Below are 121,632 nucleotides of genomic sequence, written 5' to 3'. Positions count from 1 at the left end.
TTACTTTTTTCTTCAGCAAGACTCTGAGGGAAGCAGACATCACCATTGTTTTCCTTCCACTGCCTATCATCTACTTTTTCTCACCAAAACTTTCTACCCTGCTTCAAACAAGCACATGGAGCCAGCTGAGTCCAGTCTGAGTGATTTCTAAGGAGGGGGACAGGTAACACCCAAACCAGCACACCTGTGTTGTAGTTAGGTTAGTACAGTCAGCCTTTTGACTTAACATCAGGCAGCTGAGCAGCATTGTAACCTGCCAATTCAATGAGCTCCAAAGAGAGAAACTCCCTTTTTTTTTCTTACCTAACTGCTCCTTTCCCAAAGGAGGATACTTACCTGAAGTGCTGGTTTGAAGCTTTGGTAAGAAGGACCAGATGACAGGCTCTGAAAGGATAACAATGGTGATGTTTATTTCCCTCATGTGGTTGCTGAGATCTGTAAGAACAGAAACATTGATAACTCACCACTCTTGCTGGGGAGCTTCAAGCTGCATCTCTCTCTCCAGCCTCACCCTCTGTTTCTCTGACTAATCCAATTTGCATCCTAACCCCCTGGCTGAACCTCCATGCTTCCTTGGGACTAGGGTAAGGTTGAGAGGGGTAGGGGGAAGGTAAAGGGGCAGTTGGGAGCCCCTGCTGGGGACTCAGGTTTCTGGGAGGGCTGCTGTGTTTCTGCATTATCTTTCCCCTTGTCTATTTCTGCCTAGAACTGCACATACTGTCAATCTCTGCTTGTACACTGAGCTAAGCTGTAAATAGAAGCTTCATTCAATTTCCAGAGTGTGATGGTTCGGGTGTTACCCGGCACCCCGCACTCACACACACTTTAGAAGTACCCAATTAGTCTCAGCCAGTTCTGGGAATATAAATGAAGCTATTTATTTACAGCTAGCACAATATACAAGCAGGTATTTACAGTTGTGGCCGTTTGAGCTGATCCTCTAGCTCAGACATAGGGGAAAGATGAACATTCCAGGGAGAGGCCACATAATGGCAACAATAGATAAATTAATATAACTTCATTGGAGCATCAAGAGCTCAATGTGTAGAAGCACAGCTTGTTCTCCCCCTTTTCTCCTGCTGGCTTCTGCTGCTGCAGCTTCACCTGTCGTCCCAGCTGCTGTTTTGGCTACTGCTGCTTTGCTGCCGCTTGACCCCTCCCCCATCTCCCTTAAGGTTATTGTATTGGGTTTTTTTTTTTCTTCCTTCCTTCTCTAGTTATTATCTCTCTTTACATTGTTATAATTATACTGTAAGAAATACAATTTCATCTTTCCCTGACTTTCAAAAAAGGGGGTGTGCTAGTGAGAAGCAAGCTAGAATGTTTTGGTAAAAGAACTTGATAACAGGCAATGGAATGAAAAACATGGTGTCTCCTTCTCTCACAGTCACACTGAGAACTCTGGGAAGAAGAAGTAAACTTTCTCCATTTTGTCTTTTTCTTCTGCCTTTGCCTTCAGACCTGGTCACATCTCATTAACCCTGCTCCTACTAACCTTGCTCCCTAACCGCTTGGCTGCACATCTTTTCTTCCTTGAGACCTGGGGTAAGGTTGAGAGGGCAAGGGGAGGTGTTGGGGTGGTTTGAGAGCCCCTCCTGGGGACTCAGGTTTCTGGGAGGGGAGTTGTGCTTTTGTATTGTTTATCCTTTGTATATCTCTGTATATAATTGTATATAACTGTATATATTGTAAATAGCTGCTTGTAAATTCTGCTAGCTGTAAATAAATTGCTTCATCTATATTCCTAGGGTCCATCTGAGTTAGCTGGGGCAAATACAAAGTGTGGGGGGGTGGGTAAGAGCCCAAACCATCACATTTTTAATTGGCTTTCCCAACGTGGGGCTAGTTATTTGAGTGACTGGTAATTAGCTCTGGGAATTAAGATGAAGCTAATCAAGCAGCTATTGTATTTGGTTGGGGCATTGCTCTGGTCTGGTTTTGTTTTCTTGGCATTTAGTTGGATAAAAGCTCAAATTGTTGCTTATTTTATTGATCTGGCTTATAATGAGGCTAAAGCTAAGGTTTCAGATATGTTCTGGAGCTGGGGTGATTTTATTCTTGGTTATGCTGGTTTTAATATCTCTGAGAATATTACCAAGGATATTACAGGAGCTCTGGTCAATAATGTGACAATCAATGGAAATTCTGCTTTAAATACGGCTCTAATGAGAGTTATTCAGCCTAAGACAGGAATTCCAACTGTTTGCATAGGCACATGCTCGTGTAAAACTGTTTTGCTACTCACAGTTTTTAATATTTGCCTCATGATTTTAATATTCATATTAATTTTGACATTATTGGTGAAAAATTCAAAACCAGCTTCTGTAAGAGCTAGGAAAAATTCTGTCTCAAAACCAAATTCGGTAACAGTTTCTCAGCAATCTGCTTCCCCCTTGCCAGCCTCTGCCCCTCCTTCTCCAAGTGCTGGGAACACAGCCAATGTTCCTGCCAATAACATAAACAATGATAAGGATAACAAAACCAACGGGCAGAGTTTGGCAGGCGTCTCAGGAGTACTGGCAGGTACCCAAGGTCAGAGTGTTTCTAATAACAACAACAATCCACAGAATGTTCCTAGTAACAATCATAACAGGTCAGGGTTGGCAGGCATCCCAGGAGGACAGGCAAACAATCCCACTAATGCTGGTAACGCTAGCCCAGTCAGTCCAAATGGTACACAACCATAGACATTGCTAATGCTTTCTTCTCTATTCCCATAGTAAAGGAGTGCAGGCCTCAGTTTGCATTCACCTGGAGAGGAATCCAGTACCAGTTCAACTGTTTGCCTCAGGGGTGGAAACACAGCTCAACCATCTGTCACTCAGTCATCCACAATGCACTGGAGAAAGGCAAAGCTCCAGAGCACATCCAGTACATCGACGACATCATTGTGTGGGGCCAGACTGCTGAGGAAGTCTTTGAGAAAGGTAACAAAATCATTGACATTCTGTTGCAAGCAGGTTTTGCCATTAAGAGAGACAAGGTCAAAGGACCTGCCAGAGAAATTCAGTTTCTGGGAGTGCAGTGGCAGGATGGTCGCCGTTACATCCCTCAGGATGTGATCAACAAAGTCTCTACCATGGCAGTTTCCACCAGTAAGAAGGACACACTTTCTTTTCTTGGTGTGGTGGGATTTTGGAGACTACACATTCCTGGTTTCAGTCAGATTGTCAAACCTCTGCATGATGTGACTCGTAAGAGAAACAATTTCGAGTGGGGACCTGAACAGCAAGCAGCCTTTGATCAGATCAAGCGAGAAGTAGTCCATGCAGTGGGCTTGGGACCTGTGAGATCTGGTCCGGACATTAAGAACATTCTGTACACGGCTGCCAGTGACAATGGTCCAACTTGGAGTCTTTGGCAGAGAGCTCCAAATGAGACACGTGGTCGTCCACTTGGTTTCTGGGGACGTTGTTACAGAGGTTCAGAGACAAATTACACTGCAACTGAGAAAGAGATACTAGCAGCCTATGAGGGAGTGAAAGCAGCTTCTGAAGTGATTGGAACTGAGTCACAATTGCTTTAGCTCCTAGACTGCCAGTTCTTAACTGGATGTTCAAGGGCAAAGGTTCATCACCACATCATGCCACAGATTCAACCTGGTCTAAATGGATGGCTTTGATAACCCAACGAGCATGAATGGGTAATCTTGACCGACCTGGTCTGGTGGAGGTGGTCACTAACTGGCCAGAAGGCACAGACTGTACCAAACCTCCAGAGGAGAAAATAACTCGTGCTGAGGAAGCTCCTCCCTATGGTGATCTCTCTGATCAGGAGAAGAACTATGCTTTGTTCACAGATGGTTCCTGTCGTCTTGTTGGGAACAAGTGAATATGGAAGTCAGCAGTTTGGAGTCCAACCAGGAGAGTTACTGAAGCGAGAGATGGAGAAGGAGAATCCAGTCAGTTCGCTGAGGTAAAAGCTGTTCAACTTGCTCTTGATGTAGCTGAACATGAAAATTGGCCTATCCTTTACCTCTACACTGACTCATGGATGGTAGCCAATGCTCTATGGGGTTGGCTAAAGGACTGGAAGAAGCATGGTTGGCAGAGGAAAGGAAAGCCTATTTGGTGTGCTGATCTATGGCAGGACATTGATACACGACTGGAGAAAATTCCAGTGAAGGTGCAGCACGTAGACGCACACATGCCTAAGAGCAGAGCTACTGAGGAACATCAACACAATCAGAAGGCAGACCAAGCTGCTAAGGTTGCTCAAGCTGATACCAACTCTGAACTTGATATCGACCTTGATTGGAAACACCAAGGTGAGCTGTTCTTAAGTCGGTGGGCCCATGACTCGTCTGGACATCAAGGCAGAGATGGAACATACCGATGGGCTCGTGATAGGTCAATTGACTTGTCCATGGATGCTATCACCCAAGTCATCTATGACTGTGACATTTGTGCTGCTATTAAGCAGGCTAAGCGAATCAAGCCCTTATGGTATGGTGATAGATGGTCAAAGTACAAGTATGGTGAAGCCTGGCAGATTGACTACATCACTTTACCTCGATCTCGTTCTGGCAAGCAGTATGTGCTAACGATGGTAGAAGCCAGCACTGGATGGTTGGAAACCTATCCAGTTCCACATGCTACTGCACATAACACCATTGTTGGTTTGGAGAGACAAATCGTGTGGAGACATGGAACTCCAGAGAGAATTGAGTCAGACAATGGCACTCATTTCAAGAACAATCTTGTAAAAAATTGGGCCAAAGAGTATGGTATTGAATGGATCTATCACATACCCTACTATGCACCAGCTTCAGGGAAGATTGAACGCTACAATGGTTTGCTGAAAACCACCCTAAAAGCCATGGGGGGTGGAACTCTGAAAAACTGGGACAAACATTTAGCACAAGCTACCTGGTTGGTAAATAGTAGAGGTTCAGTAAACAGAGCAGGACCTGCACAATCAGATTTGGTCCAAACAGTAGACGGTGATAAAGTTCCTGTTGTACGTGAGAAGAATCTGTTAGGGAAAACTGTTTGGGTATTTTCTCCTTTGGGTGAAGGGAAACCTGTCTGAGGGGTGGTTTCTGCTGAAGGTCCTGGTCATACATACTGGGTAATGCAGGAGAATGGTGAAATCCAGTGTATTCCACAGAGAAATCTAACCTTAGCTGAGAGAGTTTAAATTCAGAGTGTATAATATAAGTTGTTAGGAGTTTTCTGTTCTAGGAAACATTGGCACCCAACACTGAGAGAAATCTACAGTACGTGAGCACGAACCCAACATCACCTGGGAGTCCCTGTTCTGAGCTTTTGAATCACCTACATCTGATTGAAGTGTGAACTGAACTTGTATATATTGTTTTAGTGTAAATATTGGTTTAGATTAGATTGGATAATTCTCAGCGATACTCTGAGTGAAGTAGACAAGGGGTGGATTGTGGTAGTTTGAAGCAAGCTAGAATGTTTTGGTAAAAGAACTTGATAACAGGCAATGGAATGAAAAACATGGTGTCTCCTCTCACAGTCATGCTGAGAACTCTGGGAAGAAGTAAACTTTCTCCATTTTGTCTTTTTCTTCTGCCTTTGCCTTCAGACCTGGTCACATCTCATTAACCCTGCTCCCACTAACCTTGCTCCCTAACCGCTTGGCTGCACCTCTTTTCTTCCTTGAGACCTGGGGTAAGGTTGAGAAGGCAAGGGGAGGTGTTGGGGTGGTTTGAGAGCCCATCCTGGGAACTCAGGTTTCTGGGAGGGGAGTTGTGCTTTTGTATTGTTTATCCTTTGTATATTTCTGTATATAATTGTATATAACTGTATATATTGTAAATAGCTGCTTGTAAATTCTGCTAGCTGTAAATAAATTGCTTCATCTATATTCCCAGGGGCAAATGCAAAGTGTGGGGGGGCAGGTAAGAGCCCAAAGCATCACAGGGGCAGTCTGTGTTGTGAATTTCTTCCCGGGGGAGGGATCAGCCTAAACCCGGGACAATATACACAGTTATATACAGAAATACACACATTAAAAGCAACACAGAAACACAGCAGCCCTCCCAGAAACCTGAGACCCCAGGAGGGGCTCACAACCACCCCTGCACCTTCCCCCTGCCCCTCTCAACCTTACCCCAGTCCTAAGGAAAATGGAGGTTCAGATAAGAGGTTAAGAAGCAAAGGTGAGTGGCAGGTGAGGATAGAGAGATGCAGCTCAGCCAGAGCCCAGCCCGAGAGTGAAGACAAAATGGTGAGAGTGTTCTCTAAGGTTTACTTTTGTCTTCAGCAAGACTCTGAGGGAAGCAGACATCACCATTGTTTTCCTTCCACAGCCTATCATCTACTTTTTCTCACCAAAACTTCCTACCCTGCTTCAAACAAGCACACGGAGCCAGCTGAGTCTAGTCTGAGTGATTTCTAAGGAGGGGGGCAGGTAACACCCAAACTGTCACACCTCTGTTTTAGGTCAGTACAGTCAGCCTTTTGACTTAAGATCAGGCAGCTGAGCAGCATTGTAACCTGCCAATTCAATGAGCTCCCAAGAGAGAAACTCCCTTTTATTTTCTTACCTTACTGTTCATTTCCCAAAGGAAGACACTTACCTGAAGTGCTGGTTTGAAGCTTTGGTGAGAAGGACCAGATGACAGGCTCTGAAAGGATAACAACAGTGATGTTTATTTCCCTCATGTGGTTGCTGAGATCTGTAAGAACAGGAACCAAAACACAGATAACTCACCTCTCCTGCTGGGGAGCTCTGAGCTGCATCTCTCTCTCCAACCTCACCCTCTGTTTCTCTGACTAATCCAATTTGCATCCTAACCCCCAGGCTGAACCTCCATGCTTCCTTGGGACTAGGGTAAGGTTGAGAGGGGTAGGGGGGAAGGTAAAGGGGCGACTGGGAGCCCCTGCTGGGGACTCAGGTTTCTGGGAGGGCTGCTGTGTTTCTGTATTACCTTTTCCCTTGTCTATTTCTGCCTAGAACTGCACATACTGTCAATATCTGCTTGTACACTGAGCTAAGCTGTAAATAGAAGCTTCATTCAATTTCCAGAACCAGCTGAGTCTAGTCTGGGGGATTTCTAACGTGGGGGGGGTGGGGGTGGGGTGTGTGGAAACACAGGCGAACCTCACACCTCTCTTTTAGTTAGGTCAGTACTGTCAGCCTTTTCTGTTCTTAACATCAGGCAGCTGAGCAGCATTGTAACCTGCCAATTCAATGAGCTCCCAGGAAAGAAACTCCCTTTTATTTTCTTACCTTACTCTTGCTGTCCCAAAGGAAGACACTTACCTGAAGTGCTAGTTTGAAGCTTTGGTGAGAAGGACCAGATGACAGGCTCTGAAAGGATAACAACAGTGATGTTTATGTATCTCAGAGTCTTGCTGAGATCTGTAAGAACAAGAACCAAAACACAGATAACTCACCTCTCCTGCTGGGGAGCTCTGAGCTGCATCTCTCTCTCCAACCTCAGCCTCTGCTTCTCTGACTAATCCAATTTGCATCCTAACCCCCTGGCCAAACTGCCATTCTTCCTTGGGACTGGGGTAAGGTTGAGAGGGGTAGGGGGAAGGTGCAGGGGCAGTTGGGAGCCCCTCCTGGGGACTCAGGTTTCTGGGAGGGCTGTTGTGTTTCTGTATTACCTTTTCCCCTGTCTATTTCTGTCTATAAATGTCTACACTGTCAATATCTGCTTGTACACTGAGCTAAGCTGTAAATAGAAGCTTCATTCAATTTCCAGAGTGTGATGGTTCGGGTGTTACCCCGCACCCATCCACACACACACACTTTAGAAGTACCCAATTAGTCTCAGCCAGCTCTGGGAACAAAAATGAAGCTATTTATTTACAGCTAGCACAATATACAAGCAGGTATTTACAGTTGTGGCTGTTTGAGCTGATCCTCTAGCTCAGACATAGGGGAAAGATGAACATTCCAGGGGGAGGCCACATAATGGCAACAATAGATAAATTAATATAACTTCATTGGAGCATCAAGAGCTCAATGTCTAGAAGCACAGCTTGTTCTCCCCCTTTTCTCCTGCTGGCTTCTGCATCTTCGCTTATGATCCCGGCTGCTGTTTTAGCTACTGCTGCTTTGCTGCTGCTTGACCCCTCCCCCATCTCCCTTAAGGTTATTGTATTGGGTTTTTTTTCTTCCTTCCTTCTCTAGTTATTATCTCTCTTTACATTGTTATAATTATACTGTAAGAAAATACAATTTCATCTTTCCCTGACTTTCAAAAAAGGGGGGGTCTGTGTTGTGAATTTCTTCCCGGGGGAGGGATCAGCCTAAACCCGGGACAATATACACAGTTATATACAGAAATACACACATTAAAAGCAACACAGAAACACAGCAGCCCTCCCGGAAACCTGAGACCCCAGGAGGGGCTCACAACCACCTCTGCACCTTCCCCCTGCCCCTCTCAACCTTACCCCAGTCCTAAGGAAGAATGGAGGTTCAGACAAGAGGTTAAGAAGCAAAGGTGAGTGGCAGGTGAGGTTAGAGAGATGCAGCTCAGCCAGAGCCCAGCCCGAGAGTGAAGACAAAATGGTGAGAGTGTGCTCTAAGGTTTACTTTTTTCTTCAGCAAGACTCTGAGGGAAGCAGACATCACCATTGTTTTCCTTCCACAGCCTATCATCTACTTTTTCTCACCAAAACTTTCTACCCTGCTTCAAACAAGCACATGGAGCCAGCTGAGTCTAGTCTGAGTGATTTCTAAGGAGGGGGGCAGGTAACACCCAAACCAGCACACCTGTGTTGTAGTTAGGTCAGTACAGTCAGCCTTTTTACTTAACATCAGGCATCTGAGCAGCATTGTAACCTGCCAATTCAATGAGCTCCCAAGAAAGAAACTCCCTTTTTTTTTCTTACCTTACTGCTCCTTTCCCAAAGGAAGACACTTACCTGAAGTGCTAGTTTGAAGCTTTGGTGAGAAGGACCAGATGACAGGCTGTGAAAGGATAACAATGGTGATGTTTATTTCCCCCATGTTGTTGCTGAAATCTTTAAGAACAGGAACCAAAACATAGATAACTCACCTCTCCTGCTGGGGAGCTCTGAGCTGCATCTCTCTCTCCAACCTCACCCTCTGTTTCTCTGACTAATCCAATTTGCATCCTAACCCCCTGGCCAAACTGCCATTCTTCCTTAGGACTGGGGTAATTTTGAGAGGGGTAGGGGGAAGGGGAAGGGGCAGTTGGGAGCCCCTGCTGGGGACTCAGGTTTCTAGGAGGGCTGTTGTATTACCTTTTCCCTTGTCTATTTCTGCCTATAACTGCACATACTGTCAATATCTGCTGGTATATTGAGCTAAGCTGTAAGTAGAAGCCTCATTCAATTTCCAGAGCCAGCTGAGTCTAGTCTGAGTGATTTCTAACATGGGAGGGGGGCAGGTAACACCCAAACTGTCACACTTCTGCTTTAGTTACGTCAGTACTGTCAACCTTTTCACTTCTTAACATCAGGCAGCTGAGCAGCATTGTAACCTGCCAATTCAGTGAGCTCCCAAGAAAGAAACTCCCTTTTATTTTCTTACCTTACTGCTCCTTTTCCAAAGGAAGACACTTACCTGAAGTGCTGGTTTGAAGCTTTGGTGAGAAGGACCAGATGACAGGCTGTGAAAGGAAAACAATGGTGATGTTTATTTCTCTCAGAGGCTTGATGAGATGCATAAGATCAAGAATCAAAACATAACTCACTCCAAGCTGCATTTCTTTCTCCCTCCAACCACACCCTCAATTTCTTTGACTAATCCACTTGACTTCCTAACCCCCAGGCTGAACTTCCATTCTTCCTTGGGACTGAGGTAAGGTTGAGAGGGGTAGGGGGAAGGTGAAGGGGCAGTTGGGAGCCCCTCCTGGGGATTCAGGTTTCTGGGAGGGCTGTTGTATTACCTTTTCCCCTGTCTATTTCTGTCTATAACTGCACATCCTGTCAATCTCTGCTTGTACACTGAGCTAAGCTGTAAATGGAAGCTTCATGCAATTTCCAGAGCTGACTGAGTCTAGTCTGGGGGATTGCTGAAGTGGGAGGGGGGTGAGAAACACCCAAACCAGCACACCTGTGTTGTAGTAAGGTCAGCACAGTCAGCCTTTTTACTTAACATCAGGCAGCTGAGCAGCATTGTAACCTGCCAATTCAACGAGCTCCCAAGAAAGTAACTCCCTTTTATTTTCTTACCTTACTGTTCCTTTTCCAAAGGAAGACACTTACCTCAAGTGCTAGTTTGAAGCTTTGGTGAGAAGGACCAGATGACAGGCTGTGAAAGGATAACAACAGTGATGTTTATTTCTCTCAGAGGGTTGCTGAGATGCCTAAGATCAAGAATCAAAACACAGATAACTCACCTCTCCTGCTGGAGAGCTCTGAGCTGCATCTCTCTCTCCAACCTCACCCTCTGTTTCTCTGACTAATCCACTTGGCTTCCTAACCTCCTGGCCAAACTGCCATTCTTCCTTGGGACTGGAGTAAGGTTGAAAGGGCTGGGGGAAGGTGAAGGGGAGGCTGGGAGCCCCTGCTGGGGACTCAGGTTTCTGGGAGGGCTGCTGTGTTTCTGTATTACCTTTTCCCTTGTCTATTTCTGTCTATAACTGCACATCCTGTCAATCTCTGCTTGTACACTGAGCTAAGCTGTAAATGGAAGCTTCATTCAATTTCCAGAGCTGACTGACAGCTGAGCAGCATTGTAACCTGCCAATTCAATGAGCTCCCAGGAAAGAAACTCCCTTTTATTTTCTTACCTTACTATTCCTTTTCCAAACGAAGACACTTACCTGAAGTGCTGGTTTGAAGCTTTGGTGAGAAGGACCAGATGACAGGCTCTGAAAGGAAAACATGGTGATGTTTATTTCTCTCAGAGGCTTGCTGAGATCTGTAAGAACAGGAACCAAAACAGATAACTCACCTCTCCTGCTGGGGAGCTCTGAGCTGCATCTCCCTCTCCAACCTCACCCTCTGTTTCTCTGACTAATCCACTTGGCTTCTTAACCCCCTGGGGGAAGGTGAAGGGGCCGTTGGGAGCCCCTGCTGGGGACTCAGGTTTCTGGGAGGGCTGTTGGGTTTTTGTATTCCCTTTTCACTTGCTAATATCATGCAGCTGAGCAGCATTGTAACCTGCCAATTCAGTCAGCTGCCAGGAAAGGAATGCCCTTCTATTTGCTTACCTTATTGTTTCTTTTTCAAATGAAGACACCTACCTGAATGGAGTTTGTTCCTTCAGCTTGCTGTATTTCTGTGCTTGCTGGCCCACAGAGAGCAATGATGTGACTGCTGTCCCTTCCTTGCTCTCAGAAATTGCTGTATACACCTGTATAGAGGCAGTCATCAGCAATTCTGCATCAAATGTGGCCCCAAGGAAACTTCCCACCTACTGTGCCAATAAGCCTCCTGAAGGGAAGACTGCTTGGAAATGCAACCTACTCGAGGTGGGTGTGCAGTGGGGTTCTGTGGGCTTGTTCTGCCATGTCTTTTACTGTGTTGGCAGCTCATAACCTCAGTTTCTAAGGCTGATGTTCTCAGGCTCAGCCTGTAGAGTGCCAGCCACCTTTTAGCTTTCAACTGCAGGCAAGATGAACCTGCAAAACCAGAGATAAATGGATTCCAGGACCTTTTGGCTTGTAATTTCCCATGCTGCTGTAGCATTTATTTGATGAGACTTGAGGGTAGCTGTTGCTTAGCAACTTGAAGCTAAACAGGTCCAACCTAGATGAAGTATGTAAATGGCTTGCTCTGTGCTATCAAAGCTTTTTGACATCCTGACTTCCTCATAGAGGAGAGTTGGAGGTTGGAATTGTGTCCTAGTGTGGTGATATTTCCCTTGGGGAGAAAGAAGGAGCTACTAAGAGCTGTGTCCAGCACAATCTGTAGGAAAATGGAGAAACTGGAGCTCCTGTAGGAATTTCCAGTAGGCTATTTGTGCTCCAAAACTCTCCTGCTTGGCAATGGCTGAGCTGTCCACATTTTAACAAGTCAAGTTAATATTTTTGGTCAGCCACTGGTTCTTTTTTTGCTCCTTAATTACACTGGAAGAATAGAGAAGAGCTGAGGGAAAGGAAGGTTTGAGGGAAATTAGAGAAATACAAATTCTCAGCTGTCACAGGGAGCTAATAGCATGGCCAGGGTGACTGATGACAGCTTTTGAGCTGCTAATGGCCGTGTCCTGCAGCCTTGCAGTCTGAAGAAGCCTCTCCCACGGAGATGACTTGGATACGTGGGTGATGAGGCACTTAGGGCAAAACCTAACAACCTAACAGCGGCTAAGCGGAGCAGCATCGTGCTTGGGGCAACACAGATGACTTAGGTGAAGCTTTAATCCTAAACATTCAAAATGCTGTGTGGAGAAGCAGGGACACGATGTTGATTCATGGATGGAGCTGTTGCAAAGTTTAGCCCCCTGGCTGGTATTGTTGCCAGAGTTCAGCCTGTGGCTAGTAATTAAAATCCCAGAGACTTTCTTTCACTCTCACTGACTGCCTCCTCTTCTTCTGCTTCTTCTCTTGGCTCTTCAGAACTGTGCCTTAGATTGTTCTGTGTAACTTGTTCCTTTCAAAGTCCTCACTGTCTCATTAGTCATTATTTGGCCAAGGGAAAAAAGACATATTCAGCAGCTCAAATTATTCCTTAGGATGAATCAATGCTCAAGCCCCCACCTTATTTTTCCCCATCCTTTCCAATTCATTGATGATCCTTCCTGAGATCAAAACCCTCGTGTTTATTGTGCACCCAGTGACATTAAGAAGTGACAGAAGGGTGGCATGCAGTGGGGCCCTACAGGATTGTGGCTTTCTGGCTGAACCCAAAACAAGTCACATGTTGCACCTCTGAACTGTTGACCCCTTCCCAGATACTATTACAGGCTACCTTTGAAAGATCCCTCTCTAGGAATTACTGACATCCTTGCAAATGACTTAAGGAGCTGAGCTGCTGCAGATGGGTCTGGTTTCAGTTATGCCCATGTACTCTTGGTAGAAGCCATGTCCATCTGGACTTTGATAAGGCTGGGAGGACTGAGATGAGGTCAGGTTGCTCACTGTAGTGCAGGAAGGCTGTTTGTGATCATAGAATCAACCAGAGACCTCCAAGATCATCCAGTCCAATCTAGCACCCAGCCCTAGCCAATCAATCAGACCATGGCACTAAGTGCCTCAGCCAGGCTCTGCTTCAACACCTTCTGGCACGGTGACTCCACCACCTCCCTGGGCAGCCCATTCCAATGCCAATCACTCTCTCTGCCAACAATTTATTCCTGACATCCAGCCTATACTTCCCCTGGAACAACTTGAGGCTGTCCCCCTTTGTTCTGTTGCTGCTTGCCTGGCAGAAGAGACCAACCCCACCTGGCTACAGCCTCCCTTCAGGGAGTTGCAGACAGCAATGAGGTCTGCCCTGAGCCTCCTCTTCTGCAGGCTGCACACCCCCAGCTCCCTCAGCCTCTCCTCACAGGGCTGTGCTCCAGCTCCCTCACCAGCTTCGTTGACTTTCTCTGGACACCTTCCAGCACCTCAACATCTCTCTTGAATTGAGGAGCCCAAAACTGGACACAGCACTCAAGGTGTGGCCTGATCAGTGCTAAGTACAAGGGAAGAATAACCTCCCTTGTCCTGCTGGCCACACTGCTCCTGATCCAGGCCAGGATGCCATTGGCATTCTTGGCCAACTGGGCTCACTGCCCCTGTGAAGCTGGATATCAGACTGTGGGACGTGCTGGCTGCATGGAATCCTCTGTGATCCCAAAAATTGCCTCCAGCCTGGTCTCTTCATCTTTGCTGTCATTCTCCAGCACCTTTGCTTTTTCTCCTTTGTGGGCAATTCAGCATGTCCTCAGTCCTAGGGTGGCAGGTGGAGCTTGTCTGCACATCACAGTCTAGAGAAAACACCTTCCAAACACTGCAAAAATGCCATTTACAGTTGTTTCTTTTTCCTTTTAGTTCCCAGAGACAGTTTGTGATAGGAAAGTGGAGTGACAGGCACAAATTAGGACACAAGAAGTTCCACCTAAACACAGGGAGAAACTTCATGGCTTTGAGAGTGCTGTGGAGTCTCTCGTGGAGAATTCCAAAGCTCACCCGGATGCAAGGCTGTGCAACTTGATCTAGGAGAATCTGCTTTAGCAGGGGGGGCTGGACTACATCTCCAGAGGTCCTTTCCAACCTCTACCACGTTATGATTCGGTTTGGATGTTCTTTGAATGGAAAAACACAGTAAAAAGTGGCCTAACCTTTTCTACCTGTTAAAAGTTTCTTTATTGAGGGAGAATTTAAGGCTGTGTCACACTACAGACTTGGAAACTCAATATAGTAACTAAACCTTAAGATACTTACAAACGATTATGGCCCAGATATTTGGTTGGATGTGGACTCTGTGTCCAATTTCAAAGTGCCTAAATACCTTCATAAAAGTCCAGCTCTACCTGTTTAATGGCTGCTTCTCCTGGCTTTCACTGACGTTTGGGACTTGATTTGGCTTGAAGTCCTCGGGGCTCTCGTGCCGGTATCATCCAAATGGCTCCTGGTCCTGGCTGTCAGAGCTTGACTGCCAATTTTTCAGAGTGTTGGCCTGATTTTTTTGGGGGAAGTGCCAAGGATCTGCCTCGAAGGACCTGGGGGTCTGTGATCCGTTTCCCCTGTCAGGCGTCTGCCAACTGAAGCGCTCGGAGTCCCTTTGTCAGAACGTGCCAGCCCTGGAGGACTTCTTTTGACTGTTTTGGCACTACTGTTCTGTGAGACAGGGAGAAGAGATGAAATGAGTCTCAAAATAGGACTGTCAAGTTCTTTTCTGGTAAAGCTTGCATTAATTTTTAATACTCCATCTGTGATCAGAAGACAAGAAAGACCTTTAGTTCTCAGCACAGATCTTTTCTGAGCGCACTTCTTTTCCCTCCTAGCCATTATGTATTCAGTTCTATGATTCATCCACTTATTTGTATGATTTTTCTTGCTTTCTGGGAGTCAGGCAGAGTCACCTTTGGGCTTCATCTTGAACTCAAACCACAAAATGCATTACCGCTAACCCCGCAGCAGTCTTCCCGCTCTGCCTCTTTACATGTGGGAGTGATAAGGGGCAGCCTTTGAGAAGATAATAAGGTCCTCATGTCAGTTCTGTCTTTTTAATGATTAAGTTTAAATAATGCTATGTGCTAGTAATAGGGTTTGGTGACCTGTGCATGTTATTTAGGATGTGTTCTTCTGGATACAGAACCTTATTTATGACTGTGGTTCCTTTACAGTCTCCTCCCAACATCTGGTGCCAGCGTCCCTTCCACTTCCCCCTTTTTAATCACTCGTGCCTTTGATCGTGGCTGAATTTTAACTAGACATTGCTTTCTCCTCCTATCATCAAAAGAAACTTTGAGTGGCTTCATTTCTTACTGCTGAGTCCAAGCAAGCACAGAGATGGCACGAGAGCAGGCTGAAAGAAGGGTGTGCGTTGAGTCCCTGAGATGCTGAGACCTCCTTCTCCTGCTTTGTGTTCCTCTGCATCTTGATAGGATCGATTCCGTGGATCACCTGCAAGTGGTGTAAGTAACTAATTTTGCAGGTCATCGACTTGGTTAATCTGTGACAAGTCAGAAGAGGAAAGAGGAATTAAATTATCACTTTGTGACACTTGTGGTGAAGGTAGATGGCTGGAATATTTTTCCAGAGCTGCAGTGTTTCCTTTTACATTCGTTGTATTTAACCAGGGAGGAAAGAGGGACCGGGGACTCTAATAGGAAGGGAAAAGCCTCAGCCACTCCTTGCTTGCTTTTGTTCCCAGTCTATGAGGAAAAGCTGGAGAAAAGAAGTTGGCAAAAGATGCCCTTCCCCAAACCATAGAATCAAGCAGGTTAGAAGAGACCTCCAAGATCAGCCACTCCAACCTAGCACCCAGCACTAGCCAGTTCAACTAGACCATGGCACTAAGTGCCTCAGCCAGGCTTTGCTTCAACACCCCCAGGAACAGTGACTCCACCACCTCCCTGGGCAGCCCATTCCAATGCCAATCATTCTCTCTGCCAACAACTTCCTCCTAACATCCAGCCTAAACCTCACCTGGCATAACATGAAACTGTGTCCTCTTGTTCTGTTGCTGATTGTCTGGGAGAGGAGACCAACCCCCACCTGCCTACAACCTCCCTTCAGGTAGTTGTAGACAGCAATGAGGTCTGCCCTGAGCCTCCTCTTCTCTAGGCTGCACAACTCCAGCTGCCTCAGCCTCTCCTCATAGTGTCTGTAAAAAGTAATTAAAGTCCCATTTTAGAGCAGGAAATTTAATCTTTGGAGTATGACTAGACTGGTTTGCTCTGGGGAGTTGTACCAGAACATTGCTTGTCCTGCTTTAGTGAGCTGACTGAAATAAAGATGGACTCATTCAATAGTGCTCAAAAATAACTGCTAGATGCTAGGGGGGATTTGTGAAGAGGGAGGGAGCTGGGATTGGTTAGCCTGGAGAAGAGGAGGCTCAGGGGTGACCTTATTGCTGTCTACAACTACCTGAGGGGTGGTTGTGGCCAGGAGGAGGTTGCTCTCTTCTCTCAGGTGGCCAGCACCAGAACAAGAGGACACAGCCTCAAGCTGTGCCAGGGGAGATTTAGGCTTGAGGTGAGGAGAAAGTTCTTCCCTGAGAGAGTCATTGGACACTGGAATGGGCTGCCCGGGGAGGTGGTGGAGTCGCCGTCCCTGGGGCTGTTCAAGGCAGGATTGGACGTGGCACTTGGTGCCATGGTCTGGCCTTGAGCTCTGTGATAAAGGGTTGGACTTGATGATCTGTGAGGTCTCTTCCAATCCTAATAATGCTGTGATACTGTGTGATACTTTGAGACACACAGAAAGTTGTAGCCCAAGGTTAAACCCTTGGGATATGATGTGGGTAAGCAGGGAAGACTTGATTGTGTGATCTTTCCCTCTTGTCTCTCCATCAATGTTCTGTGCTTGTGTGGTAGTTTCTAAAGCTGGTTTAATCATGGGGGTTATAAGGGAAACAAATCAAAAGTTGAGATTAAAAGCAGTGCAGACAATATTCTCCAGGAGGAAGTTAAAAGCTGCCAGAGGAGAATGTGGATGGTCCTAGAAGGCACAAATGTTCCAGAATACCTGATCCTCTTTGGTGCAGAGCTCAGGGCACTTGCTTGACAGTGACCCAGCCAATTCTTTTATCCACATTTCTGTTCAATGGACTTGGGAGCATTTGTGTAGAGGACAAATGTTTATGCTTTCTAACTTTGCACCTAGAAGCCCTCACAGAGCTTTCTCAGATGTCTGCTGTTGGATGAAGCGCAAGCAGGGCTCAGAGGGAGAAGGACTTGCCAAGGTGAGTAGAATAAGTTTGCTATTTTTAAATTAGAATTATTTAGGGTTTTATGTTTAAAGCTGCTGTTGCTTGCCAGGAAGTTGTTTGTTCTTTCCCTGCCCGTCCCTCACAGGATCCCAGGATGTTAGGGGTTGGAAGGGACCCAAGGAGATCATCGAGTCCAACCCCCCTGCCACAGCAGGACAATCCTATCTAACACAGATCACACAGGAACACATCCAGACAGGACTTGAAAGGTTCCAGAGAAGGAGACTCCACAGCCTCTCTGGGGAGCCTGTTCCAGGGCTCAGGACCCTTACAGTAAAGAAGTTCCCCCTTGCGTTGAGGCGAACCTCTTTTGTTGCAACTTACACCCATTGCTCCTTGTACTATCCCAGGCAGCAGTGAGCAGAGCCTGTCCTCTTGCTCCTGGCCAGCCCTCAGATATTTATAAACATTAATCAAATCCCTTCTAAGTCTTCTCTTCTCCAGACTACAAAGCCCCAGGTCCCTCAGCCTCTCCTCATAAGCCATGCCCTCCACTCCCTAAGCATCCTCGTAGTCCTCCACTGGACCCTCTCCAGCAGGTCCCTGTCCCTCTTCAACTGGGGAGCCCAAAACTGAACACAGTATTCAAGATGAGGTCTCACCAGGGCAGAGCAGAGAGGGAGGAGAACCTCCCTTGATCTGCTGGACACGCTCTTCCCAATACACCCCAGGATCCCATTTGCCATTCTTGGCCACAAGGGCACATTGCTGTGCCATGGGGAACTTGTTAGCCACCAGGACCTCCAGGTCCCTCTCCACAGGACTGCCCTCAAGCAGCTCCTCCCCTGTCCCATTCTGCAGAACCAAAAATAGGATGAAAGAGCAGGATGGGAAATTGGTTTCTGCTCTGCCAATGGAAATATGTCTCGGATTAACTTAAGCAACTGTAAAGTGCTGCCTGCTGACTTAATAGTGCAGCAGATGTGATGTGCTGCCATTCGCTGCTCTAACAGCTTCTGTAGCACTAGGGGGAGAGGGAATAACAAGCCATGAGGCAGTGTTTTGGTCTGCTCTCTGTCCTTCAGAAAATAGTCATCTAGACAACTCTTTTCAACTCACTGAGAGCAGGTGGGAGCTAGGTGGTGATCGGTCTTTTCTCCCAGCTGATAGGACAGGAGGAAACAGCCTCAAGTCGCAGCAGGGGAGGTTTAGATAGGCAAATTTCTACTCCAAATGGGTCCTCAAACCCTGGAATGGGCTGCCCAGGGCGGTGGTGGAGTCCCCATCCCTGGAGGGGTTTCAAAACCATGGAGATATGGTGGTGAGGGACATGGCTTAGTGGTGACCTGGTAGTGCTGGCTTAACAGTTGGATTCTGTGGTCTCTGAGGTTCTTTTCCAGCCAAAATGATTCTGTGGTTCTATGGCAGCACAGCTTCTGTTTCTTATTCAACCTGCTATATGTAGAATCAAAATAGCCAGGTACTGAAAACCAGTCTGGGTCTGAGGTCTCCCTCTGCTAAGTTTTATGACCATAGTGAGAACCATGAGGATGCAAGTTAAGTAGACTGCATTTCATCCTGCTTTGAGGACCTGTCAAAGACATAAATTGAGCTTGGTATTCGCTCCTGCCTGGGGATTTCTGGACAGCTGTTCTACTGTAGACTGGAGAATAGCAGAAAGGTCTGACCAGGGGAGAGATAGTCACCAATAAGACCTAATACAGCTATTAACTTTGGTGTGGTGATTCAAATGCAAATGATTAAATACTTCATTTGCTCATCAATCTGGGATTTGTTAGTTTCAAAGATTCTGTTAGAACTGGGACAAGTATATCATATTTAAGCCTAAGCCAGAACCTGATGTCAGCTCCCTGGAAAGCCTACAAGATCCAGTAAAGCCCAGAAATCAAAAAGGAAGAGGTGGGGAAATCCCTCTATTTTCCAGCCACCCCTTGCCTAGTTCCTTTTAATGCCTTGTAGATTTTGGCTGTGCATCTGTGCAATACCTGCTATCAGTCCTGCTTGGTGTAGGCACTATTAACACATCACCTGCTTATTCAATCCTGAGCATCTCTGGGCTTCAGTTGTCATTGTTCTTGTTGCTTGTTCTGTTCTCCTGAATAATCCTTACCCAGGTAACTCGCAGAACCTACTGCTCCTTCTTTGTGCTGTGCATTTTTGAGTCCACACAAGCTACTGAGTAATTAGGACAGGGGAAAAAAGGCAGCTTCATAATACTCTTGTCCTTAGAAGTTTGTTCTTTAAGCCCTGGTGAGCTTTGCTGCTCTTGATTCCTAGGGCAGACTCTGCAGTCTCCTTTGGAAGATTCTGGAGGCAAGAGGAGCCACCCTCCTTTGAAGTGCTTCATTGTTGAGCTTCCTAACCCATGTAGCAGTATAACCTCTTCCCAATACCAAATGCCTCCATTCTTTTTTGACGACTTTGCTGTCCTGTCAGCCTCTTTAGTGTGTTCTCTGGGGAGAGTTATTGGATTTCATTATTATAGAGCTTTGTAACTGCTCAGAGCCAGTGTGCTCTGCCTGAAAGGATTCCATGCTTTGGTCTAGGTTTTAGAAGAAAAAAAAACTTTTTTTTGTGATATGGGAAGTGTTTGTTTGGGGTTTTGGTGTTTCTTTGTACGTGGGAAATAAGGAGTTTGCATCCTAACAAAGGCAAGCACCACACATGCTCCACAGGGATAAAAACCTACTTAAAAGCGTATTGCTCTGACACCCTCTCCTGTCCCAAACCACCCCTATGACAACCACCCAAAAAAACCCCAACCCCCAAAAAACCCAACGAACAGGAAAAAAAAAAACCTCCAAAACACAAGAAACCAACCAAATAAAATCAACCCCACACAGAACAAACCCAAATTCTTCAATGAACAACAGACAACAAAGCCCGGACAAACCCAAACCGAAGCCAACGGAACAAAATGAATGCACAAGAATGGAACAAAGTGGCACCAAAAACACTAAAGGAAAGAAAATGACTGAGACTTCAAAATCCCTCAAAGGAAAATAAGTTGGATATAGATGTAGCATCCAGACTAAGCCTGTGCTACTGTTCTGGCATCTTATTTACATTTGCAAAGGTGTTGGTTTTTTTTTTGAAAGGACAGGCAGAAAAGGTTGCTGTCCCTGGAGGGTTGCTTCTAGGCGATGGATCTTAACCAAAATGCCTGGGAGGAGTGTGCAGAGACCTGGTGGCTATTTGTGGGTTCCCCTTCTCGCTGTGCTGGAGGGGATGCAGCTTGGAATCCCTTTGCTGTTGTGTTCTGCTCTAAGCTTGCAGCTGAGCGGGTTATGAAATACCCTTCTGAGGGAGGAATGTTGCTTTTCAGTGCCTGCTCTTCTCTAGCTCTTCCTCCATCTCTGCTCTCCCCAGGCTCTGGGCTTCAGGAAGACACTTAGAGAAGGTCCCGTGTCCTTTGGGAGAATCTCTGTGCGAAGACCCAAGGCTCGGGAGCGATGGCTGAGGAGCAGCAGGCTCGGCCCTGCGGGGACCTCTCTCTGCTCAAACTGTTTATGGAATCGTTAAAGCAAGCTGCGAGAGAGACACGGGCTGGAGGCAGAGGGGAGGGGGAGCTCCTTCCTCCTCCCTCTGTCTCCAAGCCTTTGGCTTTCCAAGCTCCAATGCTCGCTGAAATCTGACGCCTGGACTGCACACAGCGAGACGTGGGCATGCCCTTGCTGTGCACTGATTTCCTCTGCAGCTCCGAGAGCCAGAGCCGCACTGAAGCTCCGAGCGTGGAGCTGCTTCATCGGACCCAGAGTGCCACATCACTGCGCCGCTCTGCAAAGGGCTCCAGCATGGTCCTCAGGCTTCTGCTCCTCCTTGGCGGGCTGCTTAGGGCCACCGAGACAGCACCCCGCTGTGAAACCGGCCAGGAGACCCTCGGTAAGGCTAACCAACCCCGAAGTCTTCCTCCCTCTCCCCTGTCTTCTCCTGGACATGAGCAGTGTAAAGGGCTCCAGCTGGCACTCTGGGGCATGGTTACATGGCCATAGTGGTCTGAGGCTAGACTCTGTGATCTTAGTGGTCTTTCCAACAAAAATGATTCCTCGAGTTGAAGTGATGGAGGCAGGAGCCATCACTGTCTGCTACAGACAAGGGGATCTGCTCTGGAATTCTGCAGAGTGCCAGTGAGGAAGCTAGATTTGTGCTGGGGAAGTGTGGATGGGAAGGCAGGAGGTGATGTGGCTCTGAGACGGAAAAGAGGACTGTGATGTGCTGGAACATAGTGTCCCTGTCACTGTCTGTTAGGGACATGTGTAGAAGTGTCTTTCTGTCAGTTTGTGGAGTTCCCAGTCAGCAGGACCACCCTTGCTGGTGTGAGAGTTGGGGAGGATTTGCCCCATCTCTGGCCTTGCCTTCGAGGAATGTGGTGGTCAGATTGCAAGAGGATGAACTTCTGACCTCCTTGTGTGCTTTTCTGCTTAAGACAATAATCTTCTCCTTACATTTAGCTTTAGGTCACTTATTTCAACTCCAAAGTATGAGAAGATTTATTGGGATCTGGCAGCTGTAGGGTGTGTTTTAGCTTGCTATAAGCAATATGGAATTTGTGTGAGTTGATCAGCTGGAAAAGCAGATTTACCCACTGAAGGTTAGATGGGAACATGCTGCAAAACAAATTGAAAGCCTTTGGTTTGGTAACCCCTTGGCTGATACAAAATTTGAACTGCATCTCTTAAAAACAGCTGATTTTTTTTCCCCTTCCCTCCCTCTCATTATTATTACTTTAATGAAGTGCACTTGAATTTAATTTACACAGTGACAGCGGAGAGATGAACTCCAGTGGGGCGACAAAGTGTGCCCCGCTAAAACTGTTCTCAGAGGCTTCCAACTTAAAATGACTTAGAGAAAAATAGTTATTTCAAGGGAAGAGAGGAGGAGATAAGTTAGCCTGACACTGACCTGAGCGCTACCCAAGGAAATTCAGCTGTATTTCAGTGCTTAAATACAAGCTACAGACAGCCCCTGGCGTGGAACTGCTGCACCATACGGTCCGCGTGCTGTGCGCCGCCTATAATTTGAGTGTGCCGCTCCCACCGACATCAAAGTGAGGTCTACCACAGCCTAAAGGGCTTTTATTTTTGGACAAAGCTGCACAAAGAGACATCTTGTAGAGTATTTCCAGCCAATTCCAGCAAGAGGCTGGGTGATTTGCAGCGTGCCCTTTCTCTGCAAGGTATGGTTCTGCTCAAGTTTCCGGCTCATCGAAGTCTTGCCGTGGGATGCTAGGCCTAGCAACTGCAAATGAGTGGATCAGCAAGGGAGTTTGTGTGTGTTGGCAGCTGAGGTGTCTTTAGGGGAGGGCCTGAGGAAAGGCAGGTCATGAAAATACATCTTGGATGTGATGGGGCTGGGCGGCTAAATGTGACCTCAGTGGGGTGGCTTTGGGTAGGGAAAGTGAGCTCTGGGCGTCACTACATGGTATGCAGTGTGAGAGGGGCACGCTTAACGCTGGAGGGATGTTGGACCAGGGAATAAAGAGACCTGCCAGACTTCTCGAGGGTCTTCCTTTTCCAAAGGGGAGGTAAGGTCATGTCAGGCTACAAGGAAAGAAAAGGAATGTAGTGCCGCAAGTGTTGACGAAGAGACCTTGCAGAGCTCTCCTCTCAACAGCCAGAGCAGCAGGAGATGTCTTCAGCAGTAGCAGTGAGACAGTCTCTCCTGTTTAGGGATCCTTTTCTGCAGACCTGGGTGGATGTGGAGGGCCAGACCTGTGGGAAGAGACCGGCCTAGAGATGCCCCTACAGGAGAAATTGGCAGCAGGAAGCAGTGGCACTATCTAACTCTCTGCAAGGCTGGAGCTGGTTTGTGCAGGCTGCTTGGCCTTCTCAGCGATATTTGCTCTGCTCTGACTCATTTTGCCTTTTTTAATAAGAAACCCAAATGAGACATGGTCTGCAATACCCAGATCCTCACAGAATGCTTTGTGCTTTGCTGTCCAGAGATGATTACGTTCACCCAGCCCCACGATAAGGTATCGCCCTGCATGTGGGGAGCTTTTTGAGCAGCAGCTGGGAACCAACCTGTGCTGGGAGAGGGCAGATCTTTTCCCTCCAGCTGTGTCCTATAGCCCAGTGAGCCCCTAAGCCACCGTCTCCCCCAGTGATAAGATGCTACATTGCCCCATTGCAAGGCAACGCCTATGGACCCCGATGAGGGTTACAGGCCTCTCAGCTCCTAGTTTGGGTGAGGAAATCATAGCTTAGAATGTCTCCCTTGAAAGGTAGCCAGCCCTTGGTGGAGGGAGCTGATAGCACAGGTTCTCGTTTTATCTGAGCTGTGCATGTCTCTGCTGCTGGCTGATGCATTCCAGCAGTGATTAGTTGAATGCAGCATTTCTCCAGCACTAGCAACAAAAATAACCCTAAGCAGAAGCAGGCTGAAGTCACATGCCTTGAAATCCTAAAAGCAGATGACTTTCCTTGCAGCTGGGGCCAGCTCTACCTTAAGATGCTACAAAGGGGTCACGCTGCAGAATAACAGTGATAAAACCTCCTCCTGATCACTCATGGTCAAAGACTGCTCGGTTGGGTGCTTCTGGGGCTAATGCAGCCCACCCGCACACCCACCGTGTGCGAAGCCTCAGGGCGTACAGGGTGAGCGGAGAGCCTACGCCCCAGCGATGTCCCTGGCCGGGTACCGCTCTCAGGGGCAGCGGCCAGCGCGGCGCTGCCTCCGCCGCCGTCTGTGGTGCCACCGTGTGGGCTTCTCGGCTCGTACAGACGGCTGCTGGGCAAGCGCCAGAGCTGGGCTGCCTTTGGATGCCAGAGGAATGCCAGAGTCTTTAGCTATATCCCTGCTCCTTGTCCCGGCACGCGAAAGGTGTTTCGGGCTCCTGGCGTAGCCTGTCAGGTGTCTCTGCTGAGGTCTGGAGATGTTTGCTTTCAAGCTGTGGAGGTGCGGGAGAAGCCGGAGCACTTCTCCACGGGTAGCCCTGGCTGGCATGCTTGTCGCCTGCGAGTCTCCTGCTCTCCTAAGCACCTTGGTATTTCCCAGCGTCCTGGTTTACTCTGCTCCTGAGCCTGCCTGTGACCCATCCTGGGGGACTCGGAGTTTAACCACCGGTGATGGGAGATGAGGTGGTAAGCTGGGGAGGGACAACCTGCCGGGGTGCCGTGGGCAGGAACCATGTTTCTTTCTCGAGCCCAGAACAGATTTTGTGGCACCTGCTCCTCTCTAAGTGATGGCACTGAGCACAACTGGTAGTCTTCTGCAAAGTCAGGCTGACGCAGATATTGTACTGCTCTCCCTCCCTGCCACTCACATCTCCATAGCACCGTGGGTTTTGGTAAGTAAAAGGAGAAAAGCTGCTTGATTCCATGAGCTTAACAATGACCACAACTTCATGGCACCTGAGCATGAGTTCACCTGCTGTGGACGTTTCCAGTGCTTGTTTCTTGGTGAATCCTATGTCTGTGTGCACAGAGGCACAGCCCCTGACTCAGAATCACAGAAGGTTAGCGGTTGGAAGGGACTTTCAAAGGTTATTGAGTCCAACCCCCCTTGCCAGAGCAGGATCACCCAGGGCAGGTCCTACACCAACATGTCCAGGCAGGTTTTGAATGTCTCCAGAGGAGACTCTGCAGCCTCTCTGGGCAGCCTGTTCCAGGGCTCTGGAACCCTCAGAATGAAGAAGTTTTCCCTTGTGTTCCTCTGGAACCTCCTCTGCTTCAGCTTGCATCCATTGCTCTTTGTCCTGTCTTTGGGCATCGCTGAGCAGAGCCTGGCTCTGTCCTCCTGATGCTCACCTTTCACATCTTTATAAACGTGAATGAGGGCACCCCTCAGGCTCCTCTTCTCCAAGCTAAAGAGCCCCAGCTCCCTCAGCCTGTCCTCAGCAGGGAGCTGTTCCACCACCTTCAGCAGCTTTGTGGCTTTGCGCTGGCCCCTTTCAAACAGCTTCCTGAGGTCCTTCTTGAACTGAGGGCCCCAGAACTAGATGTAATATTTTGGTTGTGACCTCGCCTGGGTGGAGTAGAGGAGCAGAAGCAGCTCTCTTGACCATAGCCCCTCTAATCCCCTGCAGGATGCCGTTGGCCTCCTTGGCCACCAGGGCACATTGCTGTCTCATGGTCACTTCTCCAGCTACTGCTGCTCTTGTGTGTGTGACTTCACTGGGTGACCTGGCAGCGGGCTGGGTTCTGTTCCTCTGCCCCACGGACGTTGTTGCCAGCTGGGGCTCACCCTCACGTGGCTGGCACAGGCAGGCACACAGATTGTAGCCACCACATGTGGGAAAGCCCAAGCTGTAGGAATCTCCCCTGCTGTGCGTGTGATGATGTGTCCAAGCCTTGCCAAACCAGAAGAATGCCGAACCAGTGCCTGCATCATGCACGCTCACAGGATGAGAAATTCCAGCTCTCCTAAACCCTGTTGTCATCACCAAGTCATGTGAGCTGCTCTGGATTCCCACTGCTGACTCATTGTAGCAACGCTGATCTTCAGCTACGCTTGAAGTGGGAAACAGGACCTGAAACGGCCACTTAGGTGGGCACGCTAAGTTAGATATGAAAATGTAGTGCATCCTTTTGCTGCTGAAATTGTTTGAGTATGACTTCAATCTGAAGGCAATGCTTTCTTCAGAATACCTGCTTCAGGCTTTTTTTTTTTTTAAGTGTGGTTATGTCAATGCATAGAAGTTAAAATCTGAATGAAGCCCTCAGTGTCTTAAGGAACAGGTAAGAACTGAGCAAAGTTGTAACACTAACAGTTAATTTCCCCTTGATATTTTTAGGTGTTGCCTTTCCCTTCACACAGTGGTTGTTTAGGGGTGCTGGGGGGCTGACAGCTGCCACAGAATTGCAGAAGGAAACATAGAATGCCCTGGATTGGAAATGAACTCTAGAAGTCATCAAGTCTTACCTCTCTGAGTAAGCAGATCCCTTTCAGGTTGCCAAGCCCTGTGAGAGTCATCCCCTTCTCAACTGTGCCAAGTGTTGAATAAATGCCACAGGTACCATGGCTGGAGTGGGGACTGAGCATGCAGGTGCCATGCAGAAGCCACCTATCGCATTGTGAACGTGGTGTTTGAAGCTGGTGGCTCATGCCCTGGTCTCTTTGCTGGGCTTTTATGACTCAGGGCTTTTGTACTGAATCTTGTTTAGACAGAGTCACCCTCATGGTCCAACCTAGTTGCCACAGGTCCATGGAGTTTAAGGACAAGGTTGCTCTACCCATTGCAGAAGTAAACCTGGCATTTCAATCTCCTTGTTTATCCTCCTGTAACTCCTTAGCTGTTTTACAGAGTTGCTGTAGGACATCGTATCTAGGAGACGATGTGAGATCAAGGTGCAGATCTCAATCCAGGCTGTAGAATTAGCTGCCAAGTTAAAAAGGTAATATGGAAACACAGCAGCCCTCCCAGAAAACAGAGTCCCCAGGAGGGGCTCCTAAACACACTTCCATCTTCTCCCCACCCCTCTGCCTTACCCCAGACTTTGCCTTGTGCTCAAGGCAGATTGGAAGGGTCAGACAAGGGGGTTAGGAAGCAGATGGATTAGTCAGGCAGATTAGAGAGAGAAGTGCAGCCCACAGAGAGACTCTGTTATCTATATTTATGTTCTTGTTCTTACACATCTCAGCAAGCCTGTGAGACATCAGCATTGTTTCCTTTTCACAGCCTATCATCTAATACTTCTCACCAAAATATCCCAGCTAGGCTCAAACTAGAACATTTCTGTGATAGAAAAATACCACACTTGGTTAAAATCCAAGACAGGCAGTGGGGACAGATAGGCAGACAGAAATGGTCTTCATCATTTCTCTTAGGCTTCTACAACTGCAGCTGTGTTTGAACTGTGTCTGGACAATTACAGACAAGGGAGAAGTACTGGTTACTGCTGAGCTGTCTGGCAGGTCTTGGCATGGATCTGCACAGACTTTGACTTGAGGTCTGCCAGTTGCATGGACTCCTGTCACCCGTGGGAAAGCTGTAGCATCTCCTTGCAGGCCCCAGGTCAGTTCTGAGAGAGAAACAGTTGTGGAAGAGCTGACTGCAGTGCTGTTGCTGTGGGAACACCTTCAATAAAACCTTAATTCCGTGAAAACAGATGTTGAACCAAAAGCCAGGCAGCAGGTGGGTTAGGAAGAAGATGGGTTAAGAGGAAACAGTGGCTTTAGTCTTCCTGCTATGATCTTGCTCTGCAAAGTGAAGGCAGATTAGGCATTAATCTCTTTCAGGTGCTTTCCAGCTTTCTCACTTGAGGGATCAGAGCCAGAACTGGGCTCCTGTGCTCTGCTTCTGCCCCTTTGCAAACACATCTCTCCCCTAGGGCAGTTAGAGCAGCTGCTGGAGTGGAAGGTTGGTAACAGAAATTCAGTCCTCTACTCACAAAAGCTTTGGTGTATCCAGGAAAAACAGCTAACCGTGTAGGCTGATTTTTGCACTCACTCCTCTCTGAGAATTCCTTCTCTGTAACAGGAGATCTTCAATTCTGCCCCTGCATATATGCCCTAGGAGTGTAGATGCCCTCTCTTCTGGACTTTCTGCTTCTTCATTCCCCCTCCCCACCCACGCTCTGCCATGACTCCCTTCTACATTCCTCCTGCATCTTCTTTGTGGTGACTTTGATTTTTGTCCTCATGCTGTGGCCAGGAACTAGGATCAGAAGCAGGCTGTGTTTTGACATTTGCAGGTCCTATTGCAGACTGGTGCAGTGCAGCAGTTTGAGATTGCTTGGGTACCGAGTTTTGTCTCTCTAGGATTGCAAGGCAGACGATTGTTGCAAAGACTGACTTGAGCTGTATGCAACCACAAAGAGAGTCATGTTAATATGATCAGAATCTGAAATGCTCTGTTTGGAGAGGCAGGGGGTTTGACTGCTAGCAAACTAAAATGAAATACATATATTCTCCTGTTTAAGACAGTAATGTAAGAAACCCAGAAAGCTGGTAGGGGGTATGCTGGTTACACAAGATAAATGACTTAATCTTGTTCAATCTGTCAGCCGTGACAGTGTGATTGGATAAACTTCACAGAATGATTGAGACATTTTGAAATTAAGACAGACCCTTGGGCTAGTTTCCTCTTTTCAGGCACACAAGCTCCTGTTGGCTTCAGTTTGGAGAGGGCAAGTGGCCAAGCCGTGATGCTGAAAGTAGCTGCGTTGTCTGGGTTAGGGTTAATCGCAGTGGTTTGCTTCTTTCAGTGCTGAATCATCAAGGGGAAAAAATGTAAGCTTGGCAGTGAAATATGTATGTGCTGCATTGTAGATTTTCAAGCTCGGCTTTGCAAATTAAAACCAGAAATGTATGTTCTAGAGAGGGCTCAGGAAGCTTGAAATGGCTTTTCTCCTCTTCGGTAAGTCACTTTATCCATAATCTTAAATAGCAGCGGTGCTACTGAAAGGGCTTTTATAGGTCTGCTGGAATAGCTGAAGCGCAAAAATAAACATTAGAAAATGGAAAAGGCTGCTCTGGGATGAGAAGAAAAAGGTCCCTCTGTACCAAGCTGTCCACAGATAGGATTATGAGAGAAGGCAGCACTGTCATCATCTTAGCCCAGGGAAGCCTCTGCTCAAAAAATGGAAGCGGTTTGGGCTTTGTCAAGAACAGAAGTGGCAGCTACTGGAGCCTGTCATGTTGATCTGCAGACCTGAATGCCCCTGAGATGGCCAGAGCTTTGACAAAGGGAGCTGTACTGGGTGGGAACGGGGATTTCCTGGTCCTCTCTGTGTGCGGAGAGACCCAGATGCATTCATGCACTGCTCTAGGAGCAGATCACGCAGCTGTAGCTTGGGAGCTGACCTTGGAGAGGTTCCTGCTGCCTGCTCTCCAGGCTGGCAAACTCTGACCCAGCTACGTGCATCCACACTTACTTATTGAAGTACACATGCTGGAGAATTATCCTTGGCCCCTGCAGAGCTGCATCCTCCAAAACACATGCAAGCACTGGCATTGGGAGGTGCAGGAAGAGTCCAACCACCACATCAGCATTCATATGCATCTCAGACTTGCTATAAAGCAAAGTATTTATGAGACTTTTTTCCTCTCTTGCTCTGAAGTGTGTTAACCCTTACAACCTTCTACCTCAAGTTGATTCTCTATTGGGTGTTTGTAAGAGGGCTGTGGATGATGCATCGATCCTATGGCAGCTGGCATGGGGAAAAGTGAGCAGAGTTTGCCTTGGAGATGGCAGAAGAAGCTGCATAGATGTCTCTGGAAGAGGCAGAGAGAAGACACCACAGTATGCTGCAAAAAAATGTGAGGCTTAGGTCTAAGCCTAAACTTAGATCTAGGTTAACGACACAGGAGGAAGGAGTCAGTTTTGATGCTGCTCAGTGAGTGAGTCCTGGTAGCTCTGAGTTTGAGGTATCAAAAGTAGTGTTAATGCTTTATCCTGAGTTGAAGAATCACCACTGCCTATCACAGAGGTAATCAGCTTCAGTTGCCATGGGGAAGGTGTTTACAGACTTGGGTTGCTCACCCAAAGAAACCTGTCCTCTTCAATCAGCATCTTTGTCAGTAGCAGTGTTGCTTAGTAGATTGCCTCTACTTACTATACAATGTAGAAGCCAGACAGGTAGCTGAGAGTGCAAAACCAGAGCTGTCTTTACCTCTGCTGTGCTAGCACCTGCTCCTGCCCACAAAATGCTCCAGTCCTCTTGTGAACCCAGCTACGGCACACGGCTAAGGGAAATTCCACCTCTCTTCCAGAAGCTATCTGCTGCTTCCCAACACCTCTCCTGGCCAGCTGGGCAGAAAGAAACATCTGCTGAATGCAGTAAAACTGCTGCTGCTCCCAGAGTCAGAGCAGGGGGGAAGCAGCAGCACTGTGCCCAGACCTTGCCAGCTGCCTTTTCCCTTTGGTTTCCTCTGCCTGTTCCAGCATGTTGCTAGAATCCCTTTTTGCTCCAGCTGAGTAAGCAGAATAGGCAGACAGCAGAGGGAACAGGTCTGTGCCACGTAACGATCTGACTGATGGCTGTAGCACTCCTGCACAGTAACAGCAGCCTAGAAGAGGGTATGTGCCCCAGTTTGTTTTTTTGCTCAGTGCATGCCACGGAGACACAAGAAGATGTTGGTAGCTTGGTCACAAATGTCTCTTACCTCTGAGGAAACATGAGCAGTTGCAGCAAGACCACTTGGGCATCCCAGATGAAGCCACGATTAACTTTGGCCATCACACACAATCCTCTAGTCTAGCCACAGCACTGCCATCTCCTGCTCAGGAGAGAAGAAAAAGTGCTTTTAGATTGGAGGTTAGGAAATTTTTCTTTCCTGCAAAAGTGGTCAAACATTGGAACAGGCTGCCCAGGAAGGTAACGGAGTCACTGTCCCTGGACGTGTGGATGTGGCACTATGGGATGTAGTTTAGTGGCCTCTGTGGTGTTGGGTTGATGGTTGAACTTGATGATCTTAAGGGGCTTTTCTAACTGAGATGATTCTATGAGTCCATGAAATGCTTCTCAACCACCCATCAAGGCACTGGAGGGGATTCATTGCTAACAACCCTAGTGATAACCAGAGAAATTGTCACTCTGCTCACTGGGACATGGCTGAACCCAAGCTGGTCACATCCACGCCAGGTTTTCCCCTCTGCGTGAGATGTTTGGCAGGATCCAGACTTGTCCAAGGCCTCAGAAGTTGTAGGTGTGTGATGGCATTAGGACACAAGACTGTCCAGATTGAAGGGAGTGGTGACATGCAGTTATATCAGCACAAATAATTGCTGGAGCTCTTAACCAAGAGATGACTCCTTGCTCTCTCCCAGCTAACACGCTACAAAACGCTGCTCCCTGATTACCCCCAGATGTAAAACTCCAGGCTGTATCTGGATGAGATGAAGCTTTCTTGGAACTGCCCTGAACTTCTTAACTCACTGAGGGGATTGTGCCTACAGGAAAAGCTGCAATCCTTTAATGAAAGGCCCTGTTAATGAAGTAGGTATTGTTTAGTGCTGTTAGCATAAGGTACCGCTCCAGGAAAGAGGTTTGGATGAAGCTTTGCCAGCTTGCTTCCTACCAGAACATGCTGGTGCTGAAGATAGGCTGTTTCTGCTACTTCTGGCCCCTCATTTGTTTTATGAGGTCATGTGGAACAGTGACAAATTGTAATACAGAACCAGACTCATTTCCAATTCAAGGTCTCCCTCCAAGATAAAATTTTGTTCTCAGTCTAAGGATTTATTTTGGCTCCAGAGCGATCAGCTCATTAGTGGCATGCATAGAAGTGATCACATTTAAACAATAATGCCAGGAGTGGAAGTTTAAACTTTTCAGTTTTGGGAAAAAAAAAAAGAAAACATAATGGATTTTGTCTTGCAAGCACAACTGAGCAAGGAGCTCAGAAAATTGGCATTGTTTAGTCCAAAGAAGAAAAGGCTAGGGCAGACATTCTTGGTCTTTACAACTACTGGAAAGGAGCTTGGAGCCAGGTGGGATGTGATCTCTTCCTCCCTAGTATCAAGTTATAGAATGAGAGGAAATGGCCTCAAATTATGACAGGGGAGGTTTAGCCTGGATACTAGCAACAATTTCTGCACTGAAAGAGTGGTCAGGCACTGGAACAGGCTGCTTGGGGAGGCGGTGGAGTCACCATTCCTGGCTGTGTTCAACAAACCTGTGGCACACAGGGACATGGTTTAGTTGCCATAATGGTGTTTGGGTTGATGGTTGGACTTGGTCTTAGAGGTCCTTTCCAACTGAAATGATCCCATGGTTCTATGAAGTTAGATGCCTGTCTGCACAGTGATAGCTGGAATAAAAAGCAACATAGCCTGATTCCAATTACCTCACAAGAAAAACAGACCTCTTGGTGTTTAAAAACAGGGGCAGGGGTGGAAAAACCTCTGATTCCTCAGCAGCAATGTTTTGAAGAAGCATGATGCAGTATCATTGGCTGCTGGAAGAAAAAAGACCTCTCCTGGGTCATCAAATCATGCTCCTTCAAGAAAGCTTCATTTATTTGACCAAATCAAAAGCTAAGGGGATCTGACTGCTCTCTGCATCTACAAGATGGAATGTATCAGGGAATGCAGAGAGCTGCCTAAGCTAAAGGACAATGCTGGCACAGCTCCACCTGGATAGCAACTGGCCATGAATTCTTTTGGGCAGGAAATGAACAATTTCTAGCCATTGGAGGAGCAAGCTTTTGGATCAGCTTTCCCATGAGAGTAGTTGGGGAAGGAAATAATTACTTTCAAGTAGTTATTAAAAGGATAATAAAATTCAGTTGATGGAGTTAGGATGGGGAAGGAAGATCATAGATTCAGGGAATGGCTTGGGTTGGAAAGCACCTTAAAGACCATCTATTTCCAACCCCTGCCATGGGCTTGCACCTTCCACTAGACCAGGTTGCTCAAGGCTCTGGCTTTGAACCCTGCCAGCCAAACCAGCAATGGACAACACAAAAGATTAGGAAGCTGGGTGTTTGTGCTGCCATGATCCTGGGCTGGATATGGAAGAGACTGGAGGATCTCAAGAGCTGGCTACTGGAGGAACCAGGAGGTCCAAACAAGCTACTGGGAAGACCATGGTGTCTGGTGTTTGTCTTCCAGTGAAATCCTAGATGTGGGCCAGCTATCATATGTGTGTCAGCACGTGAGACAGTTGAGAGATCAGTGGATCCAGGGCCCAGCTACCAGGCAAACTGAGCATTCCAGCCTGTCTAAGATGAACTACTGGAGTAATCATAGAATCAGAGAATCAACCAGGTTGGAAAAGACCTCCAAGATCATCCAATCCAACTTTTCACTCAGCCCTATCCAAACAACTAGTCCATGGCACTAAGTGCCCCAGACAGGCTTTGCTTCAACACCTCCAGGGATGGTGACTCCACCACCTCCCTGGGCAGCCCATTCCAATGCCAATCACTCTCTCTGCCAACAACTTCCTCCTAATATCCATCCTAGACCTATCCCGACACAACTTGAGACTATGTCCCCTTGTTCTGTTGCTGCTTGCCTGACACAAGAGACCAACCCTCACCTGCCTACAGGTGGTCTACCTGTACTTCTTTTCAATCAATGCTTTTTCATCCTGATTATACAAAAATGGGAATGGGATAATGCTCTTGGTGCTGTGTTTGCCTGCAGTGTTTTCTGTCGGTGTATATACGTACTACATGCCTGTTGGGAGTATGTGTTCGTCTGTGGTCTGGCTGGACCTGAGAACACAGAGCTGCAGCAGCCTCCATAGGGCTACCAGACAGAGCAATTCCTAGCACGAGATGGCTACCATGGATACCTGCCCTTTAATTCATTTTATTTTCCTCTTTATTTGCAGGTCAGTGCCAAACAGTACAGAAAGGTAGGATGTGACTTTGCTTCTTGTCCTTGGAGAATCTCAAACCTTAAGTATTTCTTCTTTATTCCTTCTCCAGCAAATTCACACCTCCACAGGATTTTTTGTTTCTGCCTTATGGATTCTCTGGTGTTGAATAAGCTCAAACTGCATTTTCAATTTAAATGAGATAACATTTAATTGAGTAGCAGACAACCTTTCCTTTGGAAACTACACTCTATTAATACCAGTGGCTTCCAAGCTATTTGTTAAATGAACAATGTGGGCCAAGTAGCTTGCAGTGTCCTGGCCAGGGATTGGTCCTTCCCTTGCTGTTCAGGTTTTGAATTAACAAAAGAAATATCAGGAAGAGTTCTTATCAATCAGATAATCCCTGATGCCCCATCAAACTGTCAGAGACTCTCTGAATTCTGTTCAACATCTACTTGTGTCAAAGTGTTTGCTACCAATCTACAGCCTAAGCATGGTCTCTCCAAAAAATGGGTTTAGACATCAAAGTGACTTGAGAGTATTGCGAAGTGCCTCCAATCTTTTTGTGAACAACAACAACAAGCTCATTGAAGGTGCTATTTGTTGTGCTGATTTTGTCCCTCTGCTCTGGTGAGACTTCACCTGCAGTATGGTGTTCACCCATGGAGCCCTGAACACAAAAAGGATGTGGACCTGGTGGAGCAAGACCAGAGGAGGCCACAAAAAGGATCAGAGGGCTGGAGCACTTCTGCTGCAAGGACAGGCTGAGAGAGTTTGGGCTGTTCAGCCTAGAGAAGAGAAGACTCTGGGGAGACCTTAGCACAGCCCTCCAGTACCCACAGGAGAGCTGGGGAGAGACTTTTTACAAAGGCTTGGAGATACAGGACATAGGGCAATGGATTTAAACTGGAGCAAGATAGATTTAGATTGGACATATGGAAGAAGTTATTTGCTGTGAGGGTGGTAGAACACTGAAACAGATTGGCCGTGAGGTGCCAGAGGCCCCATCCCTGGAGGTGTTAGCAGTGAGGCTTCATGGGCCTCAGAGCAACCTGAACTGGTTGGAGATGTCCCTGCTTACTGCAGGGTGGTTGGATGAGATCATAGAATCAACCAGGTTGGAAGAGACCTCCATGATCAGCCAGTCCAACCTAGCACTCAGCCCTTGCCAGTCAACTAGACCATGGCACTAAGTGCATCAGACAGGCTTTGCTTCAACACCTCCAGGGATGGTGACTCCACCACCTCCCTGGGCAGCCCATTCCAATGCCAATCACTGTCTCTGACAACAACTTCCTCCTAACATCCAGCCTAGACCTCCCCTGGCACAACTTGAGACTGTGTCCCCTTGTTCTGTTGCTGTTTGCCTGGCAGAAGAGAACAACCCCACCTGGCTACAGCCTCCCTTCAGGCAGCTGCAGACAGCAATGAGGTCTGCCCTGAGCCTCCTCTTCTGCAGGCTGCACACCCCCAGCTCCCTCAGCCTCTCCTCACAGGGCTCTGCTCCAGGCCCCTCACCAGCTTTGTCACCCTTCTCTGGACACATTCCAGTACCTCAATATCTTTCCTGAACTGAGGGGCTCAGACCTGGACACAGCACTCAAGGTGTGGCCTGGCCAGTGCTGAGTACAGGGCAAGAATAACCTCACTTGTCCTGCGGGCCACACTGTTGCTGATGCAGGCCAGGATGCCATTGGCTCTCTTGGCCACCTGGGCACACTGCTGGCTCATCTTCAGCTACTATCTACCAGTACCCCCAGGTCCCTTTATTCCTGGCTGCTCACCAGCTACTCTGTCCCCAGCTTGTAGCACTGCTTGGGGTTGTTGTGGCCAAAGTGTAGAACCCTGCCCTTGGCCTGGTTAAGTTGATGACAAGGCCATCTTGCCTCTTGTTAAATGACCACCTTCCAGCCCAATGTGTTCTGTGAACTACTCACCCTGTCAGTGAAGCAGGCTATTTTTCATCTGTTCCTCTCCTTTTCATAGCCAAATGTGTGGCCATCGCCTTAAGTTCTTGCTCTGATGTTGCCTACACCCACACGATGTACCCTAACCTCCTGGATCAGAAGGCTCGGGAGGTGATCGAGTACAGCTCCGAGTACCTGCTCATCAGTGTGCTGCACAACCTGCTGCAAGGCGAATGCAACCCGGACCTGCGCCTGCTGGGCTGCTCGGTGCTGGCCCCGCGCTGCGACAAGGACAAGGTCATCAAGCCCTGCAGGCACGTCTGTGAGCACCTGAAAAGAAACTGCCTCCACGCCTTCGATGCCATAGACATGGCCTGGCCTTACTTCCTCGACTGCGACCGCTTCTTCGCCGGGGAGCAGGAGGGCTGCTTTGACCCGCTGGCAAAGCTGCGAGGTGAGGCAGGCAGGGAGGGAGCCCTGCTGGCGTTCCTGTCCGCGGGAAAGTTGGACCACACTTTGAGTACTGTGTCCAGTTCTGGGCCCCCCAGTTTAGGAGGGACATCGAAATGCTTGAGCGTGTCCAGAGAAGGGTGACAAGGCTGGGGAGAGGCCTTGAGCACAGCCCTACGAGGAGAGGCTGAGGGAGCTGGGATTGGTTAGCCTGGAGAAGAGGAGGCTCAGGGGAGACCTCATTGCTGTCTACAACTACCTGAGGGGTGGTTGTGGCCAGGAGGAGGTTGCTCTCTTCTCTCAGGTGGCCAGCACCAGAACAAGAGGACACAGCCTCAGGCTACACCAGGGGAAATTTAGGCTGGAGGTGAGGAGAAAGTTCTTCCCTGAGAGAGTCATTGGACACTGGAATGGGCTGCCCGGGGCGGTGGTGGAGTTGCCGTCCCTGGAGCTGTTCAAGGCAGGACTGGACGTGGCACTTGGTGCCATGGTCTGGCCTTGAGCTCTGTGGTAAAGGGTTGGACTTGATGATCTGTGAGGTCTCTTCCAACCCTGATAATACTGTGATGCTGTGTGATACTGTGATCTCTTCTGCCAGGCAAGCAGCAACAGAACAAGGGGACACAGTCTCAAGTTGTGCCGGAGGAGGTCTAGGCTGGATGTTAGGAGGAAGTTGTTGGCAGAGAGAGTGATTGGCATTGGAATGGGCTGCCCAGGGAGGTGGTGGAGTCACTGTGCCTGGAGGTGTTGAAGCAAAGCCTGGCTGAGGCACTTAGTGCCATGGTCTAGTTGATTGTCTAGGGCTGGGTGCTAGGTTGGACTGGATTAGCTTGAAGGTCTCTTCCAACTTGGTTGATGCTATGATCTCCCTCTGCTTGCTGCGGCGACGGCACAAAGCCTCTCGGCTCGTCGTGTCAGCCTGTCGTCGTTACAGACACCTCTAAGGTCTGATTCATTTTGTTCCCTCTATTTTTAACACTTAATTAAAAGTGTGCTTGGGAAGCAGCTGCTTCTCTGTCTCATAGACAGGCAGCTCGGAGCTGGGTGTTTGGACTGCCGACAAGCACGGAGATGAGCCCTGCCCTGCGTGGTAGCTGTCTGCATATTCGAGATGTTTGCTCGCCAAACCGCCGCTCCGCTGCCCTCATCAATCCGTGGCTACCTTAACAAGCTTAACGGCTCAGTAAAATAACCTTCTTCACCTTATAAAGGTCTCCCAGTACCTGAAGGGGCTTGCAGGAAGGCTGGAGAAGGACTTTCCATAGGAACTTGTGGTGACAGGAAGAGGGACAATAGTGTTACACTGGAGCAGGGTAGGTCAAGGTTGGACATTAGGAAGAAGTTCTTTGCTGTAAGGGTGGTGAGACCCCAGAAGAGGTTGCCCAGAGATGTTGTGGATGCCTCCTCCCTGGAAGACTTTAAGACTAGGCAGGATGAGGCTTTGAGTAATCTACTGTAGTGGAAGGTGTCCCTGCCCATGGCAGGGAGCTTGGCACTACACAAGCTTTAAGCTCTCTTCCAACTCAAGCCGTTCTATGATAACCTTTAATGATTGTCACAGGCTTTTGTTTCACAGAATCACAGAATTAACCAGGTTGGAAAAGACCTTCAAGATCATCAAGTCCAACCTATCATTCTTTATACCATATTATCACATTATGATGTGGTGTTAGGCCTAATCGGACAGACATGGGCTTATCCATGCCCTGGCTTGCCCAGACATGTTCTCCTGCTCCCCCTATTTCTGTGCTGGGGGAGGCAATGGTGGGAGGGGAGGGCACCTAATATGGTGAATCTTGGCAAAGTGCCATTCTGATTGGCTAATCTATGTCCAATGCCCTATTAGTCTCAGGCTGGATATTGATAAAAGGGATAAGCAGGCAGCATGGGGTGCTGCTGCTGCCTCATTTGCATCCTGAATTTACCTGGAGAGCTTACCAGGAACAGACTCTAAATGCCTGTACACGATTGGCCTGCATAGCCAGGGTGACATTGTGCTGAGGCTGCACATTGCAAGACATTCTGCCTGCACCTGAAAGTCCACTGGTAAGACTAGAAGTCCTGGATGAAGATGATCCAGGCAGCTGCAGACAATTGAGTTTCACACAAAATTAATTTGATCATCCAGCTTCAAAGGGAAAGTTATGTACATTTAGTAACTACCATGTGCAAAGCATGCCAAAGGAGGAATTATTACTGGATGTTGTATATAATGTATGCATAACACCTGTCAGTGCATAGGCACTAGAATGATTTGGGAAACAAAAAATGCCACAATAAACTGTAAGATCTACTGCACAGGTTTAAGCTTTGGATTGCTTCTCTGTCTTCTAGAATTCTGCTACTGACAGAAGTATTTTGCAGGAAAGTGCAGGCATCCACGGAATCATCCTAGCACTGTGCTATGATTTTTCTTTGCAGGAGAAGTGAATGCTGAGGAAGAATTGCCTTCAGACTTGCCAGCCACTTTTCTTCAGTTCAAGCACCATTCCTATTCCCAAATGGTGAGCACGTTGAAGAAGACTGCTTCTAAGTGCTCCCACATTGCAACAACGTACAGCATAGGTCGCAGTTTCGAAGGGAAGGATCTCTTCGTGATTGAGTTTTCGACCAAGCCTGGACACCATGAGCTGCGTGAGTTACATCAGTGGTCCTCGAAGTGAGTCTGGCAAGGGCCAGATTTTCCTATGCTCTCAGTTCTTCAAAACTCAGAGTGTTTTCTTCGGTGGTGTTTTAAGGGTGGTGTTTTTCAGTTACCGACTCCCAGCTCAAAAATAACCCCTGACTGCATCTGGTGGATGGACTGCTATGGCCATTGCTAGGTATCATGAGCAGGTTGCTTCTCACCAGACCAGCTCCATCATCAAAGTAGCCTCAGCAGTTCAGTAGAACTGAACTTCGTCTGACTTAATACTGTATTGAGATTATCATAGAATCAGCCAGGTTGGAAGAGACCTCCAAGCTCATCCAGTCCAACCTAGCACCCAGCCCTGTCCAGTCAACTAGACCATCACAGTATCACAGTATCATCAGGGTTGGAAGAGACCTCACAGATCATCTAGTCCAACCCTTTACCACAGAGCTCAAGGCCAGACCATGGCACCAAGTGCCACGTCCAATCCTGCCTTGAACAGCTCCAGGGACGGCAACTCCACCACCTCCCCGGGCAGCCCATTCCAGTGTCCAATGACTCTCTCAGTGAAGAACTTTCTCCTCACCTCCAGCCTAAATTTCGCCTGGTGCAGCCTGAGGCTGTGTCCTCTTGTTCTGGCGCTGGCCACCTGAGAGAAGAGAGCAACCTCCTCCTGGCCACAACCACCCTTCAGGTAGTTGTAGACAGCACTAAGTGCCTCATCCAGTCTTTTTTTTAACACCTCAGGCCAAGTTGTTATGTCTTTTGGGTATTGAGCTGCAGGACAGGCAGAGAGGACAGCAAAGGTCCTGCCTCTTGCACTCCAGGTCTGACCAGAGCACAGGCCACTCACACCTGACACACCCAGTTAGGCTGCTCATGGATGAGATGCATGGAGGTTTCCAACTGGTGAAAAACTGGTTGAGCACAAAGGGTGCTGGAGAATGGAGTTAGCTCCAGTTGGTGACTGGTAACCAGTGCTGTTCTGAGTCCAGTTCTCTTTAATATCTTTATCCATGATCTAGGCAAGGGGATTGAGGCAGCCTCAGTCACTTTTCAGATGACACCACATTGGGCAAGAGGAGTGTTGAGCTGCTGGAGGGTCAGGAAGACTTGCAGAGGAATCTGGCTGCTGCTCCATTTGCCAGGAGAACAAAAAATTGACTGAAACTTGTGATACGGCCTGATAGAGAATGGTGTTCTAACAATTTATCTAGCATTTCCTTCTAAATCTGTTGCTTCCTGCTGCTCAGGACAGCATAAAAAAAAGGGTGGAAATGGCTCTAGTGCTGGTGATTTAACCAGCTTGAGCAAGATAGCATAACAGCTCTGTGCCAGCCCTCTTCAAGTGTCTAATGCAGAAGGTTGGCCAGGATCAAAGACAAAGATGAAAGGCCAGACAGGAGAGGGTGTCTCCAAAGTGCATCTATTCTCCATTTTCCATTAGTCTCTAAGGAAGGATGGAAATTGAGAGAATAACTGCAGGGAACTATGAAGTTTTATGTTTCTAATAGCTCTCTTCCAAGGCTATTTAGCCTAAATGCCACTTTTTATGCACAACCTAATTTCTGCTCCAAGTAGAGGGGTGATGAAACAGATCGCTTCCAGGATCTGTAACAATGTAAGGCATTGAGGCTGCCCAGGCTAAATGACACTGCCAGGGGTGTGTTTTGTTCCTTCCCAGCCACGGCTTGACATTTTTGTTTGCAGCATTCTTTGCTCACAATTAATGATGAGCCCAGCAAAAGCTCAGGGCCACGATTGCCTCTTCTGGCTCAAGATCCTGAAAGTGCAGACTTGCTTTATTTCACACTGCTGAAACAGAAAGGCTGAAAGATTTGGGGCATTTTAGCCTAGAGAGGAGAAAACTAAAAGGGGATCTTCGCAATGCTTATCTTAAGGGTGGGTGTCAGGAGGATGGGGCCAGTGTGTTTTCCATAGAACAAGAGGTAGTGGGCACAAACTTGAACATAGGAAGTTCCCTATGAATGTAGAGTCATAGAATCAACCAGTTTGGAAGAGACCTCCAAGCTCAGCCAGTCCAACCTAGCACCCAGCCCTATCCAATCAACTAGACCATGGCACTAAGTGTCTCATCCAGGCTTTGCTTGAGCACCTCCAGGCAGGGCGACTCCACCACCTCCCTTGGCAGCCCATTCCAATGGCAAATCATTCTCTCTGTGAAGAACTTCCCCCTAACATGCAGCCTAGACCTCCCCTGGCACAACTTGAAAGTGTGTCCCCTTGTTCTGTTGCTGGTTGCATCAGGAAGAACTACTTTGCTTTGAGGGTGGTGAAGCACTAAAACAAGCTGCCCAAAACGATGGTAGAGTCTCCATCTCTGGAGTCATTCAAAACCCACCTGGATGCCACTCTGTGCAACCTGCTCTAAGTGAACCTGCTCTGAGAGTGACGTTGGATTAGATGATCTCCAGAGGTCCATCCAGTCTCTGTCATCCTGTGATTCTGTTGCTGATCTGACTTGCCAGGAAGGGAAATTCACCTGGAAGCAGTGTGCTATTTACAAGGACGTATGCATTAAATCAGTGTAAAGAATACTTTCTGACTCATCAGTAAGCTATCTGGGCTGTTCTACTTTGGAGACTTACCCAGGTATAATCAAATTAAAGCATCTCATTGCTTTGTATTCCACAGTCAAGCCAGAATTTAAATACATTGGCAATATGCATGGAAATGAAGTCGTGGGGAAAGAACTGCTGATATACCTCGCTCAGTACCTGTGCTCAGAGTATCTTCTTGGGAACCCTCGCATCCAGACCCTGATTAATAACACCAGAATTCATCTCCTGCCTTCCCTCAACCCTGATGGCTACGAATTGGCTGCAGAAGAGGTAATAGACTTTGTATAAGGAAATGTTCAGGGCTTCATCTTTCTAAAATCCCCCATGGGAAAGGACAAGCTGGGAGGGGGAGTGTTACCCGTGGGAGGCAGTGTTAATAATCAGCAGCCAGAATCCCAGGTTCATTTCCTGGCAGGTTGCTTTCCAAAGATGATATGAACCCAGATAAGAGGAAACTGGAGCCTTGTTTGTCATTTTTGCTGCCTGCCTGCAATGACGTGGCAGTGACTGTGTTACTTTTTCAGACACTTAGCACTTTCTGCTCTCAGTTCCAGAACAAAATGCCCACTGACTCACTCTGAACACTTTCAAGTTGCTTTACAAGGAAGTGTTGTTTAATATTACGGAGCAGATGTTCTGCTTTTAGAAGAGGAATAATACATGTGATAAAATATCAATATAAGGAATCAGAATGAAATGTGAAGTGGATTGCATAGAGAAGTTGGGGAAGCCTCATCCCTGGAAGTGTTTGTGACCAGGCTGAATGAGGCTGTGAGCAACCTGATCCAGTGCTAGGTGTCCCTGTCCGTGGCAAGCAACACTCATTAGAGTTCTTTCCAACTCAAGCCAGTCTATGTTTCTTTGCTGCCATGCTTTCATCATGGGTGGCAGAATTTGGAGATCAGACAATGTTCAAAGGAGACCTATGAAAGTGAAACTTCTGTTACATGTTACCTGATCATCTTCTTTCTGCCTCACTTTTATCCCTAGCAGCATTAACATGGAAGTAGGACCTTTCCTTTTCTGCAGTGCTCATCTGATGAGCTCTGTCTGTTGTGTGAGTCTGGGGTGATTGCACTTTGCCTGATCCAGTCCTGGAGCATCAGCTGTGTGTTCTTTTTTTTCCTCCTCTAACCCTCTCTGCATGCTGCTCGGTGCTGAGTAAGAAGCTGCTGTGTTCCTCTCATGAGTCACATCGCTGGTGAGTTAAATGCCTCCTGCACTCTAGTTAGTGCCTTAGTGTCCATGGGGATCAAACATGATTAATCAAGTGTGGTTTTTGAACAGGATAGGCATTTTCAGTTAACTTCATCTAAAACTTTCCTTTGACTAAAATGACATTTCAAACAATCTCTAGAAAGAGATATTTTGACTCAGGAGGTTGTTCTGAGCTTGGCATTTGTCTTACAAATTAGGGAGCTGGTTACAATGGATGGGTCATTGGACGGCAAACGGCTCAGAACTTGGACCTGAACAGAAACTTCCCTGATTTGACATCTGAGGCTTACAGAAGAGCCGAGATCCGTGGGGCCCGCCTCGACCACATCCCCATTCCACAATCCTACTGGTGGGGTAAGGTATGAATTACAGGTTTTATAAATCACATATGCTACAGAGCAACTTGGGAGTGAAGAAACTGAGATTGCTCGGCTTGAAGTCATTCTGTGGTAATCAGACTTTTCAAGCAGGACTAAACTGGCCAGGCTCAGAATTGGCAGGAAGAATTGTGGTGTAGGTCTGGCCAAAGAGGCAGGTGTCACCAATCGTTGGAAACTTTGTGGGTAATTTGGAATTTGCTACTTTAGATTGAGAATAATGACTGTTAGGAAGGGGGTCACAAGTGAGTAGTGGTTCATCATTCGTGATGTTAACTGTGGTAGCACATTAAAGACTTTATGGAATCGGAGTTTGCTGCACTAAGCTCTGCACGGGTTTCATGCAGTAGCAGTTTCTGACTGGGGAAACATATAAAGGCTTTGTATCATGTTGTGTGGCATCAGCTTTCACCAGAAAAAGGATGTTTATAAATGACTGTAACCAGATGGAGCAATGGAAACAGCCTGGAATGCCTAAAACGGTCATGGAAATGCCTTTGGTTTTCTGTGGAGCTGCTTTCATCTTTTCAGATGGGATGAAGAGGCCGTAGAAAAGACATCGAGGTGTGAAGGAAAGGATAGAGATTTTTCTCTGGCCATGTGCTTACTGTCTTACATGAGCAGGGCTGAAGGCCCAAGAACCACTGAGGAAGAACACACATGGTTTTAACACATCTACATGAGCTTGTCTCACATTGTGCCACCCAGCGTCTCCATGACTCTGAACTTTCCAGCTCTCCCTTCCCCACACTCTCCACTGAGATCTGCTTCTGCCCTGGTCCTTCTTGTTGTCTTTGGGATGGTCAGTGGTAAGCAAACGCTTGCAGGAGTCCATTTTTGACCATGCATTTAGTTTTCTCTGATGGTGTATAACATCATGCAGTTTGTAGACAGTTAGATGGTGACAACCTTACACGTCTCTCCTGTAGTTACCTGTGCTGCCACAGCTAGCTCTGCCCCAGCTGCAGGGTGCTGGTCACCCAGGGGTGTCTATCACCACAGGCAAGGGACCAGGAAGCCTTAGCACAGAACTAGCCTCTGTGTGAGCTCTGCCTGAGTGGGTGCAGACTGACTTACAAAGACATCCCTTCTCCTGCAAAACTTTCCTTGGCTTAAAAGAAGAAATTGAAATAAGGTTGTGGTCCAATGATTCCTTCCTCTGAGCACCAAACCTCAGCGAATGTCTAGATGCTCTCCTGACCTCAAGTGGGCCCTGGACTGCACACACTCAAAGCATCTCCAAATCCATATGCTTTGCAGAACAAATGGAGGCAGCAATTTGCCTATGACCCGAATGGCCTCACTAAATCTCCTTGCTGGCTGCAATTTGACAGGGCTGAGAACCTTGGCAGTGAGGAGGGTGGTAGCTTTGCACCCCTCTCCTCTGCTAGTGGCACTATAAACCCCCAAGTCAAGTTTCCCATGGCAGGTTCTGTTTTGTCAGGCTGATGAACCTTAGAGCAGTTGGCTTTGTGCACGTGAAAGCATTAGATCAGATGTTTCAACACCAGCCTCTCAGCTTTCAATTACTTAATAGTGTTTATTACCTGCCTTATTAAAGTCATTAGCTGAGTATTGCAGGGCATTGTACAAAGATCAGAAAATGGAAAGCCAGCTCCTGGCCAACCCCATAAGCTCAGGAGAGCTCCTACCCCCCCTTCCCCACCATAACCCTCCCTCTACAGCCTGCTTTGTTCCCCATCATTACAAATTATTGTAATAAGAGGTCTGAGGGCTCAGACTGAGAGACTTCACCTTCATCTGAAATGAAATTGACTTGATTCAAACAGAATTTTGGCAGTCTGTGCCAGGGGAGGCTGGCATAGTCTTTAGGAAAATGAGTTTGGTTGCTTCTAGAAGGGGAAAAAAAAAGAAACCTCTGAAAGGAGTCAGTGCCTAATTGCAGCCTAATTGGCAGAAATGGGCTGCAGGTTTGGAAAAGGCAGTGGCCGCTCCTTGTATTTAGACAGAATCATTCAGCTGTTTTCTAACTGTGCTCCAAATTGTTCTGGTGAGATGGATACTTCAAAATGGATCTCCTCTGACTGAAAAGCAAGAGCCCCAGTGGAAGAAAACAAATGAACTAAAACCTGACTAAAACTAAAGCCAGACCCGAAAGATGAAAGCCCACATTAAAGGACAAGACTGACTAGTGAAAGGCTGGAGCGACATGGACACCACCAGCTATCATCCCGTGGAGCTGCACCAGGGTCTGCACGTTTCAAAGCCTTAATCACTCTGCATGAAGTCACTGAAATGTTATCAGGATAAGAATAGTGGCACTGAAACTCCTCATTTTCCCCCATGCTCCTTCCGGAGGGTATTGGCTCAGAGACACAGCAGCATCTCGTGGCTTGTGCAGGTAGCTAGTGAGCAAGGTGGATGCTCAGAGGGAGGCACGGAATTCAGGAGCTCTGGACACCTCAGCCTTGCTCACTGAAGTGTAGAAGCAACTTTGAAATCTTTTGGTTGAGGCCTGAGGTTGCTATCTGAAAGCAGGGCTGGTCCTAGTGCCAGGCATGTGCTCTCAGATTGGGCAGCAAGAGATGGAGCAGCTGCAAGCAGGACAGAGACCTCCTGAGAGTTTAGAGCAGCATCCTTCTGGGGAGCACTGGTGCTACAGGGTTTGGGGGGTGTGGGCTTGATGCTAGGCCTCCAACCATTCCCCAGTGAGCTCCCAGACAGGGATCCATGGAGCAGGCAGTGGCACTCACAGGCTATTACAAGCCACCTGACATTTTATCTTCAGAAGAGGAGGGCTCAAAGGATAGGCAGCAACACACTTTTGAGGGTTCAGTTGAGAGTGGCTGGCTGAGTCCCAAATTCCTTTGGGATGAAGTTCACTGTCAAACCATCCCAGGGCTCTATACAAAGACCAGAAGAGCAAATACTTTGCTGCAGGTCTGTTCTTCAGACACAGCTAGGTGCCCTGTCACAAAGCCTGGAGGTCTCTTTTCTTCTTCCAGCTCTGTAAGTGGATGTGTGAGACTGCAAAAACTGCAGGGCACTTGCCCTGGTTTTTTGGAGTACCCTTCAGCTGCCCCTTTAAAAGCATATTTCAGATCATGCCCTTCCTGCAAACTTTGTGTCTAATCTTCCCAATTATGCAAGAAACCACTTGGCCAGGTCTCTGGTGTGCCAAGTGCATGCTGGTCAGACTCGACCTGTTACATAGCTTTCCTTTTCTTTTTTAAAGCTGCCTTTTTAAAACATCAAGGTTAAGGTAATGGGCACAAACTGGAATGTAGAAAGTTCCTAAACAGGAGGAGAAACTCCTTTAATCTAAGGGTGCACTAGAACAGGCTGCCCAGAGAGATGATGTAGTCATTCAGAACCTGCCTGGATGCAGTCCTCTGCAACCTGTCAAGGTGATCCTGCTTTGGAAGAGGGGTTGGACAAGATGATTTCCAGAGATCCTTTCCAACCCCTGTGATCCTGCTTTGGCAGGGGAATTGGAGTAGATGACTTCTGTCCATGTGCTAGGTGGGGGGTGGCCTCTTTTCCCAGGCAACCAGCAATAGAACAAGGGGACACAGTCTCAAGTTGTGCCAGGGTAGGTCTAGGTTGGAGGTTAGGAGGAAGTTGTTGGCAGAGAGAGTGATTGGCATTGGAATGGGCTGCCCAGGGAGGTGGTGGAGGCACCGTCCCTTGAGGTCTTCAAGAAAAGCCTGGATGAGGCACTTAGTGCCATGGTCTGGTTAACTGGATAGGGCTGGGTGCTAGGTTGGACTGGATGATCTTGGAGGTCTTTTCCAACCTGGTTGATTCTATGACTTCACAGCAGTGGGGACCTTGGCATCCTGTTTCTTCCCAAAACCAAAGTGCTGCCTTTTCAAACAGCACAGCTGCAGTGGCTGGAGGCACCAGCTCAGCTCCACTACAGAATGGCACTTTAAGGAACTCTGACAACTGGTAGGACTCAGTTATTAACTGGAGCATCTAAAGGGAGGTAGCCTCGTGCCTTTTCAAGGAAAGGGCTGGGTGCTACCTTCTTAAACTCTTCCAGGTAAAACTGTGTTTAGACATGGCTTTTTTCCTGACAGCCTTTGCTTTCTACCTCATTGTTGGGAGCTGTCATACAGCCGTGGTGCAGCTTTGCTTCACGGCATTTGTCTCTGCTCCCATCTCAGTTTGTGCTGCTGTCTACTGCATCCTCAAAGCTGCAAAGCAGAGTAGTGACTGATCCAGAGAAAGCAAGGACCACTATTATTGTCATGCACAGATCTCTAGGGGTTTGGCTTGGTGGGGTTTGGCGTGTTCGAGGGTTATTGTGGGGTCTTTGCCTGGCTGAGTCACAGTTTTAGTCATTGGCCAGCTCTGGGGTCTTGGCTGGCTGATTTTCTGACAGCTGGCAGAATCAAAGCTAAGGCTGCTGGCCCTACCTAAACACAGGACTAAGTTCATCATAACAGTACTTGCTCGTTGTTTTAAACCCCATATATCTGCACTTGAGCAAAGCAACGTCTGCATTAGCAGCCTCTGCCCTCATCCACTGGTAGCTTCACAAGCTGCGAGGAAAATCACCTCAGCTCCCCCAAGGACACTAGTGTGTGCCTCGGCTTGCAGGGACTGGCCACCAGATGACACTGTTAGTCCTAAAATCCAACTAACACGGCAGCAGGGCCCTGAAACTGCTCCTCAGAAAAGCGGGTGAAGGAACCTCCTGCATTCCAGGGGCAGATGAGCATCTTTGCGTCTTCAGTGACCACTCCCTTGGCCAATAGTACTGAGCACAGGCTATCAAAGGCACCTTTTGGGACTGATCTGCAACAGCTCACTACTGCTTCACATTCATTAGTATTTGTTTATATGCAGATCAGCCTGGACCAAAAGGTGCTTGTTTTAGTGGTTGTGGTAATGTTGCATTGATGGCTGGACTTGATCCTAGAGGTCTTTTCCAACCTTAGTGTGGTTCTATAGCAAATCATAGAATCAACAAGGTTGGAAGAGACTTCCAAGATCAGCCAGTCCAACCTATCCCTGTCCAATCAACTACACCATGGCACTAAGTGCCTCAGCCAGGCTTTTTTTTTTAACCCTTACAGGGATGGTGACTCCACCACCTCCCTGGGCAGCCCACTCCAATGCAAATCACTCTCTCTGCCAAAGACTTCCTCCTAACATCCAGCCTAGACCCCACCTGGCACAACTTGAGACTGTGTCCCCTTGTTCTGTGGCTGCTTGCCTGGCAGAAGAGACCAATGCCACCTGGCTACAGCCTCCCTTCAGGTAGCTGTAGACAGCAATGAGGTCACTCCTGAGCCTTCTCTTCTCCAAGCTAACCCACCTCAGCTCCCTCAGCAAACTGAGCCTCGTGTTCCAGATTACCCATCCAAAATCAATCCTGCTGATTCAGAAATTAAATTAGATTAGGGGATAGTTTTGCAAGTAGCAGTACAACACCACCATTTTCTTTCGAGCCTAAACTGCTGCTAGCATCACTTTGAACTGCTGAAAATGTCATTGCAACAAAAATTCACTCTTCTGTCAAGAGTTTCTCTTTGTTATTTTTGGCTTCCTTTATTCAGTGAACACTTTGTTGCCTCTGCTTGCTGGAGCAAACTGAGGCTCTTCCTCTATTAATCTTTGGAAAGGAAGAGTCAAGCAGCCTCAGCGTTCTTCTTTCTGACACACTCTCTGCTGGGCTTCATCCTATCCAGGGTTGAAATCCCCTTGGAGCTGCAGGACTATTCACAGTTGTATTTTGGTTGTTTTCTTTTTCCTTTTGGATTTCAGGTTGCCCCTGAGACAAAAGCAGTCATGAAGTGGTTGAGATCTATCCCGTTCGTGCTCTCTGCCAGCCTCCATGGGGGTGAGCTGGTTGTGACTTATCCTTATGACTACTCCAGACATCCTATGGAGGAAAAAATGTTCTCCCCTACACCTGATGAGAAGGTAATGTTGATTTTGCATGGGTTGAGCACATCAGAATGATTGCCATGTGTGAAACTATGTTACCTTTGATTCTTTAAGGTGATGTACAAGTGTGATTGTGGATGTGTGTTTGTGTCATATAGAATCATAGAATCACAGAATCAAGCAGGTTGGAAGAGACCTCCAAGACCATGCAGTCCAACCTAGCACCCAGCACTAGCCAGTCAACCAGACCATGGCACTAAGTGCCTCAGCCAGGCTTTGCTTCAACACCTCCAGGGATGGTGACTCCACCACCTCCCTGGGCAGCCCATTCCAATGCCAATCACTCTCTCTGTGAAGAACTTCCTCCTAACATCCAGCCTAGACCTCCCCTGGCACAACTTGAGACTGTGTCCCCTTGTTCTGTTGCTGGTGGCCTGGCAGAAGAGACCAAGCCCCACCTGTCTACAACCTCCCTTCAGGGAGTTGTAGACAGCAATGAGCTCTGCCCTGAGCCTCCTCTTCTGCAGGCTGCACACCCCCAGCTCCCTCAGCCTCTCCTCATAGAGTTTATGCTCCAGGCCTCTCACCAGCCTTGCTGCCCTTCTCTGGACACATTCCAGCACCTCAACATCTTTCTTGAATTTATATATATATATATATATATATATATATATATATATATATCTCCTATGGTTTAGACACTTACATAATGTGCTTTAAAATCAAGTTCCTTGACACACCACCAGCTTGATCTGTAAATACTGGCCCCTGTTCTCTGAGGCAAAATGTGACTTCAGGAGTTACATGTCTGATGAGGAAAAGCTGAGAGACCTGGGGCTGTTTAAGTCTGGAGAAGGGAAGACTGAGAGGGGACCTTATTAATGTCTATAAATATCTGAGGGGTGGATGCCAAGAAGAAAGGGGCAGGTTCCTTTCAGTGGTGCCCTGTGACAGGATGAGAGGAAATGGATGCAAACTGGAATCCAGGAAGTTCCAGCTCAACATGATGAAAAGCTTTCTTTACTGTGAGGGGGATGAAGCACTGGGGCAGGCTGCTCAGAGAGGTTGTGGAGTCTCCTTCTCTGGATATTTTCAAATCCCACCTAGATGTGTTCCTGTGTGTCCTGCCCCAGGTGATCCTGCTTTGACAGGGGGGTTTGGACTCAGTGATCTCCAGAGATCCCTTCCATCTCCTAACATTCTGTGGTTCTGTGGTGGGAAATGCCAGGCTTTTCCTACGTAAAGGGAGCAGGCTGAGATACTTTCACCTCACCAGTTGAGGCTCCCAGGTGACCTTCTTGTGGCACTCCAGGATCTGAAGTGGGCTACAAAAAAGCTGGGGAGGGAATTTTCAGGCTCTCAGGGAGTGCCAGGACTGGGGGGAATGAATCATAGAATCATAGAATCAACCAGTTTGGAAGAGACCTCCAAGCTCAGCCAGTCCAACCTAGCACCCAGCCCTATCCAGTCAACCAGACCATGGCACTAAGTGCCTCATCCAGGCTTTGCTTGAACACCTTCAGGGATGGTGACTCCACCACCTCCCTGGGCAGCCCATTCCAATGCCAATCACTCTCTCTGTGAAGAACTTCTTCCTAACATCCAGCCTAGACCTCCCCTGGCACAACTTGAGACTGTGTCCCCTTGTTCTATTGCTGGTTGCCTGGGAGAAGAGGCCACCCCCCACCTGGCTACAGCCTCCCTTCAGGTAGTTGTAGACAGTAATAAGATCACCCCTGAGCCTCCTCTTCTCCAGGCTAAACAGGCCCAGCTCCCTCAACCTCTCCTCATAGGATTTGTGCTCCAGGCCCCTCACCAGCTTTGTTGCCCTTCTCTGGACACCTTCCAGCACCTCAACATCTCTCTTGAATTGAGGAGCCCAGAACTGGACACAGCACTCAAGGTGTGGCCTGAGCAGTGCTGAGTACAGGGGCGGAAGAACCTCCCTTGTCCTGCTGGCCACACTGTTCCTGAGACAGGCCAGGATGCCATTGGCTCTCTTGGCCACCTGGGCACACTGCTGGCTCATCTTCAGCTACTGTCTATCAATACCCCCAGGTCCCTTTCCTCCTGGCTGCTCTCAGCCACTCTGTCCCCAGCCTGTAGTGCTGCTTGGGGTTGTTGTGGCCTAAGTGTAGAACCCTGCCCTTGGCCTTGTTAAATGTCATCCCATTGGCCTCTGCCCACCCATCCAGCCTGGCCAGGTCCCTCTGCAGGGCTCTGGTCAGGCTGCTCTAGGGTAGGGTGTCCCTGGGCATGGCAGGGGGGCTGAAACCGACTGCTCCTTGTGGTCCCTTCCAACCCTGCCTGCTTCTACGACTGCCAGAAGAGAAGCAGCAGGCCTGAGCAGCAGCATTATTGTCTGCGTAGGAAAGGAAAGCCACCATGTGGTGGCAGCCTCGTAACGCTTATTGCAGCTCAGGCGCTCAGCAATGCTTTCCCCCTCTACTCCCTGGGAAGTTCCTCATTTGGGACTTGCTGTAAATCTTCTGTGAAATTTTTTGCCATCTTCCCTATTTCCCTTTGGTTTCCTCAATCTAGTATTCATTGCCGACAGGCCCAGGAGGAGAGCAGCTCAGTTTTCAGCCTTCTAGCCTGTGTTGGAAACGTCCCCAGCCTCTTAGGGACGTGGCTCCTTTATATAACAAACTGAGGTTGAGAATAGTCAGCAGTTGATCTTTGCCTCGAAGCATCTGTTACCTTTGAGCATATCTCTGGCCTGACTTCTGGGCTGCATCAGGAGCAGCGTGGCCAGCAGGGCCAGGGAGGTGATTCTCCCCCTCTACTCTGCTCTGCTGAGACCCACCTGGAGTACTGCATTCAGTTCTGGAGCCCCCATTACAAGAGGGATGTGGAGGTGCTGGAGTGTGTCCAGAGAAGGGCCACTGGGATGCTCAGAGGGCTGCAGCAGCTCTGCTGTGAGCACAGACTGAAAGAGTTGGGGCTGTGCAGTATGGAGAAGAAGAGGCTCCCAGGTGACCTTCTTGTGACCTTCCAGGATCTGAAGGGGGCCTCCAAAAAAGCTGGGGAGGGACTTTTTTGGTTATCAGGGAGTGACAGGACTGGGGGTAATGGAGCAAAGCTGGAGGTGAGGAGATTCAGACTGGAAGTGAGGAGGAAGTTGTTGAGCATGAGAGTGGTGAGAGGCTGGAATGGGTTGCCCAGGAAGGTGGTTGAGGCCTCATTGCTGGAGGTGTTTAAGGCCAGGCTGGCTGAGGCTGTGGCCAGGCTGACCTAGGGTAGGGTGTCCCTGGCCATGTCAGGGGGATTGGATCTAGATGATCCTTGTGGTCCCTTCCAACCCTGACTGATTCTATGATTCTATGATCTTCTGGAGTGATAGTTCTCAGCAGCACATGTCCAATATTTAAGTACTGATGACTATTAAACCTTTTCTGTATCAATCCATTTCTTCTGAGCTGTACCACACCTATTAACTGTGAGTGTGGCACTGATTTAGTGCTAAAACCAACCAGGTGCTGCACAGCAAAAAAGTCCATGAAAGAAACATCTAGTGAGTGGTACTGAAAGCACCAGAAGCTCCAGAAGTTTACTGTTACTGAAAGCTCCAGAAGTGAGGACTAGGGGAAAGCATCAGGCTGTGCACCTACATCCAATTGCCTGGGCTAGGAGTATCCTGCTGGATGAATAGGTGGTGGAAAAATATGGCTATGTATGCCTTAGGAAGCAGCTTACCTGTCAGATGGAAGGACAGCAGTGCCTCTATCATCTCCAGTCAAGGACAGCAGATGTATTTGAGTTGGGTGATCATAAAATCACAGAACTGTTGTGGTTAGAAAAGACCTTTGAGATCATCAAGTCCAACAGTTTGACTAGAGCTCACAATCCCACCACTGCTGCTAAGCCCCTGCCACTAAACTGTGTCCCTCAGCTCCACAGCCATGTGTCTTCTAAATGTCTCCAGGGATGGTGAGGTCCATGACTACTCATGCTCTAGCTGCTAAGTGTATTGCTCTCTGAGCATATTCCAACTGCAAGAAAATTGATTTGGGATTTAATTTCTTCCTTCATTCATGCTAGCAGCCAGGTAAAAGCCTTGAGCCTCTCAGTGAGAAAGAAGAAAGCACTTGGTCTCTGGAAAGAAAACATCTGCAGATGTCTTTGGGAAAGGAACACACTCAGGAGTTACCCAGACATCTTCTAAACTTTCATCAAATATCTTCCACTGGAGGTTCAAAACTAGACCCAAATTTCCAAATTTGAGACCTTGGTCCTGGCCCTAAAAATGTGGCAGTAAAAGTTTATCATAACATTGTTAATTACCATCCATTTCTTTCTCTTTGGAGGAGTCTTAATTGTTTGGGATGGGCAATACAAGTGTACACTCAAGGGAGATGCAAAAGCATGCTGAAACTGGTGAGAGGCCTGGAGCACAGCCCTGTGAGGAGAGGCTGAGGGAGCTGGGGTCGTTTAGTCTGCAGAAGAGGAGGCTCAGGGCAGACCTCACTGCTCTCTACAACTACCTGAAGGGAGGTTGTAGCCAGGTGGGGGTTGGTCTCTTCTGCCAGACAAGCAGCAACAGAACAAGGGGACACAGTCTCAAGTTGTGCTGGGGGAGGTCTAGGCTGGATGTTAGGAGGAAGTTGTTGTCAGAGAGAGTGATTAGCATTGGAATGGGCTGCCCAGGGAGGTGGTGGAGTCACCATCCCTGGAGGTGTTCAAGCAAAGCCTGTCTGGGGCACTTAGTGCCATGGTCTAGTTGATTGGCTAGGGCTGGGTGCTAGGTTGGGCTGGATGATCTGGAGGTCTCTTCCAACCTGCTTGATCATATGACTTTTAGTGTTTGGCCACCAGAAGTGTTTTGGTGCATTTTCCTTACTTTTACATAGCAGTCTCTTTCCACCTTTCCTTGGTCACCTACTCACCCCATAGCTGACTCACTTTAGGCTTGATAACAATCTAGAATCACAGACTGGATTAGGTTGGAAGGGACCTTAGAGGTCAGCAGCAAAGCTAAAGTTTTAGCATTGCTTCTAAAAATAGCATTTTATGCACCCAACTTCTTGCACACATTATCTTAGGCAATATGCAATGAGAGCCAAGCTGATGATGAGTAGGATCTAGTAGCATCTGATAATTGCTCTCCTTTCAGTGCAGAAATGTGAAATCAGAGCTTTTGTAGGTAAGGCTCAAGTAAACAAAAAGGAGAGAGGGGATTTCTGTACAAAGTTGATATAAACATTGGAGAAAAGTGACAGGAACCTGATTCAAAGGAATGGTTTCAATAGATCACTGCTGTTCCTTCTCTTTTCACTGCATGTACGTGTCACTTCTCCTTTCTGCGTGGTGACTCCTCTGCTATCCTGCAGTATCAACACTCTTAGGGAATCAGTAGTGACATCCTCCACCACCACATCCTATCCTTTACTTTTTAGGAATGGTTTCTGCCCTGCAAAGAAGCAGCTGTCACTGAGATCAGCCTGACAGGTTGTCTTGTGAGAGTGATAAGTGCAAAGCAAATTGACACTGTCTATTTTAAACAGCAGCAGCCAGCGTGAAGACCCGGTTAGGCTGAGGTTGGTGCTCTTGAAAGGGTGAAAATAGCAAGAACTAACTTCAGCTTCAAAACTTGAGATTTGAAATCCAGTCAAGCCCTCTACTCTTGCCCCAGGTTGAAGTCGAGCATAACAAAATCCACTGGTCATTTAATGGTGGCTCTGACTAGATGAGTTGGAGCATAGAGAAGGACCTTGGGGAAGAAGAAGAAGTATGAAAACTTGCTGGCAAAATATTCTTGTATGGAGGTTCACCCTCTCCGTCAGTCTTGGGGCAGAGAGTTGCTCATTGGGCTCACAGCAGCAAGAAATCAGAGTCAAACAATTGTTTTGGTTGGAAACAACCTCTAAGATCATGGAGCCCAACTGTTGACCTAGCATCACTAAACCATGTCCCGAAGTGCCATGTCCACAAGTCTTTTTATCACCTCCAGGGATGTTGATTCCACCACAGTATCACAGTATCACAGTATCACCAAGGTTGGAAGAGACCTCACAGATCATCAAGTCCAACCCTTTACCACAGAGCTCAAGGCTAGACCATGGCACCAAGAGCCACGTCCAACCTTGCCTTGAACTGCCCCAGGGATGGCAACTCCACCACCTCCCTGGGCAGCCTGTTCCAACACCTGAACACTCTTGCAGGGAAGAGATTTTTCCTACTTTCCAATCTAACCCTCCCCTGCTGCAACTTGAGGCCATTTTCTCTCATTCTATCATTTGCTACTAGAGAGAAGACACTAACACCCAACTCACTACACTAACGCTCACCTAACTAGAACCTCCTTTTGCGTACCTAACTAGAACCTCCTTTTGAGTGGTTGTAGAGAGCAACAGTGAGAGTGTTTCCAGCTTGTAAAAGCAAATGTATCTGCAACCCTTTTGTTCCAGGTGTTTAAAATGCTGGCCAGAGCCTACGCAGATGCACACCCTGTCATCTCGGACCGCTCCGAACTCCGCTGCGGGGGCAACTTTGTAAAACGTGGAGGTATTATAAATGGTGCTGAGTGGTACAGCTTCACTGGAGGTAAAACCACTTTACCATCATATCAAGTGAGGTAAAACCTCTATATGACCTTTTATGAGGCACAAGGGTTTGAGTGAAATGATTTTGATCCATCTCAATTTGCTTTAGGGCAGATGCTTGCAAAACATAACCTGTAAGGGATTTCAGCAGCACGATCGGGTGTCGGGAGCGGTTTTATTCATGTACCATGGGATGTGTTCAGCCCTGATGTGACCTGAAGGAAGTTAATGAGTTATACAGGGGTCAAATTAATCATTGCACATGATAGTATTTTAGTTTTCAAATCAAAACTGGAGGAAAAAAGTGCTGCATGCTGAAGGCTGGGCAGGATGACCTCCAGAGGTCATTTTGTAACTCTGACAGTGGATGTGGTCGAGCAAATGTGAAATGCAGACTCCATTTCTTGTGGGGTTGCATTTGTAGTACCACAATGGTGATCAGAGGGCTGCAGCAGCTCTGCTATGGGGACAGACTGAAAAAGTTGGGGCTGTTCAGTCTGGAGAAGAGGAGGCTCCCAGGTGACCTTCTTGTGACCTTTTCAGTATCTGAAGGAGGCTTACAAAAAAGCAAGGGAAGGACTTTTTAGGCTATTATAGGTAATGACAGGACTATGGGGAATGGAGCAAAGCTGGAGGTGGGTAGGCTCACAGTGGAGGTGAGGAGGAGGTTGTTGAACATGTGAGTGGTGAGAGGCTGGAATGGGTTGCCCAGGAAGGTGGTTGAGGCCTCATCCCTGGACGTGTTTAAGGCCAGGCTGGCTGAGGCTGTAGCCAGCCTGATCTAGGGTAGGGTGTCCCTGGGCATGGCAGGGAGGTTGGAAGTAGATGATCCTGGTGGTCCCTTCCAACCCTGACTGATTCTATGATCTTCTGGAGTGATAGTTCTCAGCAGCACATGTCCAATATTTAAGTATTGATGACTATTAAACCTTTTCTGTATCAATCAATTATATCCAATGTCTTTTGTACAGAAACAGTTTTGAACACGCTCATGGCAAAAGGTCACCTGTTTGCTGGTGACCCTTGGCAAACACCTCTGATATAGCTGATTATCCAATTATCATCATTTATCAGTCCTTACCTCTCCATCATTACTTCTTGGTCAGGTGAACAACAACTTTAGCAGCTGCTGCTGCTTCTTTTATTGTTGTTCTTTGTTTTCCTGACAGAAGTGTCACTGTTGTGACTTGATTTGTGATTGAGGTGAGTTGCCAATCCTGCATTTCTTGAATGCTTTTCATATTTGGGCCGTGCCCACTTGTTACAAGACACACAGGGGCCTGCACTTGGCTGACTGCAGCAGCCAAGCTCCACTTCACAGTATCACAGTATCATCAAGGTTGGAGGAGACCTCATAGATCATCAAGTCCAACCCTTTACTACAGAGCTCAAGTCTAGGCTATGGCACCAAGTGCCACATCCAATCTTGCCTTGAACAGCCCCAGGGACGGTGACTCCACCACCTCCCTGGGTATAACTTCAGGGTTATGTGGCTTGTTTGTGAGCTCTCCTGTTTCTTTTTATCCCACAGGTATGGCAGATTTTAATTACCTTCACACAAACTGCTTCGAAGTGACCGTGGAGGTAGGATGTGAAAAGTTTCCCTTGGAAGAAGAGCTCTTTACAATCTGGCATGAAAACAGAGGTGCCCTGCTGAGTTACATGGAGATGGTAGGGCTCTGCTTCTGCAAACCTTTGTGCTTACACTTTGTCTTCTTCATTCTTTGTCAATATATCCTTTCTTCACTGGGTCCCTGCATAGTTATCAAGATAGCACTCACTCAGTCACCACACTCCATCCTTCTGCCTCACTTTGACTAGCAGGACATACAGCTAATACTATGTGGCTTATACGGTGCCACGTCCAGTTGGCAGCTGTCACTAGTGGTGTGCCCCAAGGATCAATGCTGGGCCCAGTCCTGTTCAACATCTTTATTGATAATCTGGACAAGAGGATTGAGTCCAGCATCAGTAAGCTTGCAGATGACACCAAGCTAAGAGCAGGTGTTAATCTGTTGGAAGGTAGGAGAGCCCTGCAGAGGGACCTGGACAGGCTGGGTGGGTGGGTGGAGGCCAATGGAATGAGATTTAACAAGGCCAAGAGCAGGATTCTGTACTTTGGCCACTACAATCCCATGCAGTGCTACAGGCTGGGGACAGAGTAGCTGAGAGCAGCCAGGAAGAAAGGGAGCTGGGGGTACTGGTAGAGAGTAGCTGAACAGGAGCCAGCAGTGTGCCCAGGTAGCCAAGAGAGCCAATGGCATCCTGGCCTGGATAAGGAACAGTGTGGCCAGCAGGACAAGGGAGGTTATTCTTCCCCTGTACTCAGCACTGGTCAGGCCACACCTTGAGTGCTGTGTCCAGTTCTGGGCCCCTCAATTCAAGAGAGAAGTTGAGGTGCTGGAACATGTCCAGAGAAGGGCAACACAACTGGTGAGGGGCCTGGAGCAGAGCCCTGTGAGGAGAGGCTGAGGGAGCTGGGGGTGTGCAGCCTGCAGAAGAGGAGGCTCAGGGCAGAGCTCATTGCTGTCTACAACTACCTGAAGGGAGGTTGTAGCCAGGTGGGGTTGGTCTCTTCTGCCAGGCAACCAGCAACAGAACAAGGGGACAGGGTCTCAAGTTGTGCCAGGGGAGGTCTAGGCTGGATGTTAGGAGGAAGTTGTTGTCAGAGAGAGTGATTGGCACTGGAATGGGCTGCCCAGGGAGGTGGTGGAGACACTGTCCCTGGAGGTGTTGAAGCAAAGCCTGGATGAGGCACTTAGTGCCATGGTCTGGTTGATTGGACAGGGCTGGGTGCTAGGTTGGCCTGGCTGATCCTGGAGGTCTCTTTCAACCTGGTCAATTCTATGATTCTATATTGCAGGGAAGAGAGGCACTGAGGTCTGCGAAGATCTTGAAGGGGGGAGGATTATTTTTGCATACTTTGGAATTGGTTTTGGCTTGGAAAAAAACCTTTAAAATCCTCCAGTCCAGACAGCCTCTAACTCTATCAAATCTGGGGCTAAACCATGTCCTTTAGCAACGACATCTCTGCCTATTCAAAACACTTCCAGGGATGGGGATTTAACCACCTCCCTGGGCAGCCTCTTCTGGTCTTTAAGAGCCATTTCAGTGAAGAAGTTTTCTGTAATATCCAACCTAAACCTCCCCCAGTGCAACTTGAGGCCATTCCACTTATCCTATCTCTTGTTACTAAGGAATAGACCACCTGGCTCCAGCCTGCTTTCAGAGAGTGCTAGAGAGCAAAGGCTCCCCTGATTATAAATCAACTGTCCAAAATGTAATGCTAGAGAAACTATTCAGGAAAATATGCATCAATCCTTCTCCTGAATAAAAAAAAAAACCCAAACCCCCAAACTATCTGCTTTCTACAGAGCTTCCTGGAACTTTTCCCTTTCCCTATTCCATTCCTAGTTCAGGGCAGCAGGAGATATAGATCCAGCTAAAATGGGGAGGGCCTAAGTATTTTGCTAGAGAAGCCATTTCCACACTTTCCAGCTTGATTTCTTTTTGCATGTAGCCCTAAAAAGAATCTTCTGGAGACACAACTTCCATATCTGTGAGCATTAAACCAATCCATGTAAGAAAGCTTTTGTAATGGTCCGTTTAAGCTCAGCCCAAATACCTCCCTGGCAATAAGTGAACAGAGAAGCAGAAGTTGCTCATCTTCCTCCCAGCCATTAGCAGATTAGCTTTCTGCCATGCCTTGTTTTGATAGTGGATGCAGTGATTGAAAATTGTTAGGAGTGTTTTTATGGCCTTTCTAAGCAACCTCTTGCTACTTGTGGTAACTATTATCATTCAATAAAGTCTACAGTCCAGACCACCAAACTCATTTCATTTTTACAGCTGTCTGATGAAAATGAGTTTTAGTGAATCCAAATGGAGCTGGGTTAAATCCATATAGATTGCAGCTGAAGTCTTCAAGATGTAAAGATTTTTATAGTGTGGGATGATACTGTAAAAGACTATGCTGGAAAAGCTTTTTGAGTAAATGCAGGACAGTAAGCAAAGCAACTTTGTAGATAAGAGTGAGTGAATTACTCCTGATAAGGATTAAGTCTGCCACAACCAATTCAAACTTTTCTTCTTCTGATATATGCCAGGCTGTTTGGACTCTACACAGATCTACTTGGCTTAACATGAAGAAATAGGATCGATTTTCATAAACACCAATCTCTTATCCTGGTCAGAAGTGATATCAAAAGACTAGCCCAAATTTATGTGACACAGTCTGAAGGGCAACCCAAACCCCAACCTATTTACTAAAGCAAACCAAATCAAGGCTGGTAAAGAAATGTCAATCTCATCACTTTTACCCCATCATGTTGTAATTGCAGAATGGTTATTGAAGCTGGATGAGGTCATACTGCTTTGAGTGTGTCTACACTGTAAATTCAATTTGGGTCTGAGATGACTCTTCTGAGTAGATTTAGCCCTCCCTCCATATGATAAATCCTCAAGTCCATGCTGAAAAGCAAACTGCAGTTCTTCATCATAACAGGTCTTCAGGGAGAGTTTTGAAATCCTTACACTGGGCTGTTTCTAAACCCTCCAGTGAGTAACTCCACTCAGGCCAGGAAGGCTGCTTAACAAGAGCAGTGACAACACAGCCTCACCTGGAGTAAAGAACTGCTGACACCAAGCTAGACTTCTTCATTAGGGTTTTTTTCCAGCTTCATATTAAGAATTGTTGTAGTCAGATACTTAAATGTTTCTTTTTATCCTCTTCTATATCCTAACAGAAAAGCAAATAGTTTTTTTTCACTATTTTGAGTTTTGAGGGTTGGCTTTGGCTTTGGTTTTCTTCTGTTCTTTCATGACAAAGGATAATGGAGAGGGAAAAACGAGAGGAAGAGAAAAGAGGAGTGGGGAAGCTCAAGCTGATCATAGCAGTTCAGGGGTGAAATCAAAACAGAATTCCTTTTCATTTGAAAAGATCATGTGGGGTTTTCAGCCAAAAAAAAAAAAAAAGAAAAGGAGAAAACAAAACAAAAGAACTTTAAGAGGACTGGATGCAAGTAAAAGAGAAAACAACATTCACCATTCGAACTGTTAGACATTGGAATAAACTCCCAAGGGAGGTGTTGGATTTCCCTACATTAGAGAGTTTCAAGGCCCAGTTTGACAGGGCTCTGGGCCATCTCATTTAAGTTCTTCACAGAGAGAGTGATTTCCCATTGGAATGGGCTGGCCAGGGAGGTGGTGGAGGCACCATCCCTGGGGGTCTTCAAGAAAAGACTGGATGAGGCACTTAGTGCCATGGTCTAGTTGATTGGATAGGGCAGGGTGATAGGTTGGACTGGATGATCTTGGAAGTCTCTTCCAACCTGGTTGATTCTATGATTCTATGATTCTATGATCCTGGAGGTCCCTTCCAACCTGGTGTTATGGAATGGAATCATAGAATGGTTTAGGTTGGAAGGGACCTCCGAGATCGTCTAGTTCCAACCCTCATATGAGTCTATGAATGTTTAAATACTTGGATTTTTTTTCCCCCTCCTCTTTTGTTTTGTTGAACTTCAGCTCTGCTGAGCTGTTTGTGCACCTCCTGGGTGACAGAATTCGTGTTGCTATTCAGTTTGTCACCAAGAGTGTTTCTCAAATCAAGCAGCTCGGTTCTGCGCCTGTAGAGAGGGGAACAGGAAATTACACACACTGCTATCATGACATCCTGACAGGTAGTGAAGTGTAGGCAGCAGGGAGATGATGAGTCCCAAGTAGCTGAAGTGATAACTTCTCTTTGTGTATAGAGCAGCAGCCTTTGGTTTTGCATTTTTGGTTCTGGGGCAGACATTCTGCACCAGTCTTTAAATACTGTGGTCAGATCATGAGGTGCCAGTGATCTGTTCAGAGAAGGCTCTCTTGAAACAGAGCCCAGAAACAGCTTTGCTTGAGTTCCTTCTTTCCCTCAGCCACCTTGGAGCTCTCAAAATAGAGGATGAGACACCAGCTTAGCACCCCAGAACCTCTATAGTGGGTTAAACCTCTTGAAAGTTGTTTCCTCTCTACAGTGATTTCCTTATGGAAGATGAGGAGGTGATAACATAAGAAGTGATTCCCTGCTAACTTTCGCTTTGCTTTGCCAGGTTCATCGTGGCATCAAAGGAATTGTGTCTGATAAGTTTGGCAACCCAATAAAAAATGCCCGGATTTCAGTCAGGGGCATCAGGCATGACATCACCACAGGTAACAGCTTTCAGTTAAGCTTTTTCCTAGGGCAGAGTGAAATTGCTGAGGGCTTCACCTGCAAGAGTCTCATATTTGACAGCAACAGCACCTTATTGGAGAACTGAAGGCTCAGCTGTGGGTTTGTTTCTAGAATAACATGAGAGAAGACATGTCAAACTGGCTGGTGAGTCTGTTATGTTGAGACAGACATAGTCCTTGTTGTTGAAACTTCTGCCTGGAGCTGTCTGCTGGCCACTAAAGCCAGTAGGTCTTCAGTGAGATTCAGAAGTCCACTTCTATGCTTTATGTTTGGGGTAATATGGCAACAGCCCAGCTCAGGGACTTTAACTTAGGTTGTGGAGGTGCAGAGCCTGATAGAATAAGTTAGCTGAATGGGCTGCCCAGGGAGGTGGTGGAGGCACTGTCCCTGGAGGTGGTCAAGCAAAGCCTGGATGAGGCACTTAGTGCCATGGTCTGGTTGACTGGCTAGGGCTGGGTGCTAGGTTGGACTGGATGATCTTGGATGGCTCTTCTAACCTGTTTGATTCTATGATTCTATGATTGTGAGCATGAGTGGTAGATGTTAAATGAGTAGGGTCCACACTGCCTTTAACAACAGGAATAACTGCAGCAATGGAAGGGCCCAGCAAGCCTTTGTTATCCAGGTAGAAAAGCATACATTTATTTCTTTTTTGGCCAGCAGTTACACAGGATGACAGAATGTCAGGGGTTGGAAGGGACCCAAGGAGATCATCCAGTCCAACCTCCCTGCCAGAGCAGGACAATCCTATCTAACACAGATCACACAGGAACACATCCAGACAGGCCTTGAAAGGCTCCAGAGAAGGAGACTCCACAACCTCTCTGGAGAGCCTGTTCCAGTGCTCTGGGACCCTTATAGTAAAGAAGTTCCCCCTTGTGTTGAGGCAAAACCTCTTCTGCTGCAACTTACACCCATTGCTCCTTGTCCTATCCCAGGGAGCAAGTGAGCAGAGCCTGCCTCCTCGCTCCTGGCCAGCCTTCAGACACAGTTCTATCAGCACACTGAGTGATGCTCACTTTATACCTGTCAGCAGCTGGTAACCATGTACTGAGGCATATGCAGCTGTTAATTTTCACAGTCATAAAGCTGTGAGCTTTTAGGCTCTGACTGAAATCCATTCTCTCATTTTCCTATTGATTTCAGCGAGAACAGGGCCGGCCAGAGGAGTGCAGAGTAGGAGACATGAATGGTAACATTTTGCTCTAATGATAGTTGTTGAATCAATTGGAAAAGCCAGAATGGTTCATAATGTGGTGGATGCTTTCCAGCTTTCCAAAATACCAACATTAGAGGGGATACAATAGCAGAGATGATGCAGATTCTGCAGCCTGGTGGGAGACTCTGGCATGAATTAGGGTCCTTTTCAAACTTCTTCCCAGACAATGCCTTTCAATTGGCAGTGGACCTTTAAAGAATTAAGAATGAAATAAAAAAATGTGTTTACATTGAAAGGAAAAAGCAATATTTGTTCTTGAGTTAGGTGGAGCTAAGATTGTCATATGATTTTAAAAGCCTTTTCATTTCAGGGCTGAGAAACTCCATGAGAAACTAGCAGTAAGGCCACATTAACTCTGAGCTGAGAAACTTACCCTTTCAGAATGAAGGAAACATAAAATGAAGAAGAAATATTCTGGTTTAAAACTCCCTGCCTTTGCCTGCAGGCTCAAACTTTCAGCTGGAGGAAATTTACACCAATTTTGTCCTAATGGCAATTTATCCCAGCTGCAACTCTGACTCCACAGCCTAATGTGCTATAATGTCTGCAAAGTAATTGGATGTAATATAATCAAAGCAGGGATTTCTTAGCTCCTTAGACATGAGATATGTAGAGAGATATATTGCAGCCTGGATTTCACTTTCTTATGTTTCACATAGTTTTGAACTCATTCAATTTCTTTCCTCCTACCCCTGGGAAAGCAGCCTGCAGGAAAACTTCCCTGTCCTGTGATACAGGCACAGCAGTTACTGATATTTTGTGCGTGGATTTTACTTCATCAGCTCTTAAAGGGCAGATTTTTCCAGAGGGAGGTCTCTTCTTTGTCATTCAAGTGTTTGCAGCTGAATTTTGGTCAAAATGGGAGCCCCACAACTACTCTGAGATCCTTTGGAAACCTGCCTTTTAAATGCTTATGCATGGATGTGTGTGTGTGAACGACACCAAGTCGGGAGCAAGTGTCAGTCTGTTACAGGGCAGGAGGGCTCTGCAGAAGGACCTGGACAGGCACAGTCCAATGTCATGAGTTTTAACAAGTCCAAAGTGCCAGGTTCTGCACTTAGGCCACAACAACCCCGTGTAGCACTGCAGGCTGGGGACAAAGTGGCTGAAGAGCAGCCTGACAGAGAGGGAGGTGGGGGTACTGGCCAACAGAGAGCTGAACATGAGCCAGCAGTGTGCCCAGGTGGCCAAAAAGGCCAAGGGCATCCTGGCCCCTATCAGAAATAGTGTGGCCAGCAGGACCAGGGAAGTCCTTCTGCCCCTGTACTCAGCACTGGTCAGGCCACACTTTGAGTCCTGTGTCCAGTTCTGGGCTCCTTGATTCAAGAGAGATGTTGAGGTGCTTGAACCTTGTCATGGAGAGGACAAACCTGTCCAGAGAAGGGCACGAAGGCTGGTGAGGGGGCTGGATCACAGCCCTGTGAGGAGAGGCTGAGGGAGCTGGGGGTGTGCAGCCTGCAGAAGAGGAGGCTCAGGGCAGACCTTATTGCTCTTTACAGCTACCTGAAGGGAGGCTGTAGCCAGCTGAGGGTTGCTCTCTTCTCCCTGGCAACCAGTGGCAGAACAGGAGAATACAGCCTCAAGCTGGAGCAGGGGAGGTTTAGGTTGGATATTAGGAAGAAGTTCTTCACAGAAAGAGAGATTGGCACTGGAATGGGCTTCTCAGGGAGGTGGTGAAGTCACCATCCCTGGAGGTGTTTAAGAGGCTGCTGGAAGAGGCACTTAGTGCCATGGTTTGGTGAATTAGACGGATTAGGTGCTAAGTTGGACTCGCTGATCTTAGATTGCTTGCTGCTTGATTCTGTGATTCTGTGAACATAGAGCTGCAAAGGATGCAAAGACCAAAAGCGAAGCTCAGTTTTGCTCTGTCTTTACCTTTCTTAAGCTGCTGATGGAGACTACTGGCGACTGCTGCCTCCAGGGACATACATGGTGACTGCCCAAGCAGCAGGGTACAGCCGGGTGATGAAGAAGGTCACCATCCCTGCCAAGATGAAACACGCTGGGCGCGTTGACTTTGTGCTGAGGCCCGTTGAGGGCTGGCCCAACAAGCTCCTCCGCCGCTCAATGGAAGACAACCCCTATGACCCACTGGAACTTTTTGACCCTCACACCCAACATGGGCAGCCTGAGGCTCGAGGCAGGTCATCAGTGGGCAGGGAGAAGCCTTGGTGGTGGTCTTACTTCAGCTCTCTAGACCTGCACAAACCTCTGTGGCTGCTGAAGCAGCGTTGAATGGCGTCGCGGTGCTCTGCTCACCTGTCTCTGCTACCCTTGCGCCCGACTCCAGATGTCTTTCTTCACTGCTCTTGGCAATGTTTCAACCTGTTTCATCTGCAAACACAAAGTGAATTCAGGCACACTTTCCCCTTTCATTCTCTCTTCACAGCTTGCCTATGGTGGAGTGGTTTCCTGTATTAAAAGCCATGCACACCCGTTCACAGGCCAGCTTCTGCGCAGTTTTGTCCTTGGCAATGCTCTGTGCTTCTGCCCATGGAATTCATGACCACAGTCACTATTTATTAGGTTCCAAGTACCTGCAAAAATACATTCCTGATCCTTTAATGCCCTTTTTTACATGTCCACACATTAATGCTCACATTATAAAAACACCCCTTCAGAAAGCTCTTCTCTTCCCTCTCTTTCTGTTATTTTAGCATATTAAGTTCAGTTTATTCACTTCTCTGATCCAACTCACATTGATTTTATTTATTTCTTTTTAAATCACTCTGATATTGGTGTTGATTTCAGGCAGATAAAAGGAAAAACAATTGTGTACAGGGAGATGTTAGCTTATGATGATTTTAAGGTCTTTTTCCAACCAGGCAGTTCTATGAGACTAAGTTCCCTGGCAGTCCCCATCACGCTTAAATCAAGTTCCAGACTGAACTTGGCCTTCTTCCAGTGCTCCTTTGGAGCGTGGCAGGTTCAGCAGCCAGCCAGGGCTGTCAGGAATTGCAGTGTGTGCTCCTGAGACACCCTCTCCTTTTAAGTCAGCCTACAGAATTATTTTCTATTACCTTCCAACCACACATTGACCACTATTGATGTGTGTTTTTGTAACATCCTCCTTAATAATTAATTTCCTAGTCTCCTTTTCAGAGGGGATCTTCTCTTCCTTGGAGCCAAACCTTTTCTGCACAAAGCAATCACATTAATAAGTGCTGCGACCTGCCAACTGTCCAGACCTCTTTGCTCTGCCAGGAGTGAATCTTCCCAGTGAGTTGAAGCGTGCAAATCTAGCTAAGAACATTAGAAGCATGCAAAGCAAAAGAGAGGCTTGTAATGTGGGTCTCTTCCTGCATCTGGGCTGAGACAATCCCAAGCACAAATACAGGCTGGGCAGTGAGTGACTGGAGAGCAGCCCTGAGGAGAGGGACTTGGGGGTGCTGGTGAATGAGAAGCTCAACAGGAGCCAGCAGTGTGCACTTGCAGCCCAGAAAGCCAACCAGAGCCTGGGCTGCATTAGAAGTGTGACCAGCAGGTCAAGGGAGGTGATTCTCCTCCTCTGCACTGCTCTGCTAAGACTCCACCTGGAGTACTGCATCCAGTTCTGGAGCCCCTATAACAAGAAAGATGTGGAGACGCTGGAGCATGAGAAGAGCCACTGGGCTGATCAGAGGGCTGGAGCAGCTCTGTTATGAGAACAGGATGAAAGAGTTGGGGCTGTTCAGTCTTGAGAAGTGGAGGCTCCCAGGTGACCTTCTTGTGGCCTTCTAGGATCTGAAGGGGGCCTACAAGAAAGCTGGGGAGGGACTTTTTAGGCTCTCAGGGAGTGACAGGACTGGGGGGAATGGAGCAAAGCTGGAGATGGGGAGATTCAGAGTGGACATGAGGAGGAAGTTCTTCAGCATGAGAGTGGTGAGAGGCTGGAATGGGTTGCCCAGGTAGGTGGCTGAGGCCCCATCCCTTGAAGTGTTTGAGGCCAGGCTGGATGAGGCTGTGGCCAGGCTGATCTAGGGTAGGGTGTCCCTGCCCATGGCAGGGGGGTTAGAATGAGATGAACCTTGTGGTCCCTTCCAACCCTTACTGACTCAATGATTCCAAGTAACTAGTGACAGAAAAAGAGTGAATGGTCTCAAGCTGCAACAGGAGAGCTTTAGGCTGGACATGAGGAGCAATTTATGTTCTCCAAGAATGATCAAGCATTGGAACAGGCTGTCCACAGATGTCATGCAGCTACCATCCCTGGAGGTGTTTATAAGCCATGTAGATGTGGTCCTTAGGGATACAGCCAAGTCGTGGAATTAGTAGTGTAAGTTTGTTAGTTGGACAAAATGATCTTGAAGGTCTTTTCCAACCTAAATCATAGAATCATAAAATCAAGCAGGTTGGAAGAGACCTCCAAGATCAGCCAGTCCAACCTAGCACCTATCAACTCGACCATGACACTAAGTGCCTCAGCCAGGCTTTGCTTGACCACCTCCAGGGATGGTGACTCCACCACCTCCCTGGGCAGCCCATTCCAATGCCAATCACTCTCTCTGCCAACAACTTCCTCCTGACATCTGGCCTAGACCTCCCCTGGCACAGCTTCAGACTGCGTCCCCTTCTTCTGTTGCTGGTTGCCTGGCAGAAGAGACCAACCCCCACCTGGCTACAGCCTCCCTTCAGGTAGCTGTAGACAGCAATGAGGTCTGCCCTGAGCCTCCTCTTCTGCAGGCTGCACACCCCCAGCTCCCTCAGCCTCTCCTCACAGGGCTGTGCTCCAGGCCCCTCACCAGCTTTGTCACCCTTCTCTGGGCACATTCCAGTATCTCAACATCTCTCTTGAATTGATGAACCCAGAACTGGACACAGCAATGGTGTGTACTTATGGCCTGACTACTGTTGAGTACAGGGAGAGAATAACCTCCCTGTCCTGCTGGCCACACTGCTCCTGATGAAGGCCAGGATGCCATTGGCTCTCATGGCCACCTGAGCACACTGCTGGCTCATCTTCAGCCTAAGGTCTGCTTCTATCAAATATGCAATTTCTTTTTCATCCATGTGGCAAAAAAAAAAAGGACTGAAGAACATGTACAATAAATATCAGGGCATCAGCCACAAGCTGTGTGCATTAATTCTACCAACTAAGATTTGGGGCTGTTTGTTGTAGATCAAAAGTAACAACAACAAACAAAGGCAGCAGAGTCTGCAGCTGCTGACATCTTCATCTCCTGGAACAAAATGATGTTCCATTCTTGGACCACACACACTTGGGAGGGAAGATTTTTGTTTTCCAACAGATAGATGCAAGGCAGCTCAAGCTGACTGCCTGAAAACCAAAACAGCACTAAGTGTCAAAATCCCTGACTAAAAGAAGGTTTTCCTGCTATCATTTTTCACTCTCTTTGTGCAGCTCTTCTCCCTTTCATGCCTCCATTTAACAGCTTGAGGGAAGCACTCCAGAACAATATTGCAGCCTGTTTTGAAGTCCTGCAAACCAGCTGCAGAGCAGAGCATGCCAAGGCGGTGCCGATGCTTTGTGCCCATCTCTCCAGCGTTGCACTGCAGCTCTGAACCAAACCAGTAATGTTTTGGTGGATACAAAAGCAGCCATCAGTGTGAGACAAGACTATGTCTATGTGGTGATGCCTACAGACACACTGGTTGATCTCAGGGTTGGGTGAGCTTCTCCCCCACAGCAGTGAGATGCTGAAGATTCAGCCTTTAGGAGTCAAGGAGCAAAGGGAATGGAGGTGTTTGGGTGGCTTGGATGGAAATGTGAGCTGAAGCTGGTACACCCAGGTGTTAGGAGGAAGTTCTTCACAGAGAGAGTGATTGGCTGTGTCCCCTTGTTCTGTTGCTGGTTGCCTGGCAGAAGAGACCAACCCCCATCTGGCTACAGCCTCCCTTCAGGTAGCTGTAGACAGCAATGAGGTCACCCCTGAGCCTCCTCTTCTCTAAGCTAAACAACCCCAGCTCCCTCCCTTCATCATCCTCTCCATCAGCTTTTGCTTGCCTGTTAGTGACTAGCAGAAACAGCTTACTCTTTCTGCAGGTACACCCAGGGCTTGCTTTAGGCTGCTCCCCTCAGCTGCATACTGGAATGACTCCAGGTGCAACAGCAGAGATCCATCTGAAAATGAGCATTTCTACTACAGCTACCCACGTGGCAGCTAATGCAGATGGCAGCAACAGCACATGATCAATGGTGGTGAAGCCCGGGGAAGTTAGATCAATGAAAAACGACCTCAGAATTCACTGCTTTGCTCATCAGCAGCAGGAATAAAGATAACATTTGTCATCAGAAAATAAAGTTTCACAGACAAAAGTGCAGAGAGATACTGTAGAAAGCAACACAGCTCTAACTAAACCAAAGAGACAGCCTAGCTCTTACCCTGGCATCGAGTAGCATTTTATGTCTGGGGTAATATTTCACCTAAATATGTATTTGAACCATATAACCCAGCATTCAGATGAACATTATTAAGTCATGTCTTTGATATCTCAGTTGGCTTTAATGTCTGTCACAAATGCAGTTAGAAAACAGTCCATAAATCCACTAGAAAACCCAAAATTCTGCTACCCTACTGAAAGAGAAAATCTCTGGGGGATGGATATGGACATGTAGAAAGAAAGGAACAGAGGTGACACATTTGTAGGCATTTATAGAATGCAGGGAGGAGGTGGCTTCCAAAAAACCATGGCTTGTGTACTGGAGGACTGGGTGGTGTGGCTGCTACTCAGCCTTGGGCAATGTTTTATCTCCTGTGCAGTCCAGGATAAGTGATGCTCAGTCTAATCATAACTATGCTATAAAGATCAAGGAGAAATTAAGAAGAATTAAGTAAATCTACCTAATGGTAAGGGTTGTCAGCCATGGATCACAGGATCACAGGATGTGATGCCTGCAGACACACTGGTTGATCTCAGGGATGGGTGAGCTTCTCCCCCACAGCAGTGAAGTGATGAAGATTCAGCCTTTAGGAGATGAGAAGCAAAGGGAATGGAGGTGTTTGGGTGGCTTGGATGGAAATGTGAGCTGAAGCTGATACACCCAGGTGTTTAGGAGGAAGTTCTTCAGAGAGAGTGAAGGGTTGTCAGCCACGGATCACAGGATCACAGGATGTTAGGGGTTGGAGTCTAGCTCAGGTCACACAGGAACACATCCAGACAGGGCTTGAAAGGCTCCAGAGGAGACTCTGCAACCTCTTTGGGCAGCCTGTTCCAGTGATGTGACTCTTACAGTAAAGAAATTCCTCCTCACATTGAGGTGAAACTTCCTGTGCTGCAGTTTATAGCCATCACCCCTTGTCCTATCACAAGGCACAACTGAGCAGAGCCTGTCCCCTCCCTCTTGACCCCCAGCCCTCCAATACTTAAAAACATTGATTAGATCCCTCTAAGTCGTCTCTTCACCAGACCAAAAAGCCCCAAGTCCCTCAGCCTCTCCTTATAGGGCAGTGCTCCAGCCCTAAGGCTGGTTTGATCACCCCTTCTGATCAACCTTTCTTACAAGAGCCAAGTTGGCACAGACTTGTTACCCAGGCTGGCTTCTTTTGGTCATAAGAACCTGGCACAGGTGGTCAGTAGACAACAGACCTGGGGACTTTGTGGGTATCAGGGTGGTACCTGCTACCCAGAGGAGGTAGCAGGTACCAGGTAGGGCAGGAGGGTGGTAAGGACTTCAGCTGACACAGTTGCCACCAGAAGGAATGAAGGGACTGTCCTTCCCAAAATCTGGCAGAGACATTTCCTTTGGGGCAGAAGGGAGAAAAAAACCACTTTCCACACAAAAACTCTTGCTTGGCTAACTGGAATTCATACTCACACCTAAGGCAGATCATCAGAGAGGAACACAGATAATGCTGGCTTGAATCAGTCCAGTGCTCACCTCCCTGAGGCTGGCAACTACTCATCCCCAGGTGGGAGAAGTGGCGGTGAGGGAGCCTGCATTTTCAAAGGAGTTTGTTGGAGTTTGCTTGTTTGCTTTCTAGGCACTAACAATTTTAGGCAGGGCTTGAGTTAGGCACACAAAAGTTATGTGATGTGGCTGCATTTGGTTCACAATTCAACTGCTTCAAAATGCTTCTGGATGAAGCCTAGGACATGTCTCCCGAGCAAAGGTGCACAACTTGAGCTGGGATGTTACCAGTGCTTTGGGGAGAGCAGAGTGAAACAAGACGATTGTGACTGTGCTCAACTGGACAAATACAGCAGTCTCTCGTCAGGGATCAGCTCTGGGATGGCATCAGGTCCTGCTGCCAGGGCTGGGATAACACTCTGGCAGCTCCCCAGGTGTTTCTGCATCCCCCTGCCCATGATGCAAGTCCTCCTCAGGCAGGCAGTAGAAATCACCAAGAAAAGCTCTGTCTTAATTTGTGTAGAAGCTGTGTGAAAACCTGTTTCTGACCAGAAGGCCATTTCTTTTTTAAGGACAGCAATTGGACAAGCCCAAATGTTAAAAATATCTCCTCCCTTGCTCAGCTACTCTAATTTGGGTGCCAAAAGTATGCAGGTTACTTTGCTTCTGCTGTTGCTAATGCTCGCTTAAAAGTCTACTTGTCCGCTTGCTCAAAAGCATCAGTCCTGACGTGCTCAGGGATAGAGCTCCTATTTCAGTCTCTGCTGGGATTCACAAATTGGATTTTCCTCTGACTGCCTCCCCTGAAAGGCTTGGTCCAGTCAGCACTCATGTTGCTCATCTGAAAAACTCCAGTGGTTGTGTCAACTTGCGTTTAAAACCCAGGCAGAGAAGTCAGTGCCTTCAACAGCCCAGTGTTTCTAGTACAGCTGCCACCTTTTCAGCTCTTCCCTCCAGGAAAAGTGCTTTGCTCCCCTATTTCCCTTCTACCTGATCCATTTCCTGACCACTAAGACATTCCATGGTTTGCAGGCAATCTGATGCTCTTCTTTTTTATTAAGATGATGTAGTTTTCTACCTAACTAAAGCTAAGATTCCTTGCTGTGATGGGGAACAACTTCCAGAGACTGTGCTGCCTATTTCCCTCTGCTTGGGTCTCTGGTTGCCCCTCACTGGAGGTAAGTTTGAATGCTTTATGGGCCAGGAGTGAGTTCCATGATTTGGGCAAAAGTGGATGTGGAGAGGACATTTCATATTGGCCCCTGGTCTGTGAGAAAGCTTTTCAAGCACCTCTAGCCTGTTGCTACAACTTTCAGTCTTACAACTGGAACAGGTTGCCCAGAGAGGTGGTGGTGGCTCCATCCCTGGAGAACCTTCGAGGTCAAACTTGATGGTGCCCTGAGCAACCTGATCTGGTTAAAGATGTCCCTGCTCACTGCAGGGGGGTTTGGACAAGGTGACCTTTAAGGGTTCCTTCCAATCCAATGCATTCTGTGATTCTATGATTTCTTTAGGGACACCTCTTGGGATGGGGTAAAGGTCAAGGACTCCTTCTTACCTCCTGCTGCTGCCAGTATCCATTCACCTCCTGTTCTGCTGTAAAAAGGAAAGGACTTGTAGTCAAAAAGTGAGTCCTAATCCAATGCATTCTGTCATTCTGTGATTTTTTAGGGACACCTCTTGGGATGGGGTAAAGGCCAAGGGCTCCTGCTTACCTCCTGCTGCTCCTAGTGTCCATTCACCTCCTCTTCTGCTGCAAAAAGGAAAGGACTTGTAGTCAAAGAGTTAGTTCCAATCCAAGGCATTCTGTCATTCTATAATTTCTTTAGAGACACCTCTTGGGATGGGGTATATGTCAAGGACTCCTTCTTACCTCCTGCTGCTCCTAGTGTCCATTCACCTCCTCTTCTGCTGCAAAAAGAAAAGGACTTAGAGTCAAAGAGTGAGTTCCAATCCAATGCATTCTGTCATTCTGTGATGATTTCAGGACACCTCTTGGGATGGGGTAAAGGTCAAGGGCTCCTGCTTACCTCCTGCTGCTGCTAGTATCCATTCACCTCCTGTTCTGCTGCAAAAAGGAAAGGACTGGTGTATAGGGTTAACACTCCTGGGGGAGTGACCCTGAACCTGACCCTAGGGGTCTCGGCCCCTCCTCAGGGGTGGGCCACACTCCAGGTGATGGTTAGCCCACTCCCCCCCACTTCCTGTGGTATAAAAGACAGGAGTTCTCCTGTCTCTTCTTCTTTTCGCCCTCTTGCTCACTACCTGCGTTCATGACCGCACACACACACTGATACTGCATACCAGCCACGAGGCAGAGACACCATCACACTACTCGGGTTGTATCCATCCCTGTTTTGTATTTTGCTGTTTTCCCTTCCTCATCCTTTGTAAACTCCCCTACCTCCAATCCCTTTTTTCTAAGTTATTGTTAAACTTTTCCTTTTTAACTTCCAAATCGAGTGAGATTGATTTATTGGGGTGTCCCTACCTTTTATCTCTCTCCCTGTCTTTTGGGGAAAGGAGGGGGAGGAGGGGAGGGCACTCTATAAACTCTATAAATTCTATAAATTGTCATTGGGTCTACCAAATTTATAAGAGTCTCTGGGAACTTGCATTTGAACCCAAGACAATTTATTTGGATACAACTGGTGGTCAAAAAGTGAGTGAAGGGGGGGAAAAGAGCCTTGACCAGCTCAATGTGAATTTGCCTGGGCACCTTCCAGTGCCCACAGGTTACATGGCTTAAAGGTAACTTGAGTAACTTCTCACCACTGCAGCATGCAGCTCTGAACATGTCCTCTCCCCTTAACAAGGGCTGAAAATCGGAGTGGGGAAGGGAATGCAGAGATCTGAAGCTGCCATAACTCAAGCTAGTTTCCTTCTATTTAGCCCATGTTAAAAATGCAAAACGGGTGGAGCAGGCAGGCTCCTGGCAGCTTGGGTTGTGAAAACAAATGTTGTGGTTAAGTGGGTGGGAAACAATGAGGAGCTGAGGCCCAAATGGGAAATGTCTCCTTGTTGAGGAGTGCTTTTGCAATCTTGATTTCCTGTATGTGAAGTCAGCTTAGCAGTCTGCAGACTAAGAGAAGAGACCACACAACTGTTTGGGGCATAAGGGAGTAGTCACCATGAGGATTCAGAAGTATTTGCTTAGATGCCCTAATAACTGAATGAAGTAGCTAAGCTGCCTTATCTTCCTGGAAAGCAGCTTGTGGGTTTATGCCAATTCCAGAAACACTACTGAACCATTTCCCCCCTTCTCTTCTTATCAGCTTGATTCAAATTCTTCCACCCTTCATTACTTTACATAAGTTAATTCTTTTGTAGGCAATTCCACACAGCTAAACTCTGGAACAGTTCAAAAGATCACACACATTTCCTTGGAGCTTTTCAAGTGTCTGACAGGCTGCATCCACAGGATAGGACAATGGGATTTTTAACCTACAGCAGGATAGATTTAGATTGGACATTAGGAACAAGTTATTTACCATGAGGGTGGTGAGACACTGGAATGAGTTGCTCAGAGAAGCTGTGGATGCCTCTCCTGGGAAGTGTTTAAGGCCAGGCTGGATGAGGCTTTGAGCAATGGCAAACACACGCACACAAAATCACATGCAGCATGGCAGGGGTTGGAAGAGACTTCTAAAGATCACCTAGTCCAACCCATCTCCTGCTAGAGCAGGATCACCTAGAGAAAAATCACACAGGAACACCTCCAGGTGGCTGTGCATGCCACATGCCAGCTCCAAACCACCAGCGTGGGCTGACTTTGCCGCCTGGAATCGAGTGTGTTCGGTCACTGGGAACCTGAGACCCATCTAGGAGTGCTTTAAACTGCTGTGCCCAGAACGAGCTCCTTCACTTTACAAGCAGTGCTAAATGTAGTAGAAGCCACTTAATTTGTCTATGATAAATTGCATGCCCAATTAATTGTAATGATTGCCTAGGGGGCAAAGCCCAACTCAAGGCAGTCTGATGACTCCAAAGAACAGGCTAAATGCTTTAGTGAGCACTGCAGAGTCCTTTCCCATGCCCTTCCTGCAGTTGTTGGAAGCTGAATCACAACAGTTAACTGCCAGGGATGTATTTCCTTGTACCAGTTTTGCCCCAGTTTGACCTGTTCTGCAATTTCTGCTGGTGAAATGACTCAATATTATCTTAATGCACAGTGTGGAGATGCTGGAATGTGTCCAGAGAAGGGTGACAAAGCTGGTGAGAGGGCTGGAGCACAGCCCTGTGAGGAGAGGCTGAGGGAGCTGGGGGTGTGCAGCCTGCAGAAGAGAAGGCTCAGGGCAGAGCTCGTTGCTGTCTACAACTACCTGAAGGGAGGCTGTAGCCAGATGGGGTTGTTCTCTTCTGCCAGGCAAGCAGCAACAGAAGAAGGGGACAGGGTCTCAAGCTGTGCCAGGGGAGGTCCAGGCTGGATGTTTGGAGGAAGTTCTTCACAGAGAGAGTGATTGGCATTGCAATGGGCTTCCCAGGGAGGTGGTGGAGTCACTGTCCCTGGTGGTGTTCAAGAGAAACCTGGCTGAGACACTTAGTGCCATGATCTAGTTGATTGATCAGGGCTGAATGATGTTGGACTGGATGATCCTGGAGGTCTCTTCCAACCTGGTTGATTCTATGATAATACAGCATATTGCTTTCCTCCTCCCAGTAACAGTGCACAGTGATACCATCAACTTCAAAATGCAATGAATGAAATATTAAATGAGTGCAGTGGGCTTCCTTAGTCCCCAGAGCTGCAGGTGGGAATTGGGAGGAAGCACATTAAAGGCAAAGGAGTTACCTGAATGTTAAACCAGCATTGGTCTGAAGGCCATGCTTCATACATTTATGCAGAGAGCTTGGGAAATATGACCAGGCAAGCAGGATTGTATCAGTCTGAGTCAAAAAAAAAGAGGACAAAACCAGAGGTAGTTTGAAAAATGATTTTGCTAAACCAGTGACAAAGGCCATGCAGACATTGCTCTGTCAGTTTTCAAGCAGTAAACGACTTCACAGGGCAGAGTCAGGTCCCAAATGTGCCATCTGCCTGTTGTGTGGTTTGTTTACTTTATACATGATTGAGTTTAGTGCTCCTCTTGGTTCCCTTTACATAATGATGCCATGAGAACCACATAATTAATGGGTTTAGTGCTTAGCAGATAAATGAGATGCAAAAAAAAGAGAGACAAATATCAGATGCTTGAACAGGAATTCTTCTAAAATGCCCAGTAGAAGTCAAGTTTTATTCTATGATGTCTAATCTCTAATTTAACAGATATAAACCTTATCATTAGCTCACAGTAATAACAAAGGGGATTCCTAGACCCTTCCTGGGATGTTCATGAGCAGGTGAAAGAAATCCTTCTCTGTCTTTTTTAACTCATAGGTGATTAGGGGTTTGCCTCCCAGCTTCCAAAGTCTCACAACATTTCAGCAGAAAGGAGAGATTAAGGTAGGCAAAAATTATTTCACTTCACTTGGGAGCAGCTGAAGCCCAGAACAGAAATCATGCAGTCCAGAAGGCAGCTGTGTGCTAAGCTGCATCAAAAGGAGTGTGGACAGCAGGGCAAGAGAGGGGATTCTGCCCCTTTGCTCTGCTCTGCTGAGACCCCACCTCAAATACTGTGTCCAGTTCTGGTGTCCCCAGCATAAGAAGGACACAGAGCTGTTGGAGTGAACCCAGAGGAGGCCACAAAGAGCATCCAAAGACTGGAGCACCTCTGCTATGAGGAGAAGTTGAGGGAACTGGAGGTGTTCAACCTAGAGAAGACTCCAGGGGGACCTTAGAGCTGCCCACCAATACCTTAAGCGATCCTGCAGGGAGGCTGCAGAGTGATTTCTGAGAAGGCTGTCTAGAGACAAGACAAGGGAGAATGGTTTGAAGCCAAGGGAGAGCAGGGTTAGACTGGAGCTGAGGAAGAAGCTCTTTAGTATGAGGGTGATGAGATTCTGGAAGAAGCTGCCCAGGGAATGTGTGGCTGCCTCCTTGCCTTGAGCTCTGTGGTAAAGGGTTGGACTTGATGATCTGTGAGGTCTCTTCCAACCCTGATGATACTGTGATACTGTGATACTGTGATACTGGGGGTGTTGAAGGCCAGGCTGGCTAAGTCTAGCTGCGAGGTTGGGCAGGGAGGTTGGAGTAGATGCTCTCCGAGGTCCCTTCCTCCCTAAGCCTTTTTGTGATTCTGTGATCTCCTGAACATCTCACCAAAAGCATCTCCTTGAAAACCTTTCCCTGCTTTTTTTTTTTTTTTCCCAGGCCTTCTACTCTTGCAGTCACTTGAAGTCTTACACTCTTGCCCCTTCTCATTTGGATAGTTAACCTCTCTGCAGAGGCAACCAGAGGGTGAGCAGAAACATATGGAGCGAAGACGTGCCGTTCTTCTGGTTCCAGCAGACATTATGAAGTGGAGGTGAAGAACATGAGCTTAGTGGGGGAAGAGGAGGTCAGGGAGAAATTTGTCTCTGTTCCAACTATTTTCCCATCATGGGCTAGATTGGGCAATGCTCTCCCCAGGTCAGGAGCACAGAAACGTGGGAGCTGATTTTAGCCTCTCTCAGGGTGCATCTCTGTGGGGGAATTCTCACGGTCCCGAGTGATGTTTCCAATTGCAAATGCTCAGATGAAAGACTCCATACATTCATAAACCCCAGCTTCTCCTGACTGCTGCAGCAGTGCACAAAGCTGAAGGCTGCTATTAAGAAAGGGCTTTACAGGAGTAATTTTGGAGTGGAGTTACACATTATTAATGGAGACAGATCTGATGGTGAAGCAAACCACATTTGGCAGCAAGAACATTTGCTTAAAACATCATTAAAGAATTTAGGCTGTGTGCTACCAAGTGTTTTGTAGCTCACTCCACTGATTTCCTGGCCTCTCTTTTGCTTTCATGTCTGGTAAGTAGCTTGAGGTGGTTGATGAACATTGGAACTGAGGAAGTCTGGCTTCTTGCTGCTGTTTGTCTGAAGGTTTGTTGGCTTTGACACCTAAGAAGAAGGAAGCTCTGCCCCAGCCCAGGTCTCATTTTGTGCATTTAGGACTTTCCTGGGGCTTCTCTTTCACGTAGGCTTTATGGTGTCAAAGAAGAAGTTGGATTTTTACCTGTAACTACTTCCTCAGTGGAGGTAAATTTACAACACTTTCTGACACTGAGTGCCTGTTCCCACAATGTGGGGAATTTGAGACTTCTTCCAACCTACCCCTCACAGATTTATTGATAAATACTGCTCAGGTTTTCCACCCTAGTGATGGAGGAAAAATGGGCAACCCAGTGGGCTTTAGGATTGACTTATAGAACCTTAGGACTCATTTCTTAAGAGACCCCACCTTTAAAAAAAGAGAAGCTGTGTGGGATGCATTTCACTAAACACTGAATCCAGTGTCAGCTTGGAGCAAAACTGGAGCTGTCTGCATCTCTTACCAGGTGGCACCTCCAGATGAAATGCTGAGGCAGTGAAATGAGATAGTTATGCTTGGAATTAAATGCAGCCTCAAAGGATGGTTTTGCTGGGACAAGACATTACCACCCAGGTGATCTTTGGGGCAGACTGGAAAGACTGTGGCTCATTTTATTGCTAAATAAGTTAGGTGATCCTGGTATTCATTTGAAACTTAGTGATAGCACAAACCAATGCAAGTATTCTCTCTACAGCTACCTGAAAGGAGGCTGGAGGGAAGCTGGTGTCGGTCTCTTCTCCCAAGTGGCTAATGACAGGACAAGAAGAAATTGCCTCAAGCTGCACCAGGTGAGGTTTAGGATGGATTTTAGGAAGAATTTCTTTACTGTGAGAGTGGTCAGGAACTGGAACAGGCTGCCCAGGGGTGGGATGGAGTCACCATCCCTGGAGGTGTTCAAAAACATGTGTGGACATGGCACTTTGGAACATGGTTTAGTGGTCATGAAGGTGTCAGGGAAAAAGTTGGACTTTGAATCATAGAATCATAGAGTCATAGAACCATGGAATCAGTCAGGGTTGGAAGAGACCACAAGGATCATCTAGTTCCAACCCCCCTGCCACGGGCAGGGACACCCTACCCTAGATCATGATGATCTTAGAGGTCTTCTCTAACCTTAATAGTTCTATGATTCTATATCTCAAGTGTTTATTCAAAGCAGGACCTGAAATGCTGGTTCTATGTTTCTACTTAGGGTTGGGATTTTTTCCACCATAGCACTGAAGGTTGGTTATAAGTGACTGGACCCACAAAGCTGAAATCAGAAAATGATGAAGTATTTCAGATGCAGGGAAGAGTCATCTTCACCCTTGGAAGTTAAAAGTAAAATGTTTGCTTGTTGGGTTTTGGGTTGGTTGTTGTTTTTTTCCCCACTGGCTGCTGGAATGCTCTGCAAAGTCTGATACTGAGCTCTCTACTCATTGAACTTAGGGCAAGAACCTGTAAGGACTCTGTGGTCTGAAGCTGGATATCTTCAGTTAGTACTGTGAGCTGTGGGGTGCTATGACCTTAATTCCCAAAGGCAACCATGTTTTAATCATGGACTTTCTCAGCTCTCCAGGGAGTGCTGAAGATCCCAGGTGTTCCTTACAGCAGCTGTATGGCTTTCCCAGATGCATGAAGTGCCTCCCTTTCCTTTGGGTTTACAAACAGACCTTTCCCTAAAGGTAAGTCCCTCCTATTTACAAGCTGCACAGGGATGTGATATTGGCCTCACCTCAATCCTCCCAGGAGCTGATTGGAGTTTAGAGGCTACCCTGTCCTCAGGGAGGCCTCACAGCTGTGTGGAAGAGTCGATGAAACCTACATCTGGAGTCTTCCAGAGGAGGAGCTGAGTTTGTTCTGCTTTTCACGAAAACACCTCAGCATTTGTTATGCCAGAGGAAGAAAGAATGAATGCTGACTTGTTCCAGTGAGGGCAGCCCAGCTGGCAGCAGCTCTGGGGGCTGCCCACCCCTACTGGGGAACCACAGGTAATTGTTTGCTGGGAAATGCCACCTGCATCCACACCTTGCAGAGCCCAAGCTCATATTCTTCATCTTCCAAAGAGGGCAGATAGCTCCAGAGGGGCTCTGAGGGGTGTGCAGGAGCAGAACTGTCACAGAATCACAGAATTAACTAGGTTGGAAAAGACCTTTGAGATCACTGAGTCCAACCTATCACCTAACACCTTCTAATTAACTAAACCATGACACCAAGTGCCTCATCCAGTCTCCTCTTCAACACCTCCAGGGACGGTGACTCCACCACCTCCCTGGGCAGCCCATTCACTCTTTCTGTGAAGAACTTCTTCCCAACACCCAGCCTAAACCTGCCCTGGCACATCTTGAGAGACTATGTCCCCTTGTTTTGTTGCTGGTTGCCTGGGAGAAGAGACCAGCCCCCACCAGTGTCCTCCTGTTGTGTCAGGGCATTAGGTGTGCTGACAGGCTGGAAACGTTTCCAGTGGCAGATGAAAAGAGGGTGGTGGTTTTGAGGGGTGAAATTTGAGCAAGCAGACTCCAACCCTCCCATCTAGCCAGGAGTTTAAATCCCTCTGTGGATATTGGCCTATATAAAAAAAAAAAAAAGCCTCTGGATTGTGCTTTTACATAAGATCCTGAGTGACTTTGTGAGCCTTCAGCAGCTTCCAAATCCTCCACTTTCAACAACAGTGCTCTTTGTACTAAAAACTGAGTATATAAAGCTGTATCATAGACTTGGGCTCGAGCAGACTCAGGAAAAAAACCCACCTAATGGCATCTTCTGCTGGTTGGAGTCTAGCTAGGATGTTTTGGTGAGAAGAATTAGATGACAGGCTGTGAAAAGGAAACAATGGTGATGGCTACTGCACTCATAGGCTTGCTGAGATGGATAGGAACAAGAAGATAAATAGAGATAAGCAAGTCGCTCTCTGTCTGGGACTGTGTTGAGTTGGCCTCTTTCCTAGGCTATGCAGGAGAGGGAGAGGCACCAGGCTTACACCAATGTGATGCATGATGGTCAATCCATTTATTGAAGCTAAGCCTGATACCTATGTAGTGGAGTTGGGTACAGGGGTGTGTACTTTGATAGGCTTACAGAGGCAGGGATGGGCTGTCCACACACATAGAGGCAGACCTGACCAACTGCCCCCCTTAATCCCCCTTTGCAGCAGCTTAGCCACAACACTGCTTGTTCCCAGGGCTGAGCAGCCTGGCTCCTTGCACAGCTCAGAACTCCCTCCACTTCTCTGCCAGCCTCCCAAGGCCACCCATCTGCAGCTGTGCCTCCTTATCAGTGCACTTACTCAATCCTGCTTACTCTCCTTATTTTCTCAGGCTATTCAGTTCTGCACCCCAGCATCATTGCAGAAACTTCTCTCTGCTCTCTGTGTGTCTAATCCATCTGCTTCCTAACCCCCCTGGCCGACCCTCCAAACTACCTTAAACATAAGGCAAAATCTCAGGTAAGGTAGAGGGGTGGGCGGAAGGTGAAGGGGCAGCCCCTCCTGGGGACTCAGGTTTCTGGGAGGGCTGTTGTGTTTCTGTATTACCTTTTACCTTGTATATCTCTGTAGACATTGTAAATACCTGCTTGTATTTCATAGAATCAGGATAAACCAGCTTGGAAGAGACCTCCAAGATCATCCAGTCCAACCTATCCCCCAGCCCTATCCAATCAACCAGACCATGGCACTAAGTGCCTCATCCAGTCTTTTCTTGAACACCTCCAGGGACAGTTACTCCACCACCTCCCTGGGTGGCCCACCCCAATGGCAAATCACTCTCTCTGTGAAGAACTTCCTCCTAACATTTTTTGTGCTAAACTATAAATACAAAGCTTCATTCAATTTCCAGAGCTGCTGAGTCTAGTCTGGGTGACTTTCCAAAGTGTGGGGGGGTGACACATCCAAACCTCGAGGTGAGGAGAAAGTTCTTCACTGAGAGAGTCATTGGATACTGGAATGGGCTGCCCGGGGAGGTGGTGGAGTCACCACCCCTGGAGCTGTTCAAGGCAGGATTGGATGTGGCACTTGGTGCCATGGTCTGGCCTTGAGCTCTGTGGTAAAGGGTTGGCCTTGATGATCTGTGAGGTCTCTTCCAACCTTGTTGATACTGTGATACTGTGATACAACATATTAATGCCTCCAGAAATGCCAAATGAATATACTGAAGCTCAGGGGTGGAGTCACTGCCCCTGGAGGTGTTCAAGCAAAGCCAGGATGAGGCACTTAGTGCCATGGTCTGGTTGATTGGCTAGGGCTGGGTGCTAGGTTGGACTGGATGAGCTTGGAGGTCTCTTCCAACCTGCTTGATTCAATGATACAATGATTCTATAAGAGCAGATTTTTTTTCCCCCTTCTTCTTTTGTTGGGGTTGGGTTTGGGTTGGGTTTGTTTTGTTTCAAGGCAAGCTCTGTTTCTGAGACAGGCAGAGGGGAAAAAAAAAGTCTTCTCAAGCTGTAAGCTCAGCGTCCCTGGAGTGAATAGGGTTCAATGTAGCATGGATAATTTGTTTGCTTTGCAATTATTTTCCGTCAGTGGAGACAAATTGATTTGTACAATAAAATTGACGGTCACTGCTAGGCAGCTGGCTTTCTAGACTGTAAAAGAATCTGACTAGGTTAAGTGAGTACCAAATTTTTGGAGTGCTGGGATGTCCTTTTTGTACTGGTAAGACTTGCAACGTTTTTTTTTTAGGGCTTGTCAGTGATTGCTGCATGAAATCCAGCATCGGAGAACGCCAGAGTGGTTATTCTTAACAGCCCTGTGAGCAGGACCATTGCCAGTTTGTTAGTGGCCTGCTTTCAGAATGTTTTCCACCAAAACAGGAGTCTAAATGCAGCAAAAGAAACTGAGGCTGGATCAAAGGAATAGGTAGGAAGGAAAGAGGATTAATTGCCTTCAAGTCGTCCTCTTAATTATTAAAGGAAATTAGGTATTTAACTGGAGCCAGAGTCCAAGATGCTGGGCAACAAGAGGATTTCTGCCAGAGAAAAAGCCTGCAGCAAGAGTTTTATTTGGAAAGTAAGAGTAGGGTCAGCAAAATGTTTGTTTGGAAGGAAAACAGGAGAAGGATCAGCAAAATGTGTATTTGGAAAAGAAGAGTAGGTACTCGGATGGACTGGATCCATGGCCAATGACAATGGCATGAGCTTCAGTAAGGCCACATGCCAGGTGCTGCACTTGGGTCACAGCAACCCCAAGCTGCAATACAGGCCTGGGGCAGTGTGGTTGGAAAGCTGTCAGCAGAAAGGGACCTGAGGGTTGTAATTGACAAGCAGCTGAATGTGAGCCAGCAGTCTGCCCAGGTGGGCAAGAAAGACAAAGGCATCCTGGCTGGGATCAGAAATGCTGTGTCCAGCAGGAGCAGGGAGGAGATTGTTCCCCTTGCACTCTGCTCTGGGGAGGGCACACCTTGAGTGTTATGCCCAGTTTTGGGCACCTCATTACAAGGAGGTTGTGGAGGTGCAGAGGATGGCAGTGAAGCTGGGAAGGGCCTGGAGAATAAATCTGGTGTGGAGTGACTGAAGGAGCTGAGGATGCTTAGTGTGAAACAGAGGGGGCTGAGGGGAGACCTCACTGCTGTCTACAGCTACCTGAAAGCACCTTGTGGAGAGGTTGGTGTTGGTCTCTTCTCACAGGTAAATAGTGATAGAACAAGAGGGAATGGCCTCAAGCTGCAGCAGGGAAGGTTTGGACTGGATGTTAGGAAACACTTTTTCCAGTAAGTGTGGTCAGGCATTGGAATGGGCTGCCCAGGGAGGTGGTGGAGTTGCTGCCCCTGGAGGTGTTGAAGAGGAGGCTGGATGAGGCACTTAGTGCCATGGTTTAGTTAATTAGAAGGTGTTAGGTGATAGGTTGGACTCAATGATCTCAAAGGTCTTTTCCAACCTGGTTAATTCTGTAATTCTGTGACAGTTCTGCTCCTGCACACCCCCCAGAGCCCCTCTGCTAACTGCCCTCTCTGGAAGATGGAGAGAATAAGCTTGTAGTTTATGTGTGGCACTTGGGAATATGGTGTAAGCTGAACCTTGCAGAGTAGGGTATGGGTTCTACTTGGTGATCCTGAAGGTCTTTTCCAACCAGAATGTTTCTGTGATCAGCCAGTGAGGTGTATTTCCAGGAAATGGTGCTAGTGGAAACAGAGAAGAACTCCTCATTTGGTACTCCACAACTGGAGTATTTGGATGTTTGTCCAAATAAGAATACTTCAAGCCCAGAAAAGCTAAACCGTCACTGACCTCCATCCTTTTCTCCATAAATAACAAAAACTTGGCCTCTCCAAAGCCTTAGCAAAACTTTAGGGCATGCATGGCCACATGCTAAGGGTGGTTAGGAATGCTGTAGTGCCTGCTAGCTGCCTGTAATGAAGCTGTGGTTCCACTTTTCCCCAGGCCACACTGTCATACTCAATCTGACAGCAGAACCACGCCTCAGCAAAATGCTGGACCTAAAAAGTTCAGTCAATTGCTGCAGTTCAACTTCTTTTGGATGCTTCAAGTGTTAAACCTCATTGCAGCCATCAGGATTAGATTAGTGATACTGTCAGTTCTGCACAAGTTCCAGGTCAGCACTAAGTAAGGTAGAAGTTTCCTCAGACAGGCTGGTTTCTCTTTGCCCAAACTTAAAGGACCTGGGAAAAAACTGATACTGTACAGTTCAGGCACATCTGAGTGGGCTTAGTGCAGAAGGTAAACAAAGTGCTCCAAGCAGTGATCAAAGTGCAGGTCTGGGGGCCAGTGCCATGATCTTTAGGTGTGAGAAAGAAAGTTTGGAGGAAGAAGGTCACATGTTTGAAGGTCCAGACAATCAGGCTTTGACTTGACCTCTCCACCTAACTGGGAGCAGCCCTCCCCAGCTACTCATGTGAGCGGAGTTCAGAGGTTACCAATTACTTAGGGAGGCTGGGAGAGTTGTGTGGAGCTGCTCTTAGCTGCCACTTCACATCAGCATCAGCAGGCTTGCAGGTAAGACCCTCACAGTTAATGCTTCGCTGCCAGGCGTGCCTGGTCCTCAGCCTGCAGCTGCTGCAGCGGGCATGGAGCAGCTCTGTGCCCTCTTCTGTGGCACAACTGCTCCAGCCCCACGCATTGCTGCACTGCAGAACTGCACCCTCACTGTGTGTGGAGGTTGGGTTAGTGGTTCAATTTTGACCAGGTTAACTTTTTATTCCCTCTTCTTCTTTTTTATTGTGTTTTTTGTTTCATTTATTTTCTCTACCTCCACCCCTTCTATTTTTTTATTTTCTTATTTAGTTTACTTTTCCTCTTTTTTTTTCATTTTCTCCCTTTTCTTTCATTTCCCTCATTTTTAAATTGACCCTTTTTTATCTCATTTTATCCCTTTCTAGTTTTTCTTTTCTTCCTTTCTAGTTTTCCTTTTCTTCCTTTCTAGTTTTCCTTTTCTTCCTTTCTAGTTTTCCTTTTCTCTCTTGCTAGCTTTCCTCTTCTCCCTTGCTAGCTTTCTTTTCCTCCCTTGCTAGCTTTCTTTTCCTCCCTTGCTAGCTTTCCTTTCCTCCCTTGCTAGATTTCCTTTTCTCTCTTGCTAGTTTTCCTTTCCTCCCTTTCTAGCTTTCCTTTTCTGCCTTGCTAGCTTTCCTTTCCTCCCTTGCTGGTTTTCCTTTTCTCCCTTACTAGCTTTGCTTTCCTTTCCTCCCTTGCTAGTTTTCTTTTCCTCCCTTGCTAGCTCGCCTTTTCTTTCCTCCCTTGTTAGTTTTCCCTTCCCCCCTTGCTACCTTTCCTTTCCTTTCCTTTCCTTTCCTTTCCTTTCCTTTCCTTTCCTTTCCTTTCCTTTCCTTTCCTTTCCTTTCCTTTCCTTTCCTTTCCTTTCCTTTCCTTTCCTTTCCTTTCCTTTCCTTTTCCTCTCCTCTCCTGGGCTTTTCTTCCCCTCCCTTTCCCCCCATTTCTCCTTTTTTATTTCCTTTTTTTTTTCCCTTTCCCATTTTCTCCCATTTTTTTTTACCATTTTCTCTCTTCTCGTATTTCCTCCCTCCCCCCCCCCCCCCAGTTTTCCCCCTTTTTGTTACTATTTTTCTCCCTTTATTTTTTTCTTCTTCTGACTATTTCAGAGCCATCAGTAGGGAGGAGCAAAGCACTTTAACTGCCTGCAGATATTGGGATGATTAGAGTCAATTTTGGCAGCTTTTCCTTCAAAACTCCTTAACTCCTGGCTATGCCTGCACACACTTCAGCACCAGCAAATTAAGCCAGGGTGACATTAGAACCATAAGACAACAAAGCAGACAAAAATACCTTCAATAAAATTCTTGTGTGTTACAGTGTTGTAAATCCCTGAAACCTATACTAAAGCTCTTCATTTAAGTGCTTCTCTGATTTTCCAACTTTAGAAGTTAAAACTACCCTTGGCAGTTCTCTTGGGAGGAGTAGATTGTGTCAAATGAGCTCCCTGGAGGAGCTCTCCTGATTTCTTCTGAAGCTGCTCTCTTGAGCAGTGGCAAACAGGATATTGAACTACCCAGGCCTCTGGTTTGATCCAGAATGGAAAATCCTGTGCTTGGCATCTCACAAATAGGATTTAAGGAGTTGGAGGGTTGGGTTTTGGGGTTTTTCTTTTTGCTTTGTGGAAGTCACAAAATTGGGAATGCTCACACTTCCCTAATGCAAGACATATTTTCCTTCTAAAAAGGAGCCAGTTTGCTTGCAGAAAGAAGTCTGCTTTTGATTACACCTCCTTTTACTTTCCCTGGAAAATAAGGGCATCTCTGCTAGGAAACCTTCTCCTAAGTGAAGACATTTTCTAGGAAATTAATTAAGTGACCCCTTCAGGTTTATACTGAAAGGTAAAAGCAGCCCAGACTTAGCTTGTGCATGCAGCATTTTGCATGCACTGCCAGCAGAGACACTTAGAGTTAGTTGCTTGCTTGTTGATTCATTCCAAAGCCTCTCAACATTTGATGTGGGTTGTTTTATTCTTGTTTTATACCTCACTTTCTCTGATGATCTGTGAGGTCTCTTCCAACCTTGGTGATACTGTGATACTGTGATACTGTGATACTGTAATAGTGTTTCACAAAGTAAGTAAAGCTACATCTTGAGTGATGTGTCCAGTTCTGAGGTGCTTGAATGTGTCCAAAGAAGGGCATCAAGGCTGGTGAGGGGTCTGGGGTACAGCACTGTGAGGAGAGGCTGAGGGTGCTGGGGGTGTGCAGCATGGAGAAGAGGAGGCTCAGGGCAGAGCTCATTGCTGTCTACAACTACCTGAAGGGAGGCTGTAGCCAGGCAGGGGTTGGTCTCTTCTGCCAGGCACCCTGTGACAGAACAAGAGGACAGTCTCAAGCTGGACCAGGGGAGGTCTAGGTTGGATATTAGGAGGAAGTTGTTGCCAGAGAGAGTGCTTGGGACTGGAATGGGCTGCCCAGGGAGGTGGCAGAGTCACCACTCTTGGAAGTGTTTATAAAGAGGTTGGATGTGGCACTTAGTGCCATGATTTAGTTCATTAGATGGTGTTGGGTGATAAGTTGGACTTGATGATCCCAAAGATCTTTTCCAACCTGGTTGATTCTGTGATTCTGCGATCCCATAACTTCTTGGGTGTCATTTACTGCTGCAAACTTACTGGCAATCAATTTCCATATAGCAAAGAGGCAAGACTTGTGCTTTCAATAGCTGAGGGGAGACTTCAACACCCTCTGCAACTGCATCAAAGGAGGGTGGAGCAAGGCAAGAGCTGAGCCCTTCACACATGCAGTAAGTGACAGAACAAGAGGAAAAGGCCTCAAGTTGTGCCAGGGGAGGTTCAGGTTGGATTTTAGAAGCAATTTCTTCTCAGAAAGTGTTCTCAGGCATCAAAGCAGGCTGCCCAGGGAGGTGGTGGAGTCACCATCCCTGGAAGTGTTTAAAACACATGAGGATATGGTCTAGTTGATTGGATAGGGCTGGGTGCTAGGTTGGACTGGATGATCTTGGAGGTCTCTTCCAACCTGGTTGATTCTGTTATTCTATGATTCTATGATTCTTAGGGACATGGTTTAGTGGCAGTGGCTCAGCAGCAGTGATGGGATCGTGAGGAGCTGCATTTGATGATCTCTAAGGTCTCTTCCAAATGCAACAGTTCTATGATTCTATGACAACCTGGAGGGTAGAGTTGGAATATCTTGGTCACGTGGCATGGCACAAACTGAACGTATTTGTAGAGACATTTTCAAAATCCAGTCTTTTATCTTTATCTGAGACTCCTGGACTCACAGAATCATAGATTTACATTTTTTATCTGACAAAAAAAAACCCCAACTTTCATTCCTTATAGGCTTTTTCCTCCTATAATTTTTTTTTCACCCCCCTTTTGTTTGCCACCTTGCCTGAAAATGCATTCTCGTTCCTCATTTGCCAGTACTTGCAATTAGTATGGCTGCAGAAATTAGAGATGCACATCTGGATATGCTGGTTCAGGGGTAAAAGAGCCACTCTGTACAACTTTATCTCATTGCTGTAGCCTGAGAAAGGCAGGAGAGTTCATAGAATCATACAATCAGCCAGGTTGGAAGAGACCTCCAAGATCATCCAGGCCAACCTAGCACCCAGCCCTGGCCAATCAACCAGACCATGGCACGAAGTGCCTCAGCCAGGCTTTGCTTCTACACCTCCAGGGATGGTGACTCCACCACCTCCCTGGGCAGCCCATTCCAATGCCAATCACTCTCTCTGTGAAGAACTTCCTCCTAACATCCAGCCTAGACCTCCCCTGGCACAGCTTAAGGCTGTGTCCCCTTGTTTACTATGAAGATACCCTGAAAACTGGATGAAAGTGATACCAACAAGCAGCCCACTGGAGGCAGCTTGTAGACAAGGTGAGAGGGATTCCTAGAGGCTGAAGCTGTTCCCACTGAGTGTAGCTGGACTTTTCCCACTGGCATTAATGCTATTAACCCAGATGCCAGGTTTGCAGTGACATTATTCCTCCAGGAGAAACTGTGAAACTTGCAAAGGTGCCTTTCACCAGGAAATTTATCAAGGACATTTGTGGCTTTTCTTTCTTTAAAAGCACTAAATATTTGAAATCCTGACTCTGACTCTTAGCCCTGTAGAGACTCTCATGTAATATCCAGAGACGTTACAGATGTTCCAGTGTATTATGGTTTGGACATTTTTGGTCACCTCTTGCCAAGTGAGGTTGAATGGGGTGGCCCTTGTTTTTCATTTAGCTTTTCAGTAAGTCTGACTTTTCTCCCCTCCCTGAAATTCCAGTGGTATTTCCACTCTTAAGAAAATTTGACTGGCTAATCTTTTTGAGGATTTAGTCCTGTCATTGTGGCTTTGGGAAGAGAAGTGAGTTTATACCTCAGTGTAAGTGGAACTGTAGCCTCTTAACTGATCTGTGGCTGGGAAAATTCAATTACTCTCACATAACAAGTAAAAGGAGCAAGTACAGACGATACTCAGAGTGGTCAAGATATGGCAGTCAGCAGAATTTGGAGGGGGTAACAAGTTCATAATTGTTCAAATTACTTCTGTATAGCCTTTATATGTTGAGGTGCTGGAAGGTGTCCAGAGAAGGGTGATGAATCTGGTGAAAGACCTGGAGCACAGCCCTATGGGGAGAGGCTGAGGGAGCTGGGGGTGTGCAGCCTGCAGAAGAGGAGGCTCAGGGCAGACCTCATTGGTGGATACAACTACCTGAAGGGAGGTTGTAGCCAGGTGGGGTTGTTCTCTTCTGCCAGGCAACCAGCAACAGAAGAAGGGGACACAGTCTCAAGTTGTGCCGGGGAAGGTCTAGGCTGGATGTTAGGAGGAAGTTGTTGGCAGAGAGAGTGATTGGCATTGGAATGGGCTGCCCAGGGAGGTGGTGGAGTCACCATCCCTGGAGGTGGTGAAGAAAAGCCTGGCTGAGGCACTTAGTGCCATGGTCTGGTTGATTGGATAGGGCTGGGTGCTAGGTTGGACTGGATGAGCTTGGAGGTCTCCTCCAACCTGCTTGATTCTATGATTCTAAGGTAAGCAATATCTTCACCAAGGTTAGTATAATGTAATCAATACCTTCACCAGGGTTACTGATGACAGAAGGAAAATCAAGGATGATGGTTTTGGTGTTTTACATCACATTTTGTGCAGATTTGTCCACCTGAAGAAAGGTTTTTGGCTTTCAGCCTTCGTTATCGAAAGGCAATTCAAATTACTGCATTGATTTTAAGATGCTAGGGAGGGGAACAGGCAGAGATCTGGGGTTGTTCAATGTGCTAGTTTGAAGCTAGCTAGAATGTTTTAGTGAGAAGGATTAGATTACAGGCTGTGAAAGGAAAACAGTGGTGGTGTCTACTTCACTCACAGGCTTGCTGAGATGTATAAGAACAAGAATCCAAACATAGATAAGGGAGTCTACTGCTTCTTCTGCTGGGGAGCTCAGGACTGCCTTTTTTTTCTCTCTAGATTCTCTGCCATCTCTCTGACTAATCCACTTTGCTTCCTAACCCCCTGGCCAAACCTCCATTCTTCCTTGGGACTGGGGTAGGGTTTGAGAGGGGTCAGGGAAGGTGAAAGGGCAGTTGGGAGTCCCTCCTCTGGACTCAGGTTTCTGGGAGGGCTGTTGTGTTTCTGTATTACCTTTTACCTTGTCTATTTCTGTATATAACTGTATGTACCTGCTTGTATGTTCTGCTAAGCTGTAAATAGAAGCTTCATTCAATTTCCAGAGCTGGCTGAGTCTAGTCTGGGTGATTTCCAAAGTGTGAGGGGGTGGTGAACACCCAAAGCATCACATTCAGCCTGGAGAAGACTACCTTAGAGATGCTTTCTAGTATCTGAAGGGATGGTACAGGAAGGCTGCAGAGGGGCTTTTCATAAGGGTGTCCAGACACAGGACAAAGGGGAATGGTTTGAAGCTGAGAGAGAGCAGGGCTAGGCTGGAGCTTGGGAAGAAGTTCTTTAGCAGGAGTGTGGTGAGAGTCTGGAATAGGTTATCCAGGGAGATTGTGGCTGCCTCCTTCCTGGGAGTGTGCAAGGCCAGGTTGGATGAGGTCTTGAGCAGCTGAGTCTAGTTGAGAGGTGTCCCTGCCCATGGTGGGGAGGTTGGAGTAGATGAGCTCTGAGATCCTTTCCAACCTGAGCCATTCTATGAAAACATTACTGGAAAAACTGGGCTGGCAGAGATTTGTTTAGCTCATTGCTCACTTGGGTTGAAGCCAGAGTAGGTAGATTGCTGTGGAGGAGGAGAATGAGTGAGAATTGGTTGAAGACAAGGAGAAAAAGACTGGAGGGCTGAATGGAGGAGGAAGGCAATAGGAAGAAAATGCAATGTACATGAAACTCAAGATTTTGTTTTGGATGTCCATTAGAGGCATAGACTCTCAGATCTAACCACAAGTAGAGATCCAATTTAAATGCTTGACAACAGACAGAAGAGTTTGTTTCTGTCTGTTTTACATTATCCTCTGTTTAACAAAACATTTATTGGATTACATGCCCTATTATGCATGAACTCAATCTTGAAAGCAATACTACTGTAAAATATTCCACTGTATTTAATGTTAAGAGCATTCTTCTGCTCCTCTACTTGTAGCTATGCCATATAAAAGGGAGAAACTGCAATCTGGGATTGTTAGTTTTGTTTTGTGAGTAGTGTTTGCAACAAAATTAAAAGCCCCCAACAGTGTTGCCTTCCAAATACTTCAAGTGTTTGGGTGTTTATCATCTTTAGATTTAACTTAATGGTAAAACCTCCTTATATCTGTGTGGGATTTAGGGTGTTTAAGAATGCACTTTAAAGCAATTCCAGTCTAACATCCCAGTGCAGAAGCAAAGAGTTGTATTGCAGAGAGAAATATTTCTAGCAGAGGTATTAGGAGTAGCAATCACAGAATCAGTCAGGTTGGAAAAGACCTTCAAGATCATTAAGTCCAAACTATCACCTAACACCTTCTAATGAACTAAACCTTGGCACTAAGTGCCTCTTCCAGCATCCTCTTAAACACCTCCAGGGATGGTGACTCCACCACCTCCCTGGGCAGCCCATTCCAGTGCCAATCTCTCTTTCTGTCAAGTACTTCTTCCTAACATCCAGTCTAAGCTGTATCCTCTTGTTCTGTCCCTGGTTGCCTGGCAGAATAGACCAACCCCACCTGGCTACAACCTCCCTTCACATAGCTGTAAATAACAATGAGGTCTGCCCTGAGCCTCCTCTTCTGCAGGGTGCACATCCCCAGCTCCCTCAGCCTCTCCTCACAGGGCTGTGCTCCAAGTGATACAGTTGATGCCTTATTTCTTATACTCTTCTTTATAGAATCCCTCATCCAGGTAGGAGCTTACAACGGTGCCATTTGTTTGAATAACCTGTCACATGTTCTAAGTAATGAATATTGGGAGGTTGGACTTGATCTCCTTGGGTCCCTTCCAACCCCTAACGTCCTGGGATCCTGTGATTTCAGAAAGTAAAATAGTTTATGCATCTTCTCTACTGACATTTCTTTCTGAAGACTGTCCCCCAGCTCAGTTAGTGACTGCTTCTGGAACATAAGCCCATCAAAAGACATCAAGGGCTCCACTTGTGACAGGTCTATGACCAAGGAGTCAGTGGCCTGCTTTGATCTATCATGATGTCAGTCTGCAGTTCAGAGGAGACCAATGCCTAAGATATGGCACAGAGAAATTGACATCTCAATGGGCAGGACAGAAAATGTGAAGGAAAAAAAGAGATGTGTAAGATGGTGAAAAAATCCAGGTAAGAGACTGAGGAGAGAAAGGGAAGCAGAACTCCAATCTGATGTCCTGCAGGGGCTCAGGAAAGGCTTTCTGCTGCTGGAAGGATCTTGTTGCTGTGTGCTCCAAAGGGATGCAAGCAGTGAATTTGGGGTGCATAAGACATGAAATCACCCAGATTGTGGAATTAAAAGGAACTGTGCTACTTCAAAGAGATAGCTAAAAGCTTTTGCCTTTGTCCCTCTCAAGTGGAATTAATTGTCCCTAAGAATCTCCTGTTTCATCTCCTTCTCCTCTAAAATTTCTTAGTCTTCTTTCCATGATAATTTGGAGAGGAATTTAAAAACCCTGATAAGAAGTTACAGAGTGTACAGGGTGGGGATTTTATGCCTTAATCATTCACAACTGTGGAAATGTCCCAAGAGTTGAGAGATTAAATCACCAACACCCCAACCATGTCAGCTGATCCTGGTTAACCTCAGTCCAGGAGCAAATAATGATAGCGGCCAAAGCACAGCCAAAAAGGGTCAGAGGATGTAACTGGAGTGGGAGACTCCTTAGTTGAGTCCTGTCTCGGATGAGGAGCTGCTGAATGGTGTCAGCAGAACCAGGAAAGCTTTTGGCTGATTTGTCAGCAGGAGGAAATTGGATGGTATCAAGCTTTAGCTCAAGTAATGTCTTTGAAATGGTAGCTTTACCAAGTTGGTTGCACATCATTGAGAGCAGCCAACCCACACAGGGCTACAGTTCAGAGGAGAGTGACCTATTTTAAAATGCCTCAGCAAGCCACAGGAAGAGAAGAAGCAGGAAAAGCAAATCATAGAAATCATGGAATCAGTCAGGGTTGGAAGAGACCACAAGGATCATCTCCTTCCAAACCCCCTACCATACCCAAGGACACCCTTCCCTAGAGCAGCCTGACCACAGCCTCAGCCAGCCTGGCCTCAAACACCTCCAGGGATGGGGCCTCAACCACCTCCCTGGGCAACCCATTCCAGCCTCTCACCACTCTCATGCTCAACAACTTCCTCCTCACTTCCAGGCTGAATCTCCCCACCTCCAGCTTTGCTCCATTCCCCCTAGTCCTGACATTCCCTGAGAGCCTAAAAAGTCCCTCCCCAACTTTTTTGTAGGCCCCCTTCAGATCCTGCAAGGCCACAAGAAGGTGCCCATTCCAATGCCAATCACTTTCTCTGGCAAGAACTTCCTCCTAACGTCCAGCCTAGACCTCCCCTGGCACAACTTGAGACTGTGTCCCCTCCTTCTGTTGCTGGTTGCCTGGGAGAAGTTCTCCCACTACATGCTTCACCACTCATTCAGGTGAGTATCACCCCTCCTCATGAAGGAGAGACTTGCTCATTTACAGTGATTAAAGAAGTGTTTTTCTTTCCTTGTCTAGCTTCAAATTGCATCAAAATGTTCACCAACAAATGTCTTCTGTTAAAAGAGCATTTTGAAAGAGGTAGGGGAGGAGCATTCCAGCCAAAACCTTGCTTCCTTTTGCCAGCTACACTCTCACCAGTGCTACAAACAATTGTTTTTGTTGGGTCTGTTGTTTTGCACTGGTGGTTAAGCTGCTAAGCAGCAGCAGACCAGCGATGGCAACAAGATGGTACAGTGGATATTGCAGAGGTGAGAAAGGGGAATTGGGCAGACAAAGCCAAACTGCTCATTTCTGGAGTGTTCACAGGTTCAAAATGGTCTAATAAAGTCCATCCAATTATACTTTATCTCTTTCCTAGGCAGCAAGAAACCATTCATGTGCAGTCTCATGGTTTCTGCCAGCACTGAAGATGTAACTAGCTTCAGCAACCTCAGCATGGACCTGTGGATATCAGCAACAGCACACAGACTTTCAGAGCTTTTATTCCCCTGAGTGTTTGCTTTCCTCTGGTGTAGCTGTTTACACCACAAGCATTCCACTTTTCCTCTGTTTGTTTCATCTTTCCCACTTTTTTCTTCCCCTCTGTGACTGTTATCATCTCTCAGTTATCTCTTGTGTCTTCTTCTAGCTGTAACAGGAGTTGGATGCATGGGATGAGATGTATCAAGATCCTCAGGTGATTGTTTTGGATTGGCAAAGATGAAGCTGTGCAGTGGAAGACCTAATCATGTGTAGTTTAATCTGGAGGTCACATTCATGTTCTCTACACCTCCCTGAAAGAAGGTTGTGGTGAGGTGGGGGTTGGTCTCTTCTGCCAAGTCACAAGTGATAGGACAAGAGGAAATGGCCTGAGGTTGCACCAGGGGAGGTTTAGGTAAGGATATTAGGGGAAAATTCTTTCCTGCAAGAGTGGTCAGGGATTGGAAAAGGCTGCCCAGGGAGGTGGTGGAGTCACCATCCCTGGAGGTGTTCAAAAATGTGTAGACATGGTCTTTTGGGGCATGGTTTAGTGAGCATGGTGGTGTTGGGTTGATGGTTGGACTTGATGAGCTTGGTGGTCATTCACAGCTGAAATGATTCTGTGTTTCTATGATTGACTAGCAGTGATTGCTCCAGCTCTGCCATTTGGAGAGGCTCCTGTCTGCAGCTGCATGTCATGACCCACCTTCTGGATATGGCCATGGTCCCAGTGCCAGCTGAGCACTAGTTGCCAACACTGCATCTTCTTCCATGCCAAGAAACCAAGTTCACCAAAAACTGCCCAGGAAAGCCTTTTTTCAGCACGCAGCAGCCACAGCTTTCACTGTCTGCATGGCTCTCCACCGTGTTCCTCCTGCTTCTCAGCCTGGGTTCTGCCTTCCTCCAGCACTCAAGTCACCCCCTGCCTTCCTCTCCTCCTGATGGCAACTGTTATGCCCTGTGGCAGCATTTGCTCAGGATTATCCTCTACCCCTGCTGGCTAGGCCAGACAGGAGGGCAATTGGTAGGAGGAGCTGTCTCCTGCCTAGCTGATGCATTGTGCTTGCTCTCTCTTTTCAGTGTGCTGGCACAGTCTGCTCAGTGCTATTTCAGTTGCAGCCATAACTAAAGCTAATAAAATGCTATTATGGTTAATTATATTCACCGAGGAGGCACTTAAACTTTACATGGAATGGCATCCCTGTAGGCTTCAGTTTTCATTACATATGGCAGTTGGAATGGCAAGGACTTAAAAAAAACATGTAATTTCATTAGAGGAACAAGACAGCCACTTGAGCAGCCTTTTTATGACATGTTTAATGGTGCTGCCATATGGATGGCTTGTAAACAAAACAAAACAAAGCAACCTACGGAAGGGGAGATGAGGTGAGGGACACACACATCTGGCAGAGGATGTTCCAGCACGCTTCAGGCACTTGCAGCTTTCATAAGCACTTCTCAACACCTTCTGCTTGTGCTTTAGTTCTGGTGTTCCCATCACAAGATCATGGAATCAACCAGGTTGGAAGAAACCTCCAAGCTCAGCCAGTCCAACCTAGCATCCAGCCCCAGCCAATCAACCAGGCCATGGCACTAAGTGCCTCAACCAGGCTTTGCTTCAACACCTCCAGGCATGGTGACTCGACTCCACCACCTCCCTGGGCAGCCCATTCCAATGCCAATCACTCTCTCTGACAACAACTTCCTCCTAACATCCAGCCTAGACCTTCCCTGGCACAACTTGAGACTGTGTCCCCTTGTTCTGTTGCTGCTTGCCTGGGAGAAGAGACCAACCCCACCTGGCTACAGCCTCCCTTCAGGTAGTTGCAGACAGAACCTACTGGGTCAGGTGTGACCTGTTACAGTAACACCTCTGCACTTTCACTTCTGCACCCCTTTCAACCAGAGACTGCAGCAGTTTGGGTCTGCACAATGCCTTGGTGACACTGACAACTGGTGACCAGGATTCAACCACTAAATTCTGTTGAACAACCAAACATGAGATGCAAGGTCTCTAGAGGCACCCTAAGTTGCCAACTCTGCTTTTAAAGACAGCAGTTGCCAAGAGGCAATCCACAATTTACATATCAAATTGCTTTTAAAGCACTGGCTTTTAAAAACAAAGGAGTATTCACTCCTGGCAGAAGCTTTTGGCTAGGAGGCAATAAAGATATTGTGAACAGATTCTTTTTACTGTATGTTTCCACATTATTTTTGCTAGGCACTCCAGATCTGTGCAAAAGCTTTGCTGTGACTTTTCCCTTTATGAACAGAATATAATCAGCAACTTTAGGGCTTCATTAGAGCCAGAGAATTACATTTCCAGTACAGTTCAGGATAACAGTTCCAGCTGAAGGGCTGGAGCACCTCTGCTGTGAGGATAAGCTGAGGGAACAGGGGGTGTTCAGCCTCGAGAAGAGAAGGTTCTGGGGGGACCTTAGAGATGCTTTCTACTACCTGAAGGGATCCTGCAGGAAGGCTGCAGAAAGATTTTTCATAAGGGTGTCTAGAGACAGGACAAGGGGGAATGGTTTGAAGCTGAGGGAGAGCAGAGTTAGACTGGCTCTTGGGAAGAAGTTCTTCAGTATGAGCGTGGTGAGACTCTGGAATGTGCTGCCCAGGGAGGTTGTGGTTGCCTCTTACCCGGGGGTTGTTGAAGGTGAGGTTGGAGGAGGTCATGAGCAGTCAAGTCTAACTGAGAGGTGTCCCCTGCCCACGGTGGGGATGTTGGAGTAGATGATCTCTGAGGTCCCTTCCAACCTAAGCCATTCTGTGATTCTATGCTAGTGTGAAGGTGGCCTTGCCCAAGACTGTCATTCACACAAACCCAAGCTTAACAACTTGGATCTTTCATACTTCAGGATTCTACAACAGTCTCTAATTGTTTTGTTTCACAAGACCAATTTCACACCTCATTTCCAATTATCTGAGAGGTGGGTGGCAAGAAGAAAGGGTCAAACTCTTTTCACTGGTGCCCTGTGATAGGATGAGGGGCAAGGAACACAAACTGGAACAGAAACTGGGACACAGAAAATTCCACCATAACAAGAGGGAAAGAATCCTTGGTGTGAGGGTGACAGAGCACTGCCCAGAGAGGTTGTGGAGTTTTCTTCTCTAGAAACTTTCAAAACCCATCTGGATGTGTGCCTGTGTGATTTGCCCTAGGTGATCCTGCTCTGACAGGGGGGTTGGACTCAATTATCTCCAGAAGCCACTTCCAGCATCTATCATTAAATAATGCTGTGATTCTATGATCTCAGAGGCTCTTCATACAAAGGTGAGTGCTTTTAAAGATGTTTCCTCTCCTTCCACTGTGAAGTCAGTTTGCAGTATAAGATCAACTCCTCCATTTGCCTCTGAATATTTGATCAAGCAAGTGAAAACCAGGCAATTTTGGAGAGCTCTGAACTGGGTGGACTTCTTAGAAGAACAGTGAGTAACTTCAGAGTGAAGGACACCTACAACTACCTACAACTGCCTGAAGGGAGGCTGTAGCCAGGTGGGGTTGGTCTCTTCTGCCAGACAAACAGCAACAGAATGAGGGGACACAGTCTCAAGTTGTGCCAGGGGAGGTCTAGGCTGGATGTTAGGAGGAAGTTGTTGGCAGAGAGAGTGATTGGCATTGGAATGGGCTGTCCAGGGAGGTGGTGGAATTGCCATCCCTGAAGGTGTTGAAGCAAAGCCTGGTTGAGGCACTTAGTGCCATGGTCTGGTTGAGTGGTTAGGGCTGGGTGCTAGGTTAGACTGGATGAGCTTGGAGGTCTCTTCCAACCTGGCTGATTCTGTGATCTCTGAACCTTCTGAGTGCATTTCTATCTGAGAACCATTCTAGTTCCTGGAATAGTGGAATTGTTTAGGTTGGAAAAGACCTTTGAGATCATCCAGTCCAACCACTCACCCAGCACTGCCAGGTCACCACTAAACAACATCCCTCAGCACCATATCTACTACAACTACCTGAGGGGTGGTTGTGGCCAGGAGGAGGTTGCTCTCTTCTCTCAGGTGGCCAGCGCCAGAACGAGAGGACACAGCCTCAGGCTGTGCCAGGGGAAGTTTAGGCTGGATGTGAGGAGAAAGTTCTTCCCTGAGAGAGTCATTGGACACTGGAATGGGCTGCCCGGGGAGGTGGTGGAGTCGCCGTCCCTGGAGCTGTTCAAGGCAGGATTGGACGTGGCACTTGGTGCCATGGTCTGGCCTTGAGCTCTGTGGTAAAGGGTTGGACTTGATGATCTATGAGGTCTCTTCCAACCTTGGTGATACTGTGATACTAGCCTTTGGATGCTTTACTTGCTCTCCTGCCCTTCTGCATTACATGCTGCCACATTTCAGGTGCATGGAGACCATGAGATGGATGCTGATAGCAAAACTGCTCTTCCACCAATAAACCAAAAAAGGGAATTAAAAGAGTAGAGTTTCTCTTCTAACCCATATAAAGGGCAAATCATAGAGGCCAGACAAGGATAAGGAAAGTAAGTGACTGACAGCTGACAGAATGGCAGTGAAAATTCCTCTCCCTCAGGATATTGTTTTGCTAATCTTTGCCATTTGATGACTTTATGGAACCAGAGGTTTGTTGTGTTGGGTTTTATTTTCCTGCTGTCTGTACAGCTATTTTTTTTTTGAGGGGTGGGGGTTGCCCTTGTCAATTGCCCATCAAAATAGGGTGGATAGGCAGGGGAATGAAATGTAAACAACAGCTCCAGGTTTGTTGTTATTCTCCTTGGGCTGTTAGGGGATGTTTTTGTACATGAAGGTTAACAGAGCACAGTAGCAACCTTCATCTGTCCTTAAGGACATTTGGCCAACATCCTCATACAACTGAGCTGACCACAGTGTTATTGCCTGGGTTAGTAACTTACAGTTAAAAAGTCTAGTCTGAAGTGTGACTGCAAGACAATATAATGGGCTTGGTTGTTTAAGGTATATAAGGACTACACATTGGGCTAGAAATGTGTGTATTGATTTCTGTTCATGAGCCATAGAATCACAGGATTGTTTCAGTTAGAAAAGTCCTTTAAGATCATCTCCAACCATTCTCTAACTCTGCCAAGGTTGGTACTAAACCACATCCCTCAGTAGCACATCTCTGCCACTTTGTTTCCAGAGATAAGGGCTCCACCACCTCCCTGAGCATCCTGTTCCAGTCTCTGAGAACCCTTTTAGTGAAGAAGTTTCTTCTAACATCCAACCTCAACCTGTCCTGATGCACCTCTGGACAACCTGCTCTAGGGTAGGGTGTCCCTGCCCATGGCAGGGGGTTGGAACTAGATGATCCTTGTGGTCCCTTCCAACCCTGACTGATTCTATGATTCACCTCGAGACCATTTCCTCTCACCCCATCACTTGTTCTTTAGGAGTCCATCACTTCACCACTTGGGTGTTGTCTGTGCTGTACACCTGCAAAGTTTTTGTTAGCACATGCTGATGTCACAGAAACATAGAATGGCTTAGGTTGGGGAGGACCTCAAAGATCACCCAGTTCCAACCCCCAGCCAGAGGCAGGGACACCTCCCACTAGAACAGGTTTCTCAAAGCCTCATCCAGACTGGCCTTGAACACCTTCAGGGAGGGAGCAGCCACAGTCTCCCTGGGCAACCTGTGCCAGTGTCTCACCACCCTTGCTGGAAAGAACTTCCTCCTAACACCCAGTCTAAATCTCCCCTCTGCCAGTTTAAATTCACTGCACCTCATCCTGTCATTACAAGACCTTGTCACTAGTCCCTCCCCAGCCCTCCTGTAGACCCTTTCAGATACTGTAAGGCTACTACCAGGTGTCCTCAAAGCTTTCTCCTCTTCCAGCTGAGACATTGTACCCAGAGAGCCAGCGTCCCAGTGGCACTGAAGTGACCAGTAGTGGATGTGCACACACAGAACAGAACTCAACCCAGCACATGGCACCACTGTCACAAGTACTCCTTCCATGGGACTCCTGAGGCTCCTCCAGCCCCAGCCATCATAACATCCTACCTCACCCTGATGGCACTGCCTTCTTGGAGCAGCAGCAGCTGGTCAGACTTGTGGTCCTTGCCTCCATTTGTCATCTGGCCACCCTTCTAGCTCAGCACTGACCCGTGCCTTGCAGGATGGGTGACGTAGCCACGTTTCTTCTCCCACAGTTATGCCAAGCCTGCAATGCAACAAAGAACAAAACACAAACAAGATCAGCTTTTACAGAACCACAGAATAGTCAGGGTTAAAAGGGGCCTCCAAGATCATCCAGTTCCAGCCCCCCTGCCATGGCCAGGGACACCTCACACTTGATCAGCTTGCTCAGAGCCCCATCCAGCCTGGCCTTAAAGACCTCCAGGGCTGGAAGTTTGCAGATACAATTCCAAACACAGCAGAGAGGCAGATCTGAGTTAGTTGATGCCTTTTGCAGAAGCATTACTAACTTTTTAATGGAATCAGATTTTTCAGACTATTTTTGGTTCTGAGTTCAGGGAGTTCATATCAAAATGTACTGGTTTGTAAGTAAATGTTCCTCCTGCACACAAAGGCTTAGTGCCATGGTCTGGTTGATTGGACAGGGCTGGGTGCTAGGTTGGACTGGATGAGCTTGGAGGTCTCTTCCAGCCTGGTTGATTCTATGATTTATTGTTTTCCTCCAACAGTAATATCAGGAAAGAGGACTCTGTGGGTCAAGCTGGTTTATCTGTGTAGCTCTGAATGTCAGATGATACCTTCTGTGGCACAAATGTCCATCACGTTTAGCAAGAGATCACCACTGACACTGATTTGAGCTATGAAATAGTTTTGGAAGTGATGATTTGTAAAACATTTCAGTTTCTTTTCCTGAAAAATTTAGAGTAGGAAAGGGTGGATGCTCATTTTCCCAATTATGGATCTAGCAGGGACTAACCAAGTCAGACATTGGGACAGGTCGCCCACAAAGATGGCAGAGTTGCCATTCCTGGAGGCGGTCAAAAAATGTGTGCACATGATCAGAGGGCTGGAGCACCTCTGCTATGAGGGCAGGCTACATGAGTTGGGGCTCTGCAGCCTGGAGGACAGAAGGCTTCAAGGAGACCTTGGAGTGGCCTTTCAGTATCTGAAGGGGCCTACAGGAGGGCTGGGGAAGGACTAGTGACAAGGTCTTGTAATGACAGGATGAGGTGCAGTGAGTTCAAACTGGCAGAGGGGAGATTTAGGATGTTAGGAAGAAGTACTTTGCAGTGAGGGTGGTGAGACACTGGCACAGGCTGCCCAGGGAGGTTGTGGCTGCTCTCTCCCTGGAGGTGTTTAAGGCCAGGTTGGATGAGGCCTGCCGAGGGAGGTGGTGGAGTTGCTGTCCCTGGAGGTGTTCAAGAATAGCCTGGATGAGGCACTTAGAGCCATGGTCTGGTTGACTGGGTAGGGCTGGGTGCCAGGTTGGACTGGCTGAGCTTGGAGCTCTCTTCCAACCTGGTTGACTCTATGATTCTATGACCTGTTCCAGTGGGAGGTGTCCCTGCCTCTCTGGGGAGCCTGTTCCAGTGCTCTGTGACCCTCACAGTAAAGAAGTTCCCCCTTGTGTTGAGGCAGAACCTCTCTTGCTCCACCTCTCCATCCTTGGGATCTAATGAAGTTCTCATCTGTCTAAAGTACATTGTCTACAGCGCTGCTATTGAAGTGCCCTTGGACATCTTCTGTCCTTGTAAAGAAAACACTCTTTCCTTTTGTGCTCTTAGCTCTTTCTGCCTGCCCCATGCCCATTGCTTTGTGTCTGGGGGTGCCCCTGTGCTGTTTTCCTTTACTTAGTGTATGCAAACAATAGTACTTGTCAGTTTGGCTGAGGCATTCTCAGCTGCATGGCTAATGCTCTTCTGCTTGATGGGACGGCGTTGTTCGCTGTAATTAGAGGTCTGTTTGTGCCCCTGAGGAAGAGCAGCTGCTACTTCCCACTCGCCGCTTGCAGTTCATCCTCTCATTTCCTCCGTGTGATGTGGTGGTCTCTGCTGCCCTTTGCAGCTCTTTTCCTTGGGGAAAGGTCCTCAGCCATCCTTCTCAGCTTGCCCTTTCTTTATCAGCCTCTCGTGCTGTTGTCCTCAGCGCGGGCAATGCATCCCCTCCTCTGACTCAGCTGGAGTGGGAAGGCCAGAGGTGTGCAGGGGGCTCCTACAGCAGCCTGACTCAGCTGGGAATAAATGAGCAATGGAAATTTGAGGGCAACATGCCACAGTGCTGCTACCCAAATGAGTCCTGATCTGTGACTACTCAGAGGATAAAAAGGAGCGGGGGGGAGGGGAACTCACCTTCTAGTTTGGACACGTACCAGGAAAACTCAGCCAACTTGGCATATTATTCCCACCATATTTGTTGCTTCTGTTGCTCACTGTTGCATGGAAATGAGCTGAACAATCCTCTGTTCATCCTTTGTTCTTGCACATTTATCATTTGTCCTTAAAGTGATTTCTTTAACATAAGCCAATGTTGTACAGTAGGCAAATTTGGGGTGTAATATCAATTGAATAGTCAAAACTGACTGTGGGGATTATTTAGCATGTTTTAAATGTTCTCTTTTCCTCTGTAATAACATGGTTTTTAAATACATCATGCATCATTTCAATTAATTATTCATATGTACTTTGACATGGCTAGAATTAGGAGTGGTGAATGCCAGCCAAGGAGATTACATCAAAGATAAGCTGGAGAGACAAAAAGGCCATTCCTCAGAACAGTTAAAGGGGAAAAAAAACATCATAGAATCATCAGAGAATCAACCAGGTTGGAAGAGACCTCCAAGCTCAGCCAGTCCAACCTAGCACCCAGCCCTAGCCAATCAACCAGACCATGACACTAAGTGCCTCATCTTCCAGGCTTTGCTTCAACACCTCCAGAGATGGCGACTCCACCACCTCCCTGGGCAGCCCATTCCAATGCCAATCACTCTCCCTGCCAACAGCTTCCTCGCAACATCCAGCCTAGACCTCCCCTGGCACAACCTGAGACTGTGTCTCCTTGTTCTGTTGCTGTTTGTCTGGCAGAAGAGACCAACCCCACCTGGCTACAGCCTCCCTTCAGGTAGTTGTAGATGGCAATGAGGTCTGCCCTGAGCCTCCTCTTCTGCAGGCTGCACACCCCCAGCTCCCTCAGCCTCTCCTCACAGGGTTGTGCTTCAGGCCCCTCACCAGCTTCATTGCCCTTCTCTGGACACCTTCCAGCACCTCAACATCTCTCTTGAATTGAAGAGCCCAGAACTGGACACAGCACTCAAGGTGTGGCCTGACCAGTGCTGAGTCCAGGGGCAGAATAACCTCCCTTGTCCTGCTGGCCACACTGTTCCTGATCCAGCCCAGGATGCCATTGGCTCTCTTGGCCACCTGGGCACACTGCTGGTTCATCTTTAGCCTACTATCTATCAGCACCCCTAGGTCCCTCTCTGCCTGGCTGCTCTCAGCCACTCTGTCCCCAGCCTGTAGCGCTGCTTGGGGTTGTAGTGGCCAAAGTGTAGAACCCTGCACTTGACTTTGTTACATCTCATCCCATTGGCCTCTGCTACCCATCCAGCCTGTCAAGGTCCCTCTTCAGGGCTTTCCTACCCTCCAACAGATGTAACTGGCTGAAGGTCTGCCTGCAGTGCTGGAATCAGTGGAGCAACCTGAGAATGGCGAGTCCTAGTTTATGGAGACGATTGGCATCCTTTATTGGCATTATTTTCAAGGGCCTGTGGTGATAGGGCAAGGGTCAATGGCTTGAATGTAGAGCAGGGTAGATTTAGATTGAACATTAGGAAGAAGTTCTTTGCTATGAGAGTGGTGAGACACTGAAACAGGTTGCCCAAAAAAGTTGTGGATGCCTCATCCCTGGAAGTGTTTAAGACCAGGCTGGATGCAACTTTGAACAACCTGCTCTAGTGGGAGGCTGCCCATGGCAGGAGGTTGGAACTAAATGATCTTTAAGGTCCCTTCCAACTCAAGCCATTCTATGGTCCTGAACTTCTAGGGATTTCTGGACTGAGAGCAGGGTTGGTTTTGGTGCAGATGCACACAGAGATGTGTGCTCAGCTCTTACTGTGCTCTGAAGCGGGATATCGGCAACGATGCAAGCTTAAATAGATTTGGGTTTTGAGGAGGAAGGAGGGACAAGGGACAGGCATGTGCTCACATCTGGAGAGTGGTAACATCTGTGAAGGCCTCAGGGCCAGGCACATTTGTGTTTGACCTTGAGGAGAAACCGGAGAGTATTGACCACATGCAGTGGTTGGAAGGAAGGCGGAGGGCAGAGGGGAGACAGAAATGGCAGCTCCTTATTTCTTGTACCCTGGAGCCTTGGCTATACATCTCTGTGAAGAGGCCAGTGCCTGCTCCTAGGAGAAGTTACCCCTTTCTGTCTGAAGTCATGTTAAAAATAACTCTGTGGGCCTTGGGGCATTGCACTCTAATGAAGTTAAAAGGATAAATGCTATTAAATGTCTGAATAATGCTGCTAACACAGCTTGTCTTCCTGAGCATTTTGTTAAACCATGGTAACATACAATCATGTCACCATTAATACTTCCTGCATGTGCAGGGGAGAAGAATACAAAGAGTCTGAAATATCAGCTGGTTTTTAGGGTGGTGTGTTCTGGATTGGAAACAGCTGGATCCCTTTTTCTCTCACGTGGCTGGTGGTGGGTACTAGAAACATCACACGTTTTTATTGCTGAAGCTGAGGGCAAGCTGTTCAGAGAGCTACACCTACATCTGCACCACATTAGAGTCTGTGCCTGGCTGCTATCATTTTATGGACTCAATATCTGTCCAACCATTACTTTTATTGAGTCTCATAACTCCAGAGCTGGTCCACCTGTAACGCCTGCGAGTTATCAGGTTAGTTAGGGAGCTGTGCCGCTGTCATGTGCCCGGTTCTCAGAGTGGTTCCCAACTGGACTACAAAGAACCAGAATTGCTATTCTTGCAGCTATTTTAACTACATCCATTCCTATTTCTCATTGCAGTCAGGAAAAAGGTCTACCTCCCAACAAAGAGAATCCTTTTCTTTCTGAGTGAGAGGAGGCAACATGTACCATCTCTGTCATCTACTCCTTGTTCATAGAATCAAGCAGGTTGGAAGAGACCTCCAAGATCATCCAGTCCAACCTAGCACCCAGCCCTGTCCAATCAACCAGACCATGGCACTAAGTGCCTCAGCCAGGCTTTGCTTGAACATCTTCAGAGACAGTGACTCCACCACCTCCCTGGGCAGCCCATTCCAATGCCAATCACTCTCTCTGCCAACAATTTACTCACAATATCCAGCCTGTACTTTCCCCGGCACAACTTGAGACTGTGTCCCCTTGTTCTGGTGCTGGTTGCCTGGCAGAAGAGACCAATCTCACCTGGCTACAGCCTCCCTTCAGGGAGTTGTAGCCAGCAATGAGCTCTGCCCTGAGCCTCCTCTTCTGCAGGCTGCACACCCCCAGCTCCCTCAGCCTCTCCTCATAGGGTTTATGTTCCAGGCCCCTCACCAGCTTCATCGCCCTTCTCTGGACACCTTCCAGCATCTCAACATCTCTCTTGAATTGAGGAGCCCAGAACTGGACACAGGACTCAAGGTGTGACCTGAGCAGTGCTGAGTACAGGGGCAGAATAACCTCCCTTGTCCTACTGGCCACACTGCTCCTGATGCAGGCCAGGATGCCATTGGCTCTCTTGGCCACCTGTTTAGTTGTTCCAACACTTGGTGTGCTATCTACATTTGTCTTCTTGTTCTTATACATCTCAGCAAGCCTATGAGTGCAGTAGACATCACCAGTGTTTCCTTTTCACAGCCTAGCATCTAACTCCTCTCACCAAAATATCCCAGCTAGGCTCAAACTAGCACACTTGATTATTGACATCATGTTAAAATGCAGGAATGCTTGTCCAGTTCCTGGACTGTGAAATCTCCCAGGCACCAAGCTCTCTTAGTGCATGCTCATTTGGATATCAAAGGCAGCTGGAACCCAAATTCTCCTTTGAAGACAAACAGACATTTATGAAACCCATCTGGTACATTCTGGGTAAGGCTCTGTTGGCACAACCTTTGCTCACTCTGGCTAGTACTGACCTGAACAATTCACAGAATCACAGAACCACAAAATATCAGGGACTGGAAGGAACCTCTAAAGCTCATCCAGTCCAACCCCCTTGCAGAGTAGGATCACCTATACCAGATCACACAGGAATGGGCAAGTCTTGAATATCTCCAGAGAGGGAGACTCCACAACTCCCCTGGGCAGCCTGTTCCAGTGTTCTGTCACCTTTACACTGAAAAAAATCCTCTTCATGCTTATATGAAACTTCCTATGCCTCAGCTTCCACCCATTGCCCCTTGTCCTGTCATTGAGTATTCAATTTCTTCTTGGTCCTCTCTATCCTGTATTTCCCTTTCCATCTGTTTTTTCTATCTATCAGTACCCCCTTTTCCAAGCTCCAACCTTCCTTTGTCCTATCCATTTTTATTTAGCATCATCACTTTTGTGTCATGTTTCCACCTATTGGTCTTTTTCTGATATATCTTTGAGGTGATATCTCAGGCTTCTGCCTGTGTTCCTTTCCTTCTTCTGTCCAGTGTCCCACCCCCAAGTATTTCTTGCCCTTAAGTTTTCATTGCCTCTCCAAACTTACTTCCAGTTGCAGCAGCATTCAAGACCTCAGCTGATTCCAGGGTACAGCACTCCGTAGGCTCCCAGTCTCCTCTCACTGCTCGCTGGGGCAGGTGGTGGACAGACACCTCCAAAGCAGGGATAGTCCAGGATCCTCAGGTGTGCTGGTGGTGCCACATGAGACACTGGTTGTGTCAGTGGGCAATTCAAAGGCCTACAAGGTGTCCCAACAGCAGGATAGTCACAGAGCCTAAGAAGCCCCAGCTCTCTACCTGACCACCAAATGAGCTATTAGGGAACATACTCTTCATTGCTCACCAGTGGTCTACTCTGGAGGTGTTCAAGCAAAGCTTGGATGAGGCACTTAGTGCCATGGTCTAGTTGATTGGACAGGGCTGGGTGCTAGGTTGGACTGGATGATCTTGGAGGTCTCTTCCAACCTGCTTGATTCTATGATTCTTTCTTGCTATCATGCTCATCATAGCTTGATATTGCCAGCTCTACCACAGCTGGCCCACAGGTTGTGACATAGCTGTAGTCTATGTTTTCAGTTACTCCATCCCAGTTTCTCTATCCAGCTGATTTTACTACTGTTTACAAAGCAGCTTCACCAGTTCCAAGGTGTTTTATGGACTGGAAGAGCAAGGATGTGCTTTTCAGTGAAGCCAATGGCAGTAGACTTTTTAACAAGACTTTATAAGAGCTAAAACGGGCAAGTTCTGTGGACCACCACTGGGTTATTAGGCTTATTAAGTTGTCTCTAATGCACCCTGTGGTATTTGCAGTCTAGGAGAGAAACATCTGGTCCATGAAGGTTTCCATTTGTATCTATTTTGTTAACTCCATTAAGCAACTAAATAGAGAAAGAGGGGAAAAAAGAAACCTATAATGCAATGAAAACAAAACTACTTAAGCTAAACCAATTTGAGGTCAAATTAGTCACACAGCTGTATAAAATATCACAATTATTGCAACCAGCAACTGCTCCATGATTGTAGCCAGAACTGGGGGTGAGGATAAATAATAGACATTTGTTATTCCCCAGCAAAAGACCAGTACCCATGAAGGAAAGATGTGATAGGCTCTAACCAGACATGGGTTTCTGTTGCCTATGAGCTCACTCTGATTCAAAGATGTTTCATTATATCACTAAAGGACCAGCCCCTGTTTCCTGTTCTTAGTTCTCTTCCTAAAATTATGCTTTGTCAGCTGTACAGCTTCAAATTTGGAGCTCACTGGTTACCCAGGCAGGCTGAAAAAGCCTCAAGCCCAGGGATGGGCTAAAGAATCACAGAATCAACAAGGTGATGATCTTGCAGGTCTCTTCCAACCTGGTTGATTCTATGATTTGTTGATTCTGTGACCCCATTCCAAGGTAAAAATCAGTCTGTGATCTAGCAAAGAGTCACTTTGGCTGCTCTTTCGGGTGGACACCTTGCCAGTTTTAGTTTGCTTGTTGTTTGTGGGTTTTTTAATAGAATCATAGAATCAAGCAGGTTGGAAGAGACCTCCAAGCTCATCCAGTTCAACCTAGCACCCAGCCCCATCCAGTCAACCAGACCATGGCACTAAGTGCCTCAGCCAGGCTTTGCTTGAACACCTCCATGGATGGTGACTCCACCACCTCCCTGAGCAGCCCATTCCAATGCCAATCACTCTCTCTGCCAACAACTTCCTCCTAACATCCAGCCTGTACTTCCCTCAGCACAACTTGAGACTGTGTCCCCTTGTTCTATTGGTGGTTGCCTGAGAGAAGAGACCAACCCCACCTGGCTACCACAAACTGTACCTCGGAAAGCTGTGCAGCTGAGAACATCAGAAGGATGAGCCATGAGTGGGCAGCTGAGCTTCTACCTCCCTGTACACCTCCTCACACACTTCCACTGCCCAGTTACCAGCAGGGTGAGGAAGGAAGAAAGACAGAGGAACAGAAACCCTTTTACACCAGTGGAAGAGGCAGAGGAAGAAAAGGCATGAAAAGGTCTAACTCAGTCAATTCCAGGTGAAATCTCTTTCTTTCCACTCACAAAAGATGACTTCCAGATCCTTGCACTATCAAAGGTTTGAAACAAATGCTGAGGCAAACAGCTGGGCAGTTTTGGAGGTCAACACTGTCATCAGCTTGGCTCTGAAGACTCCAGCAGACAAAATTAGTACAATATTTAATGTGAATGCCTCAAGAGTAAAGCTATTTTGGTGCTAAGGTGTTGACATTTGACTTTCCCTCTGCTGGCTTGTGTATCTCCTTGTATGAAATTCCCTACCTCATGGGTTTTCTTCCCTGAAAATTGATGACTTTTACATTAATTTCTGTCTAAAACTCTTTGCTTGAGTTGTGCATTGTGTGATTCTGCCTAAATCATGCTCAGACAAATGAGACTCCTTCCAGTATTCTGGGGTATATGCTATTAGTAGAATGAGAGAGGTTCTCCTGCCCATTTACTCTGCCCTGATGAGGCCACCTCTGGAGTACTGTGTCCAGTTCTGGGCCCCCTAGTTCAAGAGGGACATAGAACTCCTTGAGATACTCCAGTGCAGAGCCACAAAGATGAATAAGGGAATGGAACACCTCTCTTAGAAGGAGAGACTGAGGGAGCTGGGGCTCTTTAGCTTGGAGAAGAGCAGCATTATGCAATTCTGTTTAAATCATGGCCAAATGAGACTCCTTCCAGTATTCTGGGGTGTATTAGAAAGGCTGTGGCTAGTAGGTCAAGAGAGGTTCTTCTGCTCTTCTACTCTGCCCTGATGAGGCCTCATCTGGAGTACTGTGTCCCGTTCTGGACCCCCCAGTTCAAGGGGGACATAGAACTGCTTGAGAGACTCCAGGGCAGAGCCACAAAGGTGACTAAGGGAATGGAACATTGCTCTTACAAGGAGGGGTTAAGGGAGCTGGGGCTCTTGAGCTTGGAGGAGAGGAGCCTCAGAGGTGACCTCATGAATGTTGATAAATATGTGAAGAGTGAGTGCCAGGAGAATGGAGCCAGGCTCTGCTGGGTGATGCCCAATGCCAGGACAAAGGGCAATGGGTGGAAGCTGAGGCATAGGGAGTTTCATTTAAACATGAGGATGATTTATTTTCCCTGTAAGGGTGACAGAACACTGGAACAGGCTGCCCAGGGGGGTTGTGGAGTCTCCCTCTCTGGAGATATTCAAAACTCACCTGGATGCATTCCTATGTGATCTGGTTTAGGTGATCCTGCCCTGCAGAGGGGTTGGACTGGATGAGCTTTTGAGGTCCCTTCCAGCCCCTGACAGTCTATGATGATTCTATGATTTTGATCTGAGGTAGGCAAACAGCAGAAGACATGGGCAGTGGTGGTGGTGGGAATAAAAGGCAACCCAGAGCTCATCTCATTTAACAGATAGCAGTAACTGTCTTAGGATGTTATTGGCTTAGCATGGATACTTTAAGCAACCCACAGAAAGCAGCTTTCCATCCCCACACTAAGGTCATTAGTGAGGGAGAGAGCTGATGCCACAACCATCTTTCCTATGCAGACATTGACCTGGGAGCTCCACATTTGGACAGGTTTGCCTCAAAATAAAGAGTCTCAGCAGGAAAACTGTGGGAAGCAGGATCTTAGCTTTGAAGGACCCACTCCATTTAGACCTTGGCTTTGAAGAACCCGCTCCATTTAGACCTTGGCTTTGAAGGACCCACTCCATTTAGACCTTGGCTTTGAAGGACCCACTCCATTTAGACCTGGGCTTTGAAGGACCCACTCCATTTAGACCAATGCACATGTAGATTTTGCTCCCAACACAAGAAGTTCAAAGAGATATATTGCTACTGGGTATGACAGCAAAAGTAATAGTGCCACTATGCTCCATTATCATTCTGTACAAAATCAATATCAAAGCAACCCAAGTCTAGACACATAAATGTCAAACTATTTAACAAGAAGCAGTTAGTGCAGAAAAAAAACCTCAACACACTTAAATGGCAATTGAGGCAGTCTGATGGGTCTTAAAGTAGCTTACCAGGATTTATGTAAGATAAAACAGTTTAACTAAGCATGTAGAACAAAGCCTGGGGGCTTATGGCTAAGAAAAAAACATATCAGAAGAACATCTAAGCTCTTTATCGTACCTGTCAGGTCCCAGCACTTGGCTGCTCTGTCAAAGGTGGAAGGGCTTCTCAATCTCCTGATTTCCTCTTTGATTTTAGGCCTGAGATTACTTTATAAGGCTGTTATTTCCCCTGCTGCTCGTGAGGTAGTGCCCTGTTGAAAAAAAAAGCATGCTGGAGTTACTCCACCAACTCACATGAAATCCATCCTTTTCACCCTGCTTTCTCCAGGTTTTACATCTCATCCCCTAAGGAGTGGTAGCAAGTAACATCACAGTATCACAGCATCACCAAGGTTGGAAGAGACCTCATCCTCCCAGAAAACAGAGTTTTGGAGTGAAGCAGGCTGCAGAAATTAGCACTCAGTTAAAATACTAAAACAGCTAAACACTGACACTCATTTCAGTGAAGAAAATGGGGAGAGGGAAGCACTGTAAAAAAAGATCACAGAATCATCAGTGAGGGCTGGAAGGGATCACAAGGATCATCTAGTTCCAACCCCCCTGACCAAATATTTTGTCCTTAGTGTCTGATTTTTTTAATTGTTATTATTTTTGAATTCAGGTGGCTTCCAAACAGACCTCAAATTTAAAATCAGTAACAATATCAAAACCTGTTAAGGCTTAGGTGGAGCAAAGCAATTTTACTTGGTTCATAATTCGTGTTTTACTGAGTCCCAATTCAATGTTGCTTTGTGCAACCCAAAGCTGTTTTGAGCCTGATGTTAACCTGCTGGGTTGGTTTTTTTTCTCTGATGCAGTCATAAAACAGCAGGAATCCATCACTGATTCATCTGCAATCTGGTTGACTCTTGTAGTGCTCAAAGCCAGCATAGAGAAGTAATGGAGATGTTGTTGTCTAAGACACCTTCAATTCCAAGCCTCAGCAGGAGTCATCGACAGAGCTTCACAGCACGGTGAATTCTAAGGGGAAATTTGCTGCTGACTTTCCTGGCCAAAGGAAGGGATTTCTGCTTTACATAGAACTCCCCCAGGGACTGAATAAATATGAGCCTCATTACAAAGCTGTTAGAACCTCCACACCAGATCTTCTGTAGTTCTTCCCAGAGAGAGTGATTTGCATTGGAATGGGCTGCACAGGGAGGTGGTGGAGTCACCGTCCCTGGTGTCCAATGGATTTTGAATGACTCCATGGATAGAGACTCCACCAGCTCTCTGGGCAGCCTGTTACAGTACTCAACCATCCTCAATGTAAGGAAGTTTCTACTCACGTTTTCATGGAACCTTCTATGTCCAAGTCTTTGTCCCTGCCTCTTGTCTTGTGTGTTTATATTATGCAGATGACAACATCTATGTGGATAGACTCCAGACTTCACAACAGGTCCCACAAAACTAAGCTGTCCAGCCACTAAAAACAACTGCAAAGTCTCTATGTGAGTATTGAGTAATCTGAGGTGTAGGATGAACCACACCAGAAAAGCAAGCTTGCAGCTCTTCCATGTCTGTTTTTGTCCTCATATAGAAGAAATCCCTGAGCACAAGGAACCCTCCAGTCCTATTCTACCACTTTGGCTGAAGTTCTTCTGTCAAGGCTCAATCCATCTTCCGTACCACAGAGATGGAAGTGACACTAAAAGGCATGAAGGTGAAAGTGTTTATCCGGAAAATCATCACCCATCCTTTCTGCTCAGCCCAGAGAGAATTTATGTGGGCAATCAGTGCAGACTCTTTGCTGCTTCCTCCCCTCTACCCCATACCCTCAATTATTTCTCTAGATAAGCAGGATCTTAGCTCAGCAGAAGCCCATTAGAGTAAGGAAGTGAGCTCCCCATCTGTCTCTATAGGTAAAGAAACTCTGCTGCAAGAACCAGATGTGAGACCTTCCAGGGCTGAAGGTTTCAGGGAATAGAGAACAACCAAAGAAACTGGGAAAAAAGTGAGTTGCTAAATGATTCAGATCTTCACCACGCTCCTTGGGCTACAATTTTCAGTTCACAGGCTCACAGAATGTTAGGGGTTGGAAGGGACCCAAGGTCATTGAGTCCAACCCCCCTGCCAGAGCAGGACAATGCTATCTAACACAGGTCACACAGGAACACATCCAGACAGGCCTTGAAAGGCTCCAGAGAAGGAGACTCCACAACCTCTCTGGGGAGCCTGTTCCAGTGTTCTGGGACCCTTATAGCAGAGAAGTTCCCCCTTATGTTGAGGCAGAACCTCTTTTGCTGCAACTTACACCCATTGCTCCTTGTCCTATCCCAGGCAGCAGTGAGCAGAGCCTGTCCCCCCACTCCTGGCAGCCCTCAGATACTTACAAACGTTTATCAAATCCCCTCTAAGTCTTCTCTTCTCCACACTAAGCAGCCCCAGGTCCCTCAGCCTCTCTTCATCAGCCATGCCCTCCACTCCCCTCATCATCCTCATAGCTCTCCTCTGGACTTTCTCCAGCAGATCCCTCTCCTTCTCAAACTGGGGAGCCCAAAACTGAACACAGTATTCATGATGAGGTCTTACCAGGGCAGAGTAGAGGGGGAGAAGAATCTCTCTTGATCTGCTGGGCACATTCTTCCTAATACACCCCAGTTCTGCCAAGATTTCTGATCACAAGTCTTGATTCCTCTCAGTTACGCCTAATGAAATCAATTTGGATCCACACATTAATTCCTGGCTAATCAGACATGTTTGCATTCCAACCAAAGCTGTGATTTGCTTTATACCCTGCTCTCCATCCTCTTCCAAAAGCCTGGCAGCTGGCAGCTCGAGGTGGCACAATCTCTTGCGAAGTGGCTTTGCACAACCACGTGCTTTGATCATAAGCCCCTTTGGATACAGCCTCAGCACAAGGAGAAGATGTATTTGACTGTAAGCAGCAGCGGCGTTGCGGCATGGGGGTGCTTAATGTCACCTAGAGACACAGTTTGCTGAGGACAGAAGTTTAGAATTAGCACTGAAAGTTAAATGTTCTGACCATTTCTAAGTGAAACCAATCCCCTAAACAGGCAAGGACTTGCTTAATTTTCAGCATATGCCACCGACTTCAAAGGAGGGTCAAAGTCCAAGAGTTTGAAGTCATGACAAGAAAGCAGTGCCCTGGAATATTGGCTAAAGAGGCAAAATCCTATTATGGCAAGAGTTTCTAGGTGCTATTTTACAGTGAGCTTTTCAAGTTCTTACCATGTGTGCACAGTTTTCATTGCAGAGGACTCCAAATGTTGCCTGTTTAGAACCCTGGCACTTGTTGTGTCCTTTCTTTGATTAAATATTTGCAACTGAGATAATTATCCTCTGACAACTAAACATGAGCTCCAAGTAACCAGTTCCTCCAAGAAGTAATTGTCCAAAGTGCTGTTTTCCCACTTATACTACCAGGTCTGCTTTATATCCCTTGAGGTCTTTAAGAAAAGACTGGATGAGGCACTCGGTGCCATGGTCTAGTTGACTGGATAGGGCTGGGGGATAGTTTGGACTGGATGATCTTGGAGGTCTCTTCCAATCTGGTTGATTCTATGATTTTATATATGGGAACAAACCCATTTATACTTAGAATATACCCAGACCCTGTGTCACTGATTTCTCCTTCCCTGCAAAGTTGGCTTACAGGGCCCTCAGGCTTACACCACTGCTCTGTGCTGAGACATTGGCCAGAATGGGCTATTTGGATCAGATGCAGGAGACATAGTCACAATAAAAGGATCAAAAAGACTAAAAACAGTAGGTAAAATGCCTTTCCTCCCCTCCTCCCCCCCCCCCCCCCCCCCCCCCCCCCCCCCCCCCCATGCAACAATCATGATTTACCATTCAAGACATAAACATGCATGACTGGAATAGCAAAGGAGAGGTCAAGGATTACATAAAATCATCCCCTGAGGTCAGCAGTTTGTAACACAGACATCACATTCACTCTCTGCCTGTAGTCAGAGTCTGCTCTTACATATCTATGTTTATTTATTCACTGTGCTTTATCATTAATTTGGTATAAGATGTGGAGCCAGAGAGCTGGACTGATGAAGGAGACTAAAGGAGGATGTGGAGAAAGCAAGGGCAGATGAAAAAGTGTCATTGCTCAAGGAAGCAGCATAAGAAGTACTCAGGAAGTGCTTGAAAAAGCACTGCTAGATGATGGAGCAGTGATAAGGATGGAGATATGAAGGACTTGTTGTGATAGGACAAGAGAGAATGGACTGAAGCTGGAGGAGGGAAGGTTTAAACTGGAGTTTAGGAAGAAATTCTATATAATAAGGGAGGGGAGACAGTGGAACAGGTTGCCCAGGAAAGTTGTGGATGCTCTGTAGGTGTTTAAGACCAGGCTGGATGAGGCCTTGAGCAAGCTGGTCTAGTGGAAGGAGTCCCTGCCCATGGCAGGAGGGTTGGAACTGGATGGTCTTGAAGGTCCTTTCCAACCCAAACCATTCTATAATTCTACAATGATGTCTTTCGTGTGAGGGGTCCATGACTGAACTACACTCTGGATCACCTCCATTTCCTGTGTTAAAATCAGATCTTTTCATCACAGTCATACTGTGTGAGAGATTTTGACCTTGACAGACACCCTAGAGATAGAGATAATTTAGTCCCATTGCTGTAATCTTTTCTCCTGAGGTGACAGTATCCTGAGTGACAATCACTTTCCTTTGCAAGAATCTTTTTTCTTGTGTAAACAGCCAGCTCTGCTCTGTTCCATTTACTCCTAAGAGGCTGGAGGCAAAGTCCAGATTAAATTTTTAAGATCACTACCTGTTTCTTATGAAAAGTTCATAAGATAATCATAGAATCAACCAGGTTGGAAGAGACCTCCAAGATCATCCAGTCCAACCTAGCACCCAGCCCTATTCAATCAACTAGACCACGGCACTAAGTGCCTCAAAGGCAATAAAATAGTAAATTACAGATTCTGAACTGAATCTGCCACACCACGGTGGTAGGAAACCTGAATAACTTGTCTGGGGGTATTTGGTTCAGTTCTAGAGGCTTGTACATCCTTTGGTCAGCAAACCTGGGGGTTAAAAGACCAACAAAAGAGGGACCTCAAAGATCATGTGGGACCCCTCACTTAGGACTCTTTTCCCATCAATCACAGTCTCAGTATCCCCTCATCGAAGGAGTACACCTTTCCAGATGACCAGACCCCTTTGTTTAAGTGAGAAAACATTGCAGCTGGTTGCACTACTGAGAAAGTTGGATCATCTTTCACTCTCAAACACTGACAATGCAGCTTCAAAGCATTCTCCTTCTATCTCTCATCCTTGCTTGTCAGGCTGTGCCGTAGGCAACGTGACAGCTGAGCAGCTGGAGTGAAGGCAAGGATGTGTGGAGATGGTCAGAGCTGGGCTCTGTCTCAGGGAGCTGCAGCATGGATTTGCTTGCACACCTCCATGTCTTTTTAAGGCATGGGAGGGGATGTATCTGTGGGAACATGGAAAGCTTGTCACTGCAAATGGCTGATGCTCTCAATACTTAATCTTACAGTATATTGCAACCAACAAGTCCCTGAGTAACACAGACAATTATGCTCCTTAACGGTGCTTATTAAGCTAGTTTGGAGAGTTAAGAGCTTTCTAGGAGTGCTAACAAAGATCAGTTTTGAAAAGGCATGGAAGGGCTAAGAGCACACCAAGTGTTGCTTCATCAGATTAGACTGCTCAGTAAAGGAAACTGAGTAGAAAGTAACTAAATCTCCTTGCTGGTCGAGGGGAATGAAGGCTACCCAGAGAAATAAGTACCAGAGGAGCCCAGGTACTGAGGGGGGAACAAACTAGAACATGGGAGGTCTCACTTGAACTTGAGGATAAACCTCCTTACTTTGAAGATGCTGGAGCACTGAACCAGGCAGCACTGAGAGGTTGTGGAGTTTCCTTGCTGGAATCTTGCAAAACATGGACATGCTCCTGTGCAACCTGATTCAGGAGAACCTACATGAGCAGAAGAGTTGGCCTGGAGGATTTCCAGAGATGCCTTCTAACCTCTACCATTCTGTGATTCCAAGAGGCACTGCCATGCATTGGTGCTAGCTCCTCCAACCTTTGCCCAACAGCCGTGCCCTTACCCTTGTCCACCACCTGGGGAGCACCTTTGACTAGAAAGGATCCTGAGCTGCAAATCGTTGGAAGCTAAGTATCAAGAGATTATCACTGTGGGCTTTCCTGTTTTCTTGTTCTTCTCCAACCATCTGGTTTTGGTCTTTCCCCTACTTCACTATAAATAGATGTTAGTTCTTTGCACAAGCTTTTGACACCCAATGAGGTGTGAGAGGGCAGAAACGTGATGGTGAGCCTTATGTGCAGGTCCTGGGACCTGGGGCAGTCTCCTCATCCCTTCTCAGTGAAGATGAGATGAAGAGAGTGAAGCCACAAAGCTGTGGGCTCTGTGGGGATACCAGCTTAAATTTTGAGATTATCAGTCCTGAAATCTGAATAGCACTGCAGCTGGAGATGAGCACTGGCCAAATACCTTGGCTCTTGGAACCACAAAAAAAAAAAAAAAGCAGCCAAGGGGATCCAAGAAATTGTCTGTTGATTCCAGAAGTTGTATGAGAGGTAATGAATGTGGGTTCATCTCACTGCTCTCATGAAGGAAAAAAACACAGGTACACAGGTGACCAACTCATCTGAGAATCATCTCTGTAGCCTAATGACTAGAGAAGTCTGATGTGATGTTGGAAACCTCTGCTCCAGCTCCTGCTTCTCCAAACAGATTTACACAAACAGTACAACTCTGAGAACAGGAAAAGACCCCAGAACAAAGCATACCTCTAAGACAAACCCCTGGCAGCACAAGCAAGAAGTTTAACATCTCAGTTGATGTGGTCTTGGTCTACTCCATCCCACCAGAGCAATGTGACTAGCAGGTCACAGGCTCTTACACTCCCACATTCAGGGTGGGACTAGAAGCTTCTTCCAGAGCTGAAGGCTGTTCCAACTCTGCCTAGTGAACATTTTATTACAGCCATACCAGTGCCATTTAACTCTTGCTTACAGCAGATAAACTCCAGGAGACCAACTTGGCAGAGGAGTTTTCACAAGACAGCTTTGTCTCCTTGCTTTGCTGTTGCTATCGAATGCATTGCTTTCCACCTACACAATCAGCACCTGCTGGAGTGGGTGCAGAGAAGGGCAACGAGGCTGGGGAGAGGTCTGGCAAACATCACATATGAGGAGCTGCTGAGGGAGCTGGGGGTGTTTAGTCTGGAGAAGAGGAGGCTGAGAGGGGACCTTATTGCCCTCTACAACTACCTAAAAGAAGGTTGTAGTGAGGCTGGAGCTGTTCTCTTCTCCCAGATTACTAATGATAGGACAAGAGGAAATGGTCTCAAGTTGCATCAGGGGAGGTTTAGGTTGGATGTTAGGAGGAAGTTCTTTCCTGAGCAGGTGGTCAGGCACTGGCACAGGCTGCCCAGGGAGATGGTGGAGTCACCATCCCTGGGGGTGTTCAAGAAAAGACTGGATGAGGCACTTAGTGCCATGGTCTAGATGACTGGCTAGGGCTGGGTGCTAGGTTGCACTGGATGAGCTTGGAGGTCTCTTCCAACCTGATTGATTCTATGATGCTTGAGGCTATGGTCTAGTGATGAAGGATGCTGGGGTGAAGGTTGGACTGGATGATCCTGCTGGTCCTTTCCAACCACAGCGATTGATAGTGATGAGCTGTTGTGCTGAGGGATTTGGTTTAGTCAAGGACTTGTCAGTGTGAAACTAATGATTGGACTCAATGAGCTTGAAGGGCTTCTCCAGCCTAAGAAATTCTGTGATTCTGTAATCACCTCTCTTTTTTCTCTCTCTCAGACAGGCATTTGCCTTCCACGTTTTGCTGGTTCAATGAGCCACAAGCTGGAAGGGAGCTCTCTGTTCATCTTCCTCCAGAAAGGAAGAGAGGAAATCTATTTGGACCTGAAGTATTCCAGGCATTGACAAAACAAACAGAGATATCTTCTTTGACACTTTAAGTGAAAGTGCCTTAACACTTCAGCCCAAAACTTCTTGGAGGTATTTAGCTTTTGGATAACTGAAGGAAATAATAAAGATGACTGCTTTTCACCCCACACACTCAGTAAATTGAGTTTATATGATAACTTTCATAGGATAAATGTTAGCTTAAATTATCTGCATTTGACCTTTAAGCCAGTATTAAAATGCTAAACCAATTTATGCTGTTAAAATGCATTGAACAAATTCTATGACAATAGCCCTTATACAATGTGAAGCAATTTTGATGATCTTTAAAGATAGTGGATGGTATTTATGATAACAGCTCTAAGCGCCTTTATATCACAGCTGTGGTGAGGCTTAATGTGGCAGGAACTGTCAGACTGGATCAATACATGCTTTTCAGGCTTCTTTTGGTGCCATAATCCAGCCCCTGCAAGAAGTGACCTCATGAGCTGCCTAAGCTCTTGTTGTTCTTGTTCTGTTTTGTTAATTGAAGAATATCGAGGCTTATGAAAATGACAAAGCTGGGCAAAAGCTAATTATGAAAGAAAAACAATAAAGCCAGGGGTGAGGCTAGGTCAGCTTTCAGTGGGAGTCCAGAGCCTACTATATTTTTCCTGCCATCTGTCTGCTGGTGTTTGAGAGAAGAAACTAACATTTCTTGCATACTAAACTAGCGAGCAAAACTGAGCAAGAATGTTGGTGTTTTCCAGAGGAGCCTTTGCTGCTCTGAAGTCCTCAGCTCTGGGTGACAACCACCAAGTTGCAGACAAATAAACCTGCTTCTTTCTCTCTCATTTTACCTGTGGCCCCTTTCTAATATCCATCCCCCCTACACGCAATGACTCTGGAGTCGGGCTCCTTAGTGACACATAGGTGCCAGCACCTTGATCATAGAAGAGACCTCCAAGATCATCCAGTCCAACCTAGCACCCAGCCCTAACCAATCAACTAGACCATGGCACTAAGTGTTCATCCAGGCTTTTCTTGAAGACCCCCAGAGACGGTGCCTCCACCACCTCCCTGGGCAGCCCATTCCAATGCCAATCACTCTCTCTGTGAAGAACTTCTTCCTAATATCCAGCCGATACTTACCCTGGCACAACTTGAGACTGTGTCCCCTTGTTCTATTGCTGTGGCCTAACAAGAACTGCAAGGGTAAGAAAAAGAAAAGCTTTTACTGTGAAGGCAGAAACATCCCCAACAATGAGTGAACAGTGTTAGAAAGCTCAAGGGAAAACACAGCCTCGCTGTTGAAATGAGTTTTCCCTTTAATTTAAAAGCCTTTTGTACAGAAGTGCTAGGGCAGGCAGCTCGGCACATTCATCAGCTGGGCACTCAGTTGATTGTAAGCAAAAATATGACAGATCCTTAAGCTGGTTTGCAAGAGATTGTCCAATACCAGGGTGGAGTAACCAAGAGGCAGCTGCAGATAATTGGCTGCACCTTTTCTGAAGTGTTTTAACCATATACAACAGATTGTTAGCCATGAAAAACCTCTCACCGGGAGCTCGCTCCTTGTGCGAGCGCTAACACTGCAGCAAGCAATCTCAGCCTTCTCTAAATCTCAGGTTTAATTATCACAGCAATTTCTCTGCCTTTGGGAACCCTCTTACACCAAAGCCAGATGTATGGCTTGTTGGGTAATAGCTCCCTTCACATCTCGGAGAGATATTGTGCTGAGTCCAGCTGTGCTTCATGCATTTGATACGCAGGCACTGCTTTAAAATAGGAATGGACTACGTAAGTGATGTGTGGCTGATGTTAGTGCTGGAGAAAACCTGGAAATGGGATTAAAAAGGCAGCCTGAACATGTACAAAATACCTTATCTTTTTCTAGGAAGAGGATGTTGCAGAGGAAGTGTTCAACTGCGTGTTTTGAAGCACAGGATCTTTCAAACAAGTCATTCACAGTATCACAGTATCATCAAGGTTGGAAGAGACCTCATAGATCATCAAGTCTAACCCTTTTCCACAGAGTTCAAGGCTAGACCATGGCACCAAGTGCCACGTCCAATCCTGCCTTGAACAGCCCAAACATATTCCACTGTGAACTTTTTTTTTCTGCTCCTAAAGTTCTTGGACAAAAAGTCAGTACTGCGATAGTAGGCTGAAGATGAGCCAGCAGTGTGCCCAGGCAGCCAAGAGAGCCAATGGCATCCTGGCCTGGATCAGGAACAGTGTGGCCAGCAGAACGAGGGAGGTTATTCTGCCCCTGGACTCAGCACTGCTCAGGCCATACCTTGAGTGCTGTGTCCAGTTCTAGGCTCCTCAATTCAAGAGAGATGTTGAGATGATGGAAGGTGTCCAGAGAAGGGCAACAAAGCTGGTGAGGGGCCTGGAACACAGCCCTGTGAGGAGAGGCTGAGGGAGCTGGGGGTGTGCAGCCTGCAGAAGAGGAGGCTCAGGGCAGACCTCATTGCTATCTACAACTGCCTGAAGGGAGGCTGTAGCTGGGTGGGGTTGGTCTCTTCTGCCAGGCAACCAGCAACAGAACAAGGGGACACAGTGTCAAGTTGTGCCAGGGGAGGTCTAGGCTGGATGTTGCAAGGAAGTTGTTGGCAGAGAGTGATTGGCATTGGAATGGGCTGCCCAGGGAGGTGGTGGAATCACTGTCCCTGAGGGTGTCCAAGCAAAGCCTGGCTGAGGCACTTGGTGCCATGATCTAGTTGACTGTCTAGGGCTGGGTGCTAGGTTGGACTGGCTGATCTTGGAGGTCTCTTCCAACCTGCTTGATTCTATGAGCACAGGAAGTGGAGTTCGTTCTTCTCTAAACCACCACAGACTCACATCAGCACTCCTCCTGCTACCAGGCAGTGCAGTCCCAACAGTCAAGCAAATGTATCTGCAGACTTCCTAATGTTGTACTTTCAGACAGAGAAGTGAGTGTCTACTTCATGTTACAGTAAAAATAATCTAATGTTGGCATGTCATTGCCAAAAACTGCTTAAATCAGAGTGATCTACAAAAGCAATCAGAAAGAAACCTTCAAAATCGACAGGAAGAGCCACTTAGATCCTGTCTGATGGCTAAGAAAGAAACCATTGAGTGCCTTGAGCACCAAGCAAAGAAAAGTGCCCTACACAATGGATTTGGGTCAGAAAGACTGAATAGGGCCTGAAATGGGGCAGCCATAGGGAGGGATGTGGGAATTTACATAGGAATCATTGAACTATTTGAGGTTGGAAGAGACTTTTGAGGTCGAGTCCAACCACTCACTTAGAGCTCTCAACCCCAACACTACTGCTAAGTCTCTAGCACTAAACCACATCCCCCAGCAACTTTTAAGCACCTCTATGGATGGTCACTCCACCACTTTCTTGGGCAGCTTATTCCAATGCTTGAGAACCCTTTCTGTGATGGATTTTTTCATAATATCCAAACTAAATCTCCCCTGGCACAATCCGAGGTTATTTCCTCTTGTCCTGTCACTTGTTCTGCACCTGGGCTGTATGTGTTCAACAGCAGCAGACCTGGGCCTGATGGTTCTGCAGCACCACCAAATAGAAAGGTGAGGAA

The 121,632-nt window shown here is 47.2% G+C and overlaps 1 protein-coding gene and 1 long non-coding RNA gene across 2 annotated transcripts; one reads left to right on the top strand and one right to left on the bottom strand.

Moving 5' to 3' along the window:
* The first annotated feature begins 20,983 nt into the window (after positions 1–20,983).
* CPZ (carboxypeptidase Z) lies at positions 20,984–64,871 on the top strand. Its single transcript, XM_064151822.1, has 11 exons — positions 20,984–21,104; positions 33,446–33,469; positions 35,420–35,794; positions 38,212–38,424; positions 41,078–41,274; positions 42,420–42,581; positions 48,336–48,494; positions 54,866–55,001; positions 56,532–56,671; positions 61,090–61,189; positions 64,316–64,871. Exons 1-11 carry the CDS (start codon positions 21,017–21,019, stop codon positions 64,663–64,665), a joined length of 1,944 nt encoding a protein of 647 aa, XP_064007892.1. The 5' UTR covers positions 20,984–21,016; the 3' UTR covers positions 64,666–64,871.
* A 36,351-nt stretch (positions 64,872–101,222) lies between these two features.
* On the bottom strand, positions 101,223–110,385 carry LOC135179783 (uncharacterized). The gene is made up of 3 exons (XR_010304128.1): positions 110,253–110,385; positions 101,870–102,009; positions 101,223–101,731 (listed from the first exon to the last, which is right to left on the bottom strand). It is a non-coding gene; the product is annotated as an uncharacterized LOC135179783 (long non-coding RNA).
* Positions 110,386–121,632: the final 11,247 nt, after the last annotated feature.

This window comes from Pogoniulus pusillus, chromosome 11 (assembly GCF_015220805.1).
Source record: "Pogoniulus pusillus isolate bPogPus1 chromosome 11, bPogPus1.pri, whole genome shotgun sequence".
In the NCBI taxonomy this organism is placed as follows: domain Eukaryota; kingdom Metazoa; phylum Chordata; class Aves; order Piciformes; family Lybiidae; genus Pogoniulus; species Pogoniulus pusillus.
Note: the sequence above shows the minus strand (reverse complement) of the source record. Positions and strands in the feature narration are given on the sequence as shown.

Coding starts and splice junctions, on each gene's coding strand:
- CPZ (XM_064151822.1), top strand. CDS start 21,017: ATGGTCCTCAGGCTTCTGCTCCTCCTTGGCGGGCTGCTTAGGGCCACC. Junction 21,105..33,445: donor AACCGGCCAGGAGACCCTCG/GTAAGGCTAACC, acceptor CTTTATTTGCAG/GTCAGTGCCAAACAGTACAG. Junction 48,495..54,865: donor CCCCTACACCTGATGAGAAG/GTAATGTTGATT, acceptor CTTTTGTTCCAG/GTGTTTAAAATGCTGGCCAG.